The 101140-nt window shown below is 49.7% G+C and overlaps 6 protein-coding genes across 15 annotated transcripts in view; 3 read left to right on the top strand and 3 right to left on the bottom strand.

The window, feature by feature from the left end:
* The first annotated feature begins 11547 nt into the window (after window positions 1–11547).
* RARG (retinoic acid receptor gamma) lies at window positions 11548–27850 on the top strand. 2 transcript variants are annotated; one of them, XM_042946662.1, is made up of 8 exons: window positions 11548–11856; window positions 22856–23004; window positions 23250–23391; window positions 24022–24182; window positions 24371–24547; window positions 24944–25148; window positions 25592–25750; window positions 26550–27850. In XM_042946662.1, the coding sequence occupies exons 1-8, from the start codon at window positions 11670–11672 to the stop codon at window positions 26747–26749; spliced, it is 1380 nt and encodes a 459-aa protein (XP_042802596.1). In that variant the 5' UTR covers window positions 11548–11669; the 3' UTR covers window positions 26750–27850. The 2 variants fall into 2 exon arrangements, with proteins under 2 accessions (XP_042802596.1, XP_042802595.1); XM_042946661.1 differs by lacking the exon at window positions 11548–11856 and adding an exon at window positions 18180–18452.
* A 2144-nt stretch (window positions 27851–29994) lies between these two features.
* On the top strand, window positions 29995–44314 carry ITGB7 (integrin subunit beta 7). 5 transcript variants are annotated; one of them, XM_042946657.1, is made up of 16 exons: window positions 29995–30085; window positions 34686–34762; window positions 35712–35915; window positions 37613–37814; window positions 37907–38077; window positions 38804–39045; window positions 39438–39596; window positions 39910–40005; window positions 40170–40259; window positions 41244–41390; window positions 41696–41889; window positions 42250–42473; window positions 42714–42933; window positions 43074–43282; window positions 43609–43766; window positions 44035–44314. In XM_042946657.1, the coding sequence occupies exons 3-16, from the start codon at window positions 35715–35717 to the stop codon at window positions 44113–44115; spliced, it is 2394 nt and encodes a 797-aa protein (XP_042802591.1). In that variant the 5' UTR covers window positions 29995–30085; window positions 34686–34762; window positions 35712–35714; the 3' UTR covers window positions 44116–44314. The 5 variants fall into 5 exon arrangements, with proteins under 5 accessions (XP_042802591.1, XP_042802594.1, XP_042802590.1 ...); XM_042946656.1 differs by having other exon boundaries at window positions 30019–30204; XM_042946658.1 differs by having other exon boundaries at window positions 30019–30204; window positions 34686–34808.
* A 1858-nt stretch (window positions 44315–46172) lies between these two features.
* On the bottom strand, window positions 46173–54621 carry ZNF740 (zinc finger protein 740). Of its 2 annotated transcripts, none has more exons than XM_042946654.1 (7): window positions 54473–54621; window positions 53089–53601; window positions 50513–50662; window positions 50071–50160; window positions 49499–49622; window positions 49072–49190; window positions 46173–48102 (listed from the first exon to the last, which is right to left on the bottom strand). In XM_042946654.1, exons 2-7 carry the CDS (start codon window positions 53095–53097, stop codon window positions 48013–48015), a joined length of 582 nt encoding a protein of 193 aa, XP_042802588.1. In that variant the 5' UTR covers window positions 53098–53601; window positions 54473–54621; the 3' UTR covers window positions 46173–48012. The 2 variants fall into 2 exon arrangements, with proteins under 2 accessions (XP_042802588.1, XP_042802587.1); XM_042946653.1 differs by having other exon boundaries at window positions 53289–53601.
* CSAD (cysteine sulfinic acid decarboxylase) lies at window positions 54509–85488 on the top strand. Of its 3 annotated transcripts, XM_042946651.1 has the most exons (16): window positions 54604–54813; window positions 70696–70832; window positions 71094–71220; window positions 71303–71393; window positions 71752–71858; window positions 72288–72403; window positions 72890–72969; window positions 73273–73327; window positions 80936–81052; window positions 81129–81193; window positions 81459–81540; window positions 81987–82186; window positions 82394–82445; window positions 82624–82713; window positions 83605–83827; window positions 85419–85488. In XM_042946651.1, exons 2-15 carry the CDS (start codon window positions 70707–70709, stop codon window positions 83776–83778), a joined length of 1482 nt encoding a protein of 493 aa, XP_042802585.1. In that variant the 5' UTR covers window positions 54604–54813; window positions 70696–70706; the 3' UTR covers window positions 83779–83827; window positions 85419–85488. The 3 variants fall into 3 exon arrangements, with proteins under 3 accessions (XP_042802586.1, XP_042802585.1, XP_042802584.1); XM_042946652.1 differs by lacking the exons at window positions 54604–54813; window positions 85419–85488 and adding an exon at window positions 54509–54577 and having other exon boundaries at window positions 83605–83984; XM_042946650.1 differs by lacking the exon at window positions 85419–85488 and having other exon boundaries at window positions 83605–83984.
* Window positions 85176–85625, bottom strand: LOC122224606 (40S ribosomal protein S17-like). The gene has a single exon (XM_042946655.1). The coding sequence runs from the start codon at window positions 85623–85625 to the stop codon at window positions 85176–85178; it is 450 nt and encodes a 149-aa protein (XP_042802589.1).
* Window positions 85626–100674: 15049 nt separating this feature from the next.
* Window positions 100675–101140, bottom strand: part of SOAT2 (sterol O-acyltransferase 2) — a 10553-nt gene continuing 10087 nt past the window's right edge. For both annotated transcript variants that reach the window (XM_042946647.1, XM_042946648.1), the window contains exon 15: window positions 100675–101094. In XM_042946647.1, the coding sequence (XP_042802581.1) occupies window positions 101044–101094 (51 nt within the window). In that variant the 3' untranslated portion in view covers window positions 100675–101043. The remainder of the gene's footprint in view (window positions 101095–101140) is intronic.

The raw sequence follows: 101140 nt of genomic DNA, 5'->3' as shown, positions 1-101140 counted from the left end.
AGCCTGGAGCCTGCTTCAGATTCTGTGTCTCCCTCTCTTTTTGCCTCTCCCCTGTTCACACCCTCTCTCTCTCTCTCTCTCTCTCTCTCTCTCAAAAATAAACATTTAAAAAATTATATATTAAAAAAAACCCTGAGCTGAGATCAAGAATCAGATGCTTTAACCAATTGAGCCACCTAAGCGTCCCCCTTTTATTTTTAATTTTTTAAATATATTTTTTAAGGTTTATTTATTTTGAGAGAGAGAGAGAGAGAGAGAGAGTGAAGGGGAGGGGCAGAGAGAGGAAGAGAGAAAATCCCAAGCAGGGTTCGCACTGTCAGTGCAGAGTATATAGGGCTTAAGCTCAAGAACTGTGAGATCATGACCTGAACCTAAATCAAGAGGTGAACGCTCACCTGACTGAACTACCCAAGTGCCCCATCCCCCCCCCCTTTTTTTTTTAACGTTTATTTATTTTTGAGACAGAGAGAGACAGAGCATGAACGGGGGAGGGGCAGAGAGAGAGGGAGACACAGAATCGGAAGCAGGCTCCAGGCTCTGAGCCATCAGCCCAGAGCCCCACGCGGGGCTCGAACTCACGGACGGGGGGGGGCGGGGGGCGCTCCAACTCACAGACCGCGAGATCGTGACCTGGGCTGAAGTCGGAAGCTCAACCGACTGAGCCACCCAGGCGCCCCTGCCCCATCCCTTTTTAAACTAAGCTCTATGCCCGGTGTGGGGCTCGAACTCACAACCTCGAGATCAAGAGTCCCATGCTCTCCCGACTAAGCCAGCCAGGCGCCCCATAACTCTTAGTTATATAGCCTGGAAGAACTCTTGAATGTACGTACTGGGAAACATGTACAAGAATGTTCTTAGCACCATTGTTTATGGTAGGCATACTGAAAACAACTCAAACATCTACCAACAGAATAAAAACGTCAATCATAAATTGTGATATATTCATGCATACCATGAAACAATAAAAAGGCAGTTAATATGCGAAAACTTGGATGTGTCTCACAAACAGGAAGTTGAACAAAAGAGGACACGAAAGAGTAATACAGTATCATTGCATTTACATAAACCTCAAAAGCAGGCAAGATTAGGGTGCCTGGGTGGCTCAGTGGAGCATGCAACTGTTGATTTCAGCTCAGGTCATGATCCCAGAGTTGTGGGATGGAGCCCTGCACCCGGCTCCGCGCTGAGTGTGGATTCTCTCTCTCCCTCTGCCTCTCTCCCCTGTTCTCTCTCTCTCTGAAAAAAATAAAATAAAACAAAAGCAACATTTATTTTACAAAAGCAGGCAAGATTAAGCAATAGTATTTAGGGGTGCATACATAGGTCTAAAACTATAAAGAAAAACCAGAAAATAGTGATCACAACAGTCAGGATGGTGGTTACTTCTTAGGGGAGGCAGGGAATTATGGGAAGAACACATGGGAGCTTCTGGAGTGCAGGAAATACTACTTCTTGACTTGCCCGGCAGTTAAATAGGTATTTGCTGTATTCCAGCTTATTCATACACTGTTCATAACATATTTATATATTCTGTATAGAAAGAGAAAATAAAGTACTGCTTTTTTCCCTCTGGTCCACGCCACCTTGCTCAGATCGTTATGCTGAAGTTAGATACTGCCTAGTCTCCTATACCTGACTTTTCCAACCAGATCTCAAGGACAGCCACCTTCCTTGTATTTTTGGCATCTCTCCATGCCTGGCATGAGGCAGATAATAAATGTTTGCTGAATTGGACTGAATTGAATTTCCCAAGTCTCTCATCCCATAGAGAGAGGGGAAGCTACAGAAGAGGAGGGAGCTGGCTATGGCAAAGAGCCCTCGGGACCACCAAGACCTGAGTTCCCATCTCAGCTTTGGCACTTCCTAGCTGTGTGATTTGGGCACGTTGCTGTTAACCACTCTGGTTCTCAGCTCCCTCTTCTGTGAAATGGGGCGATAACTGCTACCTCTCTGCACTGCTTTGTGGATTGAGTAAGGTACATGCGTAGCACAGCGCCTGGAACACAGTAAGTGCTCAACCAAGGATAGCTTCCCAACCCCCTGGCCCCAGCCCCACATCTTTTCTTCAAAGGAGTCTGCTGGAAGGGGCAGCCAGACTTCAAAGATGGGCCCAGAGGGTGGGACAACATCTTTGGGGGAGGCCCCTGAGGCTAAAGTGGAACTGTAGTCTGGTAGAGAGCTGGCAGACGGCGAGATCCAACTGAAGCTGAACGGATCCCAGGCAATTGGTGGGAGTTGGCAGATGAGGTAGGACACCAAGGTTCTGGGAGTTTCCATCCAGGGGAAGTCCCAGGTGTGGGTGCGGGGGTGCCAGGCTGGCCCCACCCAACACCCTTGCTCCAGGGGATGTGGACACAGGGAGGAAAGTGGGTCAGAGCAGGGCTGGAACTTAACTCCATTGGTCCCATGACCTCTTTGCCAGCTCCAGAGGCGGCAAAGCCACAAAGAAGCCTGCTCCCTGCTCCAAAGGGCCTTCGATTCCTTTTCTCAGAAAGGAAGAACATTGGCACCTAGGTGTCTGGGCTAGAGGAAGTGGAAGCCCCCCAGTGGACCGAGGAGAGACAACCCTTTAACCCCTGGACTGAGGTTCTGTACTAAACACTGCTACACCCACCCACGTGACGACTGGCAGACACCTGGAGCTCTCACCTCACACATACTCCAGGCAACCGTGGAGGCAGACATGCTCCTAGTTCCAGGGAGTGGGACAGGTCAGGGCTGGACCAGGAAGGGGGAAGGTGCATGGCAGAACAGCTCTTAGGAGAAGGCTTTTCTGTCTGGTGAGGCTCCAGCTCCAGCTCCAGCTCCAGCTCCAGCTAGGCAAACATAGGAATCCCGCACTCTGGGGGACTTGCCAACAACGTGGGGCCTTGTTTTCTGTGTATAATCTGAGGCCTAAGCCTGTGGTTTCCTCTTCCCTATCTGTGCCTCTATTTCCCTTTCCGGAGGAGGAAATGAAGGAATGGCTGGAATCATTTCAAGGTGGGGTCACCAGGTGTCCCAGGGTCCCCCTTTGGCCATTATGAGGTGCTTATCACCTCTCCCTTGTACCATATAAAAATCCAGAAGGGGAACAGACATGGCGGGGGATCCTCTTCTTTCTGAGGGGAGCAGGGTGGCTGGGAAGCAGGGCCCTGATTCCACAGGGCCTTTGCACATATTCTTTTGTTGCCCTCCTTTCTCTTTACTCTCCTCCTCAGTTTTTCCCAGAAGCCTTTCCTGATCTCCTTGGCTGGAGGAAAAATCTTCCTATTATCCATTCTCATTGTATACCTTATGTGTCTGTATACTAGTGATCACTTGCAATTTTGTGGATTATTTGGTTAACATCAGACTCCTCCCCCAGACTTTGAGCCTGCAGGGGCAGGAACCATACCTGGGTATTCATTCCCAGGGTCTAGTACTTGCTTGGCACACAGTGGATACTTAAAAAAGATTTGTTGAGATAATGAATAATGGATGTTCAGGGAAGAAACTCCTAGGATTGTTTAGGCTAGTCCCCAAATCCTGTGTTTCAAAATCAAGGCCTTTTTCTATATGGGGATCTAGGTGGTACCGAGGCTGGTGAGGACCTTCTACACACAAATTCATTCACTAGGAAAGCCAACAAACGGGCAAGTGGCAAAATAGCCCTGGTCATTGGGGCACCTGCGTGGCTCAGTCAGTTTTGGCTCAGGTCATGATCTCACAGTTCCTGAGTTCGAGCTCCACGTCAGGCTCTGTGTTGGACAGTGCAGAGCCTGCTTGGGATTCTCTCTCTCTCTCTCTCTCTCTGTCCCTCCCCCACTCATGTTGTCTCTGTCTCTCTTAAAATAAATAAATAAACTTAAAGAAAAAAAAGTGAAAATAGGCCTGGTCAAAGGGGTGGAATTGAGCAAGCACCTGGGGCAGGGCTGGCACCAACCTTGGCACGGAGGAGGCAGAGGGGGAGGAGGTGAGAGAGGAGAAGAGGAAAGGAAAAGAGAAGACACGTGTTGTACAAAACATGTTTTCATCACACTCTCCCTGGGTGCCCTGGGCTCCAAGCTCCCATGGCACTTTGGTGCCTTAATGATGTCCTTGGGGACTGTAACACAGCTCTCCCACCTCCCACAGACATCTGCCAGCCACCTCCGAGAGCGGCATAGGGCATTCTCCCCAGCACCAGAGTGGGCATGGGACAATCACCTACTCAATGTCCTCCTTCTGGTGGGGAGGGGGTGAGGGTGACAATGGTGGGGGGGTGGTGCAAAATAGCACAGTCAGGGCAGGTGGGTCAGATGTCCTGTCCTCACAATCTCTCCTTTTGGTCTTTGTGATGAGGAAAGCCAAGGAAGCCTGGTATGGGCCTAGGGCCCCCAAGAAATGATTTCTCCAAGTTGCCCCGGGTGACCCAGTGGAACAATCACAAACAGAGTAAAGGCTAGAAACAGGGATGACAGAAGGGAAGGAGAAATGAGGGGAGCTCTCTCCACCAGCTTCCAGAATAGAAGGCCCTCTTTCCAAGCTTCCTCCTGTAATCCCTGGACAGAACACCGGTTCTACTGCAAGAGGGAGAGAAGAACCTGAACCCCTCACAATGTTCCACTTCCCCGATCCCCAGTCGGCCTGGCTGTTTGGTTTGACTTCCAAACAGACCCCAGTCATTGGGTCCCCGGGAGGGGCGGGGGCGGAGGCGCGGCAACACTGAGGGGAGGGGCCAGCACTGGGCGGGGCTTCCTGGGCATCGCCCCCTGGCTGCCGTCCTCGGCTGGGGACGCAGCAGGCCACCAGAAGGGAGGAGCCACAGTTACCAAAGACGGATGGATGGACAAACACCCACCAGAGACAAAGACAGGGGCAGACAGACAGACAAACCAAAACAAAGAGAAGGGCAGAGAGGGAGAGAATTCTAGATCTGCTCTTTCCAGTTTACCACAAGTGTTTGGTCCCCTGTTTAGCTTCCCTGTTCCCATCTGCCACTCCAGCTGCACAGTCTCAGAGCTCTAGCTCTTGGCCTGGGGACCAGTCCCTGAGCCCCCTTAAGGACTTGGGGGGGGGGGGAGTTGAGAGAGGAGATACCCAGCAGGGAGAGTGTCACGGGGGTGCTGCCTGGTTCTGTGTCAGGATGCCCAGCCAAGGGCTAGGGAGGGAGTGGTGCCCTTGCCCGGTCATGAGGACAGGAGACTCATTCACTGTAAACCAAGTACAGATGTGCTGGGACAGGGAGGGGGAATTAGGGCCACATTCACAAACCGCAGTTGGGCCTGCCCTCCTTGCACCAGCCACCAGCAGCAGGGCTGGAGGGGTTAATTCTGCAGCCTCCTGGCAGGATCCCTGCCACACAGGCGGGTGCTATCCCACCCCAGCCTGGATGCCTGGGTCCAACTCCCTGACACTTGCCCCTCCCACGCTGCTGAGAGCTGCTCCCAGGGTAACCAAGCAGAGTCAACAGCAGCCAGGCCACCTGGGGACGGGACCCTGGAGTACCTATTCCCAGCTCTTTCCACCCCTGGAGTGAAAGAGAGGTCCTTGTCTGCACCCCCATCGATGCCTTCTGTTCTCCAGAGATAGCCACAGCATGCCCCTTCTTCTGCCCTCTCTATCAGCTGACTCTGGTTAACCAAAAGTGGCCTTTCCTAAGAGGGAGGACACCTGGGCCTCAGGGTGGCAGTGAGGACAGAGCAGAGTAATTTCTGTATGGAAAATGTGATGATGTGATCAGGAGTCCGCATCCCCAATGCTGGCCACCCTGGGATTGTTGCTGGGGGAAGGTCCTTTGGGCGCATCTCTCCAGCCCCGTCCAGCCCCGTCCTGCTACCGTTTCCCTTCTGTCTTCAGTAGAATGGAAATAAACCCCTGGGTTCCCACTCTAGGGCTAACAGTCTTTGGTGGTCATGTTGAAGTCAGAGAGTGTTCCCCATCAGACACTGACACTGACTCTGGGCATGCGCGCGAGTGCACACACACACACACACACACACACACCCAGAGTCAACAACATTCGTGGCGCATCTACCAGGCAAGCAGGCGCTGGTTAAGGCAGACACACACCCTCTGCTTGGGCTTTCTCCCTCACACCCAGCCAGAGGCCCCTCCCACTCCCAGCTAAGGTTCCTCCTTCCCTGCTCGCCAGTCTCTCCCTCTCCAGATCCAAGCCCAAAGGTGGGGACAACTTTGGCAGCCAGGGACCCAGGCACCCTAAGTCCTGAGCTTACTCAAGGCAGGGTGAGATGACGAGGTCTTCCAGGCGGGGGGCCTCAGCACCGCCACCCTCCAATCCCACTAGTTAAACCAGTTTGTTCCTGGGACCAAAGGACCATCTGGGATAGGCCAGGGGAAGTAGAGACTACTTTGACCTGCAGGTGGAGGCGAAGCAAAGGGTAAAGACTGTGGCGTTTGCTCTGTCATACCCCTGCCCCATCATTCCACCCGGGGGATGGTGAGACTACAGCTCCCATCGCCTCCCTTCGGGAGGTAGCAGACACTGGCCACACTGAACCACACAGCCTGGCCAGAGAACTCAACCAGTCCCCCTAAATGGCAGGAAGAGGAAAAGTGCCAGAGAGAAAGGGTGGCATCATGGGCCCAGGACACTGACCTCGTCTGCCAGCCTTGCCCGGCCTCCTGGGGATGGAGCCACGGAAGCCCAGCAAATGGGAGGGGCAGAGACCCAGGCGTCCTGGGCTGCCCCGCCCAGTCCCCCTCCCACCCACCCCCGCCCCCCAGCCCCAGGGCACCGAGGAGGGAGCCGGGCAGGGGCAGGCGGCAGGGGAGGGAGGAGCGAGGGCGGGAGGGGGAGGAGGGAGCCGGGCTGGGAGGGAGGTGGGGGGGGGGTGGGGAGGGAGAAAAAGAAAGAAAATATTTTCCGTGTCCCCGCCTGCAGAGTCAGTGTGCGGTTTGGGAGAAAATGTGTCGGATATTTTGGGGCGGTCACGTGGGCGGGCGGGCTCCGAGAGGCCCCGGGACAGTCCCAGCCTAGAGCCCGTGCCCCCCCCCGCCCAGAGCCCCCCATTGCCGTGAGCCCCTGACACCGCGACGCCGCATCCTCGCGACCGCCCGACGCCGGGACCTGGGGCTCAGCGGCCTCCCTTCCCCCTCCCTCCCCTCCAGGTGAGTCAGGCGGGGAAGCAGGCTCGCCGCCGCCCGCGGACGCCTGGGTCCCCGCCGAGGTGGGCTGGGGGCGGGGGCGCTGGGGAGCGACGCCGCTCAGTCCCTGCCGGGGCTGCTCGGGCGGTCCACAAGGCTGGAGGGGCTTCCTGCCCGACTTGGGGGTCAGCCCCGATGCCGGAGGGATTGGGGAAGATTTAGACAGGCTGAGGCTGGGCTGGGCTTCAGCAAAGCTGCATTTCGGTGAATAGTGGGGAGAGCACTTGGGGACGAGTCTTCAGCCAGAGGGGTTCTAGCCTACTTTTGTGCTTTGGAGTGTGAGGGAAGCCAGGGTTCCCTCCCGTGTGGAAAGACCTTGGCCAGCCCTTGGTCAGGCTTCCCCAGGGGAGTCTGAGGGGTGGCCTTCTGGTCCAAACTGGTCCAAGTTCCTCTTTCCCCAGTGGAATGGCCCAGTTTGGACATCAGAAAAGCAAGGAAAGCATCCAGAGGCAAGCGCTCCTAGCCCTCTGGGTCCAGAAATTTGCAGAGACAAGTGGATAGGGTAGGGGTCTGTGAAGGTCCCTTAAACCTTCAATTCTGTATTCCCTCTCACTTGTCCCCAGGTAGGGGGTGAGTCTTGGTTCCTTCCAGCCAAGGATGGGGGCTCCTCAGGAGTATTCAGGAGGGGAGCCCAAAGGGAACAAAGGAAGGGCAGGAAGACCTAGGAGTTGTAGTCTGGGAGCCCCATTGACATGCCTCTCTGTCTTCAGCAGTTACAGCCCAGTCCCCTCAGCCTGACCCAGTATGTAGGAGGGGATCTCTGCAGGTGGCCAGAGGGTAAGAGTATGCATGGGTGTGTGTGGGGGGGGGGGGGGGGGGAGGGGAGCCTGAGGAGGTGTCTGTAAGGCAAGAAGCTGAGATGACTGTGCCCCCTGAAGGGGGCAGGGCATGTCCAGGACAGCTGCAATCCCAGATCAGGTCTGAGACTCCTGCCCTTACTGTTACTCCTCAGATGCTGAGTTGGGGTTGAGGACCATAGGCAGGGTCCCATACCCTTGAGGCAAGAAAAGAGAGGAAGGAAGAGGGGGCAGGGGGCAGTGTATGCAGGGCTCCTGGAGCTTGGGTATCCCAAATGGACATACACATGCACACGTACATGCCCACGCGTGCACGCACCCATACACATGCACGCTGTAGCTTAAAGTCTGGTAGGCAGCATAGGGCACACACCCCCGCCCCGGCACACCCCCACCCCTGGCTCAGAAAGCCACCTAACTGGCACCTCCAGTTCCCCCCTCTGCCCCACCCTGCCCGTGCCCTCCATTGCCCACACACATTCCACTGGCATTGCCTGCCTGCCTGCCTCCTGGGCACTGCCCCTCCCTGGGGCCAGTGGGGTGGAGGGAGGGCACCTGGGGATGAGAGGTGGAGAGCTCAAGGGTCTGGACTCCCCCAAGGGTGGCACAAGGCCAGGGAAACCCAGGCCACCGCTGCCTCCTGGGGAGCAGGCTGGGGGCCCAGGCTAGAGCAGAGGATGCCTGGGTTCTCCGCCCAGGCTGGAGATGGGGTCATGGAAAAAGGTGGTCGTGTTTATACAGAGGGGAGGGGGGCAGCGGGTGGAGAGCAGCCGACAAGAGCAGCTTTGTTCCAGGCTCTAGAGCAGGCAGGGCAGCAGGGAGACGCGCCCCCCCCCCCCCATCCGGCAGCCCCCTTCATCCATGCCCTCCCTCAACTCCACCTCAGCCCTAAGAGAAGCAGCTTTGTAAGGGCCCCTTTCCCCTAGTCAGCCCCACCTCCATCTGAGGTGGCATCTTGGGAGGAAAGAAGGATTCTCTTCCTTCCACAGGTTCCCCAAAGAACCAAGGCATCTGGGTCCCTAGTGTAGGGTTGCCTTTTACTCTCTGTACCACTGTCTTCAATCCCTTGGTCCCTTCCTCCACCCAGGACTTAAGACCCTCCCCTTCCCTTCCCAGCCAGGGCAGATAGGAAGCAAGGCTCAGAAATGGGATGCCTCTCTGTCTCCTTCCCCTCTCCACTCTACTCTCAAGTCCCTTCTCTGAGGGAAATTAGGAGGAAGTCTGGGGGAGAGCTGGGCTGCCCTTCACTCATTACAGCCTCATTCTCTGGTAAGGACCAGGAGTCTGAGCATCCCTCTCTGGGACCCCGAAGTCCTCCCACCCCACCCTCAGGTCTCTGTTTCCCACCCGTAAGTGAGAAGCAAAGACAGTGGGTGCTGGAGACAGATCCCAGGTCCTGTCTAAGGCAGTCTGAAAAAGATGGGGGGACTTTAGTAGCTTCTCACCCTTGGCATTGGACGGGTTAATCCACCTGGAATGTGGCCCAGCCTGTTGAGCTATGGCCCAGGGGCCTCTGGGGCCCGGACTCCTGGCTCCACCTGGGCTTAACCAGGGATGAGGACTTGAGGGAATAGAGGAAGGAAAAGGAGAAGGACCCTGGGGGCTTGGGGCTCAGACTTTCAGGGCCTAGGGAGAGACTGGGGTAAGGAGTCTGAGGGTGCTGGGGATATGGGTGATGCCCGGTGAGGAACAGGGGTAGCTTCATACATGGGGACTGAGTGAAGCGTGGTGGGATTGGAGTCTGAGTTCCTGTAACCTTCTTGATAGTTTACCCTCAGGAGTTTGAAGGCCAAAGTAGATGAGAGATAGAAAAGAAGGGAAAGGAAGAAAAGGAAGAAAAGGAAGGAAGGAAGGAAGGGAGGGAGGAAAGAAAAGAAAAGAAAAAAGAAAAGAGGATGGAAGGGAGAGAAAGGAAAGCAGAGGTACAAAGACTGAGATATATTGATTCTAGAAGCAAAGACTAATAAAAGGAGATACAGAAATGCTTATCACCTACCTCTGGGCCTGCCCATGCCATGGTCTCTGTGTTTCATTCTTAGTCCTTCTCTGTCCTGCATCTCAATCCATTATGGTTCTGGCTGATAGAGGAGTTACCGAGACTGGGGTGACTTTCTTTCCCCAACCCCTCACCCCCTAGAGGGTGGTTCTGGGGCTCCTGAGAAAGCCAATGTTTCCCTTATCAGAACAGCAGGAGAGAAACCACCTGCCTAGCACTAGGATTCCCATTTCCTCTCTTCCTCCTTCCTTTCTCCCTCCCTTGAGCTCGGGTTTAAAATCTCAAGGGGCAGGCTACATTGGAGGGAGGATAGGATGTAGGGAGGTCTTCCTGGAAGCAGAGGGCTCAGAGAAGACAGAGAAAAGGAGATGGAGAAGCAAAGTAAGGAGAGGACAAGGAGAGGAGCTCCCTGGCATCATACCTGGCACACAGTGGCCATCAGCATCTATGGATTTGAAGGAGATAATGCAAGACCGGTTAGGGAGTGAGGGAGGGGTAACTGGAGACAGAGAACTGGGAGAGGAAACTGGGAGAGGAGTATTGAGGAAGACAGAGACAGAAGGAAATGCTAATTACAAGAGAGGTATTGAGGAAGAGAAGGTACAAAGAGAAATAACATGAGACACACAGCATGTAATATTTGCCCTATATCATTCAAAACACTTTACATATGTTAAATCATTTAATCCTCGCAACAGCCTTATGAAGTGGGCCCTATTATTATTCCCTGTTGACAAATGAGGAAACTAAATTCAGCAAAGAGAGATTAAGTAACACGCCCAAGGTCCGGCTAACAAGTGGTGGGACCAACTCAGGGCACCTGGCTCCAGAGTCAGTGTTCCTACTCAATGGACTGCAACTCCTCTTCAGAGAGGTGTAGGGCCCCAAATTTACAACAGAGATGTTTGCTTTTCCCGGGGTAATAGAGAATTTGAATATATATATATACACACACACACACACACATATATATGTATATAGACACACACGTGTGTGTGTGTGTGTGTGTGTGTGTGTATATATATATATATATATATATATATATATATATATATTTTTTTTTTTTTTTTTTTTTTTTTTTTTTTTTTTTTTTTTTTTTTTTTTAAATAAAGTAAGGTCTACACCCAACATGGGGCTTGAACTCACGACCCCAGGATCCAGAGTTGCACGTTCCACCACTAAGCCAGCCACGCGCCCTGAGAGTTTGGATCCTGGCTCCACCACTTACAGCCATGGGACATTAAGCCAGTCACTTAACTTCAGTTTCCTCCTCTGTGAAATGGGAATCATAATTCCTACTTCACAGGGTTGATGTGAAGGTTGAATCAAGTGTCTAGCCCACTGGTGCTTAATGGTCCCTTCTCAGCTTGGGAGTCCTCTCTGCCAGGAGTCCTAAGACCATTATTCACTTTGGAAACCAGTCTACCTTTCCCTGGGGAGTTTTTCTCAACCTGTATTAGCTCCTGCCCTGCCCTCTACCATGTGGTGGAGGGCCCTGAGGCAGGGCAGTACAGACCCTGGAAGCATACTGGGAAAAGGCTCCAAGTGAGAGAGGGCCATGGGGCTTGGAACCTTAGGGTGATCATTCTCTCATCCCTCCCTTTCCTCTCTTTCTCCCTAGGACTCTTGGAGACCCAGTGGGCAGGCCAGGAAGGGCGGGCACGGAGCCTCCCAGGCTGGGGCAGTGGGCATGGGCGGGGGCTGTGGCTGAAGACCTCCCCCGCCCACTGCAGACCCCAGGGGATTCAGCCTCCCTCAGCGCAGCTGCCATGGCCACCAATAAGGAACGACTCTTTACAGCGGCTGGTGTCCTGGGGCCTGGATCTGGCTACCCAGGGGCTGGCTTCCCCTTTGCCTTCCCAGGGGCTCTCAGGGGGTCTCCACCTTTCGAGATGCTGAGTCCTAGCTTCCGGGGCCTGGGCCAGCCTGACCTCCCCAAGGAGATGGCCTCTCTGTGTGAGTCTCAGGGGCCTTGGGGGATGAGGGCAGGTGGCAGTAGGAAGACGTTTGGAGGGTGGGTGCTATAAAAAATTGGCACCCTAGTTAGCGAGACTGGCAGGGATGGGGGTTTGATCTAATGGAGTAGATGACAGGGGTGGCCATGACAGGAGGGGGTTTGGATGTGGAGCAAATGGCATTGTTTGCAAATGAGAGTTCTCTTGCCCAAGATGTCTAGAATGTTGGGGTCTACAATCGCCTCCTGAGTCAACCGGCAGTGGGAAACACTTTGCATGGGCAGTCAAGGCTGGGTCTGGTGAAGTCTGAGGCTTCTGCCTGCATGCATTGGTGGGTACCAGGAAGCACCCTGGGGAATGGAGGAGTCTGGAAGGCCAACCAGCTGACTGTGATAGAGAGGTGATATTGTTCTGAATTAGGGGCAGGCAGCACAAAAAGGAAATGAAATGGAGCCAGGTGCCCAAAGATGTGTGGGGTCAGGAAAGTCTCTTGTTGGTGCTAGGGAGGGTGGAATCAGTTGCAAAGAAGGTGGCTCTTGCACCATAAGTAATCCAGGGAGGTGGAGGGGGTGTTTCCAGAAGCATCCTCTCCTCCAGCCATGTGTGTTCTGGATGCCTCCCCTCCCTCTAGGTCTGGCATGGTGCCCACGTGCTGCAGATCCCTACTTGTCCCTCAGGCCTGCCCTCTTTGGGTTAAGCTTTTGAGTGCTGACAGCAGACAAGCCTTAGGCCTCTCCTCTTCCCTCTGGATCTCCTTTCCTCCCACTTGGTAGTTGGTCTTCTTGACCAAGCCATTACAGGCGTGGGTGCCCATGAGCTGGAGGGCTGGACCACCGGGTTCAGTGGGGTAAAGGGTGAACATGTGAGAAGCCCTCACCTGGAAACAAAGAGAGGTGATGGGAGGAGAGACACAGAGAAGGGCAGCTCCAGAGGCACAGAAACAGAGATGGAGAAAAAAAGACAAAAAGATAAAGACATCCTTTATAAGTTCCGCAAGCTCAGGGAGAGGGAGGTGGGAGAAAGGGGCCCTGCCTTCAGGAGGGGCAGTTGGAGGGTCGTGTGTATGTGCAAAGAAAGGGGTGACTAGATGGGGCTGGCAGCTTTAGTGGAAAGACTGTGCTCATCTGGAGAAGGCGTGTGTGTGTGTGTGTGTGTGTAGACCACATGCAGTTGTGTGTGCACAGCATGTCCCCGAGACTCTGCTCATATACAAAATTCCAGTGTGTGCAACAAAGAGTCAGTGTGAGGAGTGAGGCGGTATTTAATAGGGCTGCTGACGGTGTGTCTGGTGTTTGGTGAGACCTGCCAGTGGCATGTCTGTAGCCCAACAGGGGTTATTTGGGTGGCATGCAGGTGAACAGGAGAGCACAAAGCCCCCCTTTTTGGAAACCTCAGCTGGGCTTCCCCTACCTCATTTACACCCCATGAATCTGTCCCAGGGCCTGGGGAGGTAGGAAGAAACCATCCTCCCACATGAATGCACTTCTTGCAGAGAACCACACGACTCGGTCCCTTGGGACTTGAGTTTCTCAGGTTGTGGGAGAAGCCACTAAAGCAGAGGGAGGAAGGTGGGAGAGGAGAAAAAGAATGGTAGTGGGGGAATGCTGAGAGCCAGTGGCCAAGCCCCCAGGGAAGCTCTCCTTGGGCCCCTGTGCCCTGGACGCATGGAGATCAAGGTCAGGGATCAAAGTAAGGTCAAGACTGGGGAAGGGGTCACCCTGGGCTCTATCCCCCAAGGCTGCCCTGAAGGAGGGGGTGGGGGCCAAAAGGAGAAATCCAAGGGAGGAGCCAGAACCAAGGCAGGTAGCTGGGGAGGGTGCGGCTGGCAGCAGGAGACAGGCCCGGGCAGAGAGATGTTGGTGGGGTGGGGAGGAGGGGAAGGCTTGGGTCCAGACAGCCTGCACGAGAGTGGGGCATGCAGCACCCAGTGGTAAATGAGGAGGCAGAGGGGAGAGGAAGGGATCCTGGAGTCTGGGAGACCTCCCACAGTGGGAGAGAAGCTGAGGGGTGAAAAGGTCTAGTCTCTCATTTCTCTGACCTGCTGTCCCTTTTTTGCCTGGAGCCACCCAATGGAGGGGGATTGGAGGCCTAAGTCTGATGCCAAAGCCACACTCACCTTGAGTCTGTGTCTCTCTCTTAGTCTATGGGAGGGAGGGTGGTCCATGAGGGAACCTGCAACTTCTCCCTGAGGCTGCCTCCAGGATCCTACTGCTGGGTCCCTAGTACCTTGGAGACATCCACGTTGAGAAGGGAAATCTTGCCCCACCCCTTGGGGTTCTCCAGGGGCCTGAGTGGGTAAGGCAGGCATCTCAGAACCCTGTGGTGGAGGAGAGGAGGGGCGGCAGGATGGGGGGCATGTGCTGCAGAGACAAGCACAGGCCTGTGTGCATGGGAGAGCAGAGGTGTGTATGTGTGTGCACGTGCGTGTGCTCACACGTGTGCATGAAACCCTGGGGTCCGTGTCTCTTTGTATCTCTGTGCTTATGAACACTGATGTGTTCTGTTTGCTTTGACAAGACTACAGGGAACAGAGTGGGTCGGGAGGGACCCACTTCCCTCTTCCCCCTCTCGAGGAGATGTCTGTGGTGGTGAGGACCTAGCCCTGTTTATCCTCTGAACTTGGTGACGGTGTCCCTGGGGCAAGGAGCCCAGGCGGCACCACACTAAGTCACATGGAGAAACTGAGGGCAGGCTGGCACAGGAAGAAAAAGAGTTCTACTTAAAAGCAACTGAAAAAGAGAGACTCAGAGACCTAAGCAAGGTGACAGAGCACTACACAGGCCAAAAGGCACAGACACAGAGAGAACCCAGACGCTGGGAGAGGCCAGCAGAACAAGCAGGCGGGTAAGGGTGGCAAGCAGGCGGCAGTGAGGCCTCCTCCAGGAAAAAACCCCAGCCGACTGCCTCCTTCCCTTCCCCTCCCCTCCCGGTCTCCACCGCTCAGGCTCGGGCTCCAACTCCAGGCCTACACAAACGGGGCTTTGATTGCAACAGGAAACCTCTCTGGCGGGGGGAGCTGGGCAAGCCGCCGCCGCTGGGGCCCAGGCTGCACCCCCCTCTCCTGGCCCCCTACCCAGTCCCAGCCCCCATCCTGCCCAGCGCTCCTTACACCCCTGCTTTGGGCCCCGTCCCCCATTCACACCTCCCTTCTCTCTTCTGCTGCCCCCTCCTCCAGAGACCCCTCCCCACCGCCCTTCAGGTGGGACTCCTAAGTTAGGACTTACCCTTGGGGCGGGGCTTCTTGCTTTGAAATGCCCCCTCTTCACCTTTTTGAGGGAAGGTTTTGGAAGAAAAGGAGAATTTAGTGGGAGGAATTCAGAGCCAGTTATCCTCCAGCCCCATCCAGAAGGTGGCAGGAGGGGGGGAAAAGGAGGGGTGCATAAGGAGTTAGCTGTTCCTCCCTCCACAGTCCCTCGTTGGCCAAACTCATCCTTGCCAGGGTTGTAGAGGCTCTGAGGGGTGACCATACAAGACTCTCAGTGCTAATGGCCTTGTTAGTGGGGGAGGGGTATGCTTCTCTTTGCCTCCGGGGTCTTGACTTTGTGGGGCTCTAGCGGGGAGGGGTGCACTGTGATGGTGGGGATCATAGATGGGGACAGGGGTGAGTCAGGCAGCAACCCCCCCTCATACTCCCACCAGGCTGGTGGAGAACATCTGGTTCCCATGAAATGCTAGAAGGCTAATGGGTCTAATTGCTGCAATAAGGGCTGGGGGGACTTTGGGGATAAGAGGGGGCACTAGATCCCCCCCATCCTCTTACCTTCTCCTCAAGGCTGTACTAAGACTGCCTAGAATGGGGGGTTGGGGTTGACGGGAAGGGTGGGCCTGGCACTCTAATGCCTTGTCCCTTAAAGGCCCCCTCTCCCTGCAATGCCTGGGAAGCACCACAGATGGGGTGATGAGGAGTGGGGTGCATCTGGTGAAGAGAAAGGGGGGGCTATTGAGGACTCATGACTTCCTGGAGCCCTCCACCCCCCTCCTGTGCCCCACTCCCAACCCCCCTCCCTGTGGCCTGGCCACTTCTGGTTCTAATTACCAACCAGGCAGGCTTGACTTAATTGGGACCTTTCAGATTTGGGAGGAGAGGGGGGGTACTGACAGCCTGGAGTTGACTAATCAGGGCTCTTTCCCCCTGGTTGGGGGGTATTTCCCATTTTGTACCTAACTTTTTTTTTTTTTTTTTTTTTTTACCACTGCCCAGATTCTGATTCAGAAATCTATCATCCCCCCCCTTTTTTGGGGGTGGGGGAACTGGCTTCAGAAATGGGGTATTTCAGGTTGGGGGCAACAGCAGGGAGCTCACACTGGGTTGGAAAGAACACTGAAGTCCCGCTTCATCCCTACTTCGAGCCCCCCAATCAGGCCTGGCACCCCGCGCCGCCCCCCGCATCCACAAGCCTGGCCCTCCTTCCCAGCCCTGCCCCCCCCCCCTCCCCGTACCCGGCCGCCACCCCGGCCCCTCCTCCGCGCCCGCCTTCCCTTCCCTGCCTACTCTGGCACCCCTTCCTGCTTTTTATTCTTCCAAACTGGCGCCCCACTCCTGCAGCACCCCCAGTGCGCCCCCCACCCGGTACAACAGATTCTTAGAAAAGCGCGCCCCGCCCTGGCCCAGCCACAGCCGCCAGGCGGGGGAAGGGGCCGGCCGGGCGCCTCTCCCGCTCCCCCGGCGCTCCCCGTGTGAGCCGCGCTGACAGAGCCGGCTGGGCCGGCCCGCCGGGCGGCCGGGCGGCCGGGCGGGCGGGGCGCGGGGGAGGGGGCGGTTTCCGGGAGTCGCCGCCGCTGGAGCTGTCCCGGGGCCAGGGTCCCCGATTCGGCCGGGCGGCTAGGGCAAACTCTTGACGTGGCCAACCCCCCGCCCCCCTCACCCCCTGCTCCGCCGGGCGAGGGCGCTCAGTGCCCGGAAGGGGCTACCGAGGGGACAGCGAGGCGGCCCTCTGAGATCTGAAGGGCACTCAGTGTGGCACTGAAGGGGAGAAGGGGCTGTTATTGCCAATTGGGGGGGATGTGTAATGGCTGTGAGAACAGTTGACGACCGGACCCGCAGTTACAGCCGAGAGGGGCCCTTGGCAGTTTGGGGCAACTGGCACGGTAGAAAGCCTGGGGGAGGGGAGTTGGCACTCAGCAGGGCAGCTTCGTCGGAGGCGCGGTTGGCACCGTAGGGGCAGTTTGGGGTGGGAGTTTTGTGCTCTGAAAGTGAAGTCAGGTTCGAGAAAGGGGCAGTGAGAGACGCGGTGGAGCGCCTGGGGAGCGTCGGTCGCGCGACGGGGCTACGGGGACTGGGGAGGGAGGCAGCCCGGGCCGCGGCGGAGGGAGGACAGCTCGGGCTAGGAGGAGTAGACTCCAGGCAGCGCGGGAGGGGGCGGGGGACTCCGCGGCGGCGCTGGCGACGGCCTGGGCGGGGTGGGGCGGGGCCGGGTCAGGAGGAGGTGAGCGCGCCCGGCCACCCGCCCCGAGGGGGGTTCCCGGAGAGTTCACGGCGGGAGCGCGCTCCGGCCCTTCGACCGGGGGTGGGGAGAACGGGAAGGAAGGAGGAGGCCGCGCGCGCCGAGCCGCAGGAATGTACGGTTCGGCCTCGAAGCGCGCGCGCGGAGGGAGAGGGAGGAGCCAGGCCTGGGAATGAGGGGGTGGAGGTAGTGCAGGTCCCCGGGCCCGGGAGAACTGCCCCGCGCTGGGAACCTGCATGTTCCCCTCTCCTCCGTCTTCCCTGACACCCCAGCCTGTAATGACTGGTGTGCAAAGAGTGTTGGGAGGGATAGGGGGAAACCTCAAAAGGAAATGCGTGTGCTTGGTTCCTCTATTCCTTCCCCCCATCCCGGACCAGGGCACGCTCCGAAGTGCAAATGCGTGCAAAGCCTCGGGGCTGTGGAGAGAGAATGCTTGCAAGCATTTTCCCGAGCCAGATGTGCTTGCACAAATATGTGCTTGCATAAATGTCTGTGTGCCTCTGTGATTTTATGTGCGTGCAGAAAAAATGCATGCGCACTATTGCATATTTGCAAATATGCGGCGCCTGCCTAGATAAATGCATGCACGGGTATGTGTCTAAGCAAGCGCGCGCGCCGGGTGCGAGTGTGTGTAAGTGTGCGCTCCACTCCCAGCTCAGCTCGTCTTAGTGCCCGGCCCCCTTCGCTCTCCAAGCCCCACCCCCCACCCCTCCGGGCTTCGCTTTTACAAAAGGTCTCCCCAGTGTTAGCCGCGGAGGCGCCCAGAGCGAGCCGGCCCGCGGCCGAAGCGGCGGCCCTGGCTTTGCGCCCCGCCCAGTCCCTTTCCCCTGCTGGGGATCCCCCTCTTCCCCGCCCACCCCTTACCCCCCATGCAGCCTGGCGCCCTATGCTAGCCCTCCCCCTCCCCCCCTCCAGGAGCGGGGCGCCGCCGGGGGAGGAGGGGGAATCGGCTGCGGGTCCTTGGTGTTCCTAGCACCCAGCTTCCCTCCAAGCCGGGTCGCGATGTACGACTGCATGGAAACATTTGCCCCGGGTCCGCGACGGCTGTACGGGGCGTCGGGGCCCGGGGCCGGCTTGCTGCGCAGAGCCACGGGCAGCTCCTGTTTCGCCGGATTTGAGTCTTTTGCCTGGCCGCAACCCGCCAGCCTGCAATGTAGGTACCAGAGCCCAGGGGTGGGGGGTGGGGTGCAGGAGAAGCAGCGGCTCACTCTTTCCGTGTGTAGAAGGTGGAACTGGGGTGCAAGCGGAGATTCTCACCCTCTCTATGTGAGGGGCGGGTGTGTACGAAAGAGAGGTACTGGCCCTTTAAACGTGGGACTTCAGCGACTCCTTTGGGTGTGTGCATTAGTGTTTGGAGTGTGTGTGGTTTTTATGGTGGGTGTTTAGGTAGGAGCTGTGGTTGATGCCACTCCAGAATTCCTGGGGATAGGGAGAAACCGAGGTGTTATTGGTAGCTTGTGCCCGCAGGTCCGTGGCCCCGGAGAGATACAGCACCCAGGGCCGTGGGTGGCATTAGTAGGGTCCATGTGGGAAGTTGAGAGCGTAAAAAATATTTGCAGAGCGTGTGAATCCCTGGAGTGTGCGGCGCCTGGCGTCGGCGGTGTGGGTGTGAGGGTAGGGGGTCTCTCCACGCAGTGTCGCCCTCCGACAGCGTTGGCAGGTCCTCCGCACGGCCCTATGTAGGGATGTTTGTGGCGTGAGGCCGGGAAGGCGGGTGCCCCTGCGTGGCTGCGGGGGCGGTTTTGGAAAGTGCTGCGTTCGAGAGTTCATCCTGTGTGTTCTTCGTGCGGGGTGCACCGGGTTGTGCACACAACCAGGAGAAGGCTCGGCTCTGGCGCCCCCTCCCCCATCTTAAAAAGCACTGTGTGGTAATGTGTATAGGATTGTATGCAGAGAGATGACTTTTTCCTAGGGCTCCAACACACACAACTTCAGTAGGAAGCGTAAAGTTTAAAGCAAAGCCTGTTTATGGTGGGGGGCGGTGGCCTGGAGGAGGCAGCGGCACGGAGAGTAAGACTACTGGGTCCCCAAATATCCATCTTCCCCTCTCTGTGAAATGGGAGATGCCAGGCCTGGGGCCCTGGAACCCCTTTCCAGAGCGGTAATAAAAAGCTGGGGACTGAGAGGCAGTAAAAATGAAGTCCAGATGAGAGGCGGCTTTGAAGCCTGGGCCGAAGTGCCTGGCGGGGGTGGGCGTAGGGAGGAGCCGAGAGGGGAGCCTGGAACACCCCCCAAATTTACCCCGGGCTGGGACCGCGCTGGTAGCCCGGTGCGGACGCCGGCGCGAGGGGCTTGGGGGCAGCTGGGAAGGGGCGGGTGGCGGGCGGGGCGGCGGGCGCTGGGGGAGTGCGCTCGCGGGGTCACCGAGCCCCCGCCAACGCGCCTCGCTGCTTGGCACTCGGCAGCGCTGTTTACGAGTTCGGCTTTTTTTTTTTTTTCCTTTTTCTCTCCTTCTTTCTTTTTTTCTTTTCTTCTTTTCTTTTTCTTTCTATCTTTCTTTTTTTTCTTTTTCTTTTTCTTTTTTTTTTTTTTTTTTTGGTTCCAGGGCAGAGCTGCTCAGATTTAACAACTCCGAGACTGAAGGAGGGAGGTGGCAAACAGGAGACGTACTTTGGGGTGGGGTGCGGCAAGAAGTAAAAGTGTGGCATTTATAGGGTGGAGAAAGCATGGAACTGTTCTTGCTTTGCACCAAATCCTGGTGAATTCTTAACCTTCCTTTCACTGTCCAATAGAAAGGGGAATTGGGGTATGTTGGGAGGGGTGCTGAGGTGGAGAGACTCCCAGGAGGGCTTTTTGTGGGGGCTGGGTAGGGATCCAGCCCTTTCCAGGAGCATGGCAGCCCCTCCCCCCCCCCCCCCACTTGGCTGGCAGTATGGTTTTGCATTTCAATTTGGACCAATTAATTTGGCCTCTAGGGTCTCTGTGGGCTTCAGGCCTGCTCCACACACTTTTAGAAAGTAGTTGAGACCTGTGTCTAAAGCAGGGAAGGAAAGAGGTCCCTTGAGGGGAGGGCCACATGGTGTGTTTGCGGGTGTTTGGCGGTGTCCTGGTGCTGTGCTGGCAGGCCCGGGTGTTTGTCTGGTAGCTGAGCTGCTGTCTTGCAAATGGGAAGCTGGATGTTGGGGGGCAGCTTTATGATTTGTGCATTCACTTCCACAGTGTGGCTGGAGTGAGTGTGCCTTTACGCCCGCCTGTGTGCTCTTCGGTGCCAGGGGCCTGTTGGGATATAGGAAGCCATTGGTAGTATGTCTACTTTTGTGCCCTGACTGTTGTTGATGTGTGAGAGTGTCTCCAAGGAGGTGTGTATCAGATTGTGAGTCTGGGCTTCTCAGTCCTGCGCCTCGCAGCTGGGAGCGTTTACAGCCGGTTATAAAGAGTTTGTTTGAAGCTCCGCTCAGCCTGGCCAGGAATTTCCTCAATTTCAGCAATTTGGGCTTTAAAAGGAGAAAAACCCAGAGCCCACCCCCCTCCTCCCCAGCAGGGGCCCCTGCCTAGCCTGGGAGCAGCATCCCGATAGTGGGGTCTCAGCCCAGGGCTGAAGAAGGGAATCTCAGCAGGCTTGACCCAATTAGCCTTCTTGTGCCCTTCACCCTCAGATTGACCAGAGCCACTGGGGCGCACTCGAGGGTTCAGGGGGCCGAGTTGTGCCAGAAGGGTGCCCAGAAGGGGTGACAGTACCACTCAGACAGGAAAAGCTGTCCCCAGGCCTGTCTCCTTGCGGCCCCCAGTCTTTATAATTGCCTGGCACTGCCCTATGCCAGTCTGACCGCACCCAGGGCCCTTTCGCAAGAGAGGAAATGAGGCAGCGCTCTGCGGGCAGGGAGGGCGTCAGCGCCTGAGTGAGCACCACCCCACGCACTGGCCTGCGGGCAGCACGTGTGCCCTCCTAGGACTCCAGGAGGGGTCCTGAAAGGCATTCCAGCCAGCCCCACGTCTCTCAGTGCCCCTCCTGGAGTCTCCCGCCCTGGGGCCTGAATAGACTCGAGGCACCTTCTTTCCTCCCCTCTTCTCTGCCCTTTTCCATTGGGGAATCTCACTCCAGCAGGATTCTTATGCTAATCGTGTCGGTGTGTGTTGGGGGGTGGGGAGGGCTTCCCTCCTGTGGGGTGGGTGGAGCTAGCCCGGAACCCCGGCATCCTGGGCATTCCTTCTGCCCTTCTGGCTGTATGGGGCGGACTTTTGACCAGGTGGGCTGCAGCGGGTTAGAAGGAAGAAGGTGCTCTTGAGGTGGGTGCGTGGGACTCTCCTTAGGGAGGGTCTTAGCGTTTTCTTGCGTTAACTTGGGCCTCTAGGTTTGGGCAGCGGGTCCTACAGGTTGAATAATTTCTAGGTTTTTCTGCCTCTGAAGATGAACCACAGACCCCAACCCCCCCCAACACCGAAAAAGGTTTACTGAGCAGCCTCCTGAACAGAGGGTGCCCACTCCCACCCCTTCTGTGTGGCGTGGGCCGAGGCCCCATTTGAGCTGCGATTGGGTATTTGTGGGGAAAGTTTAGGAGTGAAGACATAGGCTCAGAGAGGGTCCAGAGATAGCTCCCCTCCCCCTCCCCCAGGAGCCCTGTTTACCCACTGTCACCTGACTTTTCCCGCTTTGCTACACCCCCAACCGCTTCTCAACCTGAGGCTCTGAGCAAATACCTCAGTCTCTCCTTCCCCGACTTTTTGACTTCTCAGACTCCCTGCCTGGCCACTTAGGTCTAGTCAGAGAACCTGAGAGCCTGGGCTCCACCATCAATTGGCAGTGTGTCCCTGGGCTGGTCACTTCCCCCCTTGGCCTCAGTTCCTTCAGGTGTAAAATCGGGCTGTTGCATATCTGCTAACCTACTTTTCTTGATACCTGTGTCCCCTTTGCTCCACTGCCTCAGTGGTTTCTGGGAAAAAGCACATTGGCCGTTATCTGGGGCGGGGGGGGGGGGGGGCGGTATGAGAGGGAGAAGTTGGAGGATTATTTACCCTGTACTACTTGAGAGAGAACAAGGTCCTCTTTGACCTCGGGGTACCTGGGGTACTGAGTCATTTATCCAGGCGCGAGCTACAGGTGGCTGGTGCTTGCCTACCCAGCCCCAAATCTATTGCCTCAGGAAGAGGAGGATGATGGGAAGTAGATAACCCAGCAAGGTGGACCAATGTGACAGAGAGTGACTGAAGGGTGCAGAGCCACAGCCCATAATCCCTCCACCTACCCACTTCACAGCTGGGGAGACTGAGGCCCAGAAGTTAACTTCCAAGATGGCCTTGGCCTGGAATTTGAGGAACCTCGCAGTGTCATGAGGGCTGGCAGTATCTGAGGGCTCGGGCTGGCACTGTTGTGCAGGGAGACGGCCAGACTGCGGCGGGAGGTGCACTGGTAGCCGTCGTTCGGGGCTTTCTGGAAGTGTTTACTATGGGGCCGTGCGTGGTTGTTGGGACTTTAAGCCGCTGTGGTGGTGATGATGGTGTTGTCATCTCTGAGCTGGAGGGACAAGTGGGAATGGGGTGTGCCTGTGTAGTGAGGATGCCGGGGAGATCTGAGGGGTCCTTTTCCCCCGACCCTCATGTCATTGCTTTCCCCCTCAGCGGTGGAGACGCAGAGTACTAGCTCAGAGGAGATGGTGCCCAGCTCGCCCTCGCCCCCTCCACCTCCTCGGGTCTACAAGCCGTGCTTCGTGTGCAATGACAAGTCCTCTGGCTACCACTATGGGGTCAGCTCCTGTGAAGGCTGCAAGGTGTGTGCATAGTGGGGGTGGGGCGCGCTGGGCCTCCGGGTCCAGACCAGAGGGGCAGGACGGGTCCAGACCAGAGGGGCAGGACGCTGTGCGTGGGTGGCCATTCCCGCGGAGTGGGGAGGAGCTGCTTTGCACACACGTGGCTCGCAGGCTGGGTCCAGCCTGGGGCGACCCAAAGGGCCTGTGAGAGAGGCTGGTACTTCCAGCATCCTGCTTCACTGCCCACCCCCCACCCCCAACTCCAGGGCTTCTTCCGCCGCAGCATCCAGAAGAACATGGTGTACACGTGTCACCGCGACAAAAACTGTATCATCAACAAGGTGACGCGGAATCGCTGCCAGTACTGCCGGCTACAGAAGTGCTTCGAAGTGGGCATGTCCAAAGAAGGTAGGTCCCTAGCGCTGGCCTGAGCAGGAGCCCTCCCGCCCTCCCCTGTCATTGCTGCCCTCTTCCCACTGGCCACCCCCACTTCTCTGACCTCTGAGACCTGGCCTGCCCTGGGATGCTGCCTCCTCCCTGGCCAGTCCTGTTTGGTTAGTGCCATTCACCTAGGAGGCCCCACCCCTTGCCATTCTCCCCTCTCAGAGCTTAATCCTTCCTCTGAATGAGTGAGTGGGGGTTACCTACCGGCTCACTTTGCCCTGTTTTATGGGGAGGTTGTGGGGGGGGGGGCTTGCCAGTCCCCTCCCCTGCGCCATTGTGCTGCCAAGGCTATAAGTGGATATCCTGCCGCCCGCATATCCTGCCCCCCCTCCCTAGCTCCTGAGGGGTGACAGGAAGGGCAGGATGGAGCCGAATGGCTCTGGAAGGGAGCAGGGGCTGCAGGCCCTGGGTGGGGCTGGAGAGAGCCAGCCTGGGAATGGGAGCTAATGTAGGAGCTAGGGAAACTGAGGCAGTGGTTAGGGTCCTGGGGAATAGATGTTCATGATAAGGACTGAGCGCATGATATTAGGATGAGAGGGGATACCCAGAGGGAGGTTCTGAGGGTCCCGACCCTCCCATGCCTTTGCCCCCAAGCTGTGCGGAATGACCGGAATAAGAAGAAGAAAGAGGTGAAGGAAGAAGGGTCGCTTGACAGCTATGAGCTGAGCCCTCAGTTAGAAGAGCTCATCACCAAGGTCAGCAAAGCTCATCAGGAGACCTTCCCCTCACTCTGCCAGCTGGGCAAATATACCACGGTGAGTCCAGTGAGGTCAGGGGATTGTTCGCTTTGGGGACTAGATACGGGTTGTATTGAGGCCATGGTCTGGTGCTGAGGGACAAGGAAAGGCAACAGAATGCAGAGGGGGGAGCTGGGGGTTTGGGTGGAAGGAAGATAGCCCCCAGGGCGGGGCTTAGCTTGCATTCCAACCTGCCCTCCCTGTAGAACTCCAGTGCAGACCACCGGGTGCAGCTGGATCTGGGGCTGTGGGACAAGTTCAGTGAGCTGGCCACCAAGTGCATCATCAAGATCGTGGAGTTTGCCAAGCGGCTGCCTGGCTTTACAGGGCTCAGCATTGCTGACCAGATCACTCTGCTCAAGGCTGCCTGCCTAGACATCCTGGTAAGTTAAGCCCTGTGGCATGTCTCCCACTAGGCCTGACCCTCATGTGAGGCCAAGGAGTTGGTTTACCACAAAGATTTCATTATCTCTCCTTCCCCTTCCATTCTGGGACTCCCCAGATCGCCTTTAAACCCAAGCTTTTTTTTTTTTTCATCTTAACTCCCCTCCCCAAGACCTGATCCTACGCTTCTGGATGCTCTGCCTCCTTCTGACTCCCCTTCCCTCCCCAGACTTCAGATTCTCCACCTCTGCCTTCCTCCCCATGCCTGCTGCAGGTTGCCCTCTTTCTGGACTTAACCTCCTCACCTTCCACGTACATCCCATTGCCTCTTCTCCCCACCGGACATGTGGTCCTCCCCAGAAACAGCACTAACCCTCCCCCTTGCCCACCTCCAGATGCTGCGGATCTGCACAAGGTACACCCCGGAGCAGGACACCATGACCTTCTCTGATGGGCTGACTCTGAACCGGACACAGATGCACAACGCCGGCTTTGGGCCCCTCACAGACCTCGTCTTTGCCTTTGCTGGGCAGCTCCTGCCACTGGAGATGGATGACACGGAGACAGGACTGCTCAGCGCCATCTGCCTCATCTGCGGAGGTGCAGGGGCGCCCCCTGGCGTTTGCTCAGACTCCTTTCCCACCACAGCCCACACCTGATCTCTGACCCGGCAGGAGACCTTGGTCCCTCTCCCTGGGATTGTTGCACCTGCCCCATCCACAGACTTCTCAGACCCAGGACAGGCCCTCTAGCACCTTGGAGCATAGAACAAAAAGGAGAGAGGAGCCAGAGAGAGCTGAGGAGGTCCCAGATACTGGTGCTGAGAGAGGGGTGTGGGCAGGAGTGATTTACCAGAGGGGAGAAGGTACAGGGCGTGGAGCAGGGGAAGTGGCCTGGGTAGGCTCAGGAACAATAAGGCAAAGGGCTGATAGGACAGAGTTTGGGGCTTGGAGTGCCATAGGTCAGGGACAGCTGGGGATCAGCCACTTGTCACTGTGTCCCCCATTTCTTTCTCTTTCACTGCACTGTGCTTGTTCCTGTAGACCGCATGGACCTGGAGGAACCTGAAAAAGTAGACAAGCTGCAGGAGCCACTGCTGGAAGCCCTGAGGCTCTATGCCCGCCGGCGGCGGCCCAGCCAGCCCTACATGTTCCCAAGGATGCTCATGAAGATCACTGACCTCCGGGGCATCAGCACCAAGGGTTAGTCATGAGGGAACCTCCCCTCTCTCTCCCTGGAGCTGTTGGTCTCCCAGCACAGGCAGGCAGACAAGCAGAGACAAGAACAGAGTGGGTGCGAACCGGGCGGCCTACGCTCTGGAATCCTAGCTCTGCCACGGGCTCGTGGGGAGACTCTGGGCAAATTCCTTTACTTTTGGTACCTTGTTTTCATGTTTGTAAACCGGGCTATACTTACATCTACCTCATAAGCTATCGAGAAGGCTAAACGAGTTAACACAACGGGCTTAGAACCGCCCTGAATTAACGATGCCATTCCCCAGTTGCGGTAGCTGCATTTCAAGTGCTCAGTGGCTAGTGATGACTGTACTGGACGAAGCAGATAATGCCATCATCGCAGAAAGTTCTGTTGGACATTGATGGTTCAGAAGGGTGCCTGGCAGATAGTAGGTGTTCAATAAATACTAGCTATTGTTATGAATGTGAGTAAGAACAGGCCTAGCAACAATTGGCGAGTCGCGAACATGGGAGGATGGAGTGCCTGGGGAGTGGAGGTGACAGTTGGACTCGGTGTGATCTTTGAGGAGATGGTCTGAAAAATGGGATGGCTTGAAAGAATGGCAACGGGCTTGGCAGAGAAGGCAGGTAGAAGCTGCAGGCAGAGGAGTGGCCCCCAGGAACTCTGCAGAAGGGAGAGGGTGAATCTGAGACAGACAAGTGGCGGGCTTGTGCTGGGAGCCCCTGGAAGGCCAAGAAAGGTTAGCGAGTTGGCCTCAAGGGGCATGGGCCTCTGTCCCCCTGAACCTTTGTTCCTCTGTTGCAGGAGCAGAAAGGGCCATTACCCTGAAGATGGAGATTCCAGGCCCGATGCCTCCCCTAATCCGAGAAATGCTGGAGAACCCTGAAATGTTTGAGGACGACTCCTCGCAGCCTGGTCCCCATCCCAAGGCCTCTAGCGAGGATGAGGTTCCCCGGGGTCAGGGCAAAGGGGCCTGCAGCCCCCAGCCTGACCAGGGCCCCTGACTTCCCCTGCCGTGGGGGTTGGGGCTCCAGGCAGCAGACTGACCATCTCCCAGACACCACCAGTGACTGGGGGAGGACGAGCTCTGCCCTCTCTCCACCCCTTCCAGTGAGCTCCTTGTTTTTGCCAAAGTTTCCAGGGGTGCCTCTGTGTTCATCCCCTTCTTGTTCTAACTGGCTCCCTTTCCTGTCTCGGGGCCTGCCCTTCTCCCACCAGGAAAGAGGGCAGAGGGGTGAGCCTGGGTTTGGACTCTAAAATCTCGGCGCTGCCCCTCAGACACCAGGGTCCCAGGCTCCCCAGGGCAGGAGGAAGACCCTGCCAGTTCCAAAGCCCCTTTCTCTGCCAGGTGCTTAGGCCTCTGGGAGCAAACAGGAACACTAGAGACCAAAAAAGGGGCGCAGGGGGAGGGCTGAGCCCACCCTCTTGCCCCTGCCCTTGGTGCCTCATGCTGCGTAATGCACCTGCCGGGCTCACACTGCCCTCTGTGCCCCATCCTCGTGCCAGGTCAGGTTGGGGCAGGCTGGGCCCTGCATTTCTGTGGAGGGCCAGAGGGTGAAAGGGACAGATGCACGTACATTCGGCACCTCTTTGCTTGGGCCCAGAGTTGACCTTGTGCCCTCCGTTATAAGCCCCTCCCCGAGCCCTGTCATGTGCCTTGGGCTTCCCCTGCCTCCCATCTCAGCCACCGGGGCAGGGACGCTCCTACACTACAGAGGGGCCAGGGGATCCCTCTCCCCCTAGTGCCTTACCCCCCTTGATCTCCAGAGCAGCTTGGCCCAGGGAGTGGGGGGTGGGCGCTGCTTAGCTGGTCCTTCCCTGACCCAGAGGAAACCTCTATTTATTTATTAGCTTTTGTTTACACCCTGGACTTGACCCCTTCCTCCAGGGGTCTTGGGAGGGGGAGCCCAGGGCCCCTGTGACCCCTCCCTTCTTCCTCCAATCCCCAGTTTGTATTTAGCTGCCAAATAAGATTCCCACTGGCTCCCCTTTTTCTCTGGGGGGTCAGGGTGCTGTTCCCTCCCCTCTGTTTACATCTCCCCTTCCCCGCTGTATCGCATATTGCTGAGTTTTCTATTTTTGCAAAATAAAGTGATGGAAACTCATGGCATGTGGCTCCCTCTGGGAAGTGGCAGGGGACATGACTAGCTGACCTGGAGAGGGACTGGGTGAGGAAGGTGAGCTCCCAATCTACCGGATTTTGCAGCTTTCTTATGGAAACCAAGGAAATTGGATGAAATGTGCCTGGATGGCGGTGGTGGGAAAGTGGGGTAAAGGGAGCCCCCAGGAGCTTACCCCGGGAGGCGGGTGTCTGGGCCTTCCGCAGCCACCAGGTGTGTGTGTTCTTAGACTGGATGCGGTGGGCCTCTGGGGAGGTGTGAATGGGCCCGGAGGTCTTTTAAGTTGTCCCCACCCCCAGTTATGTGTATGTGCATATCTGCCCATCTCTGGGGAAGGGGTTCATGGAAGCTGCACTTGGTTCTCGTGAGGGTCTCTGGCCCCAGAAGAAAAGAACTGCAGCCTGCATCTAAGTTACAGTGTTTCTGTTTTACACCACCCCTCCCTTTACTTAATGAGCTCCCTGACTCTACGACCCCGCTATCACCTTACAAATTACTCCCGCTGCCCCTTCTGACCCCACCCCACCCCGTGACCTCATCCCCATGACCCCACTGTTACCCTCTGTACTAACATCCTTGCCCCTCCATGCCTCCCCTCCGCAACAGCTCCCATCCTCAGCCCGCTCAGGCCTTCCCACTGTGCCCCTGGACTCTCCCCCCTCCCTCTGTGACTCCCCCTCCACGCTGCCCTCCCCCCACCCTGGGGCCCACCTTCTTCCCTGGGACAGCACCCTGCCTACCTTGTACCTTGCCACCTTCAAGAATGACCTGTGCTTGTGGGAGAGAGAGGGGTTGAGGATGTGGGAGTAGGGGAGAGAGAAGATTGAGGAAAAGCAGAAGAAGAAAGTGAAAGAAGCTCTAGAGGAAACCACAGGGCCTGTGGGGAAGAAGGGGTCATCACCATGGTAACCCCTGGTTGTGGGGGAAGGGTATAAGGTCCGGTAGCCTGAGGCCAGCCGAAGAAGCCCACCTCCCCCCACCCCTGTCCCCAGTTGCTCCTTCCAGCGGCTACACTCCTAAGACCCACCTGATGCTCCCTGTGCACCCACTAAGAGATGGGCACCTGGCTCGGTGCCTCGCTTGTCAGTCCCTGCTGCCCAGAGTGCCCCTTCGGGCAGATAAGACAGACCTGTGACAGATCTCACATCCAGTTCCTTCTGAGTTCCCTGTGGTCAAGTGTGGGCCAGGGCCAGGTATTTTCCACACCCTCTTCTCCAGACAGGCTTCATCCTTGCCATTACCGCACTCTCTGCCTCCTCTACGCCTTTCCCAGCCGCCACTGCTGTCTCTGCGCAGTGGCCTCCCAGTCTCATTCTCTGAGTCCGGCCCTGTGTCTTTCTCCAAGTTCCCAGTGCCCCAACCTTGGATTTCTCAGCCTCTCCGCTTCTCACCGTGTTACTTCTCAGCCACTGAGTCTATTTTCAAGCCCTTAGGTTGTGCCAGGCTCTCTTGTAAGCAATTGGTAGGAGTCACCTCATTTGATTCCCGCAACAATCCTGAGTGCCACTTGACAGATGAGAAGAAGCCACAGGAAGGTTAAGCAACTACGTAAGTTCCCACCGCTGTAAGTGATAGAGCCAGGATTGGAGCTCAGGCAGTTTGGCTCCAGAGCCCATGGAGTTAAGCATCCACCATCATACAGTGGGCACTCGTTTTTCAAAATTAGAGCCTGTCGCCACTGATTTCCCCCTCATTCCAGGACTTACTACCTCCATATTTCTTCCTTGCTATCGTGTTCTTGTGTGAAGAAGTGGAAGGGTCCCATCGATTTGCCAGGCAGGCAGACCAGGGTTGAAAACCCAGACCAGTTAGTTATTACTATGTGGCCTTGGGCAAGGATTTTTATTTCTTACCTCTGAGCCTCAACGTCCACCTTTCCCTCTTAGCCTCTACATCTGTAAAATTTGACCCCGGGGGGACATTAACATATGGATATGTCATGAAGTTGTTGCAAGGATTAATGACAATATTGTGATATGCCCGGCATGTAGTAGGTGCTCAGTAGACAGACGAGCCTCCGTGCTTCCTTTCAGATCCCTGTATTGTCAACCCCCTTGGCCCAGTTCCACCCCTCTGGGCCCCACCTTCTAGATCAGTTACCCCACCACCCCGAAATCTCCCCCACCCCACCCCAGGGTGTGTCACTTCCTCCTCTGCAGCCTCCCAGATCAGTACACAAAGGCCGCCGCGGCTGGAGGAAGGGCTGCTTTGCACGCACCTGTGAGTACCAGGGCACCAGCCCTCCAGCCTCTTCTCCTTACTAGCCCAGCCCCCACCCCTGCTCCCAATCTCCCGGGAAGAGGACGCTGGGCTCTGACCCCAAGACACCCAGGGTTCAGGTGAGACTCGAGAAAGGCTCTGAAGTCCTTTCTGCATTCCTGAGATCCTCATCCTTGTTCCCTCCAGCTTCTCAAGCTCTCTCTCCCCGCCCCCCCCCCCACACCCCGTACCCTCCTCACCTCTCTCTCCTGCATGTGTTTCCCAAAAGTGGGCCTGGAGGGAGGCAAAGAAGGAAGGGGATGTATGACTGCTATCATCTGAGTGCCTGCCATGTGCCAAGGGTTGTCATGGTAGGGCTCTCCCAAGAGGACTCCCCAGCTGCTATCCCTGCTGCCTAGTGCCTGGTGCTCAGCTCAGATCTGCCAGTGGCACCTTGGCTATGGTGTCCTGGGAGACTGTGGCAGCGTGGCTCGGTTCTCTTCCCTCCGAGGGACACTGAGTGGGCAGCAGAGGATTCCACTTGATTTGGAAGATCTGGATAGGTTGGGAAAATGCTCTGTTTCTCAGGTGCTGAAGGGGGTGTTAGGGTGTTGGAGTCCAGGATAGAGCCCAGGAAAAGGGAACAACCACAGGGGGGAAAGAAGACTGACTGAAGAGGACCCATCAAGGGAAGAGAAAGGGGATTAGGTGGAGCCCACTGGAACTGGAAGGGAGAAGGCACGGCTTTTGATGATGATGGTGCCTGGGTTGGAGGCGAGGAAAGTGGCAAACAGACCGAGTCCCGACCTGTCTTCATCCCTGTTCATTGTGTGACTGTGGGCAAGTCACTTATCACTCTGGGATTCAGGTTTCCATTTGTAAGAGGGGATTGAGTTAGACAGCTCTGCCTTCCTTTGGTTAGGATAGGAGAGGAAAAGGAAGTAAAACAAAGAACCGTAAAGACGCGGAGAAGAGAAACGCAGCAGAGGGATGTCATCAAACTTTTGAACAGGAGGGTGGTGGGGGAGAGAGAAGGAGACAGAGAGAGGGAAATTAACAAGTGGCAGGCCATGTATCCCCAAGTAAGAAATGAGGGGGACAATTGGGAGAAGGGGGTGGGGGAACGCTGTCCAGAGAGTCCCAGGGGCTCCCTTTAGGGGACATGAGTGGGCTTGAGGTCTCTGGTTTGTCTTATCCTGGGGGCCCCACCTGTAACACATGAGTCAAAACTGGGCTTTGTGCTACAGCATCTCAGGTCTCCTCGACCACAGGCGTGCAGAGCAAGCGGGGCTGAGGTTACAGTGAGGCTGAGCCTGAACCGGCCTCGCATGGGGGTGGAGGTTCCAAGACATATATATACTACACCTGAGGTCCCAAATGGTGCACAGTGGGGAGCAGGACAGCTGAGGTCACCCCACCCCTTCCCCATTCTGAATCTAAGCCCAGGCTGGGGCGGATGCAGACGTTTTGGGACAAGGAGTTAGTTGGCCTTTCTCATACACACACTGCCAATAGGAATATAAACTGGCATAGTTGCGAAGGCGGTTGCGTCAGCAATCACTCGCCAGCATTACAAATGATGCCAATTTATTGACCCTACAAATCCTCTTCCCAGGATTTATCCTCCAGATTCACTTGCACACATGTGAAATGATAAATGCATGGATTTTCACTGCAATAGTTTTATTTATTTATTTTGAGAGGGGGCAGAAGGCAGAGAGAGAAAGAGAATCCCAAGCAGGCTTAGCAGAGACAGCACAGAACCCAGTGCAGGGCTCGAATCCACAAACTGTGAGATCACGACCTGAGCGGAAACCAAAAGTCAGATGCTTAACAGACTGAGCCATCCAGGCGCCCCCAGCATTAGTTTTAACAGTGAGCAATTAGAAACAATTTAAATCCCATTGAGAGACTAACTGGGATATGATACATCCATGCCACGGAAATGTATACCGCTGTGAAAATGAACAAGGAAGTTCTTTATTTTCTTGAGTAGCAGGATCTCCAAGAAAAGCAATTAAAAGAAAAAAAGGGGCACCTAGGTGACTCAAGTCAGTTAAATGTCTCGATTTCGGCTGAGGCCATGATCTCACGGTTCATGGATTCGAGCCCCACATCGGGCTCTGCGATGACAGCATGGAGCCTGCTTGGGATTCTCTCTCTCCCTCGTCTCTCTGCCCCTTCCCTGCTTGTACTCTCTCTCTCTCTCTCAAAATTAATTAAAAAAAAAAAAAAATTAAAAAAATCTTTTAAAAAAAGAAAAAAGGGGGACAAACCCGCATGTATTCTAGAATTGTGATTGTAGACTTCTGTCATGTGATTCTACCATTTGGAGAGAATATTTTTTTCACATTAGTTTGTGTATGCATAAAACAATCTCTAGAAGGATTATCAGCAACAAAAGATAACTTAAAATGACGGTTATTCATTTAGGGTGAGGTGTGGAAATGGGAGGAGGAGGATGGGCATGGGAGATTTCTCACTATCTCAATGTTTTGATTTTTGATAAGATACACATAAAATTGATCATTTAACCCATTTTTTAAGTGTACAGTTCAGTGGCCTTAAGTACATTTATGATGTTGTGCGACCATCACCACCATCTAGTTCTGGAACTTTTTCTTCACTCCAAAAAAAGACTGCCTATCAAGAAGTTATTCCTCATCCTCCCCTCCCTCCCCAACCCCTGGCATCCACTTTCTGTCTCTGTGGATTTGGGGAATCAGAATACTTCACATAAACGGCACCCGACAAGATGTGGTCTTTTGTGACTGGTTTCATTCACTTAGCCTAGTGTTTTCAAGGTCATCGATGTTGTAGCCTGAATCAGCACTTTGCTCCTTTTTAGGGCCAAATAATGCTTCACCGTATGGATGGATCACATTTTGTTTAGCTATTCATCAGTTGATGGACGTTTGCGCTGTTTCTACCTTTAGGCCACTGTGAATAACACTGCTTTGAACAGTCACGTACCAGTTTTTGTTTTAATTTACTGAGGAATTATCAAATTGTTCCCCACAGTGCCGTGCCACCAGCAACGTATGATGGTTCCATTTTCTCCACATCCTCACCAACACTTATTTTCTGTTTTATTTTATTTTATTTTATTTTATTTTATTCTAGCCATTCTGCTGGGTGTGTGGTGGTATTTCACTGTGGTATTTGATTTGCATTTCCTTGATGACTAATGGTGATGAAAATCTTTTTATGTGCTTGTTGGTTATTTGTCTATCTTCTTCAAAGAAATGTCTATTTAAGTCCTTTGCTGTTCAAAAACTGGGTGGTTTGCCTTTTTGTTGTCAAGTTGTAAGAGTTCTCTATATATTCTGGATACTTATCAGATACATGATTTGCAAATATTTCCTCCCTTTCTGTAGCCTGTCTTTTCATTTCATAGTGCTCTTTGATGCACAAGAGTTTTATATTTTTATGAAGTCCAGTTTATCTATTTTTTTCTTTTGTTGCTTGCGCTTTTGATGTCATAGCTAGGAATCCACTGTCAAGGCCAAGATCACAAAGATTTACCCTGACATTTTCTTCTAAGAGTTTATAGTTCGAGGGCTTACATTTAGGCCTTTGGTCCATTTTCACTTAATTTTTGCATATGTTGTGAGGTAGGGAATGAACTTGATTCTTTTACATGTGGATATCTAGTTATCCCAGCACCATTTGTTGGAGACTGTTCTCTCCCCATCAAATAATTTGGCACCCTTGCTGAAAATCGATTGGCTATAAATGGACGGATTTATTTCTGGACTCTCCATTCTATTTCATTGATCTATATGCCTATCTTTATGCCAGTATCACGTTGTCTTGATTACTATAGCTTTCCAGTGAGTTTTGCAAGTGAGAAGTGAGAGTCCTCCCATTTCATTCTTTTTCAAGATTGTTTTTTTTTTTTTAATGTTTATTTTGAGGAGGGGGAGGGGCACAGAGAGAGGGAGACACAGAACCAAAGCAGGCTCCAGGCTCAGAGCTGTCAGCACAGAGCCCGACCTGGGGCTCGAACTTATAAACTCCGAGATCATGACCTGAGCCAAAGTTGGACGCTTAACCAACTGAGCCACCCAGACACCCCACAATTCCATATAATTGAATCAATCCATATAATGGATCCGTATAGGATCAGCTTTCCCACCTCTAAAAAAAAGGCCATTGTGATTTAACTTTTTGAGTTTTGAAGTATGGTTATGGATTGCTTATTCAAAATTTTAATTAATACATTTTTTAAAATTAATATGTTTTTTAAAATCAGAAATTTGCCTAGAGGTCATTCCAGGAATTACCCTGCCACAGGCTCTTTCTCCAGTCTATATTTGCTTTGTGCAAAGGACAGGAAAAAGAAAATTTTGTCAACCATGGCCTGCCTTCCTCCGTTATCCCAGACCTTTAGAGAGTTTTCTTATGGTCTAATTTTCCTTCCTCTTGCTACCGTGTCGGCTACCCTTCCCTGCTTCTTTCACACACTTCTTCATCAGCTCCAGCCTTCCTTCCTCTCATTCCTATTCCCCGACCTTCCTCCTTTATTTAGAATCCTTGACCTTCTTCCTGTACTTAGAATCCAAGATTATGAAAGCTGCAAGGACTGCCAGATTATTTATTCAACTCTCTCTCTTTACAGATGTGGAAACTAAGGCCCAGAGAAAAAGTCTGACTTGCCATACAGCCAGTGAGGGACTGAAGCAGGACCAGAACCCGGTCTGTTTCCTGTTCGGTTCTGATTCCACTGTGGCTTGCAATCTTGGTGAATAGACCTGGGCGGATGTAGACCTTAGTGCTTCCAGGCCTACTCCCCAGACTCTTGTTAGGCCATTTTGCCCACGTTGGCCCTAGGGAAGTCTGCACACAGGAGGGACAGGGTTTGTCTGAGGCTCCTACCCAGGCCTGGGACCTGCCCCTTCCCAACATTTTGAAGAAACTGCTGAATCCACAGGGGAAAGTGAAACTATGAAGGGAGATAAAGATTTGGGGTAGAGGTTTTTTATTTTTTTTCTTGAGTAAGCTCTACACCCAAGGTTGGGTTTGAACTCATGACCCTATGAACAAGACTCGCGCTCTACCGACTAAGCCAGCCAGGCACCCCTGGGGTAGAGTTTTGAGAGTGACAACCACAGACTCACTTTATTTTATTTTGTATTTTTTATTCTTTTTTTATTTTTTACATTTATTTACTTTTTGAGAGACATAGAGAGACAGAGCACAAGTTGTGGAGGGCAGAAAGAGAAGGAGACACAGAACCCGAAGCAGGCTCCGAGCTGCCAGCACAGAGCCCCATGCGGGGCTCAAACTCACAAACCGGAAGATCACGACCTGAGCCGAAGTCGGATGCTTAACCGACTGAGCCACCCAGGCGCCCCTTGACTTACTTTATTTTATTAAAAAATGTTTATTTATTTTTGAGAGAGAGAGAGCAAGTGGGGGAAGGGCAGAGAGGGGGACAGAGGATCCTAAGCAGGCTCCGCGCTGACAGCAGCAAGCCTGATGTGGGGCTAGAACTCACAAACCCTGAGATTATGACCTGAACCTAAGTCGGACACTCAACCCACTGAGCCACCCAGGTGCCCCAACCACAGACTAATTTTAGAGGACTGAGAACCTGGAGGTCCTCCCTAAGGACCCATGTGTCCCCCTTTGTATCGTATTGCAGGCCATGGTGGCTTTGTCAATGGTCCTTGTTTTCCTGCTGGCTCTGAGCCGAGGTGAGAGTGAATTGGATGCCAAGATCTCATCCCCAGAGAAGGTCACAGAATGGGGGGATCCTGATCTGTCCCTGCCGGGGTCCTGCCAGCCGGCCCCCACCTGCCAGAAATGCATCCTCTCACACCCAAGCTGTGCCTGGTGCAAGCAACTGGTAAAGATGGCTCTGTGGCCTTTGAACCCTGTGTATGTGTATGTGCAGGACGGAGATAGGTTTGCAACTGCGTGGTTTTCCGGGTGCTCTCTGCAGTCCTGTGCGTGACTGAGTTTGTGCACATAGGACTCCTGTGTGTGGTTGTGTGTGTGTGCATACTCAAGCATGCAAGTTTCCTGTGTGTATATGTTCGTGTACCTGTGCGTTTGTGTATATACGGAAAAGACTTGTAACCATAAATTTGGAGGAAGTGTGTCTGTGCTGGAACTCATGCTTGTGTACAGGGAGAGGGACCTGTGGTACGTGTATGCATGTGAGGAAGTGCGTTTGTCAGCCTGGGCAGCCATAACAAAACTGGGTGGCTTAAGCAACAGGAATTTATTTCTCATTGTTCTGGAGGCTGGGAGTCCAAGATCAACATGCCAGCCAATTTGGTTTCTGGTGGCAACCCTCTTCTTGGCTTGCAGGCAGGCTGTAGACAAGCTCTCTGGTGCCTCTTCTTACAAGGGCATTAATCTCATCATGAGGGTTCTACCCTCATGATCTCATCTAACCCTAATTTCTTCCCAAAGGCTCCATCTCCAAATGCCATCACACTGGGGGTTAGTCTTTAGCAGAAAGTGTGTGACTGGGTTTCTGAGTCTGTGTTGGGGGTGTGTGTACCTCATAATGTTCCTAAGGTATGTAGCAGCCTGTGGCTGGGGGAGTAGAAGGGAAGGAGTTAGAAGTGTGTACACCTTGGGGAAAGGCTTGATCTGCCTAAGTGGCCAGGAAGGATGCTGGGGAGCAGGTGTCTCCCTGGCTGGTCAAACAAGGCTGTTCTTTGCTTTATGCCTTAAAGAGACAGGGCTCATGGAGTGACAGAGCATGGCAGGTAACTGAGTTGGGGGAGAGGGTGAGAACAGAACTGTCTCCCTCAAAGGAAGAGGGAGAGTTAGATGAGAGATGAGGGCAAACTCACCAGAAGGAGAAGGCACAGCCACAGTGACTGAGCAGAAGCTGAGCCAGCCCAGGAATCTGGGAGGACCGGAAGAGGAGACTCAGAGTCAGCAGGAGGCAGAGAACAGAGGTGCCAGGCAGGGGCTTTGGGGACAGTCAGATATGTGTCTGCCTCCTTCAATCTCTGGACCTGAGTCTGGCACCAGGGCCAGTTGAGAAGCCATTGTAACTATTTCCTTCCTCTGCCACTTCCCAGCCAGTCCCAGGGGTGCCAGCCAACTGGGGGGAAGGGGTGTCTCCTCTTCTGTCCCTGTCCTTCCCCTTCCCAGGAATTTAGCCTGGGTCTCAGCCTGACCCCCTTCCAGTTTGGGCCTAAGCATGCAGGGGAGGTTGGACTAGGAGGCCAGGCTCCTCTTTTTCTTGTGGTAGTGAGGTCCCTGAGATCTCAACAGGAAGTCTGTGGCCCTAGGGGGAGGAGAAAGGTAGGTGGCTAGGGAAAGGGGGTTGTCTAGATAAGGTGGGGGCTGGTGGGGTGCTAGAGGAAGCGGGCTCTGACAAAGACAGGACGAGGTGGCTGTTGGGGGGACCGGGAAGGGAGGGCATCCTAAGGGCTCAGGGAACTGACCGCGAGGGGAGGGTTAGGAGCGGCCGGCATCCCGGGGGGTCGGGGGGAGGTGGGGGAGAGGTGGTCTGGGAACAGGGCTGGGGGTGGTGGTGTGGAGGACTAGAGTCCCCGACGCGCCTCCCCTTGGGCGCAGAACTTCACCGCGTCGGGGGTGGCGGAGGCGCGGCGCTGCGGCCAGCGACAGGAGCTGCTGGCCCAAGGCTGCCCCCCAGGGGAGCTGGAGGAGCCCCGCGGCTGGCAGGAGGTGCTGCAGGACCAGCCGCTCGGCCAGGGCGATCGCGGCGAGGGGGCCATCCAGCTGGCGCCGCAGCAGGTCCGGGTCACGCTGCGGCCGGGTGAGTCAGGGGGCGGCGGGCTGGGCTGGAGGTCCGGGCTGAGATTCGATGGCGCTCGCTGACCCGCGCCATCCCCCACCCCGCTTCCCCAGGGGAGCCCCAGCAGCTCCGGGTGCGCTTCCTCCGGGCAGAGGGCTACCCCGTCGACCTGTACTACCTTATGGACCTGAGCTACTCCATGAAGGACGACCTGGAGCGCGTGCGCCAGCTCGGACAAGACCTGCTGGCGCGGCTGCAGGAGGTCACCCACTCCGTGCGCATCGGTGAGCTCGGCCTCTACCTGCAAAAGCCGCTTCTGTCTCTGCCAGCGTCCTGGGCGCACAGGGGCCCTGCCTGCCCTCTCCCGGTTTTTAACAGACCTGGCCAGGCCCCGGGTTTCTGGCGTCTCTCTCCCAGAACATCCACCTTCTAGGACAGAACTGGAGGGGATTTAAGAGACTACGGGTGGGGGTAACCGAGGCCCAGAGTCTGGCCAGACCGCGTTCAGACAGCTCCCAGGGGTCAGACAGCACACTCTGGACCTGCCAACCCAGATACTGCCCTGATGCCACTTTCTCAGTCCTGTCTGTGTCTCTAGGAAAAGGTCTAAATGTCCCTGTCCCTGGCTGCGGCTTCCACACTCACAACTGCCCTATTCAAGATCCCCTCCTTTGCCTCATGCTGCTACTACACCCTACACCCTCTCCTTCTTCCTCGGGAGAGAGAGATCCTGCCTGACCCTCCCCTCATCCTCCTCTTAATCTCCTCCATCCCCCACTGCCCTGAGTCAGTGGCCTAAACCCTTTGTCCCTGCCAGGTACTCAGTCCCTGTGCTCTAGGAGCACCCGCTCTCGTGATCTCCTCTGCTCCTCTCTGACTGTCCCCCTCACCCCCCACTTCCCATGGACCTTTGCCTTCTGAGTCCTCAGCAGCAGACCTTCCACCCTGCTGCTGGCCAGTGACTTTGGGGACAACCTTCGCCATTCTCCCCCCCCCCCCCCCCGCCCCAGGCTTTGGCTCCTTCGTGGACAAAACGGTGCTGCCCTTTGTGAGCACAGTGCCCTCCAAACTTCACCACCCCTGCCCTACCCGGCTGGAGCGCTGCCAGCCTCCCTTCAGCTTTCGCCACGTGCTGTCCCTGACCTCGGATGCTAAGGCCTTCGAGCGGGAGGTGGGACGCCAGAGCGTGTCTGGCAACCTGGACTCGCCTGAAGGTGGCTTTGATGCCATTCTCCAGGCTGCGCTCTGCCAGGTGAGGAGGCGAGGAGGGGATCTGAGTCTGAAGAACCCTTTGGGGCCAAGACTGCCACCTAGGGTCATGCAGTGCCTGGTTCTGGGGGTGCTCTTTGTACCATAGTCACTGGAGTTTGCATATTTATTTTAATAATTTCCTGGTGGATTGGAGTAAAATATCTTGAGGAAGAGGCATGTTTTTCTAATTCATAAGAAGGCCTCCGCTAGCAGCAGCCCTGTCTGGGGGATTGGGGGGAAGCAGGGAGCTGGAAATGGGGGGGGGTGGGATGGCGGAGGGGGGGGTCTGGGTATGGAGATAGACAAAGTGACTCAGGATGAGGCTGGCAATCCTTGGCTCATGGAGCCCAGGTGCACAGCCTACCTCCACCCCCACCCCCACCCCGATTCCAGGAGCAGATTGGCTGGAGAAATGTGTCCCGACTGCTGGTGTTCACTTCAGATGACACATTCCACACAGCTGGGGATGGGAAGTTGGGTGGCATTTTCATGCCCAGCGACGGGCACTGCCACTTGGACAGTAATGGCCTCTATAGTCGCAGCCCAGAGTTTGTGAGTCCCCACCCTGGCTCCACCCCTCCCCATCCGAGCCACACCTCCTCTACTCCCAGACCCCCCTCTCCCCAGCCTCCTTGTCCTTACCAGTGACCACCCTGCCATCTTTCCCACCAGCTCCTCGCTCCATGTGCCCCCACTGCTCAGACAGAACCCTGTGCCACCCCACTCCCTAGCCCCTTCTGCCTTCCCGAGCCTCCAGGGTTCCTCCAGCTGGTGGAGCCCTGGTTCCTGGATTTCCTGGGCTGAGGGCACCTTGGATGTTATGGGGGAGACCTGTGGTGCTCACCTTTCCCCGCTCCCTGCCCAGGACTACCCCTCTGTGGGTCAGGTAGCCCAGGCCCTCTCTGCAGCAAACATCCAGCCCATCTTTGCCGTCACCAGTGCCACACTGCCTGTCTACCAGGTGAGAGCTGGCTGAATGCCAGACCTTCCCACTTCAAGCTTTTCTCAACTTCCTCAAAGACCCCATTCTCCACCACTCCCCCCATATGCCCTCCTTCAAGACCCGCAGAAGCCCATTTCCCTAGAGCTGTGACCCACCATTTCCCTGGACTCCTCTTAACTCAGGAGCTGAGTAAGCTGATTCCTAAGTCCGCAGTTGGGGAGTTGAGTGAGGACTCCAGCAACGTGGTACAGCTCATCATGGACGCCTATAATGTGAGGGGCTGGGACCGGGGGAGCATGGAGAGGGCGGGCACTGGGAAGGGGCCTCAGGTGGGGGGCAGCAGAATTATCAGGGACTGATCACTTTTAGCAACTACCTACGGTTTGCCTGTGGCTGTCATTCCTAGTTCATCTGCTCAATCTTACATTCTCAAATCTGAAGTGTCTGGTTTGGGCCGAGCATGGAGCCCTGCACTGGGCAAGGAAGGGAAGGAACACTCACTGAGCTTGTCTTTCATGCCAACCACTGTCCTAAGTGCACATACTGTTTGCCGTCTCATTTAACTCTGCTAAACCCCTGGTTGCTATTATCATCCCTATTTCATAGGTGGGGATACAGACACAGGTCCCTGAATGACTTGCCCGAGGTCACATAGTTAATGGACGGAAGGGCTGGCATTCGTGCCCCAGTCAATCTGTACAGAAAGAATGTGACATCTAGAGCCTACTTTCACTAAGCTTACAAATAATTCAGAGATGTTCTTCACAGGAACCATAGAGTTTTACAGGTAGAGGGAACCACAGAGATTCTTAAGTGCTTCTTGGGTTTAGGTCCTATCTCTAACCATGCTCTAGGCTTCTTAGGACAGGGACCACCATGTCCTAAACCCATGGTGAGAAAATTTGAGATGGTACCAAATTTCCCGGGGCAAACTCGATTTAAAGACTCTGCCCTTTATGCACACAGGTTATGTGTCGTCATTTGGGGTTTGAGAAGCAGCCACCGCACATTGACAGGCCCCCCCCCCTCCACAGTGGGCCCTTGTGAAATGCTAACCGAGAGGCCTCTAGCTCCTGTGTGATGCACCCAAAGTTCTCACAGTGCCCTTCCTGCAGAAATGCCTCTTGACTGGGCAGAATGCAAGGGGTCCCCAAAGCAGGCTGGGGCAGGTCATGGCAGAATTTGGAAAGGCTGGAGAGGACACGAGGTGGGGTTTGGAGTCCTGCCTTCACGTGGTTACTTGCTCTCTTCCACAGAGCCTATCATCCACTGTGACCCTCGAACACTCTCCACTCCCTCCTGGGGTCCACATCTCTTATGAATCTCAGTGTGGGGGTCCTGAGGAGAGGGAGCGTGAGGCTGGGGACCGGGGCCAGTGCAACGAGGTCCGAATCAACCAGACGGTGAGAGCCAGCCGAGATAGGCAGAAGGAAGGAAGTGGGGGTGGGGGGTGGGAAATTGAAGCAGGCAGGAAAAGATGGGGGGCAGACACAGAACAATGCAAAAGCGTGGGGTAGTTCTCCATCCATCCTTTCTAAAAGGCTTTAATGAGCAGCTTCCTCCAGCAGGCTTCTACGAGATGGGTGTTAGCATGGGCTTATCCCTTAATTTCCTAAGGAATAGGTTTCTGGATGATCAATGGGTTTGGTGTCATGTGCACATGTGGGTGCAGGATCTCAAGTCTGATTTCTGCCTGCACTGTCCTCAGGTGAATTTTTTGGTTACTCTCCAAGCTACTCATTGCCTCTCAGAGCCCCATCTTCTGAGGCTCCGAGCCCTTGGCTTCTCAGAGGAGCTGACCGTGGAGTTGCACACACTGTGTGACTGTAACTGCAGTGACACCCAGCCCCGGGCTCCCCACTGCAGTGATGGCCAGGGGCTGCTGCAATGCGGGGTGTGCAGGTGAGGATTCCTGCTTCCTTTCACCCATGTGACTGTCCACACATGACCAGCCCCGGTATCCCTCCTCTGCCTTCTGTCCTCCCACTGGCCATCTCCAGACCTCTTTTGCCAGATGTCCCAAGACTCCACCCTGATTTTCATGTGCACCTTCACAGATGTGCCAGGACCCTCCCCTCCCCCCGAACTCCCTCTGCTCTCTTGCTCCTTGGTGCTCAACTATACACTGGCATCCGTTCAGCCACTCATCTCTCTCCAGTTCTTTTGAGAGCTTAGGTTTAGAGGATCCTGGGAAAGATAGGTCAAGGGATGGTCAAACTCTGACCCACCTTTCCCTCCTCTGGCTCTGTCTTCCCCTCCCAGCTGTAACTCTGGCCGTCTGGGTCGACTCTGTGAATGCTCTGAGGCTGAACTGTCCTCCCCAGATCTGGAATCTGGGTGCCGGGCCCCCAATGGGACAGGGCCCTTGTGCAGCGGGAAGGGACGGTGTCAGTGTGGACGCTGCAGCTGCAGTGGACAGAGCTCCGGGCCCCTGTGCGAGTGTGATGATGCCAGCTGTGAACGACATGAGGGCATCCTCTGTGGAGGTACCTGCAGACTTTGGGGGAAGGGTGGGGTCAGAGTGGCTCCCAGGATATTTCGGCTCTGGGAACATCATGGCACTAAGGGCAAGTATCAGACTTTGGTGTAGGAGTTGCAGCTATCTGGCACACTTGAGAGGGAATTGGACGCACAGAACACTTCAGCTCTAGGCATCCCGTGGTGGCATGTGATGTCCATTGTGTGTGAGGAGAATGGCTGTCACCCTGAGCGTGATTCTGTCCCAGGCTTTGGCCGCTGCCTTTGTGGAACGTGTCACTGTCATGCCAATCGCACGGGCAGAGCGTGTGAGTGCAGTGGGGACACGGACAGCTGTGTCAGTCCTGAGGGAGTGCTCTGCAGTGGGCATGGACGCTGCACGTGCAACCGCTGCCAGTGCCTGGATGGCTACTACGGTGCCCTGTGTGAGCAGTGCCCAGGCTGCAAGACGTCATGCGAGAGACACAGGTGAGGCCTCCCGTCTTGCAACTTGGGAACAGCGGCACGGCGGGGGTCGCGGAGCCACTCCCACCTGCCCACCTCTTTCTGCCGTGTGGTGTGGGGAGCACAGCTGCCCAGCTGGTAACCTCTTGGTGTCCACTGGACAGGGACTGTGCAGAGTGTGGGGCCTTTGGGACCGGTCCCCTGGCTACCAATTGCAGTATCGCTTGTGCTGATGCCAACGTGACCCTGGTTTTGGACCCTATCCCGGATGATGGCTGGTGCAAAGAGAGGACCTTGGACAACCAGCTGTTCTTCTTCCTGGTGGAGGAGGAAGCCAGAGGCAGGGTCATACTGAGAGTGAGAGCCCAAGAGAGTAAGTGGGCAGAGATGCTGCAGACGTGCCAGAGGGAGCCCCGCAAGTTTGATGGGTGGGGCTTCAGAACTCTGGGCTTGGGCAGGTGAAGATAATGGGAAACCAGGTAGGGTTTGAAGCAGAGCAGTGAGTCCAGGCAAAAGCAGAAGTGATGGACCAAGTGGACAAAGCTAAGGCCCTGGGCACCACAGAGATAACCTTGGACCCTGCTGGGTTCCCTTTGTTTTCAATGACAGGCAGGGCTAGGGAAGCTGGACACATTGTGGGCAACCGTTGATCAACCCCTATGCCCCAACCCCTAGAAGTGTGTTGTTTCTTCCCCACAGGAGTAAATCACACCCTGGCCATCGTGCTGGGCTGCGTGGGGGGCATCGTGGCAGTGGGACTGGGGCTGGTCCTGGCTTACCGGCTTTCTGTGGAAATCTATGACCGCCAAGAATATAACCGCTTTGAGAAGGAGCGGCAGCAGCTCAACTGGAAGCAGGTAGGGAGACTGTGTCCTACCCCACTGGGCTGGGTTTTGCTCGCTTTCTCTGGTTAAGACCGCTGGTCTCCGCTTCCCTGCCCCACCCCCAACCTGGACTCCTCCGACCTAGCTCATCCCCCTCACTTTGGTCTGTGCGTCCTCTGCCCCACCCCTCTGCTAACTTCCATCAGCTCTGGGGGTGCTGCTCAAGTTCCAGGCTGGCCTCTTAGGACTAGGTAAAGGAGCAGTCGGGAGGTTTTTCCTCATTTCCCATCTTCTTCCCCAGGACAGCAATCCTCTCTACAGAAGTGCCATCACAACCACGGTCAATCCCCGCTTTCAGGAGGCAAGAAGTCCCTTTCTCTGAAGGGGGAAGAGGCACACTCATCCCAGGACTCTTCTTTTTCTCAACAGCCCAGTAGGGCACTGCTGAGGAATGGTCACCACCTACTTCTCAGAGTGACAGTCGAGGGCGGCCTCCCACTGCAACCTTGCTTCCCTACCTCACAAGGAGTGTGGGCTTAGTTCCCCCGCTCCCTGTATACAATAAAGAGTCTTACCTCAGAGCACAGCTGTCATCTTGCTTCACCCAAGGCCAAAGCAGGCTGTGGAGCCTGGGCCTCGGGAAAACTTGCTCATTCCTCCTCCTGCCACCTGAGGGTGGGGAGAGGTCCTCTAACCTGGTGTGCAGGAGATTCAGTATGTGGCTGCCTGGGAAGTGGCTGGTCAGGGTGGGCTAGTGAATCCTCCGGTCATGCATTTGTAGGACTACAGAACCACACTTGGAGAAACACAGCTGGTACCTGACCTTATTTCGTTCTGCTGTGCATGTTTTTTTCTCTTATTCAGAAGTGATATCCTGTTTTCACTTCTACTTGTTGCTTCTGTGGAGTTTTACATGGTGGTTTCTCGGATGCAGGACATCTGGGGTGGTTATATTTGGGGGAAAAAAGGATAACCACTTTGGCCCCAAAGAAAAGGTTTCCCAAAAAAGAGTATGTAGAAAAGCCCCATTTTCTTTTTATTTAAATATCCTAAATATATCACGAAGGAACATACACTGCACTTTAATGGTAAAAAGATACAAGTTTATAACATCTTATAAAAACTACCATTTAAAAGTGATCTTGTTCATTTGATATTCCCCTCCCCCAATAGCAAAATAAGTATATTAAAAAAAAAAAAAAAAAGGGTGGGGGGGGGGGAGGGAGGGAAGGTGGGAGGGAAAGAGGAAGAGTAGGAGGGATTGTTAAGATAAAAGCCCCAGGACTGCAGCAGAGGCAAAGAGCATCTGGGGAGAGGGTTAGAAGTTGTGGTGGGACCCCATGTCTCATTTAACCCTCCAATGTCAAGCCATGGGGCACAATCAGTAGCTAAGTGATGAAAGGTTGTAGGGGGGTGGACGGAGAAGAGATGGGTGCAGGGCAGGGCTAGTAGGGCCTGGTACAGTGGCCCACCTGGAACGGGTGCTACTCTCTTTCCCAGGTCCCCAAATTCCATGTCCTGGTCTCTGAGAGCCTGCCCTATCTCCCTTTCCCTTCACTCCACACGCACCTGAGGCATCTGTCCAGTGCTAGGCCCCACCAGCTAAGGAGGGCTGGGGTGTTGGGCCCAGGAGCCTCTGCAAGCGCTCTTAGGCTGTGGTTTCCCTGGGGTGTAAGTGGGGCTCCTGGACCCTCTGGGGGGGGGGGGGGCTGAATCACTCCTTTTCACCTCTTTGCTCCTTTCTCCTCACACATCACTGGCCCCAGATCCTCAACACCTGGACAACTGAACGAACCACCTGCTCCTGAGTTTCCCCCACACCCAATCCTTGGCAGGGGTGCTTCTGGTACGGTTCTTCACACATCTGCTCACACATTCCCTCTCTCCCACCCACCCAGGCAAAAGGCTGAGGCTGTGGGGGGCCAGGGCACATTCTGACCTAAGCACACGTCCATACACGTAGGCGCATAGGTCACTCCTGGGACTCCAGCCACCCACACCCCAACTCTACACAGATTAGCTGCAAGTGACAGTGAACAAAGCCTCCTATTTTCAAAAGTGCTCATGGGACAACTGTTTTCTGAATGTAGCCTCCTTCTGAGAATACACTGCCAGATGTGAATGATCAACTCTGGCCCCAGCAGAGCCCTCTAACAGGAAAGGGGCTCACTCACACACAGGAAGATAACCTGCTTGCAGGGACAACAGGGCAGCTCCAAGGACCGAGGTCTAGGTTCTGGACCCTATCAAATGGAAGTGCCGGCATAAAGCTAGAAGAGCACAGGTGGCAAACACATTCCCTAGTGTCTCTCCCAAAGGATCTCAGGTGCCATCAGGGAAAATCTGAAAGGTGCCACACCTTTCTTTTTCCCTGGAATCCTCACATTTCAGAGGTATGGACGCCCCCCGCTTCACCCCCCCCCCCCCGCCCCGCCCCAATCTCCTCCTGATTAGGTAACAGCTAGGAATTTTCTGCTGCTGTTCACTACATTTTGGAGGAAATGAAATCACACTTCCCGGAGTTGCCATCTCAGATCCCCACTGACACCTTGGTCAGGTTCACCAAGCATCCAGGATTACGCCATGATTACTCCCCCAACAGGTCAGGGCAGGCCACAGTGGGGGTCAATCAACCCCCTGAACCTTCCATAGCAGGAAAAGGGTTTCTTATTTCACTTTAGAAAATTCATGTTCACAAGCTCTGGCTTGGGTTAAACACCCTAACCAGCCTGTTAAATCAATCTAAAAAACTCCCTCCAAAACAAAGCCCTTCAGTCCCCTAAACCGAGTTCCTCAGCTCTTGCTGGGACCCCAAGCACCCTTCATGGTGGTGGTGGTGGTGGGGGCTGCTTTATGTCATCCTCCCCTGAGTTGAGGGCCAGAAAAGGGTTTGGCTCAATAATATGCCATCTCCAAGCATACAAACACAAGCACACATGTGAATGAACACACTCATGCACACGTGCGCGCGCACACACACATACACCCCTGATCACTTTTTTGGGGGCAGATAAGGTGGTGGTGTTGGGGCAGAGAGGAGCAAAGAATACAGTTAACAATAAAACCCACAAAAGGTTTCCTCCTCAGTCCTTTCTCTGCAGCACCTCCCTCCCCTGCATTCTTTGTCGGGTAGGGATGGCCATTAAGAAGGAAGTCAAGATCTTGTTCTTTGGGACCAAAAGCCACACCCCTATCTCCTTTACCTGAATACAGTGATAGGACTGGGCAGGGAAAGCAGCTCACACTGCTCAACAGTCATGTTAGGGGACACCAAACTCCTTTGTTTCTTGAACAGTTGTTGCCCAACTTGGGACTAGTGTCGGGTTGTTCCTAAGAGGGCACAAGGAGAGAGAGCCCACTTTGATATCCATGACTACCTGCTCGACACCTTTGTCTGGCTCAGGAGTCAATGGCAGCGAGGTAGCCACAAACCATGTCCAAGATCGAGTGCCCAAAAGGGGCATGGAAGGGCTTCATGGGCCACTCTCACCCAAGTTTCCTCCAAAAGGCACTTGAGCTGACCCCATTAGGTACCAGTGTGGCCTGGGCCATTACATCAGCCCTGGGCACAATTCTTGCTCTTTCCCGAAGGAAATCAGAGGTACCTGTCCACTCCGGTTGGACCCAGCCCTCGTCTGCTCCTCTCACCATTCTTCCTTCTGTCCCTACAGTGTATAAGGAGGCCAAAGTAAGCTCAGCTGCCATCCCTGATCCTACTCTCCTTCAAACAGGAGGTGAGGTGCAGGGCTACAGAACACTGAGGATCAACTGCAACTAAAAACTCAGTTTTGGGGAGGGCTGGACCAGCCATAGTCCCTGCTTTGACCAGGGCTCTATGCCTCCATATTACCTTTATCCACAGTGTACCTGCTAAAATTGCTTTTGAATAAACAAAAACAAGAATAGAACAAACAAACAAATCCCTCTCCCCAATCCTTTCCATTTCAGCTGCCAGCTGGAGTCCAAAGTTGTGGGAGCCACACCAGTCTTGGTCCTGTACCTTGAGTCCCCACCTATAACCTCAGCCAAGGGTCCAGGGACTAGCTTCCCTACCCAGGAATGCTGTAGGAACTTCCCCGAGATACTCATAGTCTCAGATTATTTACAGAGCTGAGGCTCTGAGGCTGCTGTCCCCTGATGCACTCTTCTGGTCTCCTGGGTCCACTCCTCCAGGAGGGGGACAGGTACAGACGGGGTGGTGGTGGGACCATCAGACCAGAGGGGGTGCGCTCTTCGGTAAATTCTTCTGATCACTCCCACCACCCAGGACCCCTTGCGCCTATAGAGAAAACTGCCCGTCGGAAGTCTTGGACTGGCACCCTTGGCACATCCGTTTGTGTCTGAGTAATCGATCTGTTCGAGAAAAACACTGAGAAGAAAGGAAGGATTAAGTGCTTGAGAGGAGAAACTCAGCTACCTGTTGGCTAGTTGTCTTCCCCACACGGGAGGCACAGGTCCCATTCCATATGCCCTCAGCATGTACACAGAAGGCAGGAGCACACAGTGGTTAAGAACACAAGCTCTGAAGTCCGAATCCTGGCTCTACCAATTAGTAGCTGTGCAACCTTGGACATGGTATCTAACAGTACTTAATCGGTACATTCATCTGCAATGGGACTAAAAGTACCTACTCACAGAATGGCTGCTTTATTCATCCAATATTTATTGAATGTCTGTCTCAAGGCAGGTACAGTTCTTGGGGCTGAGGATAGAGTGGAGAACCAGAGGGGCAAATTCTCTGCCTCATGGAGTTTTTATTCTAGTATTTTGAGATTCAGTTTAAGAGGGTGGAGCAAAGCAACCAGGAAATGTTAGCTGTTATCATTTCTCATGTTTTGTTCTTGTCTTGTTTTGGTCCAAGCTCTTACATTCTCATCAGATCAGATATGACCCCGAGGGCAGAGATTGTATTTCTCCTTCCAGGAGCACCAGCTCCAAAGTTTGACTGAATCTTAGCTCTACCCTTGATCTGCTGTATCCTTAGGAAACTTAACCTCTTTAAATCTCAATTTCCCCACATGTGACATGACAGGAACACAGCTAGTTTATGGAGTTAACATGAAAATTAAATAAAATAATCTATGTCAAATATGCTCTCACAGTGCCTGGCACAAAATAAGTCCTCAAGAAATGCTGCTATTGTTATTACAATTATTCTTATGGCCCCTCCCTACAATCAGCAGTAAGGCCAGAGAGATACACCTCCCACTGAGGTACTAACTCTCTCATGGCCAGGAATACTAGATGGTCCCTTGTCGGGCAGGGGATGGGAACTGGCCCTGGTTCTTGGTGAAGGCAAAATCCACGTGTGGGGTGGATGGATGACATGTGAGCTTACCTGATGACACCGTTCACACTGGTAGGGCTTTTCGCCACTGTGCACACGCTTGTGACGCTCCAGGTGGTATTTCTGGATGAAGCGCATATCACATATATCACACTCAAATGGCTTCTCACCTGGCCCAGGTGGAGAGAGAAATTAATATAAGGAGGTACACATGGCAGGGATTTCATTTCAGGTATTTTTCCAGAAATTTTAAATTTTAGCAATGTGCAGACACCTAATGGGAAAGGTCCTCAAAGCTGCTGTTCTCAGTGACACTAGATTGTAACAGAGCCATGTGATTTCTCTAGCTCACTCACTCACCTTCCTCCTCTATTTCTAATACCCAGCCTTTAAAACAAACCCAACAAGAGCTACACACACACACACACAATACAAACCATAGACTATTCTCCTCAGAAAATACGAGCAAAAGACTTACCAGTATGAATTAGGATGTGCCTCTTGAGGTGGTAACTGCTCCTAAAGGCTCCAAAGCAGTGTTCACAAATAAAATTTTTGGGAATCTTTACTTGAAAAGAACCATTTTGTTCCACTACCACCACCTGGGGGCAACAATCAGGCATGTCATAAGGGTATCCCTCTGCCTCCTTTTTGCCTCCATTCTAATCTGGGTCAATTTCCAGTTGCCGGACAAAATAATCTCTCTGATGTTGTAATCTCCCACACTGCTTACTAAGAGACCCTCTGAGGAAGAAGGTGGGTGCGGGTAAGCTGTCTGCCCCCATCAAACTCAACACTCTGAATGTCTACCTGCCTCTTTGGCACAGGATCCCATGCTTCCCTGACCCTCCTTCCCTCACGAAGGATGTTCCAGAGAGGGCAGACATCAAATACCAAAGTGACCTATGGATGAAATCTGAGCAACACACTCACTGGCTATTAAGTGACCAAAACATCTAGGGAAAGTTTCAGGTTGAACCACAGAGGGAAGAAGAGGAGGATTACCCCATTACAAAACAGTACCAACTTGGGGATTACCCCATTACCTGCCTTTTTAACAGTCTTCTTTGAATGAGAGGCCTCAGCCAAGCTGTCATCATCTTTGCGACTACGGGACTTATCGCTGTCTTTTCGGTGGCCCTTTGAAAACAAATCAAATCTAAACTCACAGTCTATCTCAGAATACAAGATAGGAAACCAAACTTGTCTGCTTTCAGACAAGTTATAAATGAGAATAACGACCTGCCCCAAAGGTTTAGAGAAGGTACTCATCCATCCATTTCCTCTGCAAGTACTATGGTGTTAAGGGTTGTAGGTATAGAAAAGACCTTCCTTAGCTCTCTAAAATACCCATATTCATTCATTCCCCAGCTGGATCCTTTTTTCCCCAGTTCCCTAAACAGAAGCACCGAGGAATCAAAACTCGACATCTCCTGGCAGAGAGCTTGGGCCACCCAATCCCCAGGTGCCACAACAGACTCAAATGCTGTACCTGACTCGAGCACCTCAGCACATCAGGGCTACCTGCCCGCTCTCCATTCTCGGCCTGCTTGCTGGCAATCTGGCTCAGCATCATCTTCTTGCTGGCTGCAGTGGGAACCAAACTCACACCTGCTAGGCCTTCACAAGCCAGGAGACTTGCCTAAGTTGAAAGGAGATGAGGTGTCAGGTCACCTGGCAGGGCAGGGCAAAAACACGCTGCCATCTTCTATAGAACTACCTTTTCCACCCAGCCACAAACAAAGTGCTTCTCTAGGGAGTGTCCCTCTTACTGCGAAACTCTGCTTCCTTCAAGAGTCCTCCCTAACTCACCTCACCAGGAACAAGTTACTTATTTTGTCATTTATCAGCATTTAGGTATACATCAAGTGAATAACCAGGTATTATCAACACTTTTGGCATTAATAGAGTGCTAGGTATAGCGTGTGGTGTGTCTGCGTGTTACTAGGTTTTCTAGGCCTTGTGAATGGGCATGAGTGTCTGCCCTGCTGACTCACTGAAAGGGGAGATTTCTAGCAGACCTTGCCTCCTTCCTCTCTCAACAGCAGATTCAGAGCCCACTTATGATTGGCAGACCTCACTGGTGCCACATATATATTCTATCAGGTTCTACAAACATGTTTATCAGTAAAATCAGGTCATTTCTCCCTTTGGATTTTAAACTCCCCATGTGCCGTCAATTGTAAGAGATATAAAAATTAAATCACTTGGAAGGATTTTAGGATTGAATTATCACTTTCTCTTGACTCCCACAGTCATTTAGCTGTGTGCATATCCATATATTTTCACATCCTCTGTTCTATATACACTTTAGACAATACTTAAACAAAGGATGATTAAGAAAATTTCTTTTTTATGGCTACCTTCTTCCAACTGACTTAGTCTAGCCAGCACTAGAGAATTTACTCTTTTTACTGAAGAAATACCTTTTTTTGGGGGGGGGGGGGTGAGGAGGAAGAAACACTTCAAAAAAATAGTCGGTCAGCAAACTTCCACAAGTGACTTATTACAAAAATTCCTCTTAGAAATTCCTTTTAGGGGCACCTGGGTGGTTCAGTTGGTTGAGCATCCGACTTCAGCTCGGGTCATGATCTCACCAGTCCCAAGTTCGAGCCTCATATCAGGCTCTGTGCTGACAGTTCAGAGCCTGGAGCCTGTTTTGGATTCTGTGTCTCCTTCTCTCTCTCTGCCCCTCCCCAGCTTGTGCTCTTTCTCTCTCTCCAAAATAAATAAACATTAAAAAAAGAAAGAAAGAAAGAAATTCCTTTTAGTATATCCTAGGATCCCTTCTCTCTCCTTCAAGGGCTTTGGATAGAAAAGTCTACAGGTGAAAAGCTTAGCTCTGCCATTTACACTGTACAATCTTGGGCAAATTACTCTACCTCTTTGGGCCTCAGTTTCCTTAAATGCAAAATGTTTATGAGAGTATCTACTCTCACATGGTTGATGGGAATGAAACTAAGGTATAAATGTCTAGCAGGGCCCAGTTAGTGATTAGTGAAAGGCAGTGTTCTCAAAACAAGAGTGAACATGATGCTGTGAAGTGGGTTGCAAATAAAGAAAGAAGAAACTGAAGGGCTCCTAATCTGCATGGAAAGGAGGAAGCTATGCATGCAGCTGGAAGGAAGCCAATTATACTGTAATCAGGCTGCCATCCTGGTGAGACTGGTAGGGGAGGGTCCCTGGAAGAAAGCTGGGAGCAGCTCTGGGGGTGCCTGCACATGGCTTTGCTATCCAGACTTACAACAACCTATTACATCATCCTGTCTCTCCAATCCATCCTGTACCCTCACAGTGACAATTACTTTCTAAATACACTGACCTGACATCACTCTGCTACTTAACATTCTTCAGAGAGTTCCCATTCCTTACAGAATAAAGTCTAATTCCTTAGCAAGGCATAAAAAGCCCTGGGATTATACTCTTACTTCTCTAGGAAACAACTCCCTCACCCTAACTTTTCCCTCTAGCATTACCTATCCTATCCCCCTCACCCATTTGAATCTTTTCCTCCTTAACCAGCAAACCCTGTAGTACTCCTAACCTCATCGCATTCTCCCATGCCTCTAGGCCTCTGCCCATGCAGTTCTCCTTATCTGACTGCCCTGTTCTGCTTGTCTACCTAGGAAAATCCTCTGTATCCTTCAAGCTCCATCCGCTTTTTTCCATCCAGGCAGAGGTACCCTTCTCTCCTCTGCAGCGTACATACCTCTATTTTTGCACGTTCCTTCAATCAACAGATTCATTGATTGCTAGCCAACCACCATGCAAGGTATTGTGAATATAAAGATAAATAATAGACTGTTTCTTCATTTCCCGCCCCCCGCCCCACCCCGACTAGCCTGGAAGCTTGCTGGGGACAGGGACAATCTTATTCATCTTTGTATCCCCAGCACAATGCCTTGCATGTAACAGGAGTTCAATTAATTCCTGTTGAAAAAAAAAAACAAATGAAGCATTCACCAGACTGTTCACTCCCTCATGCCCCTCAGCACTTAATGTACCAAGTGTAAGCTGAGTAGTTGTTTTGCAATGTCCCATCAGTGCCTGTGATGCAGAATAGCCTACCTCCTTCATTTGACTGGAAGCTCCCTGAAGGCAGGGGCTGTGGCCTGTCTCCTTTCCTTCCTCTAGATCTCCCCCTGGTGCTTAATACAGAGCTTGGCTCACTGGGTTGGTCAATATGTTGACTAGGACAGCATTCAAGAGTGAAACTGCAAACACGCTTCCCAGTGATCTTGAAGGAGGAGGATTCTATAGCTTTTTACCTGAGCCATGCTGATTTCTCACTTATGCAACCCAAAAGTTCAGGAGTTTCTCAATCCACCTTTCCTAAGACACTGTTGTTTGAAGAACTGTCACCAAATCACTGTAACAACTCCTTCATGTCCCTTCAGTCCTGCTGCCATATTGAATTGCCTTTGTCTTCAGACAGAGCTTAGTGTCCTCCAAGGGGAAGATGGGTGTTCCAAGAATCCCTGGACTCTGCCTGGATCCTGCCTATGGTCTGAAGAAAAAGCTTGCCAGTCTTGATTTTCCAACTGAATCCTCTCGTTGAAGTTCACGATCTGTTTCAGAAACCTGAAACCAGAAAGGAAATGGGGCTGTTAGGTGCAACATTCTCAGGGGTTACGACCTGTGGTAGGTTGAACTTTTTTTTTTTTTTTTTGCTGGGCGCTTTCCATGAACCTCAGAAAGAGGACATTAGTCAAGCAGAGTTTTCTTTCTAGGTCAGGAGTAGAAACTGGTCTCCTGGGCAAAGAGGAGCTGCCAACAGGAGTAAAAGTAATTGGGGCCTCTCATAGAGGAGCCGCAACGGGCCAACTGCTTGGATTTGCCATCTTAGGAATAGAAGGGGGCGGAGGCCCCTCGGGGCTTTTGTGCCCAGTGGGCCGGCCCGCGAACCTCGCACTCTATTAAGGAGGCCAGAACTGGGGTAGAGGACAGCTCGAGGGCTATCGCTGGACGCTTGAGCGGCAGGCAGCAACCGGACTGGCAGTGCGCGCCGGGCCGGCCCACACGTGCACGTTCTCCGATTCCGCCCGAAGGTACGGAAACTCGCTGCGGAGGTGGAAGGCAGGCAGGCGGACGGACGCCGGCGCTGCGCGTTCCCTCCCTCCTCCTCCTCCAGCCTGCCAGCCAGCCACCCAGCCGCAGCGCCCCACCGCAAGAAGCCGGAGGAGAGCGCCGAGAAGCGCGCGAGGTGCGTGCTCGCGCCCGCGTCCCCGCCAAGCAAGCCCCCTCCGCCGGGCGGGCGACGCGGCCGGACTGGCGGGCCTGGGGGGCGGTACGCGCGCGCGCGCGGCCCCTTCCCCTCTCCGGCCCCCTCCCTTCGCCACGCGCCCCTCCTCCCTTCCCCTCCCCCTTCCCGCGCGGCGCCCCACGGCCTGCGAGCTGCTGAGGCGCTGCCGCCGGCCCGGACGACGCTGCGCTCCCTGAGGCGTGCTTCTACCTGCCAGGCGCGGCCTCTCGCAGTCTCCCCCGCCGCGCGGCGCCTCCTCCAGGTCCCAGCGCACCGTGCCAACCCCGTGGCCGTCGCTGCCCTGCCGGGACCGAGGCAAGTTTACAAACACCAACCCGGGGCCCGTTTCCCCGGAAGTACTTCCCCCTCCCCCTCGTCCTCTTAGCCGAGCCGCAATATCCACTTCCGGGCTCGGAGCCTGGACCGGCGGGAGCAGCCAGAAAGGGGGTGAGGCTGAGGACGCTGGGAGGGGGTGCAGCTGGTGAGTGGGCGGTGCCGGCGCGCGGAAGGACGGGAAGAGGGAAGACCGGCTGTACGGCGCGTGCGCCATGGTACGGGCGCGCCTCGGCGGCCATCTTGGCTGAGGGCAGGAACGAAGACAGTGAAGTGACGTTCTCCGGGAGCTGTTTGATGGGTTCTGCTAGGTGGGCTGGTTAAGTAGGGCTCCTTGAAAAAGCGCCATCTGTCTCCCTTCTTCGCGGACGTTTGCCGTGTCGCTTCTCAGCCTGGAGCCCCAAATAGAGCCTGAATAGTTTGTACCCAGCCTTTTCACGTAACTCGGCCGAGATCCTCTTTATCTGAGTTTTCTATCAGGCCCAGCTCCGAGGTCCTCTTATCTGAGTTTTCTATCAGGCCCAGCTCGGCAGATTTGGGGGGCGCCCAGTCAGCTGGGAGAAGAGTTAACTTTGCACGGGTCTGCCGTGTACACACACCGCGCACCCCGAGGCCAGTCTTGTTACCTTATACCGCTTATTCTTTCATTCCAGACTTTCCAGCTTCTGACACTAGTCTCCTCGTCTGGAGGAAGAAGCCATAGGACTCCCCTCAGTAGACTAGTTCGTTAGAGACTTGGTGATGCAGGGTGGCCCCTGGGCCCGGCGTTAGGAAAATGGAAACTGGAGCCTGTCTTCAAAATCTCCCAACTTTAGCTATTCGGGAGAGGTCCCACTAAAGATGGACTATGTCAAGTGTACTTAATGGAAGGAAATGTCAATTCGATTTAGGTCCCAGCTTCTGCTGTAGGTGCCATCAGGTTGTGTGTTTAGAAGAATTAATTGAGATATCAAAAGAAAAAAAATTATGAAAGAAGAAAGGAATTCCCAACTATTTGTATAATACAGGTTTCATTTCCCTGAGCAATTCATGTTTTGAGCCATTGACCGCAAACCTTGGTGCTCTTAGACTTGTAAAATTGAGATAACATAGAGAAACGTCATCAGAAATGAGTCTTTAATTTAAAAAAAAAAAATTAGCTCATATTTATTTTGGCAAGTCCACACACACAAAAGAATAAAAGGCAAAAAATGTTAAGTTTCCTCTTCTATCCTATGCTCCTGGAGATAGTCACTTTTATCAGTTTGGCAAATACACCTCCAGGCTTTTTTCTTTTTCTTTCTTTATAATTTTTAAAAATGTTTATTTATTTTTGAGACAGAGAGGGACAGAGCATGAATGGGGAGGGGCAGAGAGAGAGGGAGACACAGAATTCGAAGCAGGTTCCAGGCTCTGAGCTGTCAGCACAGAGCCCGACGCGGGGCTCAAACATGTGGACAGTGAGATCATGACCTGAGCCAAAGTGGGACGCTTAACGGACTGAGCCACCCAGGCGCTCCAGGCTTTTTTCTATGTTCATACAAAACTTTTCTTCTCTCTTTTTTTTTTTCATCCAGAGTATATTTATTGAGCACCTACAGTGCAAGACACAAGTGCTACATTGTAGACATCTAAGTTCTTTAACATTTTAACAGTTGTTGCATAAAATTGAAACTTATATTGGTACTTTGATTTGTCTAGACTCATCCTGATGAACATTTAGGTTAGTTCCATTATTTTGTTTTATAAACAGTGCCATAAGGAATATCTTTATATAGGTATCCTTTTGTGCTTATGGATTTGTAGATAGGATATGTGCATTTGAAATTTTAATTCTGTAAAATTGAATTTCAGTTTGTAACAATTTACATGCTCACTCAGAACCACGTGTGAATGTCTCCATTTCCTACAACATAGCAATACTGGATACTATGAATTTTCAGTGCAGTTGCCAATTTGATAGATGAAAAATAGTAATTTCATCGTTTAAACTTGCATGTCACTAATATTGGAGTTGACAACTTCTGTTGCTTTTCTAAGTTATATTAACTTTTTACTTGTTATATGCATTTAAAATCCTTTCTCTTAGTTTTTCAGTTGTCTTTCAGCCCCCCCCCCCCCGCCTTTTTTAGAGCAAGTTATGCTTTATGTGAAAATATTTGAAATCTCCTATCAAAAATAAGAATAAGACAGGAATGTTTACCATCAAAGCTAATATTGTACTGGAGCTCCTGGCCATTGAGAAGTCTCATTATTTTCATGTGGTATATTCATCTAGAAAGGGAATTAATTGACAAAATACTAAAACTAGTGAGCTTAGCAGCATGGCCAGATATGAGGTTAACAAACAAAAATTGTATATATCAAATATAAGAACAACAACATCATAAAAATGAAATAATCTCACAGTAAGAATATTACATTTCTAAAAATTTTTTAATGTTTCTTTTTGAGAGAGGGAGACAGAGCATGAGTAGGGGAGGGGCAGAGAGAGAGGGAGAGACAGAATCTGAGGCAGGCTCCAGGCTCTGAGCTGTCAGCACAGAGCCAGACTCAGGGCTTGAACTCACAAACTGTGAGACCTGAGCAGAAGTCGGATGCTTGACCGACTGAGCCACCCAGGTGCCCCCAAGAATATTACATTTCTAGAAATAAATTTAACAGAAAACTACAAGTCATATACTAAGAAAACCAGACTATCTTAGTGAAAGACAAAAAGGTCTTAGTTAAATGAAGAGTTTTACCATGTCTGTGAATAGAAACGCTTGTGTAACGGCATAAGTTTTTGCCTTAGATTAAGTTAAGTTCTAATTAAAACAGGACTTTGCATGGAACTTAATCTGATTTTAAATTTTTGATGGAAAAGAATAATTGCAAAGAGAGCAAAAATTGTTTTGGAAAACATGGAGTGGGTAAAATAACGAGGGGGGGGGATAAAGCCATGCGTTATCTTTAACCACTTTAATGGTGTCTTTCTCTATACAGAATTTTAGAAGTTATCCATAGTCAAATCTGCCTGTGGCTTTTGGGTTTCTCTGATGCTATCTCAAGATTAAAAAAATATTTCCCTGTAGTTCCTTCTTTTTCTTTTCTTTTTTTTAATTTAGTCAGTTAACATGTAGTGCAATATTGGTTTCAGGAGTAGAACTCAGTGATTCATCATGTACATACAACACCCAGTGCCCATCGTAAAAAGTGCCCTCCTTAATACCTATCACCCATCTAGCCCATCCTCCACACACTTCCCTCTGTCAACCCTCAGTTTGTTCTCTATTGTTAAGAGTCTCTTTGGGGCACCTGGGTGGCTTACTTGGTTAAGCGTCCGACTTTGGCTCAGGTCATGATCTCTTGGTGTGTGGGTTCGAGCCCCACATTGGGCTCTGTGCTGACGGCTTGGAGCCTGCTTTGGATTCTGTATCTCCCTCTCTCTCTCTGCTCCTCCTCTACTTGTACTCTGTCTCTCTCTCAAAAATAAACATTACAAAAAAAAGTCTCTCCCCATAGTTCCTTCTGACATTCTTATAGTTGTATATTTTCAGCTTTTGTCTTTCTCTCTGCTGCAATTTATTTTTGTGTATGGTAAGAGGTAGTTAGAAATGCCAGACCTAAAGGTAACCAATACTGTAGTGGGAGAGGTACTAGCCTAGAATTCAGAAAATCAGAGATCTAGGCTTGCTGTTGTGTCTCCTTTGTAATCTTGGACAAATTAACTCTGGACTGAGAGTCCTCATCTTGAAAGCTGGGGCGAATAAATAAATACCTTTCAGGCTAATTTCTGGCTCTACTGCCAGGATCAAATGAGGTCATAGATGAGAAGGCTTTGAGAAAGAAGAAAACCCTTTGCAAATTTTCTAAGTTATCATTAATACAGATTTTTGGTCTATGCAAATAAAATGTAAGTGGAATGCAGCATTATTCCTCAGTATCAGGTAATAGTTGGTCTATTCATCCAAATGTTTATTGAGTGCCTTTGTGCAAGACCTTGGGGGAAGGGAGTGGAGAGTTGGGAAGGTGAAAACTATCTTTTTTTTTTTTTTTTTTTTGAGTGCCTGTTTTGTATTTAGTGCTTTCCTTAAAGATAAGACCTTAACCCCCCATGACTTTACAATCTAGAAGCAGAGAAATCACTGTACATATAAGGAGAATTGGTGCCTTTATGGATGTGGGTATTGAGTCCATGGGATTTGTTAGCAGGTGGACAGTACAGAGGTCGGTGTTGTCACTTTCTAACAATTAGCCTGGCAGAAAGTGCTTTAAGAAACTGCCCTGGTGTTTTTTGCCCACAGGCAGGCCTCCTCGTGCGTGACTTCCCTAACTTCTTTGGCGCTGCTCTTCGCTCAGGCCCACCCTATCAGTTATTCAAATAGTATCCTAACAGATTCCTGATTAGTCTTTTCCTGCACCAGCTCTTTATCACCTTTAAGACCTGAATGTTTTCCCTTTGAAGACTGCCCTGGGCCAATCTGAGCAGAATTAACCAGCTCTGCCTTTCCTTGTGAGCATTCCATTCTGTTGTGGCAAGTGAGCCTTTATTTTACCTGTTCACCTCCCTACTGGTCTGTCAGCTGGAGCTCACAGGGCAGACACAGCCCCCCAAGCAGATACTGAGTCAGTGTTTGCTGAACTAGCTGAGCCCGTTCCTCTCTCTGAGAGCCTTTTGGGTTGTGTAATAGAAATGAGCACTATATAGCTGGCTACCTTTGTGACCAGTTAGACCTTTTTAATGATAGTGGATCAAGGAGTTGGGAAACCATGTGATGTACTAAGGCCATTCTTGAGCCTGGTGATTTTTTATATTTTAGAGTTCTTACTGCTCCTTAAATTCCTTAATTTTTCTTGTTGATTAAAAATAACCTTTATTTTACGGGGCGCCTGGGTGGCTCAGTCGGTTGAGCGTTCAACTTTGGCTCAGGTCATGATCTCACGGTTCGTGGGTTCAAGCCCCGCATCGGGCTCTGTGCTGACAGCTCAGAGCCTGGAGCCTGTTTCAGATTTCGTGTCTTCCTCTCTCTCTCTGCCCCTCCCCCACTCGTGCTCTGTCTTCCTCTGTCTCAGAAATAAATAAACATTAAAAAAAATAATAACCTTTATTTTAATTACACATGTAATATGAAGTTATCATATAAAGTTTTAAAAGTATAGGTGTATAAGAAAATCAAAATAGGGGCACCTGGGTGGCTCAGTCAGTTAAGCTTGTCTCCTCTTGATTTTGGCTCAGGTCATGATCACACGGTTCGTGAGATCGAGCCCCATGTCAGGCTCTGTGCTGACATTGTGGGAGCCTGCTTGGGATTCTCTCTCCCTCTCTCTCTGCCCCTCCTCCGTTGTGCATGCATGCTCTCTTGTCTCTCAAAATAACATGAAAAAAATTTAGAAAAGAAAATGAAAATAATCTATAATTCCAATATCCAGGAATAACTTATTAATATTTTGAAGGCTTTTTCCATCTTTTTAAAGTCTTTTAAAAATGCATGGGGAATGACTGCTAACAGGTATGGGGTTTCTCTTTGGGGTGATGAAAATGTTCTGGGATTAAAAAGTGTGAACGAGGGGCGCCTGGGTGGCGCAGTCGGTTAAGCGTCCGACTTCAGCCAGGTCACGATCTCGCGGTCCGTGAGTTCGAGCCCCGCGTCAGGCTCTGGGCTGATGGCTCGGAGCCTGGAGCCTGTTTCCGATTCTGTGTCTCCCTCTCTCTCTGCCCCTCCCCCGTTCATGCTCTGTCTCTCTGTCCCAAAAATAAATAAAAAACGTTGAAAAAAAAAAAAATTAAAAAATAGTCTGAGTTGATACCCAGGCATGAGAATTTAAAAATAAATAAATAAATAAATAAATAAATAAATAAATAAATAAATAAAAAGTGTGAACGACGTACAACTTTGTGAATATCCTAAAAAAAAAAACAACAACCCACTGAATTGTACAATTTAAAAGGGTGAACTTCCTGGTATGTGAGTCATATCTTTTTAAAAAAAATTTTTTTTAATGTTTATTTTATTATTTTTGAGACAGAGAGAGACAGAGCACAAACGGGGGAGGGGCAGAGAGAGAGGGAGACACAGAATCGGAAGCAGGCTCCAGGCTCTGAGCCATCAGCCCAGAGCCCGACTCGGGGCTCAAACTCACGGACCTCGAGATCGTGACCTGAGCCGAAGTCGGACGCTTAACCGACTGAGCCACCCAGGTGCCCCATGTGAGTCATATCTTAATAAAGCTGTTATTCTTCTAAAAATGTTTATAGATACATACAGTGTTGCCTTTTTCTGACCTGAGAGCAAGTTGCAGATATCATGCTCCTTTTCTGCTAAATGTTTCCGCATATGTAAGAATATTCTCTTACATAACCACAATCCAGTGATCAAATTCAGGAAATTTAACACTGACCGAATACTAATATTTATGATGCCATGCACAGTTAGTTTCCACCAGTTGTTCCAATAATGGTCTTTGTGGCAGGTTTTTTCTTCCTTATCCAGGAGCCGATTTAAGTTCACACATTCCTTTTTAATTTTTTTTTTTTTTTTTTTTTTTTGAGAGAGAGAGAGTAGGATTGGGGGAAGAGCAGAGAGAGAGAGAGAGAGAGAGAGAGAGAGAGAGAGAGAGAGAATCCCAAGCAGGCTCGGAGCTCTGTGCTAAGCCCGACATGGCCCTTGATCTCATGACCAAGAGATCATGACCTGAACTGAAATCAGGAGTCAGACACTTAACCGCTTAACCGACTGAGCCACCCAGGTGCCCCTCAAACATTCCTTTTGATTGTAATGTCTCTATTTCTGGAACATTTCCTCAATATTTCTTTGATTTTCACGATGTTGACATTTTTGAAAATAACAAGTTACTGGGGTGCTTGGGTGGCTCAGTCAGTTAAGCGTCTGACTTGGGCTCAGGTCATGATCTCACAGTTCGTGAGTTCGAGCCCTATGTCAGACTCTGTACTGACAGCTCAGAGCCTGGAGCCTGCTTCAGATTCTGTGTCTCCCTCTCTCTCTGCCCCTCCCCTACTCATGTTCTGTCTCTCTCAAAAATAAAAACATGAAAAAAAAAGAGAAAATAACAAGTTAGTTATTTTGTAGAATTACACTCAATTTAGATATGCCTGTTAAATTCAGGTTATGCATTTTTGGCAGAAATGTGACAGGAGTGATGTTGAGTGCTTCTCAATGCCTCACATCAGAAGGGCTGGTATGTCAGTCTGTCCCATTATTGGTGATGTTGCCTTGAATCTTGGGTAAGGTGGTCCACCAGGTTTCTCCACTAGAAAGTCACCATTTTCCCCTTAAAGTGTTTTTTTTTTTGTTAAGGAAAGGAATTTTGCAACATAGCCCATAGGAAAAAAGTGAAGCTTTATCCAGGTTTTACTGTGATGCTGATGTTTTTGAATGAGAGAAAGATGTGACAATATTTGAGGATTAAATGAAAAAGAAAAAAAAAAATCAGTCGAGGATGAGGAGGCAGGAGATCAGTCAGAATCTAGATTTGAGTAACCAGTGGAAGATGGTTGCCATTCATCAAACCAGGACACCTAAGAAGAGTGTATTTGAGAGGGCTGATGTTGAGTTCAGTTTTGGAGCTACTGAGTATGAAGTGCCCATGAGACTTCTAAGTTGGGCAGGCGGCTTCCTGGACGTGGACTCAGGAGAGAGGTGTGGAATGGAGGAGCTACCAGGAGGTAGCCCAAAGCACAGATGCAGTTGTCTAGGGAGTGGTGCAGATTACAGGTAAAAGAAGTATTGGGACAGAGCCCTGAGGGACTCCAGCATTTCAGGGAGGGCCAGGGGGAGGTGAAAATGCAAAAGGAACTGAGAAACAGTTGGTGGTAATCCAATGGAGCCAGTGAAAGAAAATGTTGCTCGGATAAGGGTGATATGTGCCCATTGGATTTGGAAGTTCTTGGTGGCTTTGAAGGTGGAAGCTATGTGGTGGGCTGAGGAAAGCGTGAGAGGAGAGAAAATGAAGATGGAGTGGGGACAGCCCTTTTAGGAAGGTAGGGGGCAGCTGGAGTGGGAATGTGTGAGGTTTAAACTATTTATTTATTTATTTATTTATTTATTTATTTTTTAATGTTTATTTTTGAGATAGCATGAGTGGGGGAGGGGCAGAAAGAGAGGGAGACACAGAATCCGAAGCAGGCTCCAGGCTCCGAGCTGTCAGCACAGGGCCTGACGCGGGGCTTGAACCCATAAACCATGCGATCATGACCTGAGCCAAAGTCAGACACTTAACCCACTGAGCCACCCAGGCGCCCCTTGGTTTAAGCTATTTAAAATGCTGTGAGAAAGAAGTAGTAGGAAGGAGAGTTGAAGAAGTGAGGGGATAACCGAGAGGGTATCCTTGAGGGAAAAGGAGAGGAAGCATTTAGACCAGTGGTTTCAACTTGGATATCTATAGGGCCAGGCAGGTAATGTAGATGAGTGAGGTGGGTTGGTGTGGACTGAGGTGAAACAGAATGCAAAATTTTAAGGGCCTATGTCTCATGACCTTGTGATGAGAGATTACATCTTCACCCATCGCCATGAGCTTTGCAGCACCCCCCTGTGAGAGGAACATACATCCTCACCCCGCTGCCCTGGGGTTTGCCTTGGTCAATGGGATATGAGCGGATGTGCCATATGCCAGGTATGAGCAGAATTTTTAAGAGTCGTTGCGTGGTTTTCTCTGCCTTTTGTTCCTTTCCTTCTGCCATGAGAACATCGTGTCCCAGATAGGGGCTGTTCCTTCAGCCTGGGTCGTGGAATAAAGGCACGTGGGTCAGGACTAGAGCCAACCCCACCACCAATGTAAACCATGAAAGAGAAATAAACTTCTGTTGTTGCAAGCCCGTGGGATTTTGAAGCCGTTAGTTACCACAGCAAAATTGACTAATGCAGATGTTCAACTAAAATGAAACCATTCTAAGATATCATATTGTACTCAAATTAAAAAGATTCAGAAGTTTGATAGGCATACTCTGCCACCGAGGCCAAGATCACGGGCACTTTCGTATACTGGTACCCTCCGGAAGTTGGCAATCCTTATCAAAATAACAAATGCAGATGGCTGTAATAAAAGAGATAATAGGGGCACCTGGGTGGCTCAGTCAGTTGGGCGTCCGACTTCGGCTCAGGTCATGGTCTCGTGGTTCACGAGTTCAAGCCCCGCATCAGGATCTGTGCTGACAGCTCAGAGCCTGAAGCCTGTTTCAGATTCTGTGTCTCCCTCTCTCTCTCTGCCCCTCCCCCACTCACCCTGTGTCTCTCTGTCTCTGAGAAATGAATAAACCTTAAAAAAAATTTTTTTTTTTAAATAAAAATAAAAAATAAAAAATAAATAAAAGAGATAATAGTAAGTCTGACAAGGATTTGGAGAAATTGGAACCCTTGTCCAATACTGATGGGAATGTAGGATGGTGCTGGCACTTTGGAACGCAGTTTGGTAGTTCCTCAAAAAGTGAAACACAGAGTTACCATACGACCCAGCGATTCCACTACCAGCTACGTACCCAGGAGAATTGAAAACATGTGCCCACACAAAAACCTGTACATTTATGTTCACAGCAGCGCTGTTCACAATAGCCAAAAAGTAGACACAACCCAAAGGTCCGTAAGTTGGTGAATAGATAAATAAAACGTGGTATATCCATGTGATGGATTATTTGGCTGTAAAAGGGAATGAAGTTCCGATATGTAGCCGCTATGTGCTACAAAAATGAACGAACCTTGAAAACATTATGTTCAGTAACAGAAGCCAGTCACAGAAGATCATATATTGTATGCGTCTATTTATATGAAATGTCTGGAATAAGCAAGTGTGTAGAGGCAGAAAATAGGTTAGTGGTGGCTGGAGGTATAAGGGGGCGGGAAATGGAGAATGAGGAGTGACCACTGATGAGTTTCTTTTTGGGGTGATGAAAATGTTCTAGAATTAGTGATGGTGGCTGCACAATTTTGTTACCGTATATATAAAAAACACCACTGAAATGCACAATGTAAAGGGGTTTGTTTTGTGACATGTAAATTATATCTCAATAAAGCTGTTCTATTTAAAAAAGAATAGGGCGCCTGGGTGGCTCAGTCGGTTAAGCATCCGACTTTGGCTCAGGTCATGATCTCGTGATATGAGAGTTTGAGCCCTGCATTGGGCTTGCACTGACAGTGCAGAGCCTGCTTGAGATCTTCTCTCTCTCCCTCTCTATCACTCTCTCCACCCCTCCCCCACTTGCACTGTCTCTCTCTCTCTCTCTCTCTCTCAAAATAAATAAACTTAAAAAAAGAATATAGAAGTTCTATATATGCTGATAAAAGGTCACCTATATATTGTTAACTGAAAGAAAACAAGGTACAAATCAGTGATTATATGCTATCATTTGTGTGAAAAGAGAGAAAGTAAGAATACATAGTCACATTTGTTAGTATTTACAGTAAAAACTCTGAAAGATTACCCAAGAAACTATTAAAAATGGTTACCTGTGGGAGTGGAAGGAGGAATGGGGCACATGGAATGGTTGGGGATTAGACTCTTCACTATTAATATTTTTTATATATTTTGATTTTTGAACTACCTGAATATAGTGCTTACTCAAAAATAAAAATCGGAAAGAAAGCATAATGAATGCAAAACTGCAATAATAATAAAGGGTCAACTCCAACTACAGATGATTGCCAGGCCTTCTGATTTTTTTCACGAGGAGCTGGAAGTTATAGTATTGTCAATCACTTTTCAAAGTTTTAAAACAGGGGCACCTGGCTGGCTCAGTTGGCAGAGCATGTGGCTCTTGATCTTGGGGTCGTGAATTCGAGCCCCACATTGGGCCTAGAGATTATGTAAACAAACAAAACATACTGTACAAACCAAACAAAACCACCTCTGTGCATGAGAGTTGGCTCACCAGTGACCTTGCTTAGACTGTGAGCTTCATGACAGAGCTATGGCATTTCCTTCCCCCACCCTTTTAATTAAGTAAGCACTATGCCCAACATGGGGCTTGAACTCACTGACTGAGCCAGCCAGGTTCCCCTAGGGCTATGGTCTTTTGCTCTCTATTGTACCTCTAGCGGCCACCAAAGTGCTTGGCATGTACTAGATACTGAACAAATACTGAAAGAAGGAAGGGAGGAAGAGAAGGAGGAAGTTGGAGGTGGGGGGGGGGGGGGTATCCAGAGGGCAGATAACACAAAACTGAGTGCTTTTATCCTCTGAATATGGTTACTGCCTTCATTACAGTCCCTGGGATTCCCTTCACCTCTCTCCTGTGTTGGAGGTATTTGATTTGGTCTGATTCTCCTGTCTTTTGTCTATGACCTGGTTTTGGTGTATTTGTTTGTTTTGTTTTATCTCTGGAAGTCTTCAGATCCCCCGTTGTTCTAAAATAATATTATAATCTGTCTTTGTTTTGGTCATTCAGTGGATTCTTTTAATCTATCTTTCTGTTTTGGGGCACCTGGGTGGCTTAGTCGGTTGAGCATCTGACTTCAGCTCAGGTCATGATCTCACAGTTTGTGGGTTCGTGCCCCGCATCAGGCTCTGTGCTGACCACTTGCTCAGAGCCTGGAGCCTGCTTCAGCTTCTGTGTCTCCTTCTGTCTCTCTATCCCTCCCCTGCTCATGCTTTGTCTCACTTTCTTTCTCAAAAATAAATAAATGTCAAAAAAAAAATTTAATCTTTCTGTTCTTTACAGATGTCTTTGATTTCCTTCCTCCTTTTCTCCCCCCGTCTATTTCTGAAACTTTTATTACTCGACTATTGGGCCTTCTGGATTGATCTAAAGTTCTTTTCTTTATCCATCTCTTTATATTTTTATCTTTCTGTGTGATTTTCTTGGCTTCCTTTTATTTCTAATTTTTCATTTCGGTTGTCATATTTTTAAAATCCTAGAGCTTCTTCATGTTCTCTGAGTATTCCTTTTTGAGGGCGACCTATTTTTTAATGAATGCAGTATCTTCTTGAAATTTTGAGGCTTTCTTCTCCCTGCATTTCTCTTCTTCCACCAAATGCCTTTTTTCAGTTTGTCTTTTTACGTCTGTGGTTCAGGTTAGGGGCTTTTCTCAAGGGTCTGGTAACTCTGGCTGGCTGGCCGCTCCCATCGAAGAGGGAGGCACTCAGGCGTATTAGAAGGCCCAAGTGCATGGGTAGGCCATATTGACTTGTGGGCACCACTGACCGGGTGATCAGGTGAAGACTGAGATAAGAGCATCAGGAGGTCTTTTCTCTGGGGCTATCAAGGTCAGTTTCTCTGGAGAGGAATCCTCTAGTCTCCTGGCCCTAGAAGGCTCACCTCTGGCCACTGGTTCTGAATGCTGGTTAGAAGAAAGGAGCTGATGTGATAGTCACTTCCTTCTCACCCTCCTCCACTCAGTGCAATGCCTCATACTCACCTGCTGTGGTTCCCTGGCCTCCCTAAGTCCCACCCTACCTGTTTCATTTTCTCTAGAAAACAAATCTCTTGCTTTCTTTGGAAGTCGGGGGAAAGAAGGAGAGTTTCCTGGCTGAACAGGTTGGGGAGGAGAGTGCGGGTTTAACTGTTCGGTACACAAACTTACACAACTCCTTCCTGCCTTCCAAGATGGCTGGTGTTTTTAATTCCTGAGCCCTTCTGGGCTTCTGCCCCAAGAACCAGCTCGTTTCCCATTGGCATGGCCTTCTGCGGACACACTGGTTTGACTTTCTGCCATTTGCTAAACCAGTTACCACTTCTCATCTGCTTTCTATCATCTATGATTAATGACATCTCTCACCTCTTGTCTCTCTTCTCATTTGCTTTATTCTCCCGGCTTTAAAATTTCACTGATGCAATTTTAGCAGTTTCAGGAAGGAAGAGTGGTAAACGTAGGTGTTTAACCTGCTGTGTTTAATTGGAATGAGCACGGAGACCTTGAATTTGTAGCGATGTTGATTTGAATGGTTGGGTGGCTTTTACTAGCAGAATCCAGTAGTCCTGGTGGATTTGGTAAGAGAAGGACTGGCCAATTGGATTGGGGTTTCACCGGGTGGATTTGGTGGAAGCACCAAAGGGCCAGGGAGTTGAGGATTTTGCACAAAGAGTGGTTGAAACGACAGAACATACAATCTGGGTTGCAAAAGTGAAAGGAATACAGGTGTGGGAGTTGATGGTTAGAGGAGTCGATGGACTAGAGATCCCATGAAATTGGAAGAAACTTGTGAATTTTTTAACAAATGCTACTTGTTCCTACCACCATCTTCTCAGCTAGGGGCTAAGGCCCTATTCCTAACTCCATTCATGTTTCTTTGCTTTTGTCCTTCTTCCTTTTAAAAAGAAAAACTCTTTGCAGGCAGGGGCCCTTCCCTCTCTAAGGTTCCCAGGGCAGGATTGCGTATGGGGAACAAGGGTAGTGATGTCTCATCTCCCCGTTTATCCCTGGAGGACACTGGGAGTGCTAGAGCCCTCACCTCCAGTTTTCATTTCTGAGCCATGACTGAGGTGGAATGGGTAAAGCAGGTGCTGGGAAGGCGGCCACACACAGTCTTCCCTGTAGACCCTCTCTTCCGAGCTTTGGGAAAAGCCTCCCTCCTGGCAGGGGTCTCTCGTTGCTCACCAGCTGTTCCCTCCTTACAAACCTGGCAACCTGTTTTCTACCCACACTGAGCTCCTGTGAACACCAGTAGATGCCTTGGGGGTTCTCTCTTGAAAACCCCTTATTTTACAGAAACTGAGGCCCTGAAGCATTCTCACTTCTGGCCCAGTGGTCTTTGCACCACAGCAAACTCAGTGCCCGAGAGAGCTGCGTGAGAGGCAATCGAGCATAATGGTTAGGAGCAGGGGCCTCAGAGCCTGACACACGTGGGTTCAGACCCAGCTTGGCCACATGCCGGCTGCGTGATCTCAACAAGTGATATACATAGTACCTCTGGAATCTTAGAGGTACCTCTTCCTCACCTTTAAATGTTGGTAATAGGGGCACCTGGGTGTCTCATTTGGTCAAGGGTCTGATTTTGGCTCAGGCCATGATCTCACTGCTTGTGGGTTTGAGCCCTGTGTCAGGCTCTGTGTTGACAGCTCAGAGCCTGAAGCCTGCTTCAGATTCTGTGTCTCCTTCTCTCTCTCTGTCCCTACCCCCCTCTCAAAAATAAACATTAAAAAAAACCTTAAATGTGGGTAATAAACTTACCCTAAACAGTTGCAAAGATGATGATAATACATATTAAGTACAGAGTGTGGCATATAGTAAGTGCTGTCTTTCTCTGCTTCTCTCCCTCAAGTCTCTCCACCCAAACACCCCACAGCTGCCACCTGTCAGGAGAGCTAAAGTGACATTGATGAAGGATTGACTCTTTCATTCGCAAGGCCTGGGTCAGCTCTCCTATTTTCCCCAAACCCAGTCTGCTGAGGGAAAGTTTAAGGGTGGGACCACTACGGTCCCTTGAACCTGTGTTTTCAACTAGCGTGGGGTTCCAGCAGCTGTTGACAGATTATATCAGAGCAGCCCACTTTGAGGAAGGTTCCTCTTCATGTTTCCTGGATCCTCTCGCCCCCTCATTTGGGGTGAGGGTTCCTAAGCCTTGGATTTCCCCTCTCTCCTTGACCATCTCTCCGAACATTCTCTCCCATGGGGAATGGAGCCCATCACAAGGCTTTAGCTGTACCCTGACTCTTGAATCTGCTTTCTGTTCTAGCAGTTCATCAGAACTTTGGGCTGACCTCCTCAGTCCTCTATCCTTTCCTACCCACGCCACCCTTATTCAAATGTGGATCACTTCTTGCCTGGTTTACAGGAACGCCCTGTTAATTCTGCAACCCTGTGCCATATACTGGTCTTCTGAGCGTCACTTTCATCACATTATTCCATGCCACAGAGTCTTTCAATGGCCTCCTGTTTTCTGCAGGATAAAATCCAGATCCTTGGGCCTAGGTGGCACTCAAGCCTCCCCATAATCATGCAGCCCTGCCCACCCTGCCTTTGCTCCCATATCATCTTTGCAGACCTCCCTCCAGCCAGCCTGGCGCCTTCACTGACCTTCCATACTCTTTTCCCATGTTAGCTCATGGCAGCCCCCTGTCCCCGAATGCCTCTCCCCACCCCCCATCCCCCACTTTCGCCAATCCCATTTCTCCTGCCCACTTTCAAGATTCAGCCCCAGTCCCACTACACATCTTCCCCAGCCTTCAGCCGCCACCCATCTCCTCTTTTCCTCAATAGCCCTTGGGGGCCGCATCCAGACTGCCCTGGGCTGTGACTGTTGCAGGTGCATCTGTGTCCTCCCAGCAGACAGGGGGACTTTCTCAGTCCCCAGCACCCTGTCGTGAACACAGTTGGTGCTCACTTCAAACAACGGCTTTCTGTGTATTGAGCACCCTCAGCCTGCGGGGCACAGGATGACACTTGTTTAACAAAATGCTTACTCAACATAACCCCTTTTTCTTCCCGCTCTAGGAGAGGACTTTGGAAATCAGGATGGGTCTGAAAAGCCTCTGGGGGTTGGGATGCAAAGAGATAAACCATTTCACCTCCACCTGTCTCTCTCTCTCAGGCTCCCTCCCCCTCGGTCTCCAGGGTCACCTGCGGCAGTTTCCTGCCCCGGCTGCCCTCATGTCCCTGCTGAACATTCCCCATGTCCTCCCTGTGGTCGTGGTCGCAGCCAGGCCCCACTTCAGCCCTCTCATTCTCTAGTCCTTCTGGCTGTTCTCTTAAACCCTGATGTTAATGTTTTTGCCTGTCATCTCATCTCCCCCTTCTTCATGTTAGCTAATGATTATTCAGGGACTTAACCCGCTGTCCCTGTCCCAAATCTGTAAGTTCTCTTTGGGGCAAGGGTCATGAGAGTGATCTCATGGTCATGTGACTGCTGCCTATACCTCACCCCCTCTGCTGTCCTGGTCCTAACACTCTCAAAGTTAGTTGTGTGCCCTGCCTCTGGCTCACTTGAACGGAGACCTGAGTGGAAAGGTACGCCTCTCGTCTTTGCCTTGCGTGGGCAGTGGCCACGAGTTTCCACCTGCTCACCACGAACTTTCCTGCTGTTGCTACTGACTTTCTCCCTGGGCCCTCACTTGCCCTTGTCTGTACAGTGAAGGCTGGGACTGGACTGCAGGACTGGGGCCATAGGCTTGTTATAGGGGTTGGGATTCTTGCTGGTCAGTTCCAGGTGGAGTACACAGGCTGAGTAGGGAATAACTCCTGCTTTGCTCACAGATTTTATCCTGATGGCTGACTCGAAACCACTCTTCTCCCTTGATGGGGACCCGGTGGCTGCCGAAGCCTTGCTCCGGGATGTGTTTGGGATTGTGGTGGATGAGGTCATTCGGAAAGGGACCAGTGCTTCAGAGAAGGTGGGTCCTTTCCCCCTCCTCCTGCTGTGCATCACACCTGGCTCAGAACTGTCCTCCTCCCACCAGGCTTCTCCCCAGAATTCATCACTGTCTCACTGGGTGCCTCAGGGATTCTATCCTGGGTCACGCCGTCTTTACCCTGGTTCATGAGTTGCTTTGGAAATATTTCTGACTCGTTTTCAGTGCAAGTTGAGATGTGGCTTGGGCAGCCAGTCGGTGGAGTGTCCACGGGCCCCCAGAATCCCCTGCTTCTCTTGCTAGGTCTGCGAGTGGAAGGAGCCAGAGGAGCTGAAGCGGCTTCTGGATCTGGAGTTGCGCAGCCAGGGCGAGGCACCAGAGCAGATCCTGGCGCGGTGCCGGGCGGTGATCCGCTATAGCGTGAAGACCTGTGGGTCCTGGGTCGTGGCGGGAGGAGTGGCCGGAGTTTGCCCCGGCAACTCCACTCTGAGCTCCCCGCCCCCCTTGTCCAGGTCACCCGCACTTCTTCAACCAGCTCTTCTCAGGGTTGGATCCCCACTCTCTGGCCGGGCGCGTTATCACTGAGAGCCTCAACACCAGCCAGTGAGTCTTCCCAAGGCCCCTTCCCCCACCTTCCAAAGGATTGGGTTTCGGGGAGACATAGCCCTGGGGGAAGGAGGAGAATGGTTTTGCTCCCCACCCCCTGCCCCCTGTTTTCTGGCATCTCTACTGGCAGTTTTTCTCCTTGTACCCTTTGGGCTCCCTTTCTCCCAGCTTTCGCATGCCTCCTGACCCCAGTTTTTCTTCATTCTTGCTTCTCTGGCTCTTTGTCACCAGCTCATTCCTCCCTTTGGACCTTTCCTCACTCAGTGTCTCCACCTCCTTTTTCTACTCCACTGAGAGTCTGACCTGGCCAGCCCTCCCTCCTCTTTTCCCTTCTCATCCCTCCCTCTCCTGGCAGGTACACTTATGAAATTGCCCCGGTGTTCGTACTCATGGAAGAAGAGGTGCTGAAGAAACTCCGGGCCCTGGTGGGCTGGAGCTCTGGGGATGGGGTCTTCTGTCCTGGTATGTGAGAAGGAGGAAGCCTCTCTCTGGCCTTTTTGAGGGTTCCTCCTCTCCCACTATTCTCATGTTCTGTGCAGGGAGGGGTGACTCCTCCTTGTTTCCTCTCCAGCTGGGCTTGGGCCAAACCAGAGAGAAGCTGCCCAGTCCTCTGTATCCTCATGTTTGCCAAGCAGTCCATGGGATCAGCACTCCAGTGCCTGCTCTGGGGAGGGGAGGCACCATCCTGGGTCAGCCCAGGACGTGGAGGGGAGTAGTCAGGGGGATCTGCAGATCCTGGGGCTGTTCTGTGTTGTCAGCAGGCCATTTGCAGAGCCCTGGGAGCCAGTGTCTCGTGCTTCTTTGATCAGTTCTCCTGGGTGGAGAGGTCAGGGGCAGCAAGCTCCAGTTTTGACCCACTGCTCCTCCCTCTTGCCACTCTCCCCGTGACAGGTGGCTCCATCTCCAACATGTATGCCATGAACCTGGCCCGCTATCAGCGCTACCCAGATTGCAAGCAGAGGGGCCTCCGGGGACTGCCACCCCTGGCGCTCTTCACATCAAAGGAGGTGGGAAGAGGTCCAGACCTACCCTGGGCCTCCTGATTCTAATCTTCAGCCAGCTGAGTCAGCCTGCCCAGACCCATCTCTTCTGGGGCCAGCCTGCCCCCAGGCAGAGGTGCTCCCTTCCAATCAAGGGGCTGAGTAAAGGCTTCCGTTCGCCTTGCCTTCTGTCTGAAGGTAGCGAAGGGACAATGAGTGCAGCGGACATAGTCCACACCCTTTCTACTCAGAGTGTGGTCTGTGGACCAGCAGCATCAGGATCACCTGGGAGCTTGTCCGAAATGCCGGATCTCAGGCCCCAGCCCAGACATACTGAATCTGAATCTGCATTGGAACCAGACACCCTGGTGATCTGTGGGCACAGGAACTTTTGAGAAGCCCCAGTCTACGGGGTCTCATCTACTGGGGCTCGCACATTTACCAGTCTCTCCCTTTCCCATCCTCCCTGCCCTCTTGCCCCCAGCCTAATCCGCCCTCTGCCTTTCTCCACAGTGTCATTACTCCATTAAGAAGGGAGCTGCTTTTCTGGGACTTGGCACCGACAGTGTCTGGATAGTCAAGACAGATGAGAGGTGAAGGTCCTTCCGTTCACATGGCTCAGACCCAGCGTGGCACAGTGTACCTTCCTGCTGCCAGAAGTTCTGGGCTCAGGCCCATGCCCCAAGTGGGCTTTTCTCCCCACTGTTCCTACAGAATTGCCACTTCTGTCTACCAGTGTCTCTAGCCCTGTCCCCTGAGATCCTCTCACTCCCCTTAGGGAAAGATCAACATTGTGGCCTCTGCATAGTGAACCCCACATTACCCTGTTCTCAACAGGTCTGCCTCCTAGCTGAGAAAACCCAATACTTCTTTACCCACTCAGTTTTCTTTTCCAGAGGGAAAATGATGCCTGAGGATCTGGAGAGGCAGATCAGTCTGGCTGAGGCTGAGGTGAGTGAGTAAGGGGCACTGGGACAGTGGAGCAGAACCCCTTGGTCTTTTCTTGGAAGGTTCTCTGGGCTCTCCCTACTGAAGGCACTGTTCTTTCCTCTTCTTCTTTTTTTTTTTTTTAAGTTTTTTTTTTTAATGTTTATTTATTTTTGAGACAGAGAGAGACAGAGCATGAACAGGGGAGGGGCAGAGAGAGAGGGAGACACAGAATCTGAAACAGGCTCCAGGCTCTGAGCTGTCAGCACAGAGCCCGACGCGGGGCTCGAACTCACGGACCGTGAGATCATGACCTGAGCCGGAGTCGGACGCTTAACCGACCAAGCCACCCAGGCGCCCCTGTTGTTTCCTCTTCTTGACCTTGGTGCCCATCTCCCCCATGGGCTAAAGTGATCAGTGGGAGTGAGGACACTCTGTGCTGCTCTCAGGGACTTTGCCGAGACCCATAGGCAGGACTGGACCCGAAGAGACAGGAGCAGACCTGAGTCACTGAGTGGAGTTTCCAGGGTGACACCAGAAGGAAGATGCTGGGGACCTAAGTGCAGCGTGGAAGGTTTCTGTGAGCTGGGAGGCTCTGTGCAGGGAGAAGCCCAGGAAGCTGTGGCGACCAGCGGTGAGGCTTGTGCCAGCTCCAAGCAGTGGGAACCGTGGAGGCCCCAGCACTCCCCACTGACTGGGGGCCCGTGTGAATCACTGCAGCCACCTTGGAGGGCATTTTGGCACTTTCTATAAAAAATTTTTTTTTTTTTATTTGGAGGGGTTTTTAATTTTGTTTTTGTTGGTTTTCTATTCTAATAACTACGTAGTGATATCATTTTGTGATCGAGTTTCCTTAAGAATTAATGACGTTGAGTATCTTTTAAAGTGCTTCTTTGCTCTCTTTATAGCTTCTTGGTAAGTTGAGCGTTCAAACGCTTTGCCCATGCATGGACATATATATATATTTTTTAATTGAGTATAGGTGACACACAATGTTCCACTCGTTTAAAGTGTACGACGCAGTGATTTGACGAGTTTGTGTTAGGCTGTACTCACAAGTGTAGCTACCATCTGTCACCGTAACAACGCTATTACAGTGTCATTGACTAGATTCCCTATGCTCTGCCTTGTGGCACTATCTCTACAAATTTTGTTATATTTTATTTTTTATTAAAAATTTTTTTTAATTTAAAAATATTTTTAAAAAAGAGAGAGACACACACACAAATGTGAGTGGGGGAAGGGCAGAGAGCGAGGGAGACACAGAATCTGCAACCAGCTCCACGGGCCGAGCTGTCAGCACAGAGCCTGATGCAAGGCTTGAACTCAAGGATGGTGAGATCATGATCTGACTCGAAGTCAGACGCTTAACTGACTGAGCCACCCAGGCACCCCTGCAATTCAATGGTTTTTAACAGAGTTGTGCAACCATCACTACAATAGATGTTAGCACATTTTCATCACCCTAAAAAGAAACCTCGCCCCCTTTAGCCATCAATCCCGTTTTCCCCAAACCTCCTACTAGGCAACACTAAGCTACTCTGTGTCTCTGTGCATTTGCCTGTTCTGGATTTCTCATGGAAATGGACTTACACTATGCACGGTCTTTTGTGATGAACTTCTTTTACTTGGCACCCCGTCTTCAAGGTTCATCCTTGTTGTGGCGTGTGTCAGTACTTCATTCTTTTTATTGCTGGATAATATTCCATTGTATGGAATAGACCACATTTCGCTTATCTGCTCATCAGTTGATGGACACTTGGGTTGTTTCCACTTTTTGGCTATTACGAGTAATCCTGCTCGGAACATTTGTGTACAAGTTTTTGCATGAACATACGTTTACATTTCTCTCGGTTATGTACCGGGAGCAGAATTGCTGAGTCATACAGTAACTCTGTATTTAACTTTTGAGGAGCCGCCAGACTGTTTTTCAAAGTGGCTACACCAGTTTTTCAAAGTGGCTACACCAGCTGTCCTACCAGCAGGGTGTGAGTGTTCCAGTTTCTCCACATCCTCAACAACACTTGTTATTTCTCTCTTTTTTTGCCTCATTTGTTTAAATTTAAGTATAATTAACAGCGTTATATTACTTTGAGGTGTACAACGTAGTGATTCAACAATTCTATACATTACTCAGTGCTTACAACAATAAGTGCAGTCACCATCTGTCACCATGCGTTATTACAATATTGTTGACTGTATTGCCTATGCTGTGTTTTCATCTCCATGACTTCTTTATTTTATTACTGGAGGTTTGTACCTCCGAATCCCCTTTATCTATTTCACCCATGTCTCCACCCACCTTCCTTCTGGCCACCACCAGTTTGTTTTCTGTATTTAAGAGTCCCTTTCTTTTCTCTTCTTTGGTTTGCTTTTCTTTTTTCTCTTTTCTTTTCTTTATTAAAAAAAAAATTTTTTTAATGTTTTATTTATTTTTGAGGTAGAGAGAGACAGAGCATGAGCGGGGGAGGGGCACAGAGAGAGAGAGGGAGACACAGAACCTGAAACAGGCTCCAGGTTCTCAGCTGTCAGCACAGAGTCCGATGCGGGGCTCAAACTTGTCAAACTGCGAGATCATGACCTGAGCCGAAGTCAGATGCTCAACCAACTGAGCCACCCAGGCGCCCCTTTCTTTCCTTTCCTTTCCTTTCCTTTCCTTTCCTTTCCTTTCCTTTCCTTTTTTTCTTTTTTCTTTTCTTTTCTTTTCTTTTCTCTTCTTTTCTTTCTTTTGGTGTTTTTTTTTTTTTTTAGATCCCACATATAAATGAAATCATATGGTATTTGTCTTTTCTATCTGACTTATTTCACTTAGCATTCTACATCCATCCACATTGTTGCTAATGGCAAGATCTCTATGTATCTTTTTGATTCTAGCCTTTCTGAGAGGTATGAGTGGTATCTCATTGTGGTTTTTATTTGCATTTACCTGATGATTTATGATGTTAAGCATCTTTTCATGTGTCTGTTGGCCATCTGCTTGTCTTCTTTGAAAAAAATGTCCATTCAGGTCCTCTGCCCAAATGTAATTTAATTAATTATTATTATTATTATTATTATTATGTTTATTTAGAGAGAGCGCGCAAGTGCAGTGGTGGGGGAAAGGGCAGAGGCAGAGGGAGAAAGAGGATCCTAAACAGGCTCCATGCTTAGTGCAGAACCCGATGTGGGGCTTGATCCCACGGCCCTGGGATCATGACCCGAATGGAAATCTCAAGAGTTGAACACTCAACTGACTGAGCTGCCCAGGCACCCCTATGATTTCATTTCTAAGTACTCTCTACACCCAATGTGGGGCTTGAACTTACAACCCCTAGATCAAGAATTGCATGCTCCACTGACTTAGCCAGCCAGGTGCCCCACTGCCCGTTAAAAAAAAAAAAAAAAGTTCTTTATAATGTTTATTATTATTACTGTTTTTTTTTTTTTTTGAGAGAGAGAAAGCATGTGCAGGGGAGAGGCAGAAAGAGAGAGAGAGAGAGAGAGAGAGAGAGAGAGAGAGAGAGAATCCCAAGCAAGCTCTGAGCTGACAGCAGTGAGCCCAATGTGGGGCTCAAACCCACAACCCATGAGATCATGACCTAAGCTGAAGTCAGACACTCCACCGACTGAGCTACCCAGGCACCCTTGCCCATTATTTAATTGGTTTATTTGTTTGTTTGTTTTTTATTTTTTACTTTCTCTTTTTGATTTTAGTGGGTGTGAAGTGTTATCTCCCTGTGGTTTTGATTTGCATTTCCCTGATGACTAATGATGTTGAGCATTTTGCCACATACTTATTGGCCATTTGTAGAACTTCTTTGGAGAAGTGTCTATTTGTATCCTTTGCTCAGTTTTTAATTAGGTTGTCTTTTGTTTTTCAGTTGTAAGCATTCTTCATCTGTTCTAGATAGAAGTCCCTTATCAGATATGTGACTTGCAAATAGCTTCTTCCATCTTGTGGGTTATCTTGTCACCTCCTTGATGGTGTCCTTTGAAGCCAGAAGTTTTAGATTTTGATGGGGTCCAGTTTATCTAATTTTTCTTTGGTTGCTTGTGCTTTTGGTGTCATGTATACAAAAGCTTTGTCTAACCCAAGCTCATGAAGAGTTATTCCTATATTTTCATCTAAGAGTTATAAATTTGTTTTTATTTTTGGCATGCCCACCTGAGTTTTACATTTTTTAAGATTTTAAAAACACTTTTTAAATGTTTATTTATTTTTAAAAAAGAGGGAGACAGAGAGAGCAAGTGGGGGAGGGGCGGAGAGAGAGGGAGACCCAGAATTTGAAGTGGATTCCAGGCTCAGAGCTGTCAGCACAGAGTCCGACGCAGGGCTCAAACTCAGGAACGATGAGATGATGACCTGAACCGAAGATGGACGCTTAACTGACAGAGCCATCCAGGCGCCTCAAGTTTTGTTTTTTTGTTTTTTTTTTTTACGTAAGTTCTCCACCCAATGTGGGGCTTGAACTCATGACCTTGATCAAGAGATGCGTGCGCTACTGGCTGAGCCAGCCAGGCACCCCAAGAGTTTTATATTTTTAACTTTTACATTTAGTTCTATAATTTATTATGAGTTAATTTTTATGTATGACAACAATTTCTTTTGCATGTGGATATCCAGTTGTCCCAGCATCATTTGTTGAAAAAAATATTTTTTTCCCAACTCAGTATCTTGACATCCTTGATGAAAATCAGTTGACCTTAGTAAATGTGAGGTGGTATTTCCAGATTCTCAGTTCTGTTCCATTGATCTGCACGTCTATACTATAGACCACATTGCCTTGACTGACGTGGCTTTGTAGTAAGTTTTGAAATGAAGATGGGTGAGCCCTCCAACTTTGTTCTTTTTCCAGATGGTTTTGGCTATTCTGGGTCCCTTAAATTTCCACATGCATTTTAGGATCAGCTTGTCAATTTATGCTAAGAAGCAAACTGGGATTTTGATAGGGATTATGTTCAATTGGTAGATCTATGAACATGGGATATCTTTCCATTTAGATATTCTTTGGTTTCTTTCAACAATGCTTTGTAGTTTTCAGAGTATATGTTTTGTACTACTTTTTAAAATTTATTCCTAAGTATTTTTTCCTTTTAGTGTTATAAGTGAAATTGCTTTCTTAATTTTATTTTCTGATTGTTCATTGAAAATATATAAAAATACAGTTGACTTTTTATTTTTTTATTAAAAATTTTTTTTAACGTTTATTTATTTATTTTTTATTAAATTTTTTTTTTAACGTTTATTTATTTTTAAGACAGAGAGAGACAGAGCATGAACGGGGGGGGAGGGGGCAGAGAGAGAGGGAGACACAGAATCTGAAACAGGCTCCAGGCTCTGAGCTGTCAGCACAGAGCCTGACGCGGGGCTCGAACTCACGGACCGTGAGATCATGACCTGAGCTGAAGTCGGACGGTTAACTGACCAAGCCCCCCAGGCGCCCCAACGTTTATTTATTTTTGAGACAGAGAGAGACAGAGCATGAACGGGGGAGGGTCAGAGAGAGAGGGAGACACAGAATCCGAAGCAGGCTCCAGGCTCTGAGCCATCAGCCCAGAGCCCGACACGGGGCTCGAACTCACAGACCGTGAGATCATGACCTGAGCTGAAGTCGGACGCTTAACCAACTAGCCACCCAAGCGCCCCTACAGTTGACTTTTTAATATTGATACCCTGAAAACTTGCTGAATTCATTTATTAATAGTTTTTTTTAGTGGATTCCTTAGGACTTTCTAGATAAATATTATGTTATTTGTAAGTAGAGATAGTTTTGCTTTTTTCCCTTCTAATCTGGATGCTTTTTACTTTATTTTCTTACCTAATTGCCCTGCTAGACCCTCAGTATAATGTTGAATAGAATTGGGGAGAGTGGACATCCTTGTCTTGTTCCTGATCATGGGGGAAGGCTTTCAGTCTTTTAGCATTGAGTACGATGTTAGCTGGGGTTTTTTTGTAGTTGCCCTCTATTAGGTTGAGAACATTCCCATCACCTTCTAGTTTGTTGAGTAATTTTATCAAGCAGGAGTGTTGGATTTTGCCGAATGTTTTTCTGTGTCTATTAAGATGTATTTTTTTCCTTTATTTTGTTGATACTTGTATTACATTAATTGGTTTTTGGGTGCTACTCTGAGCTTGCACTCCTGGGACAAATCAATTTTGTCATAATGTATAATTTTTTATAGGTTGCTGATTTTTTTAATGTTTTTAAATTTATTTTTGGGAGAGAGAGTGCGTGGGAGGGGCAGAGAGAGAGGGAGACCAAGGATCCAAAGCAGGCTCCGTGCCGATGGCAGAGAGCCTCATGTGAGGCTCGAACTCATGAACTGCAAGATCATGATCCGACCTGAAATCAAGAGTCAGATGCCTGACTGACTGAACCACCCAGGTGCCCCTTATACATTGCTGATTTTGATTAGCTAGTGTTTTGTAGTTCTTGTGTCTATATTCAAAGAGATATCACCTGTGGTTTTCTTGTGATGTTTTATCTGGTTTTGGTAACAGGATGAATTCAGAAGTGTTCCTCTTCTGTTTTTTGGACTTTTTGTGAAGAACTGGTATCAGTTCTTTTTCAGATGTTTTATAGAATTCATCAGTGAAGCCATATAGGCCTGGGCTTTTCTTGGTGGTATTTTTTTAAAATAGAAATTCAGGGGTGCCTAGATGGCTCAATCGGTTGAGTGTCCAACTTCGGCTCAAGTCATGATCTCGCGGTCTGTGAGTTTGAGCCCCGCGTCGAGCTCTGTGTTGACAGCTCAGAGCCTGGAGCCTGCTTTGGATTCTGTGTCTCCCTCTCTCTCTGCCTCTTCCCCACTCATGCTCTGTCCCTCAAAAATGAATAAACGTTAAAAAAATATTTTTTTTTATAGAAATTCAATTTCTTCACAAACTTTTGTAGTGTTAGAATTTTATAAATACCATTTTGATCTTCCAGTAAGACATTAACATTTTCTGAAAGCATATGAGCTTTGGAAATAGACCAGCAGATAGACCTAGGATTGAATTCCATCTCTGGAGCTTCAGCTTGGGGGTAAATTTCTTAACAGCTCTGGATCTCGGTGTCCTCACTTGCAAATTAAGGAAGACAGTAACATTTTGCTCCACAGGCTGCCTAGGTCAGGCATTGCAATAAGAGTTTCGAGATGGCCTCGTCACCAGGCTCTGGGTAGCTTTTTTTTTTTCTCTTAATGTTTATTTATTTTTGAGAGAGAGAGAGAGAGCACAAGCAGGTGAGGGGCAGAGAGAAAGAGAAGGAGTCACAAAATCCAAAGCAGGCTCCAGGTTCCGAGCTGTCAGCACAGAGCCTGACACGGGGCTTGAACTCAAAAGCTGTGAGATCATGACCTGAGCCGAAACTGGACACTTAACTGACTGAGCCACCCAGGCGCCCCAATTTTTAAAAATGTTTTTATTTATTTATTTTGAGAGAGAGAGAGTGTGGGGGAAGGGGCAGAGAGAGAGGGAGAGAGAACCCCAAGCAGGCTCCACACTGTCAGCACAGAGCTGGACAAGGGGCTCCATCTCACAAACCAGGAGATCACGACCTGAGCCTGTATCAAGGGTTGGATGCTTGACCGACTGAGCCACCCAGGCGCCCCTCTGGAAGGTTTTGCGATACCTTCACAGCCTCTTTCCCCCCTGTTTTTCTGCCACAGGGCTCTGTGCCATTCCTGGTTAGTGCTACCTCTGGCACTACTGTGCTGGGGGCCTTTGACCCCCTGGAGGCAATTGCTGATGTGTGCCAGCGTCATGGGCTGTGGCTCCACGTGGATGTGAGTGGGACTGAGGCCTGAGGGTGGGGTGGGCCGAGCCAAGGCCAAGGCCCATGTTATTCCTTTTGCTCCACAGGCTGCCTGGGGTGGGAGCGTCCTGTTGTCACAGACACATAGACATCTCCTGGATGGGATCCAGAGGTGCATACGGCCACCTACTTCTTGAATCCCACCGTTCAAATCCTTGCTCCAGAGACTAGTCCTGGACTAGGGAGCTTCCGATGGGAGTGAGGGAAGGGGGTTGGGGGAAGGGGGATTGGAGAGCAGACTGCTGGGCTGGCATGAGACTAAAGCCCCTTTACCGGAGATGTGGAAGAGTGGGGGGAGCGGCGGTGGGGGGGGGGGGGCTCTGGTTGGGCAGCTTGAGGAGGAGCCGGCTGATCTGGCTTTGCTGTGCCCACCCCAGGGCTGACTCCGTGGCCTGGAATCCCCACAAACTCCTCGCGGCAGGCCTGCAGTGCTCAGCTCTTCTTCTCCGTGATACCTCGGTGGGTCTGCCCTGCCCCTGTCCTCACCCTACCTCTCACCCTGGACCTCTGTCTTCCTCCCTGTCCCAAGTCAGAGAGGGTCGTGGCCTTGCTGTGTCCTTCTCACCGTCCCGTCTGAAGCTGAGTAGCTTCGACCACCCGAATCCCCTGTAGTGCTTCCCCACCCCCGCCCCCACTGCGGCGCATCTTCATGCAAAGGAAAATGTGTCCAGCTTGAGGTTGTAATTGAAGGGCTCCTGGGCCGAGTGTGGGGAGAACTCCGGGTGTTGGGAGAACACCCGGAGAAAGGGGCCTGAGTCAGCTGGCAGCCATCTCAGGAGTTCTGCCTGGTGCCAGGAACAGAAGGGGTGGGCTGAGCTAAGAAGCCCCCCTGTGCGGCTCCAGAGGGAGCCTTGGTAGGGAGGGTGGGGTCTGACAGTCCTCCCCCCTGCTCTCCCCACCGACAGAACCTGCTCAGGCGCTGCCACGGCTCGCAGGCCAGCTACCTCTTCCAGCAGGACAAGTTCTACGACGTGGCTCTGGACACCGGAGACAAGGTGGTGCAGTGCGGCCGCCGTGTGGACTGTCTGAAGCTGTGGCTCATGTGGAAGGCGCAGGGCGGGCAGGGGCTGGAGCGGCGTGTGGACCGGGCCTTTGCCCTTGCCTGGTAGGAGTGGCGGCAGTCTGAGTTCCTCTCTCCCGGGGTCCCTGTCCAGTCCTGTCCTGTCCCACCCCCGCTCCCACGCCTTCACCCCTGCACCTCACATTTTTCTTGCCCTCAGGGTCTCTTGGCCCATTCTCTGGGTCTCTTCTGTTCCTGTATCTCTGCTGCTTTTTCCTCCTCCATTTGTGATTTCTCCCTCTCTGTTTCCAGGTACCTGGTGGAGGAATTGAAAAAGCGAGAAGGATTTGAGTTGGTTATAGAGGTATGACCAAGTCTGCTCTTTGGCATCCCTCTGCCCCTCCCCCCCCCCCCCCCCCCCCCCCCCGCCCTCCCCACCTCAGTCTGTCCCACACAAAAAGCCCTGATGCAGAAGAGGGGCAGTGAGAGGGGATCATCCCCACTTCCACAGCCCACACCTTCTCCTCCCTCATTCCTCCCAGCCTGAGTTTGTCAACGTGTGTTTCTGGTTCGTGCCCCCCAGCCTGCGGGGGAAGCAGGAGAACCCAGATTACGGTGAAAGGCTGGCTAAGGTAGGGTCTCTCTTTTCTGGCTCTGGTTAGCCCAGTTGAAGGAATGGTGACGCATCTGGTGTGTGTCTGCCCCCTGCTGGCTGTGAATGGCATAGCACGTCCCTTTGCTAGTTTGCTCCTGAGGTGGGGACATGAACTGTAAAAGGGCACCAGCTTGTCCTCATTTCTGTGGGAGTGGGGATGGGGAATAAGGTATGTTTTTGGAAGGCAAAAGGAAGACAGAGAGAGATGTTCTGGGAGAAGTCACCAGTGTGCGGTACGTAGTCTGTGGGAGTTCTGCTGGGTGCTCAGGCCCAGGACAGATGCTTGAGGCCTTATTCACTGATGCTGGGGGCAGAACAACTCTATAAGGCCAGTCCAGACAGGCCTCCTAGAGGAAAGGAGATATGTCATGTCCTGGTCCCTAAGGATAGATTGGTACTAGATGCTGCAGATGGTCTGAAAGGACAAGAATGTTCTTGCCTTTGAGGAGTTATTTCGAAAATTAGAGTTGCCTATTTGAAACCAATATGTTTGATGCAATCTTGTAAATTACACAGTAGATCACAAGGTACAGATCACAACCATTCCGGGAATTCAGAGAGAGGAGAAGAAGGTGTTAAAGATGATGAAGGCTAGATGTTGGACTAAAGCAGTGTTGGGAGTCAGGGAACAATCAGGATTTGGCAGAAAATGGCCTGTGTGACAACTTGGAGATAGGTAAGGTAGGAAATGATACAGAAGCTAGAGAAGACCAAGCAGGTTGGATGCAGTGGAAGAGGTGAACTGGGGCCAAGGTCAGGAGCTGAGCAATGAGGACTCCCTCTGGAAGGTGGTTGAGTGAGAGGGAAAGACATCTCGGGGAGCCTGACCTGAGGCTGTAGCTGGAAGTTCCCTTCACCCCTTCCACAGGTGGCCCCAGTACTCAAGGAGCGCATGGTGAAGGAGGGCTCCATGATGATTGGCTACCAGCCCCATGGGACCCGGGGCAACTTCTTCCGTATGGTTGTGGCCAACCCTGCACTGACCCGGGCCGATATGGACTTCCTTCTCAATGAGCTGGAACGGCTAGGCCAGGACCTCTGAGACTCCTCCTTGCTGCTGGCCTCGACACCCCCCCTCACCCTCACTGTCTGTGTGTATTCCCTTCCTGTGTTACCAAGAGCAGAGTGATCTTAACAATGTTTATATGTGTTGACCCACTGACTCTTCTATGAAATATTTGCTGTTGGGATGCCTGGGTGGCTCAGTCAGTTAAGCATCTGACTCTTGATTTTGGCTCAGGTCATGATCTCATGGTTTATGAGTTTGAGCCCCGCACTGGGCTCCACGCGGACAGTGCGGAGCCTTCTTGGGATTCTCTCTCTCCCTCTCTCTCTCTGCCCCTCCCCTGCTCATGCTCTTTCTCTCAAAATAAATAAAAAAAAAAAAAAAATATATATATATATATATATGTGTTAGGAGACTATTTAAACTACAGTACATCCACATGATGGAATGTTACTCTGTCACTAAAATTATGTTTACAAATGATTTTTATTGATATGAGAAAAAATGATTTTAATTTAATGTTATATTGAAAAAGCTGGATACAGGACTTTATATATAGTGATAGCTGAGCTATGTTCAAACACACATAGGGAAAAAACTGATAAAATAAAATATGCCAAATGTTAATAGTTTTCCCTGGGATGGGATTATAGGTAATTTATAATTCAATTCTTTATACCTTTTGTGCTCCCCCCTTTTATTATATAATGAATATGCATTACTTTTATAATAGGGAAATAATAAAGTTAAAACTTCAACTATATTTTTTGGTATGTTTTGAAGTTTGTTACTTTTCAACCAGATAATAGAGAATGGGAATTTTTTTTCTAAAGGCAGGTGTAAGAGGGGCGCCTGGGTGGCTCAGCTGGCTAAGCGTCCAACTTCAGCTCAGGTCATGATCTCACAGTTAGTGGGTTTGAGCCCTGCGTCGCGCTCTGTGCTGACAGCTCAGAGCCTGGAGCCTGCTTCAGATTCTGTGTCTCCCTCTCTCTCTGCCCCTCCCCTGCTCATGCTCTGTCTTTCTCTGTCTCAAAAATAAAATAAAAACATTAAAAAAAAATTTTTTTTTTTTAAAAAAGAAAAGAAAAAGAAAGGAAGAACCCAGCAACAAAACATCCATCTCACACTTACAATCCTGGACTATTGTTGCTTTTCAGTCACTTTTCGGGAAAGAGACAAATTAGCTACATAAGTTGTTTTGTTTTTGTTGTCCAAGGTTTATTGAAGATCTCACAGCCCAGCAGAAAGATTCAAAGGGCTCCACGTGGCGTTTTTTGTTGTTGTTTTTTTTTTAATTTTTTTTAACGTTTATTTATTTTTGAGACAGAGACAGAGCATGAACGGGGGAGGGGCAGAGAGAGAGGGAGACACAGAACCGGAAGCAGGCTCCAGGCTCTGAGCCATCAGCCCAGAGCCGGACGCGGGGCTCGAACTCACGGACCGTGAGATCGTGACCTGAGCTGAAGTTGGACGCTTAACCGACTGAGCCACCCATGCGCCCCTCCACGTGGTGTTTTGAAACGCATCCCAACCATAGGCCAAGTGACCTGCAGGTCGGACAGACTGGCAAAGTGCAAGGGTTTCAATATTTCCCTGGTGTGAGGATCTACCTCCCTGCTCTCCTGATCCGGGGCTGAGACCTCAGGACCATAATTTTCTCTCTTTTCTCTCAACAGCTTGACAGAGAGCCGTCTCACTGGGCCTCTCTGAATGTGCTCCTTCTGATGCGTGACAGCCTGCTCTCTTGTTGCAGAGCTCTTGCTGGGAATAGTGGCCATCTCCTTGCACACGCGGTTGCTGGTGCAGACGTAGCTACCCGTGTCGTACTTCTCCGTGACGACCTGGGCTGCCTTCTTCACAGCTTTGGTGCCAACGCGGCCCATGTTGGCAGGTTGGGTAAAAGAGGAAACAGCGCTACCCAAATTATTAAGGACGAGTGACAGATTTCCAGTTCCTAAAAATACCGTTTATGAGAACAATAATGTGGTCATGTAAAAATCATCCAAAGTTATTTGAAGAGGCAAATACGGATGGTACAAACCATAGCAAAAGAACATCCAAATCGCAGACCCAATTCTCTTGACAATTTGGCCTGGGGAAAAAGCCTTTCTATTCAGAAATTACTAATAATTCCCTTATAAACTTGTTACTCTATAAATGGTATTTAACTTCTTCCAAATAATAAAGTTGCTTGAGAGTATTAATAATTTGAACTCGGGCGCCTGGGTGGCTCAGTCGGCTAAGCGTCTGACTTTGGCTCAGGTCACCATCTCACTGTTCATGAGTTCAAGCCCTGCATCGGGCTCTGTGCTTACTGCTCAGAACCTGGAGCCTGTTTCGGATTCTGTGTATCCCTCTCTCTCTGACCCTCCCCCGTTCATGCTCTGTCTCTCCCTGTCTCAAAAATAAATAAAACGTTAAAAAAATAATAATTTGAACTCTAAGCCCTATTCTTTTTTTTTTCTTTAAATGTTTATTTATTTTTGAGAGAGAGCGTGCAGGAGAGGGCGAGAGGTGGGGTTGGGGTGGGGGACAGAGGACCCAAAGTGGGCTCTGTGCCGACAGCAGAGAGCCCAATGTGGGGCTTGAACCCACAAACTGGGAGATCATGACCTGAACCAAAGTCAGAGGCTTAACTGACTGAGCCACCCAGATGCCCCTCTAAGCCCTATTCTTAAAGAGTTCTACATATCTGCAAAATGTCTTAAACTTAGTAAAAAAGACAGACTAAAAAAAAAATCCTTATTTTCAACTCAAAACAAAGCTAGAAAGCAAAAACAAAGACTTCAAAATCCTTAAATCATTTCCATTTGAGAAATATTTTTAAGAGAAGGTTGGAAAGATAAGACCTAGAATCAGTTGATCACTGGGTTTTCTCCACTAGCTTTATAAGCTAATGCTTCTACTCTTTTTTTTTTTTTTTTTTTTTTTTTTTTTTTTTTAAGTAAGCAGAATACTCAACGCGGGCTTGAACTAACAACCCTGAGATCAGGAGTCACATGTTCCACCCACTGAACCAGCCAGGTGCCCCTACTTTCCTATTCCCAAAATTCAACCTCAGTGGCTCAGTTGGTTAAGCCTGTGACTTCCGCTCAGGTCATGATTCCACCTGTTGAGTTCAAGCCCCACATGAGGCTCTGTGCTGTCAGTGCACAGCCTGCTTCAGATCCTCTCCCCTCCTGCCCTTCCTCCCTCTGAAAAATACATATTTTTTAAAAATTCAACCTTTTTTGGGGGGTGCTGCTAGGTTGGTACATGTCGAGGGACACCCATGGCGAGGAGGGCTCAGCTTGAACGTGGAAGGCCCTCACCTACTTCATAGCTCTTCCTGGCATGAGGGTGAGCAGGCTGAACATCTTCCTGAAGTCGCATCACAGAGGACACGAGAGACCCCAGTTCGTCGCCTACCCCCATCTCCATATCAGGTCCAAGCCCTTTCCATGGGGAGATGGTAATTGTACTCTCCGTTCCATAACTCTCACGTGAATCCACTTCTGACCTGCTGTGAAGAGGACCACTACCCAGTGAGGACCACAGCCCTGGTTCAGACCATGACTCTGCACACGGACCAGAATAGTATATGGTACCTTTAGCTCACCTTCCTTACTTGTATCAAATGATGACCCGTACACCGATCTTTCATCCCTTTGCTTATGGCAGGAGATGACTTAAATAAATAACTTAGATTTGTTCACGAAAAAAGAAATTCAGCCTCTAAATCTCTGGATACAATATGGCAGTCTCCCTCCTGCTCTCTCTCTCTCCCGTCACCATTTATACAGAGCTCCTGCTATGTGTAATTCCTTTTGCTGCCTTCAAAGAGCTTGAGACTTAAGAAGTCATCCCTCACCCGAGGCATGTCACTGCCCCAGGCCTTTGCACCTGCTATCCCGTTTTGCCTCAAAATTCATCTTTCTACGCGGTTTGCACCCTCGTGGACTTTAGATTTGTGTTCAGTTGTCATCTCCTTCAGGAAGTTTTGCTTGAATATTCTGCTAAAAAATTACATTTTCACCTTCTGTTCTTGCATCTGCTATTCTGTTACCTGCCTTATGTTTCTCCATGGCATGGGTCAGTATCTGGCATGGTCTATATTTCAGTTTATCTATCTATCTGTCTGTCTATCTATCTATCTATCTTCTATCAATATATTTATTTATTTATTTTTTCTGTCTCATCCGACTAGAATGTAAGCTCTGGGAGCTGCTTCCTAAAATGGAGTCTGATACTTACCAGATGCCTCATGAGCTCCAGGTAGTAGTCGACTTGCTCTCAGTCACGTAACTTCTAAGTGGTGGAGTCAAAGCCAAATTCAGGCCATCTTTCTTCGGTTCTTCACCACGGACCTAGCCTGCTTCTGTTGTCGTGTGTACATAAATCACAGGTGTGAGGGTGTTAGGGCCATTTTACTAATTATATGCTGTGAATTTACTGCTTGTGGGAAGAAGGAAATCATGCACAGGTTCGGACATCCATCTTGTCCTTGGCCTGGAGAAATTGTATTTTGCATCAAACAGCAAATAAGGATGTTGATAATACCTACCTGGGTGGGTTGCAATGTTGGAATAGGTTTTGTTTGGTTTTGGTTTGGTTTTGGTTTTGGTTTTGGTTTTGGTTTTGGTTTTGGTTTTGGTTTTGGTTTAAAGCAGTCTAAATGTTCAAGCGGCCAGACTCCACACAGCTAGGGAAGAAAAGTGGTACCTTCACAGGGAGGTCATGGGCCGAGGGGCTAAAAGCTGTGTGGGGCACCTATGAAATGGTAGCTCTTGAGGTTGATGGTAAGAGCCTTTTTAAGAAAGTAGACAAAAAGGAGCAAGCTACAGTAAGGTCAGAATTTGACTCAATACTTGGAACTTTTCTTATGTACCTTAGGTCCTTATCTGGCTGGTTCTCTTCTGTTTATGTACCTTAAAAAAAACAAAAAAACAAAAAACAACCTTTTCATTTTGAAATAATTTGAAACTTACAGAAAAGCTGCATGAATAGTTACATAGAATTTCAATATGCTCTTTTTTTATTTAAAAAAAAAACTTGTTAATGTTTATTTATTTCTGAGACAGAGAGAGACAGAGCATGAGGGGGGTGGGGCAGAGAGAGAGGGAGACCCAGAATCGGAAGCAGGCTCCAGGTTCCGAGCTGTCAGCACAGAGCCCAACGCGGGGCTCGAACTCACAAACTGTGAGATCATGACCTGAGCCGAAGTCGGCCACTCAACCGACTGAGCCACCCAGGCGCCCCAATATGCTCTTTACCTAAATGTATTAATTTTTCACATTTTGACAAATTTTCTTTATCATTCTTTTATATACATACTATAACATTTTTTTCCTGAACCATCTGAGAATGGGTTTTATACAATATGCCCCTTTATCTCTTAATACTCTGGTGCATATTTCCTAAGAACAAAAATATTATCTTAAGTAGCCATAGTACAATTATCAAATGCAGGAAGTTTAACATTGACATTATACTTTAAAGTCCATATTCCAAAATTGTCAATTGTCCCAATAGTGCTCACGGTGGCATTTCCCCTCTCCAGTACAAGATCCCAGGCTAGGATCATGTATCACATTTGGTGTTATATTTCTGTTTCCTTAAACTAAAGTGAACTAAGCTTAATTGAAATAGTTCCTCAGCCTTCTTTGTCATTAATGGCATTGACATTTTAAAAGCATACAGGCCAGTCATTTTAAAGAATGTTCATCTGTTTGTTTTTCCTGATGTTTCCTCTCAACTGGATTCAGGTTATGCTTTCTGAGTTGGAATGTGATATAAATCATGTATGTTCTTTTCAAGGAAGTACTCTCCAAGGTCCACAATGTCCATCTGCTTATTGGTGATGTCATTTGATCAAGATGTTGTCTGGTTTCTACACAGTACGGTCACTATTTTCCCCTTTGCAACTGATAAACAATCTATGTGGAGTCATTCTGAGATTACACAATATCCTCTTCTGCTTGTACTTCCCCAGCTAGATTTAGTATCCACTCATGATCCTTGCCCAAGCCAACTTTCATCATAATGGCTGCAAAATGATGATTTTCTAATCCCAACATTCCCTCCACTTTTATCATGTGGCATTCAGTTACAAAGAAGAACCCTCCTTTCTCCTTATAAATTCACTCACTCATTCACTCATTCATTCGTTCATCTATTTACTATCAATATGGGACTTTGTTTTATTCAATAAGTTATAATCCATTTCTATCCTTACTTATTTTACTGTTTATTTTTATTTATTTATTTATTTATTTATTTATTTATTTATTTATTTATTTATGTGAGAGAGAGAGAGAGTCCTTGTGAGCTGGGGAGAGGGGCAGAAAGAGAAAGAGAGAGAGAGAGAGAGAGAGAGAGAGAGAGGGAATCCCAAGCAGGCTCCATGTACAGCACAGAACCCAATTCCGGGCCCGAGGCAGGGCCCAACCCCAGGACCCTGGGATCATGACCTGAGCCAAAATCAAGAGTTGGTCACTCAACCAACTGAGCCACCCAGGCACCCAATGCTTACTTATTTTAATGTGCTCAAACTGTACCACTTTTAGCCATGAGAAGCCCCTTTAATCTGGCTCCTATGTCCTTTTGGCATGATTGTTTTGTTTTGTTTTGTTTTGTTTTGTTTTTAAAGCACTGCCTTTGTTCCTGGTACAACAAAAATGTTCCAGGCTTATCTTGTGCCTTCTCTGCTCCACTTGGAATCAGCCATGTCTTCAAGGAACCCTAATTCCTTTTAGTGGAGAATGACATTTAGACACCACAATCTAGGCACCAGGTGTGTTCATAGTTCCTGGGTAGATTTTAGGGACTTCTAAAATTTAAACTAACATCCTTTTGGATCTCCCAACCCATCTTAACTGTGCTAAGGGAAACAAAAGGCCAGAGCTTTAAAGAGGGGAGTGATATTTCCCTGGAAGATATCGCAGGGGCAGCAGAGAAAATGGATTGATAACCAAGCATGGTGGGGGTGGGGGGTGGGGGGAGAATCCAGAACACAGAGTTGTGGTGCTTCATTCTTCTCTCTCTCTCTCTCTGTGTCTCTCTTTAGAGAGGTTTTTTAATGTTAAGTGGTACCTTAACTCTTTAATGTTAAGAGTGCCTTGTTGGGTTTTGTACAAAGAAGGCAACCCTTGGTTTAGCATTGTCATTACAAGTTTCATAGAATAATAGGTCTTGGAGTTGAAAGGCCTCCATAGGTACTCGCTTGATACAACCTTGGCCTTAAGGCAGATTTTTTTACACTGTATTTTACAAATACAGCTGCTGAGGCTGAGCAAAGCTAAGGTTCTTGACAAAGTCACAAAAGTGTCTCTTGAGCAGAAGATATAGTTTATTCTGAAAAGGAATTCCATTTGTTTGTAAAAGTCACCATCTCTTTAATATTATCCCCCCAAAGCAATAATTCTGTGCTTTCTTTTCTAGACTGATAGTTTGTCAGTTGTTGAGATCCAGTTTCCACATGTTAGAGGAATTCAGTGGTCTGATGGCCTAGTTTTGAAAAATTCCTGAAGTTCATTTTTAGCAAATTCTCTGGTGCCAACATAATTAGCTTGCACATTTCCTTAGTTTGTAGTGTGTTATTTTTAGTTTTTTTCTTGTAACCAAGAAAGTTGGATAAGAAGTTTAAGTGTTTTTACGTCAACCGGAGGTGTTTTGGTGCTGTTCCCTTCTGCCAGAAAAGATAGACTTGAGGGTTATATATATCAGGTATTGATACTGGGATTTCTTTGGGGGAAGATTTTAAACCACATAGTCAATTTCTTTAATAGATGAGGGCTATTGAGGGTTGTGTCTTCTTGAGCAAGCTTTGGTAGTTTTGTCGTCCAAAAAATGGCCTATTTTCATCTAAGTTGCAGGATTTATTGATATAAATTATTATTATTATTATCTTATTATTTTAAAAAATTTTTAATGTTTATTTTTTGAGAGAGAGAGCAAGTGGGGGAAGGACAGAGAGAGACACACACACAGAATCTGAAGCAGGCTCCAGGCTCTGAGCTGTCAGCACAGAGCCTGACATAAGGCTCGAACCCACAAACTGCGAGATCATGACCTGAGCTGGAGTCGGATGCTCAACCAACTGAGCCATCCAGGCACCCCTAATTATCTTTTTAATATCTGTAGAATCTGTAGTATTGTTACCTCCCATTCCTGATACTGATGATTTGTGTCTCCTCTCTTTTTTTCTTGTTCAGTTTAGTTAGAGGTTTATTGCTATTGACCTTCTTAAAGAACCAGCTTTGGTGTTACTGAGTTTCTTAATTGTTTTTCTACTTTTCATTGATTTCTGCTCTAATCTTTATCCAAGTGAGTTTTCCAGATTGGCCATATTCAGTGCATACTGTCACATGTTGATGACGAAAGAGTAACGTGTCCTGAGGACAATGAAAGCTTTGCTTACTACAAAACTACAGTAATCAAGACACTGTGGTCTACAGTATAGACATATAGACCAAATTAATAGATTGAGAATCCAGAAATAAGCCCTCACATTTCCAGTCAATTGATTTTTAACAAGGATGTTAAGACAGTTCACTGGGGGAAAGAATAATCTTCTCAACAAATGGTGCTGGGACAACTGGATAGTCATATGCAAAAGAATGTAGTTGAACCCCTTTATCACATCATACACAAAAATTAACTCATAATAAATTATAGATCTAAATATAAGAGCTAAAACCGTAAAGTTCTTGGAAGACAATAGAGGAGTAAATGTTAGTGAGCTTGGGTCAGACAAAGCCTCCTTACATATGTTACCAAAAGCACAAGCAACCAAAGGGAAAAAATAGATAAACTGGGCCGCATCGAAATGTAAAAATTGTGCTTCAAAGGACACTATCCAGAATGTGAAAAGACAATGTACAGAATGGAGGAAGATATCCACAAGTTATATATCTGATAAGGGAGTTATATCTAAAATAGATGAAGACCTCTTACAGCTCAATAATAAAAGACAAATTATCCAATTTAAAAAGCGGTCCAGGGATCTGAATAGACATTTCCCCAAAGAAGATACACATATGGCCAATAAACACCTAACAAGATGCCCAACATCGTGAGTCCTCAGGGAAATCAAAGCCACAATAAGATACCACTTCGTATCCACTGAAATGGTTATAACAAAAAAGAGGAATAACACATGTTGATGAGGATGTAAAGAATGTGGAACTCTCATACACTGCTGGTAGAATTGTAAACTTGTGCAGCCACTTTGAAAAACAGTCTGGCAGTTCCCCAAGGGTTAAATACAGAGTTATCATACGACCCAGGGATTCCACTCCCAGGTATGTACTTAAGAGAAATGAAAACATACCTCCACACAAAATCGTGCACACAAATGTTCATGGCAGCATTATTCATAATAGCCCCAAACTGGAAACAATCCAAGTGTTCATTGTTTTAGTCAGGGTTCTCCAGAGAAATAGAACCAGTAGGCTATATATAGATATCTATAAGAGGAGATTTATTGTAGTAATTGGCTCACCTGGTTATGAAGGTTGACCAAGTTCTACAATCTGCCATCCGCAAGCTGGAGAGCCAGAAAAGCCAGCAGTGTAACACATTCTGAGTCCATAGGCCTGAGAACCAGGGAGCCACTGATGTCACTCCTAGCAGGAGGCTGCAGGCCCAAGAACCAGGAGCTCTGATCTCTGAGGATAGGAAAAGATAGGTGTTCAGCTCAAGAAGAGAGTTTGTCCTTCCCTTGCCTTTTTTTTTTTTTTTTAAAGTTTATTTATTTTGAGAGACCGCATGAGCGAGGGAGGGGCAGAAGGAAGAGAGAGAGAATCCTAGGCAGGCTCTGCATTGTCAGTGAGGAGCCCAACTTAGGGCTCCATTTCGCCAACCAGGAGATCATGACCTGAGCTGAAATCAAGAGTGGAACACTCAGCCAACTGAGCCGCCCAGCCTCCCTTGCCTTTTTGTTCCATTTGGGCCCTTAAAAGATTAGATGATGCTCGCCCACATTGGCGAGACAGGATCTCTCTACTCAGTCTACTAAATCAAATGCTAATCTCTTCTAGAATACCACCACAGACTCTTCCAGAAAAAAATTTTTTTTTCAACTCTCTGGGCATCCCTTAGCCTAGTCGAGTGGGAACAAAAAATTAACTGTCATATTCATCAGCTCATGAATGAGTAAATAAAATGTAGTATATCCATACAATGGAATGTTATTTGACCATACAAAGGAATGAAGAGCTGGTATATGTTACAACATGGTTTAATTTTGAAAACGTTATGCTAAAAAAAGAAGCCAATCTTAGAAGACCCTGTATGGTATGTTTCCATTTTCATGAAATATCCAGAATAGAAAGTGGATTTATGACTGCCCAAAGCTGCGGGGGGGGGGGGGGTGTTGAAGAAAATGGAAAGTGATTTCTAATGGGTATAAGATTTTAGAGAGTAGTGATGAAAATGTACTAAAATTGTGATTAATTTTATGTGATTTACATAATTAACTTATGATTAATTAAATGTACACAAATCTGTGAATATATTAAGACCATTGACTTGTGAATTGAATGGTTTATAAATTACATTTGAGTAACGCTAAAGTATATATACTTGAATAAAGGTGATATACTACATATGTATATATCTTTCCCTCTAAAACCAGGAACAAGATAGGTCCACACTCCCTCTTTCTATTTAATATTGTACTAGAAGTTCTAGCTAGGTAATAAGGCAAGAGGAAAAAAAAACATAAAAATTGGAAAGGAAAAAGTAAAATTGTTTTTATTTGCAGGTGACATGATCATCTATGTAGAAAATTCTAATGAGTCTACAAAAATGCTACTAGACCTAGTTCAGCAAGGTTGCAAGATATAAGATCAATATACAAAAATTAATTGTACTTCTGTACACCAGCAACAAACTATTGGAAGTTGAAATTAAAAGGCAATATCATGTACAGTATCATCAAAAAAGAAGAGAGAAATATGTATGGACAACTCTGATGAAAGATGTGCAAATCCAGTACATTGAAAACGAAAAACATTGGTAAGAGAAATTAAATAAGTCTTATGTGGAGAAATATGCAATGTTTATGGGTTGAAAGACCTAATATTGCTGAGACACCAGTTCTCCCCAAACTGATTTATAGATTGACTGTAATCTCAATAGAAATCCCAGCATGGTTTTATAGAAATTGACAGTTGATCCTAAAATCCATATGGAGGGACACCTGGGTAGCTCAGTCGGTTAAGCATCCTGTTTTGGCTCAGGTCATGATCTCACAGCTCATGAGTTCAAGCCCCACATCGGGCTCTGTGCTGACAGCTCAGAGCCTGGAGCCTGCTTCAGATTCTGTGTCTTGCTCTCTCTCTGCCCATCCCCCACTTGCTCTGTCTGTCTCAAAAATAAATAAACATTAAAAAAATTAATTAAATTTTATAAACTAGTGTCGTTTTATTAATTTTTTTTTTTACATTTATTTTTGAGAGACAGAGCACAAGTGGGGGAGGGGCAGAGAGAGAATGAGACACAGAATCTGAAGCAGGCTCCAGGCTCTGAGCTGTCAGCACAGAGCCCAACATGGGGCTCGAACTCAAACCGTGAGGTCATGACCTGAGCCAAAGTCAGACGCTTAACCGATTGAGCCACCCAGGTGCCCTAAACTGGTGTTGTTTTAAAAAATAATAATATAAAATCCATATGGAAATGCAAGTGATCTAGAATAGCCAAAACCAACTTTAAGAAAGAAAAAAGTTGTAGTAGTTACGCTACCTGATTTTGAGACTTTTTTTTTAATGTTTATTTTTTGAGAGAAAGAGAGAAAGCATGAGTGGGGGAGGGACAAAGAGAGAGAGAGAGAGAGACAGAATCTGAGGCAGGCTCCCGGCTCTGAGCTGTCAGCACAGAGCCCGACCTGGGGGCTCAAACCCACGAACTGTGAGATCATAACCTGAACTGAAGTTGGATGCTTAACCAACTGAACCACCCAGGCACCCCTGATTTTGAGACCTAAAGAGAGTTTTAGTGATCAAGACAGGGTGCGAGACAAATAGATCAATGGAACAGAAATGGGTCCAGAAATAGATCCACATATATATGATCAATTGATTTTTAACAAATGTGCAAAGGCAATTCAGTGAAGAATAGGCTTTTTGACAAATGGTTGTGGTACAATTGGCTGTTTGTAAGCAAAATTAGCTAAATACCTCATGCTCTGAAAATGTGAGGAAACTGAAAACCTCATGCACTTCTGGTAAAAAAAAAAAAAAAAAAAAAAACAAAAGTAGATGGTTCCTGGTCTAGCCATTTTGGAGACTATCTGGCAGTTTTTAGTGGAATTAAACATATCTTAAAAATTAGTTCCTAGGAAATCCTAGAGAGAATCCCTGTTTCCTTAAGCCCACACTAAATGTCCACTACTAGGTTAAGGCATACATAAAAAATCAGTGTGTGCATATATAGAATGCTACACAGGTATCAGCAGAAATGTACATATTTGAATGTAGCAGCATTTATGTATCTCAAACAGCGATGAATATGAATGGGATGAGAATTATGGCATAAATTATTTCATATAAATTAAAAAGGTAGAGTACAACACTCTATTTTTTCAAGCATACATAGAGATGTGTCATGTATTAGAGTGAATCTGTCTGGCACAAAAGGAGATGACAGGAAGGGATGGGTACTGGAGTAATAAGCCATACTAAACTATGAAGAGACACCTTTGTAGACCCAGGATTAACACAAAAGTGAATGGAGGTGAAAAAACAGCCACAGTGAGCCCAGACAACTTTTTCCAGAAGGAAGCTGAGAAGTAGGAGCTTCATGAGGATGTGGGGCTAAGAGGGAGAAAGTTAGAGATGGGACATAGTGGAGGAACATATCTGGATGCTTATGGGAACCATTTGGTAGAGAGGAGAAAGGAGGGGGTTGACACCGGGAATTCATAAAAGGGACTTAGTGTTGGAGATGGTGAGAGGCAAGAGAATGGTCTGTGATGGAAAGAGGGCGAATTCCTGCAGCTCATAGGAGGGACTTGGAGTGGGGAAAAGCTGAGCGTATGTTTGTATGTTTTAGGGGGATCGTAGACTTGGAAATGGATGGTGGGGAGAGAAGAAATGAAATTGTTTTGGCAAGTGGGAAGGGAGTCCTCCAGATTAATTGGAAGATCATTGGACATTGCTGAAATGCCCATTTGAGGTCTGTGTTTCAGAATTGCGGAGTGTGTGTTATAGGAGGAGGGCTCCAAGCAATAGAGCAAGGGAGGAGCGATATGGGAGGGAGAAACTCCAGCTAGGGCAGTTATGGAGGCCGCAGGCCACTGGGCCAACACAGACTGGGGAGGGGACCACAGGAGAAGGTGGGTGTTATATGGAGGTCCCAAGACAGGCAAGGAGATTTGGATAAAAGACTGGACAAAATCACAGAGGTGAAGGGAAGGTGTTTGAGGCAGAGGATGGGCACAGAGTTTGAGGGACACAGATAGGGGAGAAGAGAGGAGACCCTTTCTAGGAACAAGGTGGTTTCTAGCCCAGGAGGAGAGCCCTGCTGGGCGGGAAGGTGGCCGCAGAGCTCTCCCCTGCCTCACATGCATACCCCCACTCCAGGCACTTCCCACCCCCACTGACATCCTAGAGGGAGGGCTGGGGCAGTGCTGCTCCCACCCTCTGTGCACCAGGGTAAAACAAGGGTACCATGAGGGCTCCGGAGCCTGTGCAAAGGAGAGACTTTCTGGTCTGACTCACTTCTACTCAACTTCAGTTCAGCCTAAAAGTGTTCTGCTCTAGGTGCCACTGCCCTGTTCTTGTGCCAGGAGTCAGGGCAGCAAAGCACCAACAAGGGCTTTGGTGGACAGGGGGTCCTGGATGGAGCCCCATTGTATACAAGCCTTAGTACTAGGACTAAGTTGAAGAACCCAACGCAAAGTGAGTAGACAATACCTCCCTGACATTGGATTAATTTCCTTACCGTAAACAAAAGCTGTAATTTTGAAGAAGAAGGACAGCTCGGTTTGGTGTATTCTAAAAAAAAATTTTAATGTTTATTTACTTTTGAGAGAGAGCACGAATGGGGGAGGAGCAGAGAGAGAGGGAGACACAGAATCCAGAGCAGGCTCCCGGCTCTGAGCTGTCAGCACAGAGCCTGACACAGGGCTCGAACTCATGAACTGCAAGATCATGACCTGAGCTGAGGTTGGACACTCAACCGACTGAGCCACCCAGATGCCCCTGGTTTGGTGTACGCTAATGCAGTGTTTCTCAAAGTGTGGTTCCCAGACCAGCAGCGCCAACACTCCTTGGGGATCGGTTAGCAGTGCTAACTCTTAGGCCACCTGGATGAATGAATCAGAAACTTCTGCGGCCGGGCTCAACTGTCTCTACTAGCAAGTTCTGGAGGTGATTCTAATGTATGCTCCAGTTCTAAGGGAATTTCCACTCCCATCTCCAAACACATGCCTCTCCTAAGCCATCTTGCTGCTGGGCCCAGGGGCAAGATGTGCAAGTGAGGGCTTGAAGTTCAAGTTAGTGAAATGAAGGCCTAATGTGGGGAGACCTGGCGAGGAGCTTCTTCATTTTCACCACACAGGAGTCTGGAGACTGGCTTTGGAGAGCCCCTGTGCTGAGGTCAGGACCATGGGCGATCTTGAAAGAACATGACTCAGAGGGCCTTGACTTTACAGGGATGAGGTCATCATAGGTGGTTTTCCTGCCTACCAGACAGCATAGGGACCACTGAAGAGTTATAAGACAACTTAAGAAAATATCAGGAGCACTTAAAGAGATTCAAGTAGTGTACCAAAAAACAAAAACAAAAACAAAAACAAAAAACAAAAACAAAAAAACAAAAACCTTTCTGGAACTAAAGAAACATTTTTTCAACAAAACAAAGTCAGTATATGTATTGAAAGAGAGAAGTCTGGTCACTTCTGAGACTCAAATTAGTGGCTTGGAAGAAGAAGTGGAAAAAATATTTCAAAGCATGGAGAAAATAATACGAAGAGATGGAAATAGCGAGGAAAACATGAGACTTGGAGAACAGATCCAGTAGTCCTAACATTCAAATATATTAGCTCCAAAAGAGTGAAAAGGCATAGATGGAAGAGAGGCAATAATTTAAAAATAGAAGAATATTTCAGTGACTTGAAAGAAAGATCTGCGCTTGTAGACCGAAAGGGCACAGGAAGACCAAAAAAAGAAAAAAGAAAAGAAAAAGAAAAGAAAGAAAAGACAGACATCTAAGCATGAAACTCCTGAATTCCAACATTAAAGAAAAACATTTTCAAGTTTCTAGACAGAAAGAGCAAGTTCTGTACAAAGGGAAAAGAATCCAATTGACCGGGGACTCTTCATCGGCAGCACTGGAAGCTAACTAACGTGGAGACAGTGAAAGAAAAGGACGGTTGCCCAGGGACCTCATCCCCAGCTGGAAAGCTTTCACTTGTCAGAGCAAAAGAAAGATATTTGGAGCTATAGAGGATTCAAAGAGTATATCAATCTCCTGTCTCACCTGAGGAAAATACTTAAGAAAAAATTTGGTTAGGGAATAGAGAAGTCAAGGTAGAGGAAGATGAAGGGGAGGAGAAAACCCTGCAGTGAGCAAGAAAGTTGGCAAAATATCATACTGTTAAATGTTCATGGAGCTTGACAGACACCTAATTATATCTAGGAACATAAGTACTGTGCTACCTCAGCCAAACCTAGGAATTGGAAGCACAATAAGAAAGATCAGTAAAAGCATTCTAAAGGTCTCTCTTACTGGGGTAGAAAATAAAACATCTGGCAAGAAATAAAACATTTTAATGGAAGAAACAATTGGCATATTAAAAATGATGGTAATGAAGTAGGTATTGGATCATCAGTGCTGGGAAAGAAGGTAACTATCAAGGGAATGGAAAGGTTTAGTAGAACTTCCAAAATAACAAGGGAGCAGGGAAAGGGGAACGGATAGCAACTTGCTATGGAATGATTAAAGAGCATACAAGACAAGGGGCGCCTGGGTGGCTCAGTCGGTTGAACATCCGGCTTTGGCTCAGGTCATGATCTCATGGTCCATGAGTCCGGGCTCTGTTGACAGCTCAGATCCTGGAGCCTGCTTTGGATTCTGTGTCCCCCCCTTCTCTCTCTGTCCCTCCCTCCCTCATGGTCTGTCTCTCAAAAATAAATAAATGTTAAAAAAATTTTAAAAAAAGAACATACAAGATGATATAAGAAATGAAACCAAGTGGCGCCTGGGTGGCTCAGTCGGTTAAGCATACAACTCTAGTTTTGGCTCAGGTCATGATCTCGAGGTTTCATGAGTTCAAGCCCTATGTTGGGCTCTGCACTAGCAGCATGGAGCCTGCTTGGGATTCTCTCTCTCCTTCTCTCTCTCTCTCTCTCTAAAATAAGTAAATAAGCATTAAAAAAAAAAACCTCAGGCTATCATTTTAAAAATTAAATTTAATTTAAAAATTAGAAAAAAAGATCCTCTCCTTAGAGTGACTACAAAGTCTGGCTTCTGGGATGGTTGTGAACGTGAATATTTTGACCTTCTGAACCCATACAGTCAGGACACTCTTCATTTTAAGGTCCACTTTATAGCAGTGGATACTGTGGCTCACGAAATGAAAATACTTGTGTAAGGTCTATACGGACAGTTCCTCTCCTGGGTCTGTGGAGGGAAAGGAGGCCTGCTATGTGCCCTTTCCAAATGTGCTAGAGGTTGACAGGAGTAGAAGGATTAAGGGGTGTGGAAACATGAACTGAGGAAGGAAGAGGTGGGAGGAAGGCGAGGTTGGGTTTTGGGGAGGGACAAGGCACCAGAAAGGCGAGGCAAGATGCCACCTAAGACCCTCAGCCCCTGCCAGCACAAAGTCTTGCTGCTGTAGACACAACTCTTCAATCATGCCTGTCCAATGTGGGCCTTCAACAAATAATGAAGGGAGGAATAAACAAATGAATGAATAAAAAGGGATACAAACTTTATTATTGTATTGGAAGCAGTACAAAGAGTCAAACCTTTCTCAGACCTTGATGGCCCTCATTTCTCTAAGTCACCCCACATTCACCAAATCTATAAGATCCTTCAAGTATCCCCAAGTCTGGACAGTGATGAGGTAGGAGGGGGCTCTATGCCCAATCCGTGGGGCTTGGCGGCTCAAGAGCCACCACCACAGTGAGTTTGTGCTTAGCGGTTCTACAGGTCCTCAGATCTCAGTCCCTGGCATTCCCTGCTGGGGTCATGCCTGCCAGGCCCCCTTGACTTGGAGCTAGATCTAGGAATGCAGGGAGAGGTGCTCTGGTCCGAGGCTTTGCAGGCAGAGAAGGACTTGGTGGCATCCTCTGGGCAGTGACAGTGCTCTGACTTCTAGGTATGGCAGGACCAAGATCGAGGTGTCACCAGCCCCCAGAAGGTTGTCTGTACCAGAGAAAGGTGAGTTATGCGTGAGTTCCTTCCTGTCCCC

The sequence above is a fragment of the Panthera leo genome, chromosome B4 (genome assembly GCF_018350215.1).
Source record: "Panthera leo isolate Ple1 chromosome B4, P.leo_Ple1_pat1.1, whole genome shotgun sequence".
Lineage (NCBI taxonomy): Eukaryota > Metazoa > Chordata > Mammalia > Carnivora > Felidae > Panthera > Panthera leo.
The sequence above is the reverse complement of the archived record's forward strand: the minus strand, read 5'-3'. Positions and strand labels throughout refer to the sequence as shown.

Bases quoted from the DNA above. Each gene is read 5' to 3' on its own strand.
- RARG (XM_042946662.1), top strand. From the start codon at position 11,670: ATGGCCACCAATAAGGAACGACTCTTTACAGCGGCTGGTGTCCTGGGG. The intron at 11,857-22,855 runs GTGAGTCTCAGG...TTTCCCCCTCAG, and splicing joins CAAGGAGATGGCCTCTCTGT to CGGTGGAGACGCAGAGTACT. The intron at 23,392-24,021 runs GTAGGTCCCTAG...TTTGCCCCCAAG, and splicing joins AGTGGGCATGTCCAAAGAAG to CTGTGCGGAATGACCGGAAT.
- ITGB7 (XM_042946657.1), top strand. From the start codon at position 35,715: ATGGTGGCTTTGTCAATGGTCCTTGTTTTCCTGCTGGCTCTGAGCCGA. The intron at 35,916-37,612 runs GTAAAGATGGCT...CCTTGGGCGCAG, and splicing joins GTGCCTGGTGCAAGCAACTG to AACTTCACCGCGTCGGGGGT. The intron at 39,597-39,909 runs GTGAGTCCCCAC...CTCCCTGCCCAG, and splicing joins ATAGTCGCAGCCCAGAGTTT to GACTACCCCTCTGTGGGTCA.
- ZNF740 (XM_042946654.1), bottom strand. The intron at 49,623-50,070 runs GCAGGTAATGGG...TGTTGCCCCCAG, and splicing joins CAAAGAAGACTGTTAAAAAG to GTGGTGGTAGTGGAACAAAA. The intron at 49,191-49,498 runs GTAAGTCTTTTG...CACCTGGGCCAG, and splicing joins GCACATCCTAATTCATACTG to GTGAGAAGCCATTTGAGTGT.
- CSAD (XM_042946651.1), top strand. From the start codon at position 70,707: ATGGCTGACTCGAAACCACTCTTCTCCCTTGATGGGGACCCGGTGGCT. The intron at 72,404-72,889 runs GTGGGAAGAGGT...CTTTCTCCACAG, and splicing joins CGCTCTTCACATCAAAGGAG to TGTCATTACTCCATTAAGAA. The intron at 81,053-81,128 runs GTGAGTGGGACT...TTTGCTCCACAG, and splicing joins GGCTGTGGCTCCACGTGGAT to GCTGCCTGGGGTGGGAGCGT.
- LOC122224606 (XM_042946655.1), bottom strand. From the start codon at position 85,625: ATGGGCCGCGTTGGCACCAAAGCTGTGAAGAAGGCAGCCCAGGTCGTC.